A 144,179-nucleotide genomic window follows, 5' to 3' on the forward strand; every position below is an offset into this window, starting at 1 on the left:
CAGAGATTTGATACTCTATTTCCCCCTTCCTCCCTAGCCTTCTCTCTCTCATCTGGTTTTAGGGCAGTGTCTGCCTCTGTAACTTCTGCTACCTCCACCCTCACTATGTAGCAGGTTGGCAATCCTCCTGCCTGAGCACTTGAATTGCTCTTGTCCCTTAGCACACTGCTTTCTGTCCCCCAGTTATCCATGGCAGCACCATTCAGGCTCCTACAAATCTAAATTCAACTTAAGTCTCATCTCCTGCCACCCTTCACTCCCAGGATGGCGCAGTTGCCTGCACGGCTCCTGCCACCTCCTCTCTGCCCTACAGGTTTGGGAAGAGGGTTGGGCGGAGAGGAAGGACAAGGGACCAGGCCCCCTTCCTCTAACAGCCTGCTCAGTCTGTCATCTATTCTGACTCCTTCAGGCTGACCCGGTCTGCATGCAGGTTTGCCTGTTCTTCAGGACCCCCGGGATTCTCCTCACCACTTCCATCCCTGACAGAGGGCTTGGCCAACCCCTCCACATCTGGGGCTGCTGGGCTGCCCCTCCCCAGGAGCAGACAGCCACCTGTTGTGGGGGAATGGATGGATGGAGGAGATGGAGCTTCCCCTGACCCAATTACTCTCTTACTGCTCCTCAGTCATCTTCCCCAGGCCTGCTGCTACCCATTTTGGGTTTTTTTCTGAGTGACAGTGGAGCCAGGCTGTGATAATTCACCACCTCTCTTTGTGCCTTGGCATGGTTCTGCCATAGTCATGGGAATCCTGTAAAGGAACACACCACTCCCTAGTGGGCAGAAGCTCCACTCCAGTATTCCTCAGCCAGCCTGTGGGGCTGTGGAAGGGCCCGCAGTGGTGGCAAATAGTGTCTGAGATAGTTAACCTCGTACACTCACCTCCGGGAATGTTTGTGAGCTAGTTTCTAAATTGCTTCATTGAGGTGGGACGATCTACCCTAAATATAGATGGTGCCATTACACAGGCTGGGGTTGCGGATTAGATAAAAGGGAGTCAGCCAGCTGAGCGCCAGCATCCCTCGCATGCTGCTGTCTGACTGCAGCTGCAGCGTGCCAGCTGCCTGAGGTTACTGCTAAGCCCCCCTCCCCAGAAGACCATTCCCTCCACCTGTGAGACAAGACCAGCCTGTCCTGCCTTGAGACGCTTGCGCCAGGTTTTTGTTATAGCAACACACAAAGTAACTAACCGGTGTCAAGGGCCACCTCTCCCAGGTGTGTGCTTCACGGAGACACTGGGTCCCAGCTCTTAGCGACTGTCTGAGTCTCGGGGAGTTCCAAGTCTGAGTCTTATTTGTCTCAATCCAGTCAGTAGAGACCCCTCATGTGCAGCTCTGAGTGGGCAAATGACAGCAGGCCTGGTTGGTTACAGGGAGGTTGAGACCACCGTGTTCATGACAGGGACATGCAGCCACCATCTCAACGTGTCCCTTTTGCTCTTCTGACTTCTCTTGAGCTCTCTGTGGAGACATCTGGATGAGGACTTTGGGGACAGACCTTAGGCTAAGTAGCTGCCCTGTTGGACAGCAGGTTATCACACACGTAGGTCATCGAAGAACAAACAGACGACAGTGTTTAGCGTCTCCTTTAGTTACCACCAAGGCCTGTTTGACTCTCTGCCTGGCAACCAAGTCATGAGGGGAAGGAAGATTTTGGTATCTGGAATAGATGTGGGTTAGAATGCTGGATGAAGATCCTGGACAGCCACACACACAGGGACCCATCCAGTATGCGGGGGGCAGTTATTGTCCTTGCTGTCCTGGGAGTCACCTCAGGTAGGAGCTCTGTGCACTCTGAAGCCTTGCTTGGCCTGCTTGCATTGCTGGACACCATTTTGTGAGGATGTCCCCAAAGAGGACTGGGCCACTGTGAGGCTGCATTCCTGTGAAGGTTTCTTGGCTATGAGGGGTAACAGGCAGGCGCTTTGGGGTGGCCAGCATCTTGGGGCCAGGAGTCCTGGAGCAGATGTGCTTAGAGGTAGCTGGTTTAGGGTGGCCTGCTCCCTGGGGCCGGGGGTCCTGGAGTGGATGCACTTAGCAGCAGCTGGTTTGGGGTGACCTGCACCCTGGGGTGCACTTAGAGAACCACAGCAGAACCCAGGCTTGTCCAAGCCTCACTCTGTTGTGACTGGCCTGGGCAAGGAGTCTTTCTGGAGAACTAAGGTGGGGAAGGGCTTCTCAGAGCCCAGCTGTGTCTGGACATCAAGTCAGTTTTTGTGACAGTTTTCCTTCAAGGCATTGACTTTGAAGTCATCTTTCCCGGAAACAGATATGGAGGGGCAACTGTCTCCCCAGGAGCAAAGGCCAGTCCTGATAGGCCCAAGACTCTACCTGGCACTTCCTATATTCTCTCTTCCCATTCAAGAGCTTCAAGAATCTTGGGTTATTATTTTTTAAAGATGTATTTATTTTTATGTGTGCTGGTATTGTGTGAGGGTGTCAGGTCCCCTGGAACTAGAGCTACAGACAGCCATGAGCTGCCATATTAGGTGCTAGGAATTGAACCCAAGTCCCCCAGGAGAGCAGCAAGTGCTCCCAACCCCTAAGCCATCCCTCCAGGCCCCATGATATATATATATATATATATATATATATATATATATATATATATATATATATATATATGATATTTTTGAGACAAGGCTTCTCTGTAGCTTTGGTGCCTGTCCGGGAACTAGCTCTTGTAGACCAGGCTAGCTTCAAACTCTCACAGAGTCTTGTATCATTTTAAAGAATACTTTCAGTTTGGATTATTGAAATTAAGACTTTTAAATTAAATATTATATTCTGAGTAAGTAATAGATGCATGATAAATGGAATTCACTCACGTTAACTTAGGGATAATTTGCAACTTTGGTGAGTTACGTACGTGAAACACTGAGAGAAGGACCTGGAACCGAAATGCTTAGCAAGAGTAGTGAGAAGATTTGTGCCTGCGTCCCCTAACCAGACTTCTGAGATCTGCTCAAATATTCCTTTGCTTCCCTCACGGGTAGGTTAGCTTCCTTTATGTGGGTATTTACATTCAGATCTCAGTATTTGTGGGTAGCTATTTTTCTTCCTTTACATTTGTAAATAAAATCTTCTCTTTTAGCTTACTGTCATACAATGAATGTACGGATGCCGGTTAGTGCTCTGTCTCACCATCTGTCTAACGGTTTCCCCTTGGATCCGAATGCACTTGCGGGAGCAGAGACAGTGAACATGGGGAGCCCTCTGCTCCACGGCTCCGTGTGCCATTTCTTTCTCTTACCGAACTGCCAGCCTGTCCTTGCTGACCATTTACGGCTAATGAGAAGAGTGCTCGCTCCTGCTTCTGTACCCCAAGGCAGGATGCTAGCTGGCTTTTGGTGTCAAGCAGAAATGTTTTCTCCATTTAGGAGATGGTTTTATCTGGATTATTAGTTCTAAATCAAAATGGATTTTTAAATCAAAATGCTTTTCCAAGATCCATAAAAATGAACATTTGGTTTTTTTCTTTTATCTGCTAATAAAAAAAAAAATAACTGGGCTTCCTCATTTTGAGCCCACTTCCCCCTGAGGCTTTAGCCCGTGGAGGGCAGACCTACAGAGTTAAAGTAGGCCATGAACAGTCCAGGTGCTTACTTGATGTAAACATTTGAAGGTTCCCCAGAAATACAAGTTTCTGAGCTATACTGTTTGTGTTGAGAGGTGGTAACATTTATTGTCACTAGGGAGGAGTGAGGTTACGTGGAATTCGAAGAGCAGCTTCTGTTCGAACCCTGTCACTTGGAACACTGTCAGCAGATGTGTGGGATAAACAGGTCGCACCGTTTGCGAGAACTTGGGTCCTTGGGATTGCCTATGGAAATCTCTCTGGCCTAACAGACTACACACCAAACACTCGTTCCCCACCACGGTCAAGTCCTAGCTTTTTGGTGAACTTCTATGATGTGGTCTATTTTTTTTTCTGAGTCTGAGACTCTGATCGTAATGGTCACCCCAGAACTGCAGGGGTCTGGGGAATTCTGGGTGTGAAAGCAAACAGCATGCACCACCTTCAGCACAGAGGAATACGAGCGCAGCCTCAAAGAACCAAACAGCCTCTTCTTCTAGTTCTCAGGTCCTAAGTTTCTGCAAGGCCCCTGTCAGGCCCTGACACCCTCCAGGTCCCTCCCTCTTGCTCTGGTTCTTCACAGACCCTCTCTCTTCCCACTGCACTGTGGAATGGCCCTTGTCTCTGTGTGTTGTCTGTGCCAACGGCTCAGCACAATGCCCAAGTGCTCAACACGCTCTAAGGATCTGTCCTGTCTCTGCAGGTACAATGTCAGCTTAACAATGTCAGGTTTTATACATCTCTTAGCGCTCTGTGGGCGGCCACCATCACGATGGCATCCAGTATGTACTGAATTGAGTTGCTCGTCATCTCTTCGGAGTCCGGCACACGTGCGTCTGTGCCTTTCACATTTACTGGTGAACCGTCAGCAAATGTGGAGCTCAGATCTCCTGCCTACCTCATGTCTGTACTTGACACAGCTTCCTCCCGTTCTCCTACCAAGATGAGGGAAAGTGAAAGTTTCTGTTTGGGAAACGATCACGTGACATTCTGACAATGACTCACAAAGGAAATCCCCAGAGAGCAGAAATGAGATAAACGCTTGGCTTGACTGTATCCACGGGGAAGAGTTGAGACCAAAGTCTTTGCACTTCATAAGCACCCAAGGACCACATGTTTTTCACCAGCCAGAAAATGAAGGACCCATCAGAGGGCCCAGGGTACTTGAACCCGAGGTGTATGGAAGCTGTTTATACTTGTAGAAGCCTCCTCTAGGACACTAGCATTTGTGCTACCCCACAGCATAGCAGGGTGCTGGGGAGTAAGGGACTTCCTTGGAGTCCAGAGTCTGATATGAACACGAAACAGCACCAGGCTGCTGGACCGAAGTTTTTCCATGAGCTCCAGACAGGGGCAATCATGAGGGTCTTGAGAAAGTTCCCTGATCTTGTCAGCTGGGTTCGAAGTCCTGCTAGACAGTGTCAGAAGATCCAAAAAGGTTTGTGATTCGGTATTTCATTCCTCTTATGAAACTAGATATAGCTGTCACTAAAAAAATAAATAAATAAATAAAATGTGTGTGTGTGTGTGTGTTACCTGCATGGATGTCTATACACTATGTGCATGAATGTCCACGGAAGCCAGACGGTGCCAGATCTCCTGGAACTGGAGCTCTAGGTGGTTGTCAGCTGCCACGTGGGTGCTGGGAATCAAATCCGAGTCCTCTGGAAGAGCAATCAGTGTTCTTACCCACTGAGCTACCTCTTCAACTCCCGTAACTGCTTTAAAAATTATTATTATTGATTTTTCAAGACAGGGTTTCTCTGTGTAGCTTTGGCTGTCCTGGAACTCACTCTGTAGACCAGGCTGGCTTACAGAGATCTGCCTCTGGAGGGCTGGGATTAAAGGCATGTGCTACCTCTGCCTAGCCTAAAAAAATTTATTAATTATGATTCTGTGCATGTGGTATTGGGGCGGGAATGTGAGCCACACACACGTGTGGAGGTCAGAGGACCACCGGTGGAGTCCGGAGGGGTCAGTTCTCCCTCCCCACCTTTATGTGGGCCCTAGAACTCAGGTCAGCAGGCTTGTGCGGCAGGTGTTTTGCCGGCTGCATCGTCTCTCTGGCCCCTGCAACTGCTTCTCAATGCTCTCGTCCTCATCATCTGAAAACTCAGGAAGAGAGGCAATTTCCAGAAAGTCTTCCTGCAGTATATATGACATTCAAAGAGATTACAGAAGGCTTCTCTTCTTCTCAGAGCTGACTTCAGAAGAGTCTCTCTCCCAGCTCTCCTGCCCGCTTTGCCCACCTCCATGGCATTGGGAAATGCTCTTCTCGGGGTAACGGCAGAGTGAGGCACGCAGACCAACACAGCCTTTTCTTGATAGCTACAAGCAAACGTGATGGTCAGAATCTATACTGAGGGCCACTTTTTTCTTCCCTGTCCTATTGGAGAATTGCCATGAATTTGAGGTCAGCGTGAGCTACCTAGTGAATTTCAGGACAGCCTGGGCTGCAAAACAAGATCCTATCTCAAATGAACATCAAACTAAACCCTACTCATTTTAAAAAGTCATATCCTGGAACCGCCAGAAGGACCTCGCCATGTGCAAACCCTCAATTAGGACCTCCCAGCATGCATAAGTCTGTGGATTTCCTGATTGGTGGTATTCTGCTACTGTCCGCCAAATGAACCAAGACGTATCCTGTGTGCATCGTGGTTCAAAGTGCATCCTTCCAAAGCCCTAGGAAAAAGGGACACCAGGAGCCTGGCCCTAGCTCTGAACCTCTGGTAAAGAGGCAGCCTTCAGCATGATGAGTCTCCTTTGTGGTTTTGCTCTACAGCATTTTTCCCCTAAAACAAACTGTAGAATTATAGATCTTGTCATTAGGCTCCTGGGGGTGATTAGCAGCCATTTGGGTAGCTCCAGCGCCACAATAGAGTTGACACTGGAGTCTCACAGAAGACCAGGGTCCAGTTCAGTCACAGGGTCAAGCAGGAGTGAAGCCAAAGGTTTCCTGTTTCAGGTCTCTGCTCCACAGAGCAGTTTTCCCTCGCCCTCTGTGACTGACAGAGAAGACAAAGGACAGCTCGCTTGTGTGTTTGTCATTCATGCACATGTGGTGGGGGTGTGTCCCAGGATGCTCAGGACACTAGAGAGCTAACTCTGCAAAGTGGTCCTCTGACCTCCACATGTTAGGTCTCACCTCCCACCTCTGCATGGGTTCCGGGAATTGAGCTCAGGTAGTCAGGCCTGCATGGCTGGCATCTTTACCCAATGGATCCCATCTTACTGTCCCTGAAGGAGTATTTGCTGATACAGTTTCAGGTGAGGGCAGACTGTGTCTCAGAATCAGAGCTATAGAATTACCACATGGTGTTGGGGAACCAGGGTGGTCGGCTTCCTGTCAGTAATTGAAGCGAGGAAGGCTTTAACTGTCTTAACACTGGATCTCAGGAGGAGGCTCCAGAAGCCCATTCCCAGAAAGGCTATGATTCATGAGAAACAAGCATTCCATGTGTCAAGATGCTGCAGCTCTGTGTCTGCCAATCCATCTTCACCTGCCTCTCCTTTGTCCATGTGTTAGATGCCAGCAAATCTAATTTGATTCTTAATTAAGACACATGTGTAAGTCAAAGTCCATTAAAGCCTCTTGCCTGCTTGCCAGACTCCAAAAGAACCTTCTGGAAGGTCAGCCTCAGGATGGAAATGAGGTGTCTTGGGGAGAAGAGTTTGCTTTGAGCCTCTGACCTCCTTGCTACAGCTTGGCTGGTCACCTCTGGACATATCATGTTGAGCTGGGTGCCTTGGGACATCCATCAGCCTTACCTGAGGAACCCGAGGGATGAGGATTAATACTCTGAGCACTGCATCTCACTAATGTACCACTCCAGCACACAGACCCTGGCCTCTGGATTACTGCAGTTGCTGCCATGGTGACTACTTCTCTGTTGGCAGGGGATCTGGGGAATGGGGCACTGACATTGTACCACGGCTACCTTTATTGTCGGTATCTCCTGTGAAGGCTTCCAAGCTTTTTTCTTCATTTGCATGATCTTGGCACGTGACCTTATCCTGAGAAGAGGTCACCAGAGGGACAGGGCACCTCTTACAGGAAGTAGACTGCCACACTAGGCCTAGCTTGAAGCATATCTGAGACCACAAAGCCCACCCCCACAGTGACGTACCTCCTCCAACAAGGCCACACCTCCTAGTAGTGCCCCTCCCTATGGGCCAAGCATTCAAATACGAGTCTATGGGGGCCATTCCTATGCAAACCACCACACCGCCCCAGCTCACTATAGTTAGCGAGATTATAAAATCATGAGAGAATGCGGCCTCTGTAGTGGTCAAGTTTGTCACAGTATCATGGGGACCTTAGAATGTTCCCAGTCTTCCCCCCTTAAATGATAAAATTCTGTATCTCTGGTGAAGTCCAAAGTGACCCATGTGCCCTCCTGACTCCCTCATTTTCTCCTCTGTGAAATTAGTATTAATCACACCGACTGATCGTCCACAGGAAGCCCCAGAACAGCCTCCAGCAACAAACCATCCATTACCCTTGACATTAGTAACGGCTGAGGAGAAATCTCCCATGATTCTGGAGTCTCCAGTCGTGCACACCCCGTCCTCACACGACCTCATAAATCCAACATTGCCCCAAGAAGGAAAACAAACTTCCCGAATCTTCTGGGCCCCTGCAAGAGGAAGGCGTCCTCACCGTGCTAAGGCCTGCGAGAGAGAGGGTGATGTCACCACCACACTAAGGCCTTTAAGTCTTTCCTTTCCTGGCTCTTCACAGGGCTGGGAGGGAGGAGGGAGAACCAGAGCCTTTGTTCCCCAGCAGCAGCAGATTTCATGGCTGCTTGGTCTGGCTGTTCCCTTGGCTCCCAAAGACTTCACATTTCTCTTTGCAGTGCCTAGAAAGCAGTCTCGGGGAATGACCAAGTCCCCTTTGTTGCCACGAAATGGAGTCCCAGGCCGAGCAATGGAAGCCAACAGCTGTGTGTTTATGTCTCCTTGTCTCTGTTTAAACCTGCAGTAGAGGCACTGCACCTGATCCACCTGCCTGCCACTAGCACCGTGGCAGAGAATGCGCCGCCTGCGACTTTGGTGCATGAGTTCTCTGTGAATTTATCAGTATCGTCGTCGCCTGTGATGCCAGGATTTCCCATGGTCGTCAACCCAAGCCCCTTCACTGAGGCCTTCAGGGTGAACAGACTATCGGGGACCGACTTTGAGGTGAGCAGCCCCTGGCTCTTGCTCCCCTTTTGCAAAGCATTCCAGAAACCCTTTCTTCCACCACTGCTCTCAGTTCCCTTCTGCCACGGCACCCCAGACCGGCTGTGCTAGATGCCCCGACAGGCTTTGGCCTTTCCTTCCCTTCTTCAGCAGTCCCAAAACAGCACGTTCTGGCCTCCTGTTTTAGTGGGTGGTAGTCTGCACGGGCTGACCCTTTTCTTCGGAACGGAGGAGGTGAATCTTGACATTTCGGGTTCTGGTGACCTTGAACCTAGGGAGTCTACTGTGCTGTGACGCTGTGACTTTTTAAGGGACATTCTGAAAGAACAAGTATTTCCAATATGAAAGACATGCACCCACATGTAAGCAGAAGTCTCAGTGTCTAGACCCGCAGTGTGCGTGTTTGCTCACAGACTCGAGGGTCATGCCACGGTTGCTCTGTTGTCTAGTTTGCCATTTGAGTCTTTCCCAAAGTTCCCACTTCCCCCTAGGGAAAGCCAACCTGAAGACATCTTCAGGATCCAGGGTCTGGACTTGCTGGCCTTCAGCATTCTCCTCCCCAGCCTCCTAAAGGCAGAGTCAGCTCTGCTGTGGGTCCCTGGGGTCCCTGTGGGACACACCGGGATCAGGCCTGCCTGATCCAGACTCAGTTGTTTCCCTGTGGTGTACACTGATAGTCCTAAATGTAGCTCATCCTCTGCATCCCTAGGGGAGCTTCAGAGAAGCAGGAAGATTAGGGACCTACAGCTGCCTTGTAGAACCCAGGCCCTGTGGCCAGAGCCCAGCGTCTCTCTACTCAGGGGTGGGTTCAGCCAAACTCACCCCATTATCCCACCAAAGTTCTCGGCACCAGATGCTGGCTCCAAGATTCAGCTATGTATTCTTGATGCCTGGCCTGCTCTTGGCTGCCAGGCTGCTCCCCTAAGCCCTGCCAACGCTTACACTCACAGTCTGAATCCCACACTCTGGACGCCACTGAAGATGACTCACACACTCCTGCTCTTGAAGTCCTCAAGGTACTGTGGTTGTAGCTTTAACATTGTCTCCGTCCACAGATGAGGAAAATGAAGCACAGAGAGGCTGAGTGCTTGGTCCTAGCTTGCACAGCTATTATGTACCTGAGCTGTGACTGGAGACCAGGTCGTCTCATTTAATAAAACAAAAGACACAGATTTATTGAGCTATTAATTCATGGTTAGAACCTACTACTGCCAAGCAGAGTCTCCTCAACCTTAAAGGGCTAGTCATGCCCGGGGAGGGGGGGGGTGTCCTCCACAAATGACTCTAAGGACAGCTCTGAGCCACCCAGGCAGGGGAGGAACAACAGGTAGGGCCGAGCAGCAGCCAAGGAGCTCTCCAAGGTCCTGTGGAGGCCGTGCCTGCCTCTCTAGCCTCCCAGGCCTTAGTCTGACTCTGCTCTTTTCCTGTTAACTGTTCCGAGCGCTATGGACCCCAAACTCTGCTCAGCTTCATTCAAGAAGAAGCCGACGCCCAGGTACACAGAGTCAAACTTACTGTTTCACTCCAGAATTCTGCAGCCCAACTGAAGCTCCCCACTCCCACCCGGTCCCTTCCCTGACTCGGCTCCTTCATACATGAAGTGGAGCCCATGTTCACCAACCTACGGCTGCCGCGACAAGCAAACACCAGAAACAGCTCTGCAAGAGGTAGATCCATAAACATTTGTGAATGCCGATGAGACCAGCTTTTCCATTTGCGTTAGTGGCCGCACAATCCCTTGGTTCTAAGATGTAAAGTTTGGATGCTTGTGAGAAAGGTACTTGTTTCCTATGGAGTGCCCCAGCTAGCTCCCAAGGAGAGGGAAGCGGCAGTAGGTGATGTGGAAGGAAAAGGTCCACCTAACAGGATGCAGAGGAGGTGCCAGGCTGAGCAGGAAGCTGGTGGATAAAGGAGCAGGACTGGACTGTCTACTGGCCAGCTGGGTGTGTGCTCCCCACCAGTTTCTGCCACTCAAGGGTGAAGTCAACCTTTGCACAAGGTTCTTACTGCTGGATGGTGTTGATCACAACCCCCAAATCAGCTCATTCAAGCTCCTCAGTGGCCTTGTGAAGCAGGTGTTATTGTTATCTTCGTGTCACAGATGCGGAAACTGAGGCATGGAAAACCACTTAACAGGAAACTGAGCTTTGAAGTTGGTTCATTGGGCTCACAGTCCCTGCTTATGGTGTGCTATTCTGCCTCATCATCCATAGACAGAACAGACGGCCCAGCTCTGATTAACTATACACAGACAGGCTCTCTGAAGACGCCAGGCTGCCTCTTCCCTTTCTACCCTCACCCATCCCGTCTTCCACATTCACACCTGTGGCTACCATCTCTTCTTGTAACTGGTCAAGATCTCGCAAGGTCAAACCTGATAGCGCCACCTCCTCCGTGCAGCCCTCTCTAAACAGAGACAGCTTACAACGAAGTCCTCTCCTTCCTGGTCCTCATCTCTGTTACAAAGTGTCAGCGGCTCGCCTAGCACAGGGATGGCTCCCTGAGTTATAATCATGTGGGGAGAAAAGCTGAAGGGAAAGCAACTCCCCTGAGGCACACAGAAGTTCAGTAGAGTCAAGGACCAGAGCCGAATGCTTTCATCACACGATGCAATTGTCCCGGTATCAGCTGCCAAAGCTCTAGAAGAAAGGACGTCCTTCGGCTAGGGTTACAGTGCGCTGGTACAGGAGTAGCCTAGTGTGTGTGAGGTTCTGGGTTCAATCCCCATTAATGTGAACAAAAGGAGAGAGATGGAGACAGAGAGGAGAGGGGGAGGGAAGATGGAGGTGGAGAGAACAGGAAAGACAGAGATTAATCTTGGAAGTCGGCTCACTCTGATATCTCCTCCTATGGCAGCATACTGCAGACTGGGTAACTTATAAAGTGATTTTTTCCTGTTCTGGAGACTGGGAGTCCAAAGTCAAGACCAGAGACCTCTAGCTGCAGAAAAGTGTGGCCAACACACCATGGTGAGGGGACAAAGGGTGGTTAAACAAGAAAAGCGGCTTGACTCTGTAACCCACTCTTGCGATAAATCATTGAGAATGTTCACCCCCCACCGCCTCTTACGGTTAGCTCACACCAGCGTGATGCAACACCAGCCATTCCTTTCCAAAGGGGACATTTTAGGGGACAATTAAACCACAGAGATGTCCCTGGGCTTGTAAGAGTTGTGTCCAGGGTAGCTAGGGGCCTGTCTAGGGGTCTAGTGCTAAGTGTGGTAGGTTTTAAAATTCCGAGGTTTTCCATCTCTAGTTCATCGCACCAGAATGTCTCCAGAAGAGTTTTCTTTCCTAAGAAAAGCAGCATCACCCACAGGAGTGCCTTCTGGGGCTTATGTCGGAAGGACTAAGGCTGCCCTGTCAGAGGAGAGGCCCCCTCTGAAAGTGAGGATGGTCACCAGGAGCAGGTGGCTCCCTTCCTCGTCAGAGCTCCTTGCATACAACGAGGGCTTTTTGTTTTCACGCTGAGAGTCTCATATTTTGTTTTAGGTTGTCACCACTGGGAAGGAACTGGATTTCGAAACAGGACCCAAAGTATTCGATTTGCAGATTTATGTGAAGGATGATGTCGGTGTCACGGACTTGCAGGTCCTGACCGTCCAGGTGACAGATGTGAACGAACCGCCTCAGTTTCAAGGCAACTTGGCGCAAGGTGAGACATACCCAGACAGTGGCATCAGAGAGGACCCTGCAGGACAGAGTCAAGCAGGAAAAAGTCAATGAGCAAGCAGCGGTTTCCTCAGAAAAGGCAGCTGCTTAACAAGCAGGGAAAGATGAAATTTCTTCCCCAGCACACACAGTCACGACATCCAGCTGCTTTTAGAGCCTTGTGTCTGTGCTTCTTTCTCTCCCTCCCGTCCTGGGAAGAATGATGAATGCAGGCACCTCAAAATGAAACCTTTTAGATGATCCTGGGCTCAGCCCACCACAGTTTGCCACCTTTCTGCAGCCATTGCCCAGCTGTCTTCTTGTCCATCATGGACTCTCTGGGCATGATACACTCTGGGCCTGCCTAGGAGACGGTGGGAATGCCCTAAGGATGGAAATCTGGGGACATAGCTTGGCGGTAGAACGCTTACATCACACGCATCACGCCATGAGTTCAATCCCCAACATCACAGAAAAGGAGACAAGGGGTGATGGAGTGGCTGAACAAGGAGAGCCCCTCGTTTCCATACGCAGCACAGACCTCGAAGTGGAAAAAGAACTGATCAGCAGAGCTGTTCTTGATCTTCACACACGTGCTGTGGCAAGCTCACAAACACATGACACACACAGACACTGATCAAAAACCTAATAACAATAAAAATAAAGAAGATGGAACTAGGGAGTTTCCCATCAAATCACCCCAAGGTGCTGGCTGTGTGCAGTGAGCTCTCGGAACAACGAGAACCCCAAGTCCATTGTTTCTCCTGGGCTCTCCCTGAACTCACAGCTCAGATATCATCTGTTTACCCAATGTCTCTTGGCATCTGAAGGGCTTCTTAGCAATCCTCTCAAACCAAACTCTTTACCCGCCAACCCACCCTTCTCTGTGTCCTAACCCCCACCCTTCTGTGTCCTCACCTCTACTCCACCCTTCTCTGTGTCCTCACTCCCACCTCTACCCTTCTGTGTCCTCACCTCTATCCCACCCTCCTCTGTGTCCTCACCCCTATCCCACCCTCCTCTGTGTCCTCACCCCTACCCCACCCTCCTCTGTGTCCTCACCCCTACCCCACCCTCCTCTGTGTCCTCACCTGTACCCCACCCTTGTCTTCATACCTGCTGCCTTCTGCTGGTGTCCATGTGTGTTTCACCGGTTCACTTTAACATAAAAACACGGATCTGAATGTAACTATCAATCACACTTGAGGCACTAGAGTGACTCCCAGCTTCCCTCTCATCCTGGTCCTCTTTCCCGCTAACAACAGTCTGAGTCACCTCCCAGTGGAGGAGTTACTGAAGGTGTGACACCTAGCATTGTAGAGATCTCCAACAGCTTGGCTCAGGCCGTCTCTCCCTGGGTCTTGTCTTGGCTGATCTCTGTCCCATGATGCCTCGTTGGTTCCCTTTAGTTACAGTGTCCGGAAGGCCTGGGGTTGGAGTTTCCTATCTGATGAGACGCTCTTATTCCCTTTGACTTGGAACAGGTTTAAACCTCTATGTAATAGAAAGAACAAATCCTGGCTTCATCTACCAGGTGGAGGCCTTTGACCCAGAGGACACAAGCCAGAACATACCCCTCAGCGTAAGTACCCTAAGCTGCTGCTGTGCACACTAGCTTTGGGGCAGGAGCCTGACGGCCAAGCCTGTCAGGTGGGTAGCGGGGTCAGCACCAGAATGTACTGCACTTCCAAGGTCGAGCCAGGGCTCTGTGTGATCTGGGACAAACTCTCAACCTTGTTGAGCTCCTGTGCTTCCTGAGACAGCGAAAGCAGGAGAGCGGTTGGCACAGGCAGGGCAAGCTCACGCGAGAGGCTGCATGTGAAGCCACCCGGCCCAGGCCAGGCTGAGCTGGCAGCATTCCCTTTCAAGATGATGCAAAGCCATCCTGCTATTTTGAACACGAGCACAAAAGGTACACCCCCAAACCAGACAGTGACGTCCTTCCTAAGAGACAGCCGAGCTTGCAACAAAGACATTTTCCTTTTCAAGGGAAAATCAAGTCTCAGGGATTTTCGGTGCAGACAGGGACTGGGGAGACTGTTGCCTCCCCATCTAGTCCCAGAGGGCTGAGAGCTCCTTGCTCCCACTTAAAATCCTTCCCTCTTGGAACTGGGTCTTTTGGTCCCAGCAACCCCAGGTGAAGCCTCAGCCGTTCCTGGAAAGGGTGACTTGTTTTGCTTTGCTGAGGCTGAACTTGCCCTGCAGCTGCCGGGATCAGCCTGGAGGAAAACAGGAAGGTTTACCAAGGGCACGGGTGCCCAGCCGCCAACCCTGCCCTCTAGAGAAGAGCACTCTGAAATGGGGCAGTCAGGCTGTCAGCAACACTGGCAGGAAACAGCAGCTAATGACGGCGCAGGTGTGATTTTTAAGAGGACGAGAGGGGAGGTCTGTGTTAGAATGGGCTAGGATGCGATGGTAAAGGAGGGTACAGGGAGAAGGGGAAGGGGACAAGAGAAAGGGGAAAGGGGTGTTTGTCCTGGAGAGAGAGAAGACAGACATAGTCCATAGGCAAATGGCAGCTTATAAAGGTAAAGGGGGAAACCCCGTGTTAGGGTGAGGTGCTTAATTTTATTTGGGCATGTTCATCAGGTGAACCAAATGGGGTTTTTGATTGCTGAGCTTTGGTAGTCAGCCTTTCGGAGAATTAAGTGGCCAAATAAGGGACTAAAGCTTGGTGGCTAGCTTTAGGAATGGATCTAATGGTTTTTAGCAAGGGCGGGGGACGACAGTGGGGAGCAAGGTCTGCCAGAGCCGCACGCTCTGGTGGGCGAGTGACCCTTCAGGAAGTGATAGCACACCCCAGACCGTGTAAAAGGGGATGCATCCAGAAGCTGCTACCTTTGCTCCTTCATCGGATCCTTTTAAAAGAAACTTGATCAGCACCAAATTGTGTGTTGTTTCAACCACGCTTGTCCATTACAGTACTGCCCTGCGCAACCAGAGATCAATGCTGCATATGTGTTTCTCAATGTTTTTATGAAGTCAGCTGGTGTTAATCATTGTTAGATTCCAGACCCTCTATCTCTCCATCGCAAAATCAGGTCACATAGCCCTGCAGACCGTCCCTTAGGACAAAGAACTGGCAGGAACCTGCAGTGCTGCAGCCCAGCCCCTCCAATCCCCTCCGAGGTCCAGGACTCGTCTGAACCAGTACCTGCCTCCCGGAATATAGGTTAAGTGACAAGGGGGAACTTCCCACCATCCCCTAGAAACCCAGGACTCAGAAAGGTCACTTTGTTATATGGATTCGAAGGTTCTTTCCTTCAGGATTCCTGTCACGCTAAACACAGCAAATGTGTCTCCTAAGGAAGCTATTCTTTGGAACTTGAAGGGAGGAGACTCCTCTCCTGCAAGGCCCTGCCATGCTGCCTACTGTAACCTCCCGCACTCACGCTCCCCACCGCACACAGACACACACACATACACACACACAGAAACACACACAGACACACACACAGACACACACACAGACACACACACAGACACACACAGATACACACACAGACACACACAGACACACACACAGACACACACAGACACACACACAGATACACACACAGACACACACACATACACACACATACACACACAGACACAGACACACACACAGACACATACACAGACACACACACATACACACATACACACACACACACACTGTGACTGAAAGCTGTGCTTCCTGATATAACTCCTCTGTCAATTCTTCTATTCATACCTGTTCCTCTGTTCTTTCTCTCTAAGTTATAGCTCAATTCAATGTATAACTACCATCAAATGACATATGAGATAATTATTCACTTTCCACACGATATTAAAACATGGTGTACGCTTTACTCCTGGGCTCACCCATTAGACCAGCCCCATTTCAGGTGCTCGGTGGTGACGGTGACACGGGGTGATGGCTGTGGGGGTGCTCAAGCTCATATCTTGATGTAGTTAGATTCCCAGGAGTTCTTCCTGGATTCTGATGAGGACACGGGTGACTGGGATCCAGAGGCTGCACATGAACGGAAAGATGCTGTCCCTGGGAGCTTTCTTCCAGTACCCATTCAGCTTTTTTCCCACCTGCTGAAGAAGGCTTGGTGAGAGACCCCATTCCCACGCCTCCTCCATCCCGCTCCTTGCCAACAGCCCCTTGGCTGCAGCTGATGCTCCTTGGAGACTCTGAGGATACTTATAGATTTTGCAGCTGGAGGCAAAGTGATCTAGTGTACAACCCCTCCATCAGAGGGTTTTCTCAGACCTTTCCACTAAGGAGGCCTTTTGCATGAAATGAAGTGTGCTTTGTCCTCACCAGGGCAGACGAAGGATTAAATTAAAAGGGCAATAACCTCACCGCTAGGAGAACATCCTGACTTACATCTTCCTGCTCGTGACGGTGGGAGGAGTCTAGCCGTTCCTTTATTCTAGGACTCTTCTATGCCGAATGGACTGATGAAGGTCATGGATAGACAGCATATTGTATTTCTTTGTTTGTTTTCTTGTTTACTGTTAGTGTGTGGGGAATGTGCGTGTGAAGGTCAGAGAACAACTTTGTGGGACGGACACTTTCTCCCCGTCAGGGGATCAAACCCAGATTGCCAGGCTTCTTTGTCGTGGTATGTAGTGTGGCAGGTACCATTACCTGCTCAGTGCTGAGCCATCTTGCTGGTCCCCCAATGTTCCCTGCCTTTACCATCCCCAACCCAGTCATTGGAACTGAGGTCTTCACACACTCCAGCAAGCATTCTGACGCGGAGGTACAGCCTCAGCCCCTTTTAGACTGGATCTTGTTATGTAACCCAGGTTGGTCTCCTGAAATCTAGTTGTTCTGCCTCAACCTTTCGAATGCTGGGATTACAGGCAGCTGTGTAATAGTCTCCTTGGCCATCCAAACCTTCCATCCTGCTGGAAGCTCCTTAAGCAGGAAGGTAAACAACTCAAAATAGGGCCAGGAAGTCCCTGAAACCTACTGGATTTAGGTCCCTCCCTGACAGAGTAAGCAGTAAAAGCCGAGAGTCCCTCTCAGACATAAGGAACCAGAACTGCAGGGAAGACTCTGGGATGAGCCAAGCTGCCCAGAAGAAAGACAAACGGAAGTGCAAAGCCTAGAGACCAGCCCAGCTGCCCGGAAGAGGACTAGACTCGCGGAGGCTCTTGGAAAGGATACTCTCCAACCCTTGAACTGCCTGTAGGCTCCGTAGTTCCTGGCTTCTGTGAGCTGTCACCTCCACTGGGGTGGGCTTTGGTGATGTAGTTGTCTTCCAATCTTTTCTGCTGCTATAAGTAACCCCTCGCTCATAACCCCCAAACAACCCCTGGGCTCACCGAGTTGGACTTTGGGGGTACCCATGCTTTGGTCTGTTGGGGATTCCCTATCTGGGGTGCGCAGGCATGTACCACACCTCCCCCAGGAAAGTTCTGTCACACAACACAGGCGGGTCCCACCATCTAGTTTCTCGCTAGAACTTCCTGGTCCCGTAGCAGCCCCTTTGCTTCTGATTGAGAAAAGGAACTAAAGCTTTGCTCGGGAACTGCACTGGGTACCCGGGTCTTTCTTCCTGTTCCAGAAGTTCTGCTACGATGTTCTACCCTTTCCTTCCTGACAGTTTTCCCACCACACGCCCCCTTCAACACGTCCTGCCTGTGCGCTTCGGAGTCACCCCTTGAAGTCACAGCCAAAGGCATTCTACTCCAGGTCTTTCCATGAGGCTCACAGAAGGAAAAGCCCTCAGGTTTGGTTGGTTGATTCCAGCCCCTACATCCACAGCTGTTCGTGGCTGTGCACGCTTCTGGGCAGACCCTCCGATGGACGGAGATCATCGCCCTTAAGACTGGCAGAGCCTGGATCACAGAGACAGAACTCAGATGCCTGTGGCATTCCTACCACAGAAGGGGCAACAATAGAAGATGCAGCTTCAGCAGCGAGGTGGACATTAGTAAAATCAGCTGTGGGCACTGCGGATGCAGCTCCCTTGGTCGAGGTGTTTGCCTAACGTACACAAAGCCCTGGGTTCAATTCTTAGGATGCCAAGAAAGGTTGGAGGCCAGCCTGGGATATGTGAAACACTGTCTCTAAAAACAACAGCTACAGAACTCCCAATACACAAGCTTGTCCATGTCTCTTAAAAACATTTAAGTGATGCCATACACACTTAGCTCTTCCACACAGGCAGAAGCCAGGGTAGGCTATAGTAAGCAGCTTTTTATTGGTCTTTTTCCTTTTGTCAAGGCTTCCTTCCTTCTCCCTCCCTCCCTCCCTCACATTACCACCTACCACCCCCAGAGCTGGATGGGAGTAGCATAGGAAAAAAGAGAAAGAGGAATTGGTAGGAATGTTTGTTTGTTTCAAAAGATTCAGCTTAAACAGAGAACTCTAACTGACACACAGCATTGTACTTCTAACCACCACAGTCTTAATTGGAGATTCTGGTCTGTGTGCTTCTCCTCTGGGTGAGGCTACAGGGTCCTGAATTCAGGCTCAAACTATCTTTGGGCACTCTGGACTTGGGAGAACGAGGGTTCTCACTTCCCTCTGGAAACTGGCTCCCTGTGGGATGAATGCCCTGTTCTCTAGGACAGAAGGCTGAATTCGCATTGATTTTTGTAGGATGGCCTGACAGCTAGGAATGGCTGTGGAAGACCCCAAGGTTATATTGCCAGCTTCTGCCATACTGTAGAAAGAAGCCGAGGGGAGGTTGCTGGCCCCCAAGGAGCTGACATTTCTGCAAACTGGGCCACTTCATCTTCCCTCTGCCTATACGAAAAAGACTCTTCAGAGTGAATGGGAGGAAGGATGGGCCCTGTGTCTTCCAAAAGGAAGCTTTTGTGACCAAGGGCAAACTGGAACCACCGGGAGCCCTCAAACAGGACTGTGGGAGGTGGGAAGGGACGTTCCCAGAGGAAAGCAGAGAGCTTGTCTAACGAGCATTTGTTAGCTGAATTGATCTGATTACTCACGACTTTTCTCAGCCAGGACTGGGGCAGAGGGGGCTGCGGTGCCTTTTCATTCTACTTAGTTTCTGTTTTCCAAGAATGAATATCAGGGGAGAGCTTTGATTAAACAAGCCTTTAAAAAAGGAGGCGAGGATGCCAGGTTTTAGAGAAAGCCTTACTGAGTCGTTGGCAAGGGGCCACCTGACACAATGTTTCTAGTCTAAGGATATTATCTCTTTTCTGAGAACAAAACTGCGTGTGCATGAACAAAGCGAGGAGATGGAAGGAAAAGAAATTAGCTTAGCAAAAGTATACATATGTTCACATATATGTAAAGATTGGATTCCAGGAAAGCAGCATAATAGAAATTAAGAAAATTCTCACGCCCTCAGTGTTTGCTCCCCAAACCAGTTCTATCTGTTGCTGTTTCTTTGGCTTTTTCTTTCCTACAGCAATTGTTGAGACCGTAGGCTGAACTCAAGATCTCACTGCCAAATATACCATTGCTACTCTTAAACAGACTCACAAAATGTTTGGCCCGACATTGTTGTTTTAAGATTTTTGAGGCTACCATGACTGACTTTTTGAGGTAGGGTCTCATTTTGTACTGCAGGCTGCCCTGGAATCTGTGGTCATGGCCCCGCCTCTACTTCACGAGCGTGGGGATTACAGGCACAGAACACAGTACTGCATTTGTTTAGGGTTTTCCAGAGGAGGGACTGTTGGTTGGTCTCTTGTCAGAGAGAGATTAGAACTAAGAAAACCCCATCTTTGGATACTTAACAAAGACTCTCTGCATGCCCACATGAGGCAGTTTCTGTTACAGAGCTTACTCCATTTTTTTAAGGTGCTGCAGAGCTGGGAATTAAACTCGGGGCCTTGTACATGTGATGACTTGACTTGGTCATGGTGTCTCTTCACAGCAATAGAACAGGGACTAAGACAGACATCCTGAAGTTTCCTCCATGCAGGCTCTGTTGCTGTTATTCTGCACAAACTTACAGGGAATGGTGGAGCCAGGAGTCAAATCTCTCCAGAATCACAAACATAATTTACCATCCCAGTTTGTGACTTTTATATCCCAACTGTGTCTGAGAGATTTTGGTTCCTATCATTGCCCCTATTGGTTCCTCTTGGGGTCCCTCACCTGCAACACTCTGTTCCCTCAGAATCTATCTGCCATGGCTGTAGCCCAAGATTCCCTCTGCTTAGAACCAGATAAGTAGATTTGTCTCCCAGAGCCTTACAAGACACATACAGAGAGCCCCTGGCTCTGGTGCTTACAGTAAAGGTCTCCATGAGTCCCTAAAACCTTGTTCTTCTACCACACCCAGCTTGAGCCTCTGATTACTGATACAGGAGAACTTCCTGCAGGGAGGACTCAGCCCAAAGACACAGAATTGCTCTGCATGTGGGTTGCTTACAACCCAACCTGTTGCTGCTCAGGCAAAGAACTGGAGCGATGACAGGGGCTTGCAAAGGTGTGTCTATAAGGGACAGGGGATGTAGTCCTGAGAGAAGGTCACAGAGGAGAGCTCACAGGCATTGCCCACCTGTCTCCTCTTAAAACTGGGCAGGAGACCAGTAAATGAACACTAAGAGGTTGTTGTTAAGTAAACCCCGTGTCTAAAACACTGTGCTGTCGTTAGCTAACGTGGCTGGTCGATCGATCAGTGTGACGCCATGGATCTGTGGGCAGCTCACACTGACCACACTTGATCTCTTCTGGACTCAGTTGACAGGAGACACAAGGCTATGAGGAAACGCTCAAGACGGAAATAAGAACACAGGACTGCCATTGGATTAGCACATCATCTTGAGATTTTAGAAAGTGTGTGTTTGCACAGAAAGACCAGAAATGAATCCATCCAAATGATGAGAAATCACATGTGGATTTCAGTTAGTCACTTTTTAATGTTTTTATGTCTTCCCCAATTTTTGTGTAAAAGTATATTCACTACAACTAGAAAGAGATTATTGCACAACAAACAGAAGGTAAACGCTTCTCAGACTTTGTTTAAAGGCTCTATATTGGCTCCAGAGGAGACTTTAATCTGTTTTCTGGCCACTCTTCTCTGGCCCTAGCAACGCTGCAGCGGCCACACACCACGTCTTTGGTTGGAGACATTGGCTGTGTGTTTTTGATCCTAGGCTTTGGGGGCTGTGGTTCTGGTTCCAAAGCCTCCACTGGTTAGCTGGCTCTCTCATCTAAGGCCTTGGGGATACACCACCACTCATCTTAGCAAGCAAGAGTGAAACCTTTTAATGCGCGAGCCCTTTGCAGTAAAGGGATATGAACCGTGTTCTTGTTGCCCTTCATGTTTAACCATGTGCTTTCTCGTTCAGTCCTCCTGATGGCAAAGCATGGAGCCATCGGTGTGGTCCCTGGGTGACTGAAAGGGGGAGGATGAGAACATGTCCCCAGCCCTTCTTCTGCATTCCGTTCTCTTGCTTCCTTGACTCCGTACTCCAATCAAGGAAGCCATCTTGATGAACACTTGCAGAGGAATATAGTCATGGTCTTCCCTTGGGCTGGACCTTAGTGGGTCCTACACAAGCCTGCATGTTTCTATCAGATGTCATGAGCGCGACAGTCAACTGTCAAGAGAGTGGCACTGGGCACCGGTGTGAAGGACAACAAAGGCCCTCAACTTCCCAAAGATATGGAAAGCTTACTTTTATCAGTGGTTTTGTACCCTGGGTAAAGTTTAAGAACAGTGTATCGTATCCCCAACTCTTAAGTCCTGCTGTCTCCCACATCCCCAAGTTACAATGGTCTCTTCCCTTCTGTCATTTCAGTGAATGATCTTCAAGTTTCTAAATCATCACCTCCTTCAGGGATAAGCACAGGAGCGCATTCATGGTGGCAGGGTCCTAGTCTCTAACGTCGGGTAGTGTGTTTAAGTAGTGTTGATAAGTAAAGGCACAGTGTCAGAGTCAAGGTCAGCAGATGTAAGATGAGAGGGACATGGAGACGGAGGTGAGAGCTAGCGGCTGCCCTCCAATAGACGTTCAGTAGTTGGAACAGCCCTTTAGGGAATTCATCAGAGCCAGGGGTTCCTACCAGAGTTGCATCTAAAGACCTTGCTCCTCAGCAACCAGGACATCTCAGAACTGTTGATCTAGAAATCTTCCTGAACCGTTCGCAGCATCATGTAGACCAAGCATGCCAGACTTGATCAAACATACCTGAAGGTGTGCTGACACCCATCTGACTTTCCCTTGTTTTACAGTATTTCCTCATCTCTCCCTCAAAAAACTTCAGGGTGTCTGTGGACGGCACACTCTTCTCTACCACAGAACTGGACTTTGAAGCAGGACACAGGAGGTAACCTTTCCAACCACCTTCCCTGGAGAATGACCGTCCATAACTCAAGGAAAAATAAGGGAATAGCCAGATACAAACACAAGGTGGGGGGTCCCCACACAGCCTGAGGTGTGGCTAGGACTTCAGCTTCAGTAGGGCCAAAACCATGGTGTAGGGGAGGGCATGCCCAGAGCTGGGGGCACGGGGTGGGAAGGGCAGCTTCTGGGCCACCGAAAGTCAGAAAGTATGATGAGAAGTCAGGCTTTGAAATGGAAGCCACAGACCTTGGGAAAGGACCTTGGGAAAGCCGGGGTAGGCTCCCAGCTAGACTAGCCAAGAGAACTAGAGTGGTTGTTGAGGGATAGGGTGTGGCTCTGTGGTGGAGTACTTGTCTAGTGTAGGGAGGCCCTGGCTTCCATAACCAGCACCTTGAGTGAATGAGTTAAAATGTGAGCCTCAATTCCTGGAGAGTAGAATAGGCCCATTGCAGGAACATTGTAATACGGAGAATATGACTTGGCTGGCTTTGACTCCAGACTGAGGAATGAGGGAGTGAGCCCCGTGGCCAGAGCTGATGATAGGCAGCCCCGGTAGCCTCTGAAGGTGCCTAAGAAGCCGGCGGCTGGAGAGGGGGCCTGCTCGCCTTGCTCCTTCCACTGCGTTGGCTTTTTCTGTGGCTGTGTCAGCAAGCCTGTCTCTTGTACTTGGAATGTTCCTCTGACAGCTTCAGTCTCCTCGTGGGAGTGAGAGACAGCGGGAACCTGACCGCCTCCACAGCGCTCCGGGTGACCATTGTGAACATCAACGACGAGATCCCACGCTTTACCAGGTAGGCTCGAGGGCCTGAGGACGGGGCTCAGAGAGTCTGCTGCCATAGCTGTCTGAGGCACGGCCGAGAGATGTGCTTTGCTCTGGCCTAGATGAGAGATGAGACATAGAACTCTCCAGGGTCCTTCGTGCCTCTTGGCCCCGTGTTCCCCCCTTTGCTCGCCACGCCTCCTGACCCCCCACATTTATTCACATGCACCATGGGACTGTGGGCATGGTGGAAAGAGGGGCAGTGGCTGAGCACAGAGCTCCCTGTGAGTCCCTTTACGAACGCAGACGAATACAAGGCTTGGTTAATAGCGTGCCCCGTGTCAATAATAGAACCCAGAAGCCCAAGATGGTTATCACAAGGCCGCTGGCGTAGCAGTTTCTTCTTGGCTTGGTGAGCCCAGAAAGACATCTTGCTGTGGCTCCCACATTTCATGCAGCAGGGGTCTGCTGCACGTGGGGATTCAGGAAGGTGAGAGGGGAATTAGAGACGGTAGGTGCCCTGCAGGGCCGCCTTGCTCTCTGCTACCCTGAGTGCGCACAGGCCCCAGCCACAGGGAAACAGCGCCATCGTGTGCTCGGAGGTCAGAAGCATTAACGTCTGCGAACAAATACAGCACAAGCTACTCTCCAAACCCAAAGGCAGGGCACAGTTATTATTTGTCCATTAAAAAGCAAAACTAGAGCTGGAAAGGAGGACGTATTGCTCTTACGGAAGTCTAGAGTTCTGTTTCTCCGTACCCAGCACCTGCCCTGGGCAGCTCACATTGGTCCATTACTTCAGTCCCAGGGCGCGAACACTCTCTTCCAGCCTTCTCCGGCGCCTGCACTCACGTGTTCACATACACACAGAGAGACATATGCGTAATAAAATAGATCTTTGAAAATATTAAAAACAGCCGGGCAGTGGTGGCGCACGCCTTTAATCCCAGCACACTGAAGACAGAGGCAGGCAGATCTCTGTGAGTTTGAGGTCAGCCTGGTCTACAGAGTGAGTTCCAGGACAGCCAGGGCTACATAGAAAAACCCTGTCTCAAAAATAACCAATATATACATATATGTGTACACATATACATATATGCTTATATGATACTTATTATTACATAGAATATATTATGTATTATATATTTTAATCATATATTTACATTTATCTATTTCTGTATATTTACATACTTATATATTTTATATATGTATATAATAGAATGAAGCAAAACCAACTCAGAGCTGACTCCGGTCCAGCTCTCAAATCACAAGTGAGAACCGGAGTCTGAAGGTGCCTCTGGTGGCCAGTTCCCCTCTCTGCTAAACAGCTTATTGTCTGCAGGAGCCTGCACTCTAGAAGTGGGGTGGGGAAGGACACTGCCTCATTTTGCTCAGGCTATTAAATGAGAAGCAGCCCCGTCCCTCAACCGTCATGGATTGAAAGGATAAACTTGGAGTCACACTGGATGCTGAATTGAGAGTGTGCCTAATCTCTTAGACTTCTTAATTTCTGTTCTCTGAAACTTCTGCTAACGTTAACCACATCAGACTCAATCTTTAACTCGACTCAGGTATACCAAGTCTGAGTGTGAAGCAGCCATGGCGGCTGTCAGAACAGCTCTTCACCTTTGTGGCTAGTTAAGGCCACCACAGTGAGTGCCGTTCCGTTGTTGAGACTCCTCTCATTTCTACAGAGGGTTTGCTGTGCTGTAGTGGGAGCTATGGGCTGTGTTCCTGCTGCCCCAGCTCCTGGTCGCCTGGCTAGCTTATGCCCCAAAATAACGACACACAAATTGTATTCTTTTAAACACTGCCTGGCCCATTATATCTAGCCTCTTCTTGGCTAATTCTCATGTATTAATTTAGCCCATTTCTAATAATCTGTGTAGCACCGCTAGGTGTGCTTACCGGGAAAGATTCAGCATGTCTGACCTGGTGGCTTGCTTCATCGCGTCTGGCTCTGAGAGGAGCTGCCCTGCATCTGAGCTCAGTTCCTCTTCCTCCCAGCATTCTGTTCTGTTTACTCCGCCTATCTAAATTTTGCCCTATCAGATGGGCCAAGGCAGTTTCTTTATTGACCAATGAAATCCCACATCACTGTGCCTGCTGGGCTGTGGCTCTGCCTGATTCCTTGGTAGCCGCTTGTCCTCTTGTAATGGGTGCCAGCCAGGCAATGACGCCATCTAGGTTGCTCATTCACAGGGAGGAGGTTACCCAATCACACAGAGAACGTGATTACCAGCCCCACCCACTGTGGTCCTGAGCTCTGGCCCTCAAGTGTAGCGCAGAGCTGAGTGGGGATGTGAATGATAATCATATTTATCCTTTCTGGTTATTTTTAAAGGTTTATTTATTTATTACGTATACAGTGTTCTGCCTGCAGGCCAGAAGACGGCACCAGGTCTCATTCCAGATGGTTGTGAGCTACCATGTGGTTGCTGGGAATTGAACGCAGGACCTTTGGAAGAGCAGTCAGTGCTCTTAACCACTGAGCCATCTCTCTAATTCCTCTCTGTTTTGGTAGACCTGAAATCAGAGCTTTTTGTTGGATAATCTTCTTTATAGACATAAATCTTAGATCAAATACTAACTTTATTTTCTGCCCCACTTGCTGTCAGGACAATGAAGTGCTCTCTCCAACAGCCAGCCCTGATTCTTTCATGAGAACCTGGCACAGCCAGTGTGAACTGGAGTCATGGAGCAGGGTTTAAGCTCACATCCCGACTTGAACCAGATGCTTCTCGGTGGCAGGGCTGTCTCACACGATGGAGTTTGTTTAGAAGCATCTTCAACAGGGGAAGAACAGTTCCCTCCCCAAGTTGTGACAACCAAAAGATGTGTCTAAATATAATCTCTTCCCTGCCCCCACCACACATACACACAGGTCCAGAACCATTGCCTAGAAGGAATCAAAGATGGGAGTGAGGGCAGATTCCTCCCGTGATGTCTTCTGTCTGTCATAGGCAGCCTGGGGCTCTCTGTTACCTCTGACCCTGGGGAGTGTGTGCACACCCCTTTCTGTCTGAGTGGACACTCCGGTCTCTGGGGCTCTGAGATCTGCATTTCCACTGAGCTCACTGGTGATGCTGGCATCGCTGGTGCCAGGAGTAACGAGAGAGCCCAGGACAAGGCTTTGCAGGCAGCGAGTATCTTTTTTCCCTTTTCTGCAGCTGTGATAAGTCATCTGGCCCAGGCTACTCACACAAGGAAGGATGTTTTGGGGGCTGACAGTTCCAGAGGATCAGACTGTATCACCATCACCGCGGGGAGACAGGACCCCAGGCGGTTAGAGCAACAACTTAGTGCTCACATCTGTAACCTCAATCGGGAAGCGGAGCTCAAACTAGGAAGGACTCCGGAGTCTTTGGAACCTCAAAGCTTGCCCCCAGTGAGGGACTTCCTCCAGCAATGCCACACTTCTTAAGCCTTCCCCCAAAGCACCAGCTAGGGAGTAAATATTCAAATGCCAGAAACGATTGGGGACATTTTATCCTTCAAACCACCAAGCACCTTTATAACCCTAGCTGGGAAGTTACTAGACCCAATCGAGTGGATAGAAGAGAAAACATCCTGCATTAGAGACAAGAGTTCCGTGGGCTCTAGAAGGCAAGGCCGCCTCTCTCATCTGGCTCCATCTCTGGTCCCTGCTGCCCCTGGCTCCTCTGGCTCTGCCTCCTTCTGTCACACACCCTGAGAAGGGAGATGGCAAGTGGGAAAGAGGCCACAAGGGCTCACTCAGTGGACACCAGACAGGGAGGCCCGCACACTGGAGTGACTTCTCAGACAAAACAAGCTTACTCCTCCCCATGGGGTACGTGGTGGGAGACGCCCCCATGGATGCTATTGGGCCCAGGACTTGGGGAACAGCCCATGGGGTATGCTAAGATGAAGGCCTGGGTTCAGATTGTTTCTGCTTCTCTTGAGTTCAGACCCAGGCTCTGTCTTGTGTCTGCTTCCTCTGGTCCACCCTGTGGGATAGAAGTGGTGAAGTGGGGGCAGCAGAATGGTCAGAGCCCTGGACATGAGAGAACAGCATTTAGAGCTGAGAAGACTGTCTCGCTTCAAGGAGGGACCACAAGGGGAAATGGCACCTTAGGAAACAGGGCTCTGCCACGCTGAAATGATCTCACTACTGGCCTTTTACAAACTCATGGGGGTCTGAGAAACATGGGTACGCTGGGCCCTTGGATTTCTATTATCCACAGTAACCCTTCGGGAACAGTTCCATGGCCGTGTGACTGCCAGGGGCGCCTCAGTTGAGAGAGCTAACCTGGGGATGAGCGCCACCTGGAAAAATGTCCACGTTCCGTGTGGAAATGTTGTATCCTCGGGCAAAAGAAGAAGAAATAAACAAAAATCGGAGATGCTAGAATAGGCAGCATTGGGCTTCAGGCGGGTTCCATCCATCGGGTGGATTCCCCCAGGGTAGAGTCATGCGCAGTGAGGAAACCTGCGGTCCTGAACGTCGCATCCGGATGGGTTCTTTAAAATGATCCAGACAAACGGCGAGGAGAGACTGGGTGGCTGTATCTTTGAAGGGGTGTTAAAGATAGAGGGCGTCAGGCAGGTAGTCAGTGGCTGTGCCAGTGTAAATTGCCGCAGAAGCAGCAGCCTGGCACGCCTCTGCACCCGCAAGATGTGATCTTTGGAAATACAGACGCCAGTCACCCTCCTTTCAGCCGCTGTGTTCTCTGCATGTTGATGCCACTCAAGCAATGCGGTGCTATATTTAGCACACCCCAAAATACCTACAGCCCAGTCCGCACCCTCCCCTTCCCCTGCAAATTAGCTACGTCTGCAGTGTTTTTGTTCCAGCCCAAGGAGAGAGTACTCCATCCCAGAGGAAGTGCGTCCAGGAACCATCGTGGCGAACATCACGGCAGAGGACCCTGATGACGAGGGCGTTCCTGGCCACCTCCTCTACAGCATCACTACTGTCAGCAGCTACTTTGTCATAGACCAGTGTGAGTCATCCGCAGCATCCTATCTCGTAGCTGCTAAAGCAGCCGCTGGAGTGGTTGGTAATGCTGTCTTCCTCTCTGGCACTTGGCCTGCCGTTCTCTCCAGGTTCAGCCTTAGTTGTCAGGGAAAGGATGTATGAAAGGCAACCAGCTAAGATCTGGCGCCTGAGCAGAGCCGACTGTGAACAGCTGGGTCACCTGTCACCTTTATGGAAGGGGGTGAATTTTTTTTTCTTCACTGCCATTAAGATTAAGGATAAAATTCCTATAAATAGAATTTACATATCTCCATCTATGTGGAAATGAAGACCAGAGGACACAGGGAAATATATTTTATATTTTTTTTGTTTATTTTGAGACAGGGTTTGTCTGTGTAGCCCTGGCTGTCCTAGAACTCGCTCTGTGGACCAGGCTGGCCTTGAACTCAGAGATCTGCCTTAGTACTGAGATTTCAAAGGTGTCTGCCAACACTGCACAGTGCCTTTTTTTTTTTTTTTTCTGCAATGCTTGGTATGCAGCTCTGACTGAGCTATAATTTGCTATGAACCAACTCAGGGCAATCCTCCTGCTTAAGCTTCTTGTTTACTGGAGTTACAGACATTAACCACTAGTCCTGTCTGGAAAATTGCATTTCTATACCATTTGATGAGAAGGTAATGGAGTAATTATGATTGGGGGTGAAGTGTCTAAAGCTGGAGTAAATCACACAAGCCCTGGTGTTTGGACGTCTTTGCCCTCTAGACGGTGACGCTTACCAGTCTCTGGTCAAATCTCTCGAGTGAAGGCCTGATGGCTTTCTCTTGGGGAGGACAGAATGAGGGTAGAGAGGCCCCCTGCTTCCCCTGTTACTTCCGATTTCAGGGTGCTCTGTGGTGAGCCCCATCCCTCTCTGGAAGGCACCTGTAGAGATGCTTGATCTACTGCCCTGTGCACACGTTTCTAAGAATGCAGAGTGGTATGAACTTAACTGAAATAAAGTGTGTAACATCAATGTCTTCAGTAGTTGCATTAGAAAATGAAATTGCAGCTGGACAGTAGTGGCGCACGCCTTCAATCCCAGCACTCGGGAAGCAAAGGCAGGCAGATCTCTGTGAGTTCTGGGACAGCCTGGTCTACAGAGTGAGTTCCAGGACAGGCTCCAGAGCTACAGAGAAAAACCCTGTCTTGAAAAACTGAAAAATAAACAAGTAAAAATAAATAAATAATAAAATAAAACCACTCTTAAGATCCAAAATATTGTAATTACAGCATGATTGATATTTAAAAGCAATTGAGATACTTTATATGATTTTGTTTGGAAGCTTGTGTATTTTATACTTAAAGCACATCTCAGTCCAGACTGGCCCCATTTGGGGGTTAAACAGCTTCATGTGCTTAATGGTGATGCACTGGGCAAAGTCTCTCTAGATCAGTTTGCGCAGAACATGAGTTTCCTCTCCTCTGGAACAGCCACCTCACTGAGACTTTGCCCTCACTAGGTGTTATGCTGAGCAGCTGCACGTATCCTTCCCAGGCACTTACACACACTAATGTGGTTTACAAAGGAAAACCAAGGGCTTGAGGGAGACCTAGACAGACAGGTTCAGTGAGTTTTCCCAAGAGCCCCAGCTCACAGAAGGACTTGGAAGTCCACGCCAGATGATTCTAGAGTCTGTCCTCTTAGCTACCATACTGTCCCATCTCCATAAATCCAGGCCACATAAGACCTCTGGACTTCACTTTAGATAATGCCTTGTGGAAACCAGCATTGGACGGTCCCAGACCCTATAAGCTTTTGAGTACACCTAGTCTGAGCCTGGTGATGAGCGTGCAAAGCCTGCACCTGGGATCTATGTCTGGAAACTTCTGAAGGCTTTTGATACTGACAGCCTCACACAGCTAAGAGTGTAGTGATAGATGACCTTAGGTGAAAATTCTGTTCACTCCGGTGTTGCAAAAATGAACTTTTACAAGTGTGCACACACACGCGCACACACACACACACACATGCAGACACACACACTGCAGGCACACACACACACACACCCCTCAGACACACAGTAGTGCTTGGGATTGAACCAAGAGTGCTGTCCATCCCAGGCTGACACTCTGCCTCAGAGCTAAATTCTCACCCCCCCCCCTTTTGAGTATTTACATTAAAACTGGTTCCAAGTAATAAAAACGAAATCAAATCAAGCTAAGCATGAAACTGGGGAAAGGAAGAGAAAAGGAAAAGAGAACAGGGGAGTAGAGGAGAGGGGAGACACATCTCATCAGAAAGAGTCAAGTGATCAGGGCAGAGGAGGGGTGTGAGCCAGCGCTGCCCCAAGGATCTGGGCTTTCACTTGTAGCTCCAGTGGTAGCCTCACTCCTTCTCCAAAGTGTGTTTCTTAGCAACAGATTCACTAATAATTGGTGTCAGTTACCCAGTTACCCACCTGTTCTGTCAGCTGTGGACAGTGCTGTACCCAGGGCTCAACCCTGGAGTCTAATGAGGTGTTAGAGCAGGGTCAGGTCAGGTGTCCAATAATGTCAAAGAGAAGCACACATCATTTTACAGAGAGACATGTCTGTATAGGGCTATACCCAGGGTAAACCAGCCATCATTCTAGAACCGTCATTCCTGTGCTCCCCATGTTCCTGGTGCCTTTGTCCTTCATTTGACCTCTAACCTCTGCCTTCTTAGTGACTGGGACAATCCAAGTGGCCCAAAGGCTAGATCGAGATGCAGGCGAACTGAGACAGAATCCCATCATTTCCCTGGAGGTTCTGGTGAGGGACAGACCCTCTGGGGGTCAGGAGAACCGTATCCAGATAACCTTCACTGTGGAAGACATCAATGACAACCCCGCAACCTGCAGCAAGCTCACTTTCAGGTACTGGTGTTGAAATGTGTTCCCTCTTGGGTGGCCCTCGATCTCTGGCTTCTCTGACCTCGGATAGCATCAGGAAAATGACTCTTGACATGCAGGTTCGAGTGTCCCATTTTATTCAGAGGTCTTTTTCTTATTCTTTTACCTTCCTCTTTCATTTCCTTCCCTCTTCACTACTTTTCTTTTCCTCTTTCTAAGTGTGCTAACAGTTAATTTTCATTTCATCCCCTTTGCACCAAGGGTCCTCTCTGGACTGTGTCTTGTCTTTATTTATTGCCCCTAGAGGTGAGAAAGTGCTGTTAGCAGTTGTAATGGAGTCAGGATTGCTAACTAGGATCTCCCAAAGACACCCATAGTATAATATGAATAAACCAAACTAAGCACTAGGGTAAGGCAAAGGAAAGCATCTAATTCATCTTCCATAGCTTAATAAATGAGAGGGAAATACGATGCATGTGGAACATGAACTATTTTATATATGTATATATGTATGTGGGTGTGCGTGTGTGTATGTGTGCATGTATTGCTCTTTGACTCATAATTAATTCACAATAATTTTAAAATAAAGTCCTCTAATAATGACTTATTTTTATTTTATGTGTGTTAGTATTTGACCTGCATACATGTCTGTGTACTGCATGCATGTTTGGTGCCTGTAGAGCTCAGAAGAGGGCCTCAGATCCCCAGGAACTGGAGTTATGGAGTTAGTTATGATCCGCAGAGGTGTTAGGAGCTGAACCCAGGTCCTCTGGAGGAACAGCAAACTGCTCGTTTGATTCTGGGTTACTATGCTTTCCTTTTTCTTAAACCATAGTATTGCCTTTTTTGCTGTTTTGACAAAAGCCACAAGATTGGGAATTTGTCCACAATAGCTTCAGGTCTGTGGTTTCCATGTTAGCCAGTCTTTGGAAGTCTGAATGGGGGCAGTGTTGGGGTGGGTGCATCAGCAATGACCTTTGTGGGCTGAGTCCCGAGTCTAAGGTAGGGCTGGAGATCAGAACAGATCTCTGTGTTGATGACCCTATAGACAAAGGCTCTTGGGTTGTCTTTACTGGGTTTTCAAGTTTGCTCCAGGTGGCTTTGAACAGACTCAGTACAGAGCATGGCCATGCGAAAGATGAAAAGTCCTAGACAAAGACCATCCCGGGTAAGCGATAGCTGTCAAGTTCACGTGTTATGGTTATGAGCAGCTCCCCACTTCTACAGCTTGCCTGCTCTGCTCAGTGTTCGAGGGTCGGTGTGATGACTTCGTGTCTGTTCTGAACACTTCTCAGATCCACCATACATCTTGCCCCATTCCCCGGAAGTCTGCCTTCTTCCACTTTCTAAAGGGTCTGTCTCTGTAAGGCGTCCCTCTGCACACAGCACTTTCTGGCCCTCAGTTCCAGTTTTCGGGTCTTCTCTCTCCACTGGTACTTTCTAGTCTCTGGTAGCAAGGATGCTCAATTCTGTTTTTCTCCCCCCGGTTTTTCAAGACAAGGTTTCTCTATGTAACTCTGTAGATCAGGTTGGCCTTGAACTCACAGAGATCTGTCTCCTGAGTGCTGGGATTAAGGGTGTGCACCACCACAGCTGACTGCTCCACTCTTATTAACCCTGAGAAATGTGTCAGCCTTGCAATTCCTACACACACCAATACACCCACCCCTTTGTAATCATCTCTTTACTAAATCTAGAATCATCCTCGTTTGCCATCTACTTCCTGCTGAGACCTGGTTGACGCAGTCACAGGCTGGACCGTGTTGTAGACTACTCTCCAAACTTATGCGTTCCAGATGCTCAGTCTCTTTGATGGGCAGGGATGGGTGCCACAGATAGTTAGGATGTGACTCCCACAACACCACAGGCACAGTCTAAACCCCATCTGCTACCAGAATGGCCCTGTAGATGGAGCAGAGCTTTGCTGAACCACTCACTTCCTTTGGAAATCTCCATTAATGCTGGCCTTCTGCAGCAGCCCCAGTAAGTCCTGGAAACTTCTCGTTATTCCAAGTCTTCTTGCTCTTTGTTCCTCCACACGGAGGGGTATCAGTGCCTGGAGCAGATTGTGCTGTCTCAAGTCTCTTTGTTTGTTTTCTCCTTTGCTCGTATCTGTTCATCGAATGTTCTGGCTTCCTGTGGTCTAAAGTCCCCTGAGGTGGTAGGGCAAATTACCCAGCGAAATCACATTTTGAATGTCGTTGGTCCTCTAGTCCAGGCAAGCCCATGGAAAGTCCTGCTCCTGATTTTCTCTCTAAATTAGCCCCGAAGTCCATCACACTAAGTCAGTAACTGTGCTAATTATATTCATGGCTGAAGATAATTCTAAATAATGCAGCCATCACCTCCAGGCTTCTCCAAAGATGATAACTCCTGGGGGAGGGGAGCTGTTGAAGGCTTAGAGGAATTGTAAGTGAGGTGGGTCCTTGAGAGGCTCCTTCCTTGAGCTCTAAAGTGGAAATCTTCACTTCAAGAGCTCAGCCTGTGTGTCCACGACACCCGAACATACAGGCCTGTGGTACTAAAAGCCCTGTCCATGTATCTGCCATCCCATCTTTGATCCCTTCTCCATCCCAGTCATTACAACCCCAAGCATAAAAGCCAAACAAAACCCCAGGACAAGGGGAAAGGAACCACATAGTCTCTGACATTTACACTAGAGCACTGTGTCTTGATGCGTCTACAGATGGGCTAGAGGGTGAAAGGGCTGGGTGCCAGCATTCATGAAGAGCAGCTGGGTGGTAGCTGGAGGCTCAGAGGCTGTGGGTGGTGGGACAGGACAGCCTGGAGGAGGAGGTCCTTTCAGGCGCCCATGTCTTTGCCCCGGGAGGCTGCAGCGTTCCCAGGTTGATGATGGATGGTCCCAGGGCTCCAGTGGAGGCATTGAAGGCGGCGAGATGGCCTCTGGTCAGGCTGTAAATTGTCCAGCCCTTGGCTGAAACTGCTTTGCAAGCTGTTCATGAACAGGAGGCGGATCCAGAAAGCTGCTGGGCAAGCCACCTTTGCGTGGTGAGGGCCTCAGTCTTCTGTTGGCTGTGAAGGAGAGAAACAGCTTCCCTTAGAGGCAGGGATTGACAAATGAGGGGGAGTGGCTTTCCAAGAAACACGTTTGCGGGGGAGGGATACCAAGTGTCAGGGAAAAATGAAAAGAGCGTGTCAAAACTGTTGATGTAGCTTACGGTGCTTGCCTAACGTGCAACAGGCCCTGGGTTAGATCTTCAACAGTACATGCACGCACATGCATGCACACACACACACACACACACACACACACAGAGAGGGAGGGGGCAGACAGACAGACAGAACTGTGCACTCTGATACCAGGATCCTGAATTGCTCAGATGACACACTCTACCAGATCCGCAGTACTTTAATCAATGCTCCGCAAACATCCATGGTCTAGATAAAATTATATTATTGATGTTCTTTTTTTTTATGGGGAACTCACTCAGGCATAGTGTACAGACAATTGAAAGTCTCTATTCTAGCGTCTAGGACCACACTCAAGTGCTTAGGAACCTGAGTGGAACCCCAAGTGTCCAGAACATGGTGTTTTTAAAAGCTGAAACCGCATCCTGCATCTCGAGGGCTTCGCAGAAGTAAGCCGTTTGAAGCAAGCAGTCTTAGCAGACGCTAAGGTAAGTTAGCTAGGACATACTGACCCTGGGTTTCTCGAATACAGTTGGGTAGTTTTCCACGGGATTCTCCATCAAGGGGAACAGATTCTAGTTAAGCCTGGGGTGGCCTCAGCCAGAATACAAGATGGAGGAACCTCTGCACTGCTTTCCCCCATCATGTTCCCCACTGGTTCTATGGCATGAGTGAAATCATTGACTCATCCTCTTCTAGGGGGGCACAGTTGGTCCTAGGGACTAGTAGTTCAGGTGGCCATGCAGTTGAGAATTTAGGGTTCCTCTGTTAGCCCAATCGGGTTAAGAATCACGGTCTGGCTAATGCTAACAGTAAGATGATCAGCCTTGGTGACCAGGTGACCAGAGACTGATAGCCAATTATCTGATCTGTGCCTCCCTTTTCCCCTTTCTTTGAGGTTTTCCCTAGCCATGGCAAAGTTTTCTATAATTAAACATAATTGGTCGGGATAGAAACAGCAGATTTCCCCTACAGTCATACATAATCCTCTCCATTTCATCAAGCAAAGATGTAAGCCTCTTCAATTTTGCAGAACCACTTCTGCTATGGAGTCTGCTTGCTTCTGTAGTCTTGACTTGAGTCCTCTTGTCCTAGTCCACTTGTTTAGTCAATTTTCTCAACTTTTATCACTGATTGTGAGCACCAATGTTCCTGTGACTGTCGTCCCGGCAATACTGGCCCCAGTCGGGAGCAGGACAAGGATGGGAGCAGCTCTTTTCCCACTGCAGCCTGGGGTCCATGTTAATGAGTGCTCCTCCTCCCCGTTATATAGACACACCTGGGGCAGGGTGTACATGAGGACACAGAGGAGGGACCTGGTGTTTTGGAATGCCTGAGGAGACACGTTTAGTTAAACCATTGGTACAGGCCCACCAAGTGGTCTCAGGGGCCACAAAGTTTGGCTGCTGATGGAATAACTGACCTGGAGAGTGGACTAGCAAGCGCTGGAGTAAAGTGAGGTTTCTCCACAAAAGTCCTGGACACCAGGCAGGTTCCAGCTCCCTGTGTGTCTCCCAGTATCAGCTTACGCTGTTCCTAGTTGCAGTTGTTTGTATTTGCTAGGCGACCGATGGTCTAGTTGGTGCCTAGCCCTGTGTAGAAAGGGGTTGAGGGTTCAGCAGAGTCAGCAATTCTGACCCAATCCCATCTATGAGTGGTCAGATAAACTGTGAACCTTGTCAAGGGTAGAGGGTACAGAAAGGGGACCCCAGCCCCAGTGACAATGGGGTCTAGTGTGGTAGTGCTTTTGGTCTGGCTGCAGCCAGTCTCACAGAGGAGTGTTGGTTGTGGTTTACTCTTTTCTCTTGGACTGTTGGGACCCATCAGTTGGGGTCTGGAGAGGTGGCCTCCCCGAAAGGTAAGCATTTCCTGGGTCTGTTTTGGTAGCAAAATAGAGTCTTATTTTCCAGGTTCTTCCAGTGTCCCACGGAACATAGTCGTTCCAATGTTGACTCCAGTCTCTCAAAATTATGGTTATGAGATTGCAGGTCCCTATCATGCAGTGTTTGGGAGGTCCCGTGTGTGTGTGTGTGTGTGTGTGTGTGTGTGTGTGTGTGTGTTCTTTGAACACAGATAGAACTGGGTTTCCTGTTTTTCCCTCTCAAGAGACAGGTCTCTACAACCATCGCATCTGTAGTTTAACCAAGCTCCATAAGTGAGTATAAAAGAACAAAGCTCTATATGGAACCGGGGTTGCTAATCTGTGGTTGGGTTTGACGATCACTTTCCTGTGTCTGTTATTCTTAATTCTCCAGCCCAGAGGGGGCCCAGTAGGAGTTGTGGGTTCCTGTCCCCTACAGAGAAAGGAAAAGGATGAATGCAGTGTTCTGGGTTAGTGATCCAGGTCAGTCTTCCACTGAAGGGGTCTGAAGTCACATGACGGTCCACCTGTCCGTCATCTTTGACAGCCTTCTTTAATTGGGAGAGATGGATCCAAGGAATGACTACAGCCACATTCACAGCTGAGGTGGTGGGGACATCTGGGCAGAGAGTCCCTTCCAGGCTGGTGCCAGAGTCTGGGTGGGGATCCTCTTTTTCCAGACAGAGAGTCCTGGGTAGAACTGGTGGGCACAGCAGGATTCCCTTCGCTGCATGGTCAGTGGCCTGGACCTGCAAAGCCGCAAGGGCTTGAGAAGGGAATGATTAGACTTTTCTGCCTGGGGAATCGCTCAGAGTTTGAGGACGGTGGGAGCTGGGCTCCCAAACATAATTTTGGAATATTTTTGGGTTTGTTTTTCGGGTTTTTGTTTGTTTGGTTGGTTGATTGTCTTGGTTTTTCAAGACAGGGTTTCTCTATGTAACAGCTCTGGCTGTCTTGAAATTCGCTCTGTATAGTGGGCTGGCATTGAAGTCACAGAGATTCACCTGCCTCGACCTCCCAGGTGCTGGGATTAAAGGCGCGTGCCACCACCACCCAGCTTTTCCCAAACAATCTTAAAAGGAGTGAGCCCCTCTGGTAAGCAGCCCTGAGCAGGGCAAAGGAGAGGAGATGGCCCGGTTTTCACCAGTTTCAGGACCAGTTTGCTCAGTTTCCTTTAGAGTTCTTTTCAGCCTTCCTCTCTGACCTGAGCTCTGAGTCTTATGTGCACAATATAATTTCCAGTTCATGTTTAATACCTTCGTCAGATTTTGAGACACTTTGGCCACGAAGGGCAGGCCATTGTCCTACCCCGAAACTAGGGGATTCATTTCCTGAAGAAGTTTCTTAGTGACTGTTGGGGCCGTCTCTGGGTGGGACAGGCTTCCAATCATCTCGAGAAGGTGTCTACAAACACCAGCAAATAGTTATAGCCTAAAACAGTTGACCTGATTTCAGTAAAGTCCAGCTCCCTGTGTTCCCCATGTCCACTTCCTGGAGCCTGAATCCCTTTTGGAATCTTCCTTTCCCCTTTGAGGTTTACCTGAGCACAGGTGGCATCTACACATGGTGACGTCATTAGGCTTCTCTAATTTGGGATATAATAATCGGATCTGAGGAATTCAGAAGGTTTTGTGTATCACTAGGTGGGTGACTTGATGGGATTCTGTAAAAAGTCACCTCCAGAGTCACAGGAAGGATGGGTCTGTTGTCCGGGGGCATCCGATATCCTTGTTTATCTGTTTGGCTAGTTCTCATTTTGCCTGGGCTGTGTTTTGGCTGTATTTTGGCTGGTCTTGTAAGCTGGGCTCCCACTGGGCTATGAAGACTTGGTTCAGACTTAAAGTTTGCAGTGATCTTAGCACAGATCATGAAAAATCATGTCTGGAGGCTTTCACTTTCTTTGATAAGCTTTGAGCCCCTCCAAACTACTCTGTTGTTTCCGTAAGATGAGGACAAGAGTGGGAACCTCTTGGAGATGCTGAAATTGGAGTTTTAATTTTGTGAAGGGCTCGGGATGAAAGAGCACACAATTACTATCTAATAAGTGGTCCCTTAGTCGAAGAGTGAAAGAGTACATCCATGGCATTGGACAGTGAAGGCGGAAACAGACTGGCAGATGAGCTTTCTGCCAGGGTGGCCGTGTGGAGACACAGGGACACGTGTCTTCTCCCGAGGAAGCAGATGCTGTTACTGGCCACAGCCTAACACAATCCTTGCTCCACTGTTGCTGATCCCAAGTTCATTTTTTCAGCTGTCACAAGAAAAGACTGTAGAATGTAGAGGAATACACTTTGGTAGTGAGAGGCTCTGAGCCTTTATGGTACTCTGAGGGGCCGCTGGAGATCTGGGGGTCGCACTGGAGATCTGGGGGAGGGGCACTCCAGAAGCGGGTGCAATGCCCTGGGGCTAGCGTCTTGGTGGGCTGTGTTAGGGGCATCAGGAACATCCCACTCTGGTGGGCAGGAGCATGAACCAGGAGCAGCTGAGGGCAGGGAGGAAAAGTAGGAGCGGGTGAGGAGAGTCCTGCCGTCCAAAGGTGAGATGGTGACTGAATGGCCGAGCTTTTCGGTTCTCAGGAGCAGGCTGCTGTGTTCTGACAGGGACAGAATGCCGCCTCTAGCTGCTGTATTAGAAGCGGTCTGCAAGGACTCAAGGGCAGAAGCAGCGAGGGCAGCGAGGAGGATGCTGCCACAGCCAAGGACTTGTGGACTGAATGAGAAGTTGAGGTATTAGCCTCAGCCTTGGTGAGAGGGCCAATTCAGTCGCCGTTTGTTAGGGGAAAATATTGAATTCTATCTTTTTGCCAGCATTATGTTGACGGAAAGCGCAGTCAACGGAACGTTGCTCTTGGACCTGAACAAGTTCTGCTTTGATGACGACAGTGAAGCTCCGAACAACAAATTCAACTTCACCACGCCATCTGGAGCGGGGAGCAGCGGCAGATTCTCACAGCGTCCAGCTGGCTCCGGGAGAATTGTGGTCAGTTTATGGTCATTGGCTCATTAAAGGGACGCTGGGGAAGCTGGTTCAACATGCCTGGTGCTTCTGCTACCCTGCAGAGAGAAATCTGCAAGGCGCCTCCTCTCAGAGCCGCCATAACTGACAGACTCAATCGTGGTTGTGTTCCCAGCCGCCCTTTATTTCACTCAGGCTTCAGTACCCTTCATTACCCAGAGCCGGGCTAGGGCCTGAGGACGTCGCCTGCCTGCTAACTGAGCTGTTACAGACATGGCGGTGCCCTCTGTGGGCAAGCTCTTCTGTTGTTTGAGTGCTCGCTCCTCAAATGAGGCACCAGGGAGGGAGACCAGCCCAGACCATCCTGAAAGATTCTGCATCACAGAACCACAGAGACCCCAGAGCCGAAGAGGCGGAACTGGACGGACGGGCATGAAAACAGCGAAAAGGAAGGCCGTGGCAAGGGTCCTGAGCGGGTGTGTCCAGCAGACCCTGGGGTTGCCACCACCTTTCTCCTCAGCCTTTTCTACCTCCCATCTCAAACTGTCTTCAATCCCTTAAAAAGTCATGGGATCATTTGAAAAAGAAACAAACTAATTTCTATTTTGGGGAGATTCTTTTTTTTTTCTTTTTAGTTTCTTAATTCATAGCCACCATTTAAGATGTAGAAAACACTGAAGAATGTCACTACATAGGAGTGAACACTGACAACATTTTGATATATTTTTCTTTTCTATGTGGTTTTATGTATCTACATATATGCTTGCATGTATATTAAATAATGGAAGAATGGAAGCTATTCCTGTATAAAGGGTTTCGTTTTTTACTTTTCTTCAGCTTTTCTGAAGGCGTGAACCTTGTTTGTTGGGCAATAGTGCTAACTAGCTAGGCGGACTATTGGAGATAGATTTTCTCCTCTGGTAAATTCTTCTGAGTAAGTCCTCTAGCTCCACCAGAGTATGGTCATGTCTGAAAACTCCTCAAATGCCCCAGCAAATGGTTTCCCTAAGGATGCTGGTCATCTACATAGCCGCTAACTGTAGGGAAATAGATTGTCAGCTCAAAAACAGGACTGTATATCCTGTGAGATCTATTTTCTCTGTTTTGACCTAGTTAACTGCTGATCTAGATTGTGAAAACCCAAGCAACCTAGCAGCTGGCAATGAATACAAGGTGATAATCCAGGTGCAAGATGTCGCCCCTCCGTACTATAAAAGCAAGTACCATTTATTTTTTTTGTTTTTTTTCTTTTTTTTATTTATTAAAGATTTCTGCCTCCTCCCCGCCACCGCCTCCCATTTCCCTCTCCCCCCCATCAAGTCCCCCTCCCTCATCAACCCGAAGAGCAGTCAGGGTTCCCTGCCCTGTGGGAAGTCCAAGGACCTCCCACTTCCTTCCAGGCCTAGTAAGGTGAGCATCCAAACTGCCTGGGCTCCCACAAAGCCAGTACGTGCAGTAGGATCAAAACCCAGTGCCATTGTTCTTGACTTCTCAGCAGTCCTCATTGTCCGCTATGTTCAGTGAGTCCGGTTTTATCCCATGCTTTTTCAGACCCAGGCCAGCTGGCCTTGGTGAGTTCCCGATAGAACATCCCCATTGTCTCAGTGTGTGGGTGCACCCCTTGCGGTCCTGAGTTCCTTGCTCATGCTCTCTCTCCTTCTGCTCCTGATTTGGACCTTGGGATTTCTGTTCGGTGCTCCGATGTGGGTCTCTGCCTCTGTCTCCTTTCATCGTCTGATGAAGGTTAATATCCAGGAGGATGACTATATGTTTTTCTTTGGGTTCACCTTCTTATTTAGCTTCTCTAGGATCACGAATTATAGGCTCAATGTCCTTTATTTATGGCTAGAAACCAATTATGAGTGAGTACATCCCGTGTTCCTCTTTTTGGGTCTGGCTTACCTCACTCAGGATAGTGTTTTCTATTTCCGTCCATTTGCATGCAAAATTCAAGAAGTCATTGTTTTTTACTGCTGAGTAGAACTCTAATATGTATATATTCCATACTTTCTTCATCCATTCTTCCATTGAAGGACATCTAGGTTGTTTCCAGGTTCTGGCTATTACAAACAATGCTGCTATGAACATAGTTGATCATATACTTTTGATGTATGATAGGGCATCTCTTGGGTATATTCCCAAAAGTGGTATTGCTGGGTCCAGGGGTAGGTTGATCCCGAATTTCCTGAGAAACCGCTACACTGCTTTCCAAAGTGGTTGCACAAGTTTGCATTCCCACCAGCAATGGATGAGTGTACCCCTTACTCCACAACCTCTCCAGCAAAGGCTATCATTGGTGTTTTTGATTTTAGCCATTCTGACAGGTGTAAGATGGTATCTTAAAGTTGTCTTGATTTGCATTTCCCTGATCGCTAAGGAAGTTGAGCATGCCCTTAAGTGTCTTTTGGCCATTTGAACTTCTTCTGTTGAGAATTCTCTGTTCAGCTCAGTGCCCCATTTTATAATTGGGTTGATTAGCATTTTACAGTCTAGTTTCTTGAGTTCTTTATATATTTTGGAGATCAGACCTTGGTCAGTTGCGGGGTTGGTGAAGATTTTCTCCCAGTCAGTGGGTTGCCTTTTTGTCTTAGTGACAGTGTCCTTTGCTTTATTTTTATTATTTTCATTGAGCTATTCATTTTTCTCTGCTCCCCTCCCCTCCCCTCCTATCCTCCCCCAAGGTCCCCATGCTCCCAGTTTACTCAGATCTTGTCTTTTTCTACTTCCCATGTATATTAGATCCATGTATGTCTCTCTTAGGGTCCTCTTTGTTGTCCTGTGTGCTAGATTCATCTCAGTCAGCAGTTTGGTGAAGTAATTTTTGGGGGGTGTTCACAGAAACCTTTCAGGGGGTCTTGTTCCATCAAACCATATTAGTCTGGAAGCAATTCACAGGTTCTCATCCTCCGTGGAAACAAAGATGAACCTCTTTTCCAAAGCAACATATCCATAGACTCAAATTTTGAAGTCAAGAAACCTTTAAAACATATGAGTTGGTGTAGCTTAGCAGTCCCCAGAATCAAATGTCTCTATGTAGTCAAAAAATTCAAAGAAAACACAAAGATATGCATAATCTAGACTCTCTGTGTGTATTTCATCTTTTCATGGCTTATTTGTCTTTACTTCTTTTAATCTATGACTGTCTGTACTCTGTCTCTTTAAAGACTTTATCTTTTTTTAAAAAACATTTACTTCTTTTTATAACTGTCTATACTCTTTTTCTTCTCTCTCCCAAGCCTATGTATATTTTCCATCTGACTCTGTCTTTTTTGTATGTCTGTAATTATTTTCTGGCCAGAAGCACTTCTTAAGAATCGAAGCTGCTAGGGTATATACATCCCTGCCTGCTTGCTCTGTCCAGTCCAACATGGTGGAAGTCCATTAGTGCCTAAGACTGCTGGATGGGAGCTGTCCTAACCACCTCAACTCTGATAACCAGTTGGCCCACGCTGCTACCAAGTAACTGTGCACTATCCACAAACTCCACTTAAATGTTCCATAGCTGGACCTCCAGAAAGAGTAGAGTTCTCACAGGCAGTACAGCCCAGAAAGCCGACATTTCAAAGCAGCACAGATTTTTTTTTTCTGCTACTGCTAAGTCAGGAAAATTTCTCTTAAAGGAGCAATGCCTCTGCTTGCTTCTAGCAAACAGAGCCCAACCAAGAAAATGCCGCTACCAAACCGTGCTTAACTCTGTTCTTTTGTGTCTAGGATTCCTTTTTAAGCTTTCTTGGGCTTTAAGTAATTTTAGTTGGCCATGCTGACATGCCAATTTGCTGTAAGGAGGCCACTTGTTTGTTTCGGCACACAGAAACTATATTATTTAAATCACTGCCTGGCCCATTAGCTCTAGCTTTTTATTGGCTAACTCTTACATCTTAATTTAACCCATTTCTTATAATCTGTGTATTGCTACAAGGCTGTGGCTTATTGGGTAAAGTTCTGGCATCTTTCTCCAGTGGAGCTACATGGCTTCTCTTTGACTCTGCCTCCTTTCTCCCAGCATTCAGTTTAGTTTTCCCCGCCTACCTCTATTCCCTGTGCAGGCCTAAGACAGTTTCTTTATTAGCCAATGGTATTCACAGCATACAGGAGAAGAATCCCACATCAGTCACATTTATTAATTGTTTCTTTCAATGTCTGTGCTACTGGGGTTATATTTAGTAAGTGGTCGACTGTGCCAATGCATTCAAGTGTTCTTCCCACTTTCTCTTCTATGAGGTTTAGTGTTGCTGACTTTATGTTGAGGTCTTTGATCCATGTGGACTTGAATTTTGTGCATGGTGATAGATATGGATCTATTTTCATTCTTTTACATGTTGATATTGAGTTATGCCAGCACCATCTGTTAAATATGTTTTCTTTTTTCCATCTAATATTTTTTGCTTCTTTGTCAAAAATCAGGTGTTCATAGGTATGTGTGGATTGATATCTGGGTCTTTGATTTGGTTCCATTGATCCGCCTGTCTGTTTTTATGCCAATACCTACCCAAGAGCATAGAAGATCTTTTTATTTTCTGGTGTCTTTTTCAATTTTTTTTTAAAGATTTCCACTTGTTTGGTTAGAGTTACTTCAAGATATTTTATGTTATTTGTGATATTTATGTTATTATTGTGAAGGGTGATGTTTCTCTGATTTCTTTCTCAGCCCATTTATCATCTGTGTAAAGCAGGGCAACTGATTTATTAGAGTTAATCTTGTATCCTGCCACATTACTGAAGATGTTTATGAATTATAGAAGTTCCTTGGTAGAATTTTTGGGGTCCCTTATATAAACTATCATATTATCAGAAATAGTGAAAGTCTGACTTCGTCTTTTCTAATTTGTATCCCCTTGTTCTTTTGTTGTCTTCTTATTGTGCTAGCTAGACCCTCAACTACTATATTGAATAGCGATGGAGAGAGTGGAAAACCTTGTCTTGTTCCTGATTTCAGTAAGATCACTGTGAGTTTCTCTCCATTTAGTTTGATGTTGGTTGTTGGCTTGCTGTGTATTGCCTTAATTATGTTTAGGTATGGTTCTTGTATCCCTGCTCTCTCCAAGGTCTTTATTATGAAGGGATGTTTTATTTTGTCAAAGGTTTTTTCAGCATCTAATGAGATGATCATGTAAATTTTTTTCCAGTTTGTTTATATGGTGGATTACGTTGACAGTTTTTCATATGTTGAACCATACCTGCATCTCTGGGATGAAGCCAACTTGATCATGGTGGATAATTTTTCTGGTTGGTTTTTGGATTTGGTTTGCCAGTATTTTATTGAGTATTTTTGCACCAATGTTTATGAGGGAGATTGGTCTATAATTCTCTTTCTTAGTAATGTCTTTCTGTGGTTTCGGTATCAGGGTAATTGTAGCCTCATAAAAAGATTTTGGCAATGTTCCTTCTGTTTCTATTGTGTGGAACAATTTGAGGGATATTGGTATTAGTTCTTCTTTGAAAATCTTGTAGAATTCTGAGCTGAAACCATCTGGTCCTGGGCTTTTTTTTTTGGTTTGGAAACTTTTGATGACTGTTTCTATTTCTTTAGCAGTTATAGGTCTGTTTAATTTGCTTATCTAGTCTTGTCTTAATTTTGGTAAGGGATATTTATCCAGAAAATTGTTCATTTCTTTTAAGTTTTTCAATTTTGTGGAGTCACAGGTTTTTGAAATATGACTCTCTGGATTCTCTGGATTTCCTCCATGTCTTTTGTTATGTCCCCCTTTTCATTTCTGATTTTGTTAATTTGGATGTTCTCTCTCTGCCTTTTGGTTAGTTTGGATAACTAACTATTTTGTTTATTTTCTCAAACTCTGTCTCATTGATTCTTTGTATTGTTTCCTTTGTTTCTATTTTGTTGATTTCAGCCCTCAGTTTGTTTATTTCCTGCCATCTAGTCCTCCTGGGTGAGTTTGCTTCTTTTTGTTCTGGAGTTTTCAGGTGTTGTGTTAACACATTGGTGTGGGATTTTTTTCTAGCTTTTTTATGCAGGCATTTAGTGCTATGACTATTTCTCTTAACACTGCTTTCATTGTGTCCCATATATTTGAGCTATGTTGTGTGGTCATTTTCATTGAATTTTAGGAAGTCTTTGATTTCTTAGTGCCCTTCGGACTTATTTCATATGGCGTCTCCCTCGGGCATCAATGATTGAACTGCATTAGGCAGTTCTAGGTACTGGGCACAGGGGCTCCTGTGACATCCACCAATCAGGCTCCGGCATCTACTTCCTCTGGTGGGGGCTGAATTACAACTCTCGAGTGTTCTCGGGGTCCTGTCCTTTCCATCTTTCTACTTTCCACACAGCTTCACTTTTTCCAATGATTTTTCAGAAAGTGCAAATACCAACACATAACTACACTGATGTGTGCTGCACTGGTCAAGTTCACATTTAAACTCTTGGGTTTGGCACACAAGCACTTCCATGATCTGCATAGCTTGCTAGCGGTACCTCCCAACCCTTCCCATTCAACTTCCCTTTTCCTCAACTGTCAGTGCTAATCACTGCAGCTGCCCTGAGAGAATAACAAAGTTTTATACCCTGGAGTTTTTACACATGGCTAGAACTCTCCCTCCTGTTCTATACCTACTCCCCCTTTCCATACTATCCCACACTTTACTGTCCTATCCCACACTGTCCTCTCCCACACTCTCCCTATTCTACACTGTTCACTTACTGTGTATTTTCACAATGACCCATCTTCCTCTCTTTGTCCATCTCAGGCTTTTCTCGAGCTTCCTCCTCCAGGTTCAACAGTGACTTGTATTTGTGTTGTCTGAGAACCTACTGCTAACTGTCTTGGAGACGGCTCTCTACCTGTGCCTCAGCCCACACTGACAAGATGCTTTCTAATGCCCACTGAACAGATGGGTACAGGTTGTGATGGAAATTTAATTCTGTTTCCTTTTTTAGATAACATCTACATTTTCATTCTAACAAGCCCAGAAAATGAATTTCCTCTCACCTTTGATAGACCATCATATGTGTTTGATGTGTCAGAAACAAGGCCAGGTGGGTAAAGGCTAAATCACAGTCACAGCATCTTGCCAGGCTTTATCTGACTTCAGTCTCTACAGGTGCATAGCTCTTGGGAGACCACCAGAAGGTTTTCATACGTTCTTTGATGATTTGTGTGATTCCATCCTTCCTTGCTTGCTTGCTTACCTCCCTCCCCCCCCTCCCTCCCTCTTTTCTTCCCTCTTTCTCCCTACTGTCTCTTGCTCTATTCTCTCTCTCTTTCTTGAATTGCTCTTGCTAGTACAGAGACCTCCAGGTTAGTCATGGTTCCTGAAAACCTGATTAAACTGCATTTCTCTGAATGCCCGGATTGCTCCTTGCTGTCTGCCTGGCTTTCTGCTAATCTTCCATGTTGTAGATGACATTTCTTCTTGGTCTCCTCTGTGATTTTTGACTGACTTGCTCAGAGAGTTGGAATTTTCAGGTAGTAAAAAGACTCCCCACTTCCTCTAGTTCCTTTCTTTAAAGACACAACAGAGCATCATCCTCTTCTTGAGTTCTCTGGCAGTCTTATTTTCTGCCTTTATAATGATATTTTGATTTTTATGATCTATTCTTCCATTAAGAAAAGATTCCCATGACTGACATGGTGGTACATGCCTGTAATCCTAGCACTTGGTAGGTGAAGGAATGAGAAACAGTAGTTCAGACCCATCTGCTATGGTATAGCAAGTGCAGGGTCAGTCTGGACCACGTGAGACCCTGTCTGAAAACACACTCACACACGGAGGGTATGATAGGTAAGTAGCTGGTAGATAAGTAGGTAGATAGATAGATAGATAGATAGATAGATAGATAGATGATGGATGGATAGATAGATAGATGATGGATGGATAGATAGATGATAGATATAGAAACTGAGAACATGAGAGAGTACGAGAGCGTTCCTGGTCCCTGCTTCAGTTTCTCCTCATCTCTCCTGACTTGAAGGTACAAAGAGTTATTTTTCTGTTATCTGGCATATGCTGTCAGATCTAATAGGTCCTCCCCAGCCATGTACCTTGAGATCATAGTATTTCTTCTATAATAAAAAACCAAATCAAATCAGAGCACCCACCCCCATTATTCTTACCTATTTTATTCTCGTGACTGTCTCTGTTTTCTGATGTCAGTTTCAAAACAAAACATGAGAAGATGGTCCGGGGAGCACAGTTAGTGCCTTACAGGGAGCACAGTTAGTGCCTTACAGGGAGCACAGTGTTACCTCTTTACAAAGAACACAGTTAGTGCTTTACAGGGAGTACAGTTGTTAGCTCCATACAGTGAGCACAGTTTGCTCCTTTCAGGAAGCAGTTAACTCCTTATAGGGAGCACAGTTAGCTCCTTGCAGGGAACACAGTTAGCTCCTTACAGGAAGCACTGTTAGCTCCCTGCAAGGAACACGGTTAGCTTCTTACATATTGCTTACATACAGACCAACAGGACCAAACACTTCACATATCCCCTGGCCTCAGTACTGTGGTTTGGCCGTCTTCCCTGGGTCACACACTTGGTGCTGGCCTGTAAAGCTGAGCGACAAGGTCTCTGACTCACAGGAGCAGAATTTATGGGAAAGGACTTCTGCAAAACAAGCTACCCAGAACCCTAACAGCCCTACCAGCACTTGTAAGATAAGCAGAAATAGCAGAATTTAAATATCTATACTCAGTATTCATCAATTGCTATATTCTTTTTTAATATTTATTTATTTATATTTTATGTCTATGAATGTTTTGGCTGTATGCATGTATGTGTATATGTATATTGTGTGAGTGTCCTGTGCCTGCAGAGGCCAGAAGAGGACGTCAGATCTCCTCAAACTGTAGCTACAAATGGCTGCAAACCACCATGTGGGTGCTGAAAATCAAATCCGTGTCCCCTGAAAGAGCAACAGGTGCTGTTGACCACTGAGCCACGTCTCCAGCCCCAGTGTGAGCTCATTATAGAAAATTTGAAAAATGCAAGAGACTTTTAGATAGCACTATTGCTGAAAGTTGGGTGTGGGGATATGCGTGCTGGGTCTCATCATTTATGGGGGTGATGTAATGGGTGCCTTTGAGCTTCTAGGGTGTGAATTCCCTCTCCCACCTCGAGCCTGGCTTGGACTACTGGCCCACTTACTCGCTGGGTGCTATTTTGCATTACTTGAATGTAATAGAATTGAATATTTAAGATATACAGGCTTCTGACAACTAGGAAGCCTCCAAAAGTCTGGCTACGGCAGTAAGATGCCTCCCCCTCAAGTCGGTATTAATCATTTTTTATTCCTGCAGCTAGAACCCGCGTTGGGCGCGTGCGAGCGACTGACGCAGACTTCCCCCAGAGGAGCGTGCTGTATTCCATATCCAGCGGAGGGGCCAGCCTCCGGCACCCAAGCGTATTTTGGATTAATCCCAAGACAGGGGAACTCCAACTAGTAACTAAAGCTGACCACGAAACCACTTCAGTCTACACTCTCACAGTCGAGGCCACCAACGGCGAGGACACAAGCTCAGCTACTGTGAGTTGGGGCTGTTGGGTCTCTCCATCTCCCGCCCCTGCCCTAGCTGGTTGGCTCAGGCTGGCCCTGGCGCGCTCAGCATGTGGCTACAGCAAGATGGGGCGATGAAGGAGTGGTTCCCAGGACATAAAGATCACAGCTTTCTTTGAAGCTCACATCTGTGAGTGACCGAGAGAAGTACTAATACCGATGGCAAGACGCTGGCGTGTCTGCTGAACCCACAAAGCCACCTTGTGGGACAAATACCCTCCTGGTGCCCTGTAAATCTTTGTCTTCTATGGGTTGGTTGGTGGTAAATGGCAAGCTGCCAAGATGGGTTGGTTTTATAGCTTTTAATCTCTTCCCAAAGCAGTGTTGCCTGTTTCTGCCCCACCCCCGTGCTCACCAGATGGGGCAGATATTACAGGATGTTGTGACTCAACCTTGTGCCATGGTGGTACAATCGCTGACTCTGGCTACCAAGGAAGTAAAAAGTGGGACCCTGACTCCTGGTTCTTGGGGTTTTGGGGGTTGTTTGTTTGCTTGGTTTGGTTTATTGAGACAGGGGTTCTCTGTGTAATTGCCCTGACTGCCCCAGAACTCACTCTGTGTAGCAGGCTGGCCTTGAACTCAGAGATCCACCTGTCTCTGCCTTTGCGGGGAAAAAGGCCTGTGCCAGCCAGGCGGTGGTGGTGAGTGCCTTTAATGCCAATACTCAGGAGGCAGAGGCAGGCAAATCTTTGTGAGTTCAAGGCCAATTGGTCTATGCGAGCTAGTTCCAGGACAGGCTCCAAAGCTACAGAAACATCCCCCCATCCCAAAACAAACAAACAACAAAAACAAAAGCCACCACTGCCTGGCAGTAATATGTGTTTTAGACAATGCTCACTCAGATATGGGGAGTCAAAAAGCAAGGAGAAGACAGGCCAGGGTCCCATAGTGCTTTCGAGACCTCCCATAGGTCCCGCACTCCACGGCGGTGTCAGACTGGGCACAAGCCTTTGGCACATGGACCTGTGAGGGACCCAGGTCTTTTTGCAGATGCCTGATGCTACGTTGCAGCTCAGTGTTCCATGCTGAGACTCTCACTGAATGCTGATTCTCAGTGCACAGTCTGTGGGACCTGAGTTTCCATACCACACCCGGCACGTTTCTCAGGGGCCCCGCGCTGCACACAAGCCTCCCGCTGAGGGTCTGGTGGGTCTGCGGGTGAATGTGGGGAGGACCCAAGGGCTGCATGACAGCCATGAAGATCCATTAGTGAAGCGAAAAGGCTTGAGGGAAGCGGCTTGACTGGCAGCTGCTTGGTAGGGACAGCAACTGGCGTGCAAGGAGGAGAATGAATTCATTTCTTACCCATGCTCTGGGCAAGGCTTATCTCTATGACCCTAGTTCTGCAGGAAGTCACATGATAAACCAGTGCCCAAGTCGTTCGCTTCCTCTAGCGACTTGCTCTGAATTAATGGGATGAAGCTCTCAGCGATGCACGAGGTTCCGGATTGTTGGCCAGGAGAGTTGGAGATAATTGTGGTGTTTGTTAGGTTGTATTTTTTTTCTTCTTTCATTTTTTTTTAAGAGAAAAATAATGGACTCCACTCTGGGAGCTAATGAGAGTGAACATTTCAGTCTATTCCCGGTCTCAGAAATAGCTGAAATCCCTAAATTTCCAAAGCAGAATGAATAAGACTCAAATTTCATAAGCCTTTAGGAAGGGTGACGAGCCAAAATAAGCATGCAGGTCTCTTCCAGGACTGACACCGAGAGAGCCTGCACTGGCAGGAATCCCAGTCGGTTCACCAGGCAATGGGTTGCTGGCCTAGCTTGGGGAGAGTCAGCTGAGAGTGGCTATAACCGCCCAGGCTACAGGTGAACCTGGCAAAACCAGGGCTTCAGCTCCACTGCCTTGTGTCTTAGACCTGTCTGCCTGGTATCGTCAGCTGAGGAACATAACAGAAAGTGCCTGGGCCCCCCAAGTGGGCCCAAGGAAGTGGATCCAGGCTTGAGAACCATTGTGAAGGACACAAAAATGAGAAACTAGTTTCGGGTTCCCAGGGCACAGTGCCTAAGTAAATAGATGTGTTCCCCTAAGCCCATGGCCATTGTGGTCTTTGGGAGCATGTATGTTGAAGAATGATATTTGCATGTCTGCACTTACATGTACACACATACATCCGCACATGAGTGCACACAACAGAGACGCTAACAGCAATGAACAGGGTTTGGAGTGAGACAGAAGGACCCTGAAAGCTTAGCCTGCCCCTAAGTAGGGGCTGTGTCAATCACCTGCTGTCTCTCATCTGTGGACGGGAACTATCACATTCTCACTCACACACAAGGCTAGATCAGCGAATTCATGCAGATTGTGAATCCCACACAGTGAGTGCTCACTATACTTTAGCTCTTAAGAGTAACTGTCTGAGGCCAACAGCATGGCTCGGTAGGTAAAGGGACTTGCTGCCAAACCTGAACACTTGGGTTTGACCCCTGGAACCCCCACGGTGAAAGGAAAGAACTGGCAACCACAAGCTGCTTACACAGCGCGCGCATGCGCTCGCGCGCACACACAGCACACACACACACACTGAATAATGTAGGAACATTTTAACTACCTTCCGGCTCTTCTAGGTTACCGTAAACATCCTTGGAGAAAATGATGAAAAGCCAATATGTACCCCCAATTTTTACTTCATGGCCATCCCAGTGGATCTGAAAGTTGGCACAAACATTCAGAATTTCAAGTTGACGTGTACCGACCTTGATTCTAGCCCCAGATCTTTCCGATACTCCATAGGCTCAGGTATTGTACTTGGTATCAACAGTTCTGGGCCATTCAGGGAGGGACGGGACAGTGGGTTGTGGCTCCTAAACTGATGTGGGCACAGCGTGGGTGTGTGAGGAAGGAGGGCCGAGGAATACCAGGGTCCCGGTGTTTCCCGGTGCTCTGTCTGCTTCTCTGCCCCACCTAGTTCTCCCAGAAAACCCCACAATCAGACTTACGCCCATGTGGCTCTTCCAAGGCCCCAGGAAGTATAAATCCTTCTAATGGATTACTCTCCCCAAATTCCCAGAAAATCATGAGTGTAATTTTTAAAATTTATTTTAGTTCATCTCCTCACCACCTCTTCTCCTGAAGAACCTGTCATGGGGGAAGGGAATCCCAGGCCTCTCTCAGGATAAGAATAGATTAAATGCATTTTGAAACGTGTCCTCGGGAATAGTCTCCTGCTCCGTTCATCTCCTTCCTTTAAAAATGTGCCGTTGTGGGAAGGAGGGGAAAAGAGCACCTCTCAATGGAAACAAAACCAGAATAGCTCATCTAATGAGGTGCTGGGGCCAGAGATTTAAACCCAAACACGCAGAGCAATTCCACAGGAAAACCTGAAAATCCATCTCGGCCGCCTGCTGAGTCTGGCAGAGCAGTGGGAAGCCTCTGAACCACCGTGCCACAAAACCCAGGGGCAGACGCTGCCTGGAGACCACAGCCGCTGAGAGCGGAAATAATCCATACTGAGAGTCCCGAGGACCTTCGGAGCCCTTTGCTGCTGAGGGCATAAAAACTGCATCATCTGCTCCATTTGCTGCTTCTCAGTCAGCAGTGAGTGTGGAGACAGCAGAGGACAAGCAAGAGTCACAGTCGGGCTCCCAGCCTCCCTGCCCCAGGAGCCTGGAGCGTCAAGTAGTGGGCCCCAACAGCTCTGTGTGTGTGTGTGTGTGTGTCTGTCTGTCTGTCTGTCTGTCTCTGTCTGTGTGTCTCTATGTGTGTGTCTGTGTGTCTGTCTCTGTGTGTGTGTTTGTGTGTGCGTCTGTATCTGTGTGTGTATGTGTATATCTCTGTGTGTGTCTGTGTGTATTTCTGTTGTGTCTGTGTGTCTCTGTCTATGTGTCTGTGTGTCTCTATGTGTGTGTCTATGTGTATCTGTGTGTGTCTGTGTGTGTCTCTCTGTGTGTGTGTCTCTGTGTCTGTGTGTGTGTCTCTGTCTATGTGTCTGTGTGTCTGTGTGTCTCTATGTGTGTGTCTGTGTGTATCTGTGTGTCTCTGTGTCTGTGTGTGTGTCTCTGTGTCTGTGTGTATCTGGGTGTGTCTGTGTCTGTGTGTGTGTCTCTGTCTATGTGTCTGTGTGTCTCTATGTGTGTGTCTGTGTGTATTTGGGTGTGTCTGTGTCTGTGTGTGTCTGTGTGTGTGTGTCTCTGTGTCTGTGTGTGTGTGTCTCTGTTTATGTGTCCATGTGTATCTGTGGTATGTCTGTATGTCTGTGTGTGTCTGTGTGTGTGTGTCTCTGTGTCTGTGTGTGTGTCTCTGTCTATGTGTCTGTGTGTATGTGTGTGTGTGTGTCTGTAGAAGGCAGATGGGGAGAATTCCCAAGGACCTGGTCCTGAAGTCCTTGCAATTTCAGGAGGTGCCTTCCTTTAGGGGACTTCGAGATTCCCTGTCACCAGTGATGCCAAATAGCTCCACAAAAGGCATAGGGTGAACCTGGCCCATGGTTGGGGTGCAGCTCACTCTAGACGCACTGGCCTCAGCAGACATCTACATGTGCCTACATCACCATTAAATAAATATCAGCTGCCAGATGATCAGGATGTACCAGGATGCCTAACTCTCTCCCTGGTGGCCCTAGACAGGGGTGCTGGGTCCTCAGGATGTACCAGGATGCCTAACTCTCTCCCTGGTGGCCCTAGACAGGGATGCTAGGATTCTCTTTCCAGTATGTCCTCACTTGTAGGATATCACAGCTCCAACCCAGTTACATAAAAAATAAAGTGTGAACATTAGAAGAAATAAAACAAATGTGTTTTCTTCTTACCTTTATTTTATCTCTTTTTCTCTCTTTGACCAACTCTCTTGGGTCAAATCTCACTAGGCAATGTCAACAGCCATTTCACCCTCTCTCCCAGTGCTGGCTCGAACATCACAAGCCTGCTGCTGGCGTCCCCCTTCGACTATGCTGGTGGCCTCGATGAGATCTGGGACTACAAGCTGCTCATCTACATTACTGATGACAACTTGCTGTCTGGCAGGACAAAAGCAGAGGCTTTTGTAGAAACAGGGACAGTGACACTCAGTGTTAAAGTCACTCCTCCCCCGACCTCGATCGTCACCACAGTACCCAGGGTAAGGGTCGGAGACCTGTAATCTCCAACCATAGCCTAGGCGTTTATAGCAATGGAACCCTTGACCCCGAAGTGTGGGGCATTTGTTTGGAATGACACTTGATTAGTAGATGGAAATCTGTGTAAGAGCTTGGACGCGTAGAGTCGCTGACCTCTCACACTAGAGAGGAGCATGTCAGTGTGGGCTGTAGTAGAGCAAGCAGTGACCATTGTGGTAAAGACCATTTCACTGTAGGAAAACACCTTTGGTCAGCAACTCCAATTGCAAAAGGTTTTAGCTCATAGTTTCCAATATTTCAGACCATAGGCTAAGGGCCTATGGTGAGGGAGAGGAGGGCAGGGAGGCTGAGGGAGAGCAGGGCAGAGGCTGAGGAAGAGCAGGGCAGAGGGGCTACGGGAGAGGAGGGCAGAGGGGTTGAGGGAGAGGAGGGCAGGGGGCTGAGGGAGAGGAGGGCAGAGGGGTTGAGGGAGAGCAGGGCAGAGGGGCTGAGGGAGAGCAGGGCAGAGACTGAGGGAGAGCAGGGCAGGGAGACTGAAGGAGAGCAGGGCAGAGGCTGAGGGAGAGCAGGGCAGGGAGACTGAAGGAGAGCAGGGCAGAGGCTGAGGGAGAGAAGGGCAGAGGCTGAGGGAGAGCAGGGCAGGGAGGGACACTGGAGGGTGAAGAGGAACATCATTGCAAAAAAGGTGTACTTCCCCCTCTTCTCCTCCCCACCTCCTCAAACATCCCTCTCCTCACAAAAAACTACCTATGAATGAGGTGGTCATCTTCCTCTCAGGGTCTTGCTAATCACTGTGATGTTCACCCCTCTGTTACTGCAGTCAGTGGACCCCAGTGAGCTGGGTGGCGGTGGGTGGCACACACCTTTAATCCCAGCACTCAGGCGGCAGAGACAGGAAAGTCTCTAAGAGTTTGAGGGTAACCTGGTCTACAGAGCAAATTTCAGGACAACACAGAGATTTCTTTTGCGTAGCAGTGACCAGAACACCAGACAGAACAACTTAGGGAGAACAAAGACTCAGAAGACTTTGCTGTCTTGCTCTGTGCATTTGAATGTGGTGGAGGAGGCCCCTCATGTCATGACTTACAAGAAACAGAGAGGTGGGAGGGGACCACAAGCCAAGAATAACCAGGCACGCTCAGTGATCTTGTAGCTAGGCCTCAGTGCCTCGATTTTCCAGAAGCTCCCAAAATAGTGCCACCATCATGGGGGAGCAACAACACATGAGCCTGTGGGTTTCGTTTTTAAGTTATCCAACTAAAGCTTCCTGGATGTTTTATATGTGCTCATGTGTATACGCCTCCATGTCCACGTGTGCACCACACAAATGCAGATGCCCGCCAAGGCCAGAGGAGGCCTGATGTGGGTGCTGGGAACCAAACCTGGGCCCCTCTTCAAAGCGGTGAGGGCTCTTAACAACTATCCGTCTCTCCCGACTCTCCTTTTGAGATTTTTAGTTGGCCATTAGTTTGTTTGGGGAGTGTGTGTGTGCATGCATGTGTGTGGTGTGTGTGTGCCTGTGTGTATGCATGTGCGTGCATTTGTCTCTGTGTGTATGTGTGTATATATGTGTGCATGCATGTGTGTGTGCATGTGTCTCTCTGTGTGTATGTGTGTGTGCATGTGTGTATGTGTGTGCGCATGCATGTGTGTGTATATGCCCCACATGTGTGCCACAGCTCACCTATGGAAGTCAGAGGACAACCTGTATGCGTCTGTGTCACCCTTGCACCAGATGGGGTCTAGGCACCAACACTAGGTCATCAGGCTTGGCAGTACACTCCTTTTGTCATTGACCCTGGGGAGTATCACACTCAAACCATAACAAACCCTAGGGACTTTCTCTACGGGATGAGCTGGCAGACTTATCCTTAGGAAGAAATTGCTCAGTCTCTTAGGTTTACAGCGTAACCCACCGTGACATTTCCAATTCTGAGATCTCTAGGACTTGTTTGTTATCTGTCTCCCACTCTAGGAAGCAGAACTTAGTCTCCCTGTGATCAGAGCCCACTCATCTGGCAGTGGCAGCTGTGTCGAGTGAACACTGAAAAGCCTACAAGGTGTTAGAAACAAAAAACAAAACAAACAAACAAAAAAAAAAAACAGCTTTCATGGCTCCTGCCTTCCCAGCGAGAGACAATGGCTAAATTAGTCCCTGGATTGTGCTGAGCTGTAGCTGAGAAGTAGCTAGTGGACCATTGCAGCTCTGAAGAGGGGAAAGAGACAGTCAGTGCGCTGAAGTCAGGAACTGATCTGTAGTTCACTAATTGTTCTGGGGTTTGATCCAATGGAAGGAAGGTAAACAAGGGGAGGGAGTAGCAGGAACTATGAGCACACAAATGTCCGCCATTGCAGGACAGGAGCCGAGCAACCTAAACATCGCACCCAGGATGCTAAATGTGTCAAAGATGCTCCCACCCTGCTCACTCTCCCCCTCTGTCCTTAAGCCCAGGATCACCTACCAGATCCTCAGGGAAAACACTTACTCTTCGTCAGCATGGTACGTGCCGTTCATCATCACTCTGGGCGCCGTGGTGCTTGTGGGGCTGCTGGGGTCCCTGATGGTCCTGCTGGCCAAAGCTGTCTACAGACATTGCTCCTCCAGGAAGGACAAGAAACACCTGTAAGTTCTGGTGGGCTGGGGGGCTCTCCTTGTTCGTTTGTTTGTTGTACGGAGCAGGGTACCAGGCTTCAAGGAGAGACTAGGAGATGACGGGAAGGAATTCCAGCTGCTCTTGGGCCTGGGGTACCCACACTGTAACCTGTGGGGCCAGGACAATGGCTGGCTCTGTGACTTCCTCTGGCAATTTACCCTGGCCCCGGTGGGATCTGGAGAAAGTAGAGTGTCACCCTCCTAGTGACCTTGCCCTGGATAAAGCCCCATTGTGCCTAGCAGTGGAATAAATATAGCGTGCTCTCCTTGGAGGGGTACCTATGAGCAGGCATGAAATTCAAGGAAACAGCAACAACGAAAAGCAGATTGGGAAATTAAGCTTTGGGTACCAGTGACATTAGACCTCATCCCCCACCCTCTTGGAAACACGCTGTTGGCATGCCAGGTTTCTCCTCCCTGCTCGCACTCCTGTGTGTCGCCGACCTCTCGGACTAGGTTCATTCTCATAGCCAGAGCTTAACAGTTGTGAACCTGGTTTTGGGCACTGCTCAGGTTTCGGGTTCAAACCTGTGCTCTGTCGCTCTCTGGGCACCCGAATTTGGGCACAGGAGAACTCTCTTGACATCAGTGACCTTCTCTGTAAAGCCAACCAACAAGTTAAACAGAGAGAGCGCTGGGTAGTGTTCCTGACCCCAGTAAAGGTGTTTTTAAATTTGTCGCAGTGTTAACTTCAGAGTGGAGACCCAGGGAGCTCAGCATTCTAGACCCCAAATTTAACTGGATGACCAAACATCCTGGGAGCTGGATGCACTGACTTTCAGGACCTCTCAGCAACAAAAAGGGATGAGTGGTTAGATTCCAATGCCTCTTAAGACTATTTGAATAATAACTATAACCATCAAGTAATGTTGAGTGTCAGTGTGCAAGATGACATAAAAGAAACACTTTAGCTTAAAGATGCGTATCGCATTCCACCGTATTTACTGGGAGAAATTTGTACTCTTGACAACCTAGATTTCAGGCAAGAAATCCTTGAGCATCTGCTGAAATTTATAGAGACATCTTTGTTTGTGTTACAAATTGACTTTGAGAAAAATAGAAAAAAAAAAACCACCCTGTTTCTAAAGGTGTCATATTTAAGCACCTAAGGATGATGGTGTCTCATTGAGATTTAGGTGGATACTCTTAAAGGATGTAAGCCAGATGGTGGAGGCACAGGCCTCTAATCCCAGCACTCAGGAGGCAGAGGTAGGTAGATCCCTGTGAGTTAGAGGCCAGCCTGGTCTACAGAGTTGCAGAGCGAGTTCCAGGATAGCCAAGGCTACACAGAGAAACCCTGCTTCAGAAAACTAAAAAGAAAAAAAAAAGCCAAATCTCTTACCACTCGAGAGGTAAGCACTACAAGTTACATGCAAATTATAACTAAATGGTAAAATGGTAAATACGTATCTTGAACCTGGTTGTTCCTACTCAGATTCTAAATCAAGTTTTCAGCATGGCCCAACCTACAAGAGAAAACAGCTAGAAATTCAGACTCAGGCCCAGAGTTGTTAGTTGTACCATGTGACATCCAACACGTATCAAATAGTGAGGAATAAAATTAGAATCACTGAATCCAAGGTTGTAGGAGAAGGACATTAGAGACCCAGTCCAGCTCTTCCATGTTACAGGAAACGGCAGTTAATTGTTGCCCTCCAACCTCCCTGCTGTGAGCCAAGTTCTCTGCTCCCAAGGCTACTGGGGAGAAGAAAGAAAGAGCTTGTGGTCCCCTGGGCTGGTTCTGCCTCCCTTGGAGTCGTCGTATTCCCTGGAGGTGTATGAAACAATACCTTCAAACTCCTAGACCTCTATAATTCCAGGCTATCACTGGCCAAACTGCGGTTTAGAGCAGGGCTAGTAGTCAAAACTTTTGGCCCCATCCCCAGCTTATTTTCAAGCCGTAGTCCCTGAATCTCCGGGAACCCAGTCCCTGTGTTACATGTGAACAGAGTCTGTGTTACCACGTGTGCACATTTGTGTGGAATACGCTTCAGTCAACTAATGCCCATCCTTTCCCCACAGGACAAAGAAGGAAGGTATGTACACTGCATGCTCTCTTGGTTTGTTTGCTGTTCAATGCTTGCTGTGTTATACCGTAAAAGGCTTAAATTTGGGTTTAGTCGGGGAATGAGGAAGCAGAGGGCATCTATGCTGGAGCAGGGAAGGTCAGGGCACAGGGTACCCACTCATTTGGCCTTGCCTGTTTTCTGCACATGTGCATCTACTCAACTCAGTTTAGTGGTCTAGATGCATCTCCATGGAAACCAGTCCATCCACAGTAGGGACTCTCCATGTGCTACACATACCTAGCACTTCCTGACTACTGCCTGCAGACAGACTGACAGCTCCCAAGAACTGTGAGCTCTCTGTTTTGAACAAGTGCCACTTCTGAAGGAGCAGTGACACTTTATTCTCAGACTGTAAAGGATTTGATCATTTTTTCCCAGAAAATTCATTAGGTCCAACTAATTAATTGCTAAATTGAGCAAGATCTACTGAGAGCCTCAGGTCCAAGGAGAGATCTGTCTCTTTCCAATCCTGGCCAAGAGTTGTCACCTTAAGGCTACTCCAATCTATGGGGAGAGATAGGACTTAACACTGGAAATTCCGTGCATTTTAAGCAATGTTTGCTTAGGTCACTCTGCCCATGGAGGTATGTTATATGCACAAAGCATAAATAGCAGGGTTCAGATTTATTGATCACACGGAAAGAAGCATCTCTATAGAAACGTCATAGATTACCTCCAATACTGTTCTTTTTAAACAGATTTGTTCTGTTACTATGTGTGACGGTTGCCCTGCATATGCATAGGTGCCCTGTGTGCATGCTCAATGCCCTCAGAGGCCAGAAAAGGACATCGGAGTCGCTGGAACTGAAGTAATGGATGGTTGTGAGCTACCATGCAGGTGCTTGGAATTAAACCTGGGTCCTTTGCATAAGCAACACATGCTCTTACCACTGAGCCGTCTCTCCAGCCCCAAACTCAGTTACTTTTTAACCAGGATATAGGGAATTAATGTCAAAAATCCCTTGTTACGAACACAAAATCTTTTTTTCTTATCTCTAAATCCATTTGGGAGCTAACTTCCAAGAACCGGTATTAATAATCCGGGAAAACATTTTAAAAATTAAACCGTGTGCTGTGCATAAGTGTGTAGTTTTCTAAGAAAACTGAAAGCCCCATCATCAAACAGGTCTGCAGGGGGAAAAGTCCTTTGCTGTGTTGTCCATAAGGCTGAAATCAAAGCCTGCCGGGAGTCCACTGTGGGGTGGGACTTTAGGTCGGGCAGCATCTAAGAGGCTGCAATGCTGTCCTGTTCTCTTCCCTGCAGACAGGAAGACTGTGAAGAAGGAGGCCGTGGTGGTGAGTGTGGTCAGCCACAGGAACCTCGCCTGGGTGCTGGGTGGTGGCGTCCTGTCTCTGCCACACACAGAGCCCAGGCTCTGGAGCTGCATTGCTGCCTTCTGGGAGAGGCTCATGCATCTGACACAGCTCACTGCATGGCCAGCTCCTGATAGGATTCCTTCCCTCACTGAGCATGTCTGCAGATGCATTTGCTCTGGGTTTCATAAATATTGAGTAGTGGTGTTTATTATCCCTTCCAGCTCTCCACAAGCGTGCACTGGGGGAGCAGAGTTAAAGGCAGAGCTGGTGCTGCAGCATTCCGCAGGATTTAATTTTTCTTGGCTTTTCCACAACCTTGCAAGGGAGTGATAGAGACAATGCACAACTTGCATCTGGGTTTGGTGCTACCTACCCCTTAGCCACATAATCCTGAGGACACCCAAGCGTTTGGGAGCCTGAGATTCCTTGCCATGAAATGGGAAGGAGGACATCCACCCTAAGACAATGGCTGGGGAAATCTTTTGAAAACAACCAGATGTCTCCCTATGTGAAGTGCTCATCCTGGCTAGAACCACATCCTCACCGTCTTACTTCACTATCACCATGATACAACACCAAGGCAACTTCAAGGGGTTTATCTGAGGCTCACAGTTTCAGAAAATTCAAGTCCATGACCATCACGGTGGGGAGCATGGCAGCAGGCAAGCAATCATTAACACTGGGGCAGTAGCTGAGAACTTACATCTTCAGATACAGCCACGGGGGAGAGAGAAAGGAGGAAGGGAATGGATGGGCTTCTGACGCCCAGTGACACATCTCTGCCAACAAGGCCACACCCCCTCATCCTTCCCAAACAGTTCTGCCAAGTGAGGACCAAGTAATCAAACACAGAAGCCCATGGGGGCTTCTCATTAGGTCAGGACACTCACCTTACTTTTGCTTTCTCTTACTGAGCCTGATACATTCACTGGGAAGAGCTAAAACTTGATACCTTCCCTGATCTCTGTTTCCCCTTGATTAACCTTATTTATGATGTAAGACACTACCTTTGGTAAGTATGCATCTTGAGGGGTCAGTGGAGCTAAAGGCAGACCCTTGCTTTAAACTCAACACCTTAGGGCATCTACTCTCTGATTTGTCTGCTACTGAGAGGAAGGAATAGCCTTGGGCTTCCAAGGTCTTATCATCTAAAAGGAACACCTAGGGTGCCAGGGGATGAACTCATAGACGGTCTTAAAACTGTGCCACATTGATCTATTAAATAAGTAAACCCTCATAAAATCAAACATGGGGCTTCTTAGATGATCTAGTAGATGAAACATGTGCAATTCTCACTGCTTCTCTTCAGCATCCGAGAGGTGGGGGAGTAGCCAGGTGGTACCGGTAAGGAAGAGGCCACTGTACTCTGAATAGTTTCCCGCTAACATGCTGAGGATCTAGATTTTGTCACTTTTTTTATTGATTTTTGTTGAGCTCTACATTTTTCTCTGCTCCCCTCCCTGCCTCTCCCCTTCCTGTCAACCCTCCCCCAAGGTCCCCATGCTCCCAATTTACTCAGGAGATCTTGTCTTTTTCTACTTTCCATGTAGATTAGATCTATGTATGTCTCTCTTAGAGTCCTCATTGTTGTCTAGGTTCTCTGGGATTGTGATTTATATGCTTGTTTTCTTTGCTTGATGTTCAAAAACCACTTATGAGTGAGTACATGTGATTTTTTTTTTAGGGTGTCATGTGGTGAAAGGACTGTCCATGGGTTGGGGACAGACACATTCTGCAGAGCTCATCTCTGGAGAATAGCATAGAATACCAATCACGGAGGGTGGGCCCTAGGGAAGCACTGTTGGCTTTGGGCGAGGTGGGTAGCTGGAGGTAAGAATGCCAGGGCCCTGTCTTCCACATCTGCCTGACAGTGGTGTTCTGAGATGCTGTAAGTCTTAGCCCAAGGCACTCAGCATTTTGACTCTGGCTTCCACACAGTTAAACAGCTTCTTCTCAGGACTCTTCCCTAACCCGCAGGTCCCACAGCATCCGACACCTCTGCTATCATAGCCTTGTGTTTTCATCGTAGCCCGTTTGTCAGTGACAAACTATGGAGACAGACAGAGCTGCCTGGGTCACGGTGGTGTCCCTAACGTGTGGCCCAGTCCCAAAGTTTGAGCCAGGAAAGCCAGGTGTAAATGCCTGCAGTCCCAGCAGTCAGTAAGAGCAAGAGGTTGAGAGCAGACGTGGTTACACACCCAGCTCAAGACTAACCTGGGCTTAACCTTGTCTGGAAAAAAAAAAAAGATAATAAACGAATAAAACGAAATAGCGAAAGAAGCCACAAGCAAAGAGCGCAACCGTGAGGGTGGGTGGCCTTGCCCAGGGACATCCGCAGCATTGTGCCAGAAGCAATCTCTTTTCCTTAGCAATCTATCCAGATGAATACTGTCTTTGATGGAGAAGCCACAGACCCAGGTAACCAAACGCCACCTTTGAGGATACTTTGTGCTCTGGGACAGGAGTTGGGAAGTGTCCACTGGTTTGGCACCTTGGCCACGTGGTCTGTAGTGTGAGGCTGACCCTTTTAAGTTCTAACATGGCTAAGCTGGGCGCTGGGTGCAGCAGGGGGGAAGCGCCGCGGGTGCTGGGTGCAGAGGGGCGGTGGTGGAGGGCACGGCGGGTCCTGGGTGCAACGGGGCTGGGGTGGGGGGGGAGGGCGCTACGGGGCCTGGGTGCAACGGGGCGGGGCGGGGGGGGGGGTCACAGACGTGCAGACCCAGATCTCCATGATGCCTCAGCACCCCCACCTGCCGCTGCTCTCCAGGGTGTGATTTCTTCCCCCACTGCCTGTTTACACACCAACTTAGGAAAACAGTGAATTCAAAAAGGCCTATGTCCCCTGCCCACTGATTCTCTCTCACCTCCAGTCTTCCCGACATGCTTTTAGTACCGACTTATTAGTAGCAGACATGGCAAGTTTGGCTCCCCCTTCCCAGATCAGGGCCAAGAACTTCTTGGTTGACCGAATGAACATAAGGTGAAACTGGCCTCCAGAGCTCTCATTGCCCCTAAAATCGGCTCCAAGGTCAGCTCCTTCACACACACACACACACCTCGCTTACAAAGCTCAATTATAGACCTGGATAAAGGGAAGGAAGGAAACTCAGGAGGCAAGTGCGCTGGCTCCCCGCCACCCTCCTGAGCAAGCGGCTCCAGTCCTTGGAAGAGGGTGGCTCCTCTCCAGTGAGAAGCTGCGGCTGTTGGAATTAGATTTCCCTCTATTATTAGGTACTTGTTACCATAATGTGCCCATATTAAGCATAAGTGCTGGTGGGATCCTGGGCCGGAAGAGGCCATTTGTGTTGTATTGCGGTGGCAGGAGCCAGGCTTGCCCCAAACCGAAGCTTACAAGGAAAAAAGCCAGGGAAGCCTTGCGCCATTCCTCTGTACTAGAGAGAAGAAAGCGGGGAGAAAGGAGCCAACCGGCCCAGTGTGAACCAACACATCAGTTAGTGTCTGCTGGCTCGAGCACAATGGGAATGGTTGCCTCTCTTCATCCCCAGCAGGACCAGATCAGTGTCTACACTCTCTGCCAGCCCGACATAAATAAGAATCAAGGGCTCCCCGCCCTTAGCGAATTCCTTTGTATGGCGAATCCAAGGGTCTTTTAAAACAAAACAAATCAGATCCTCATAGGTAACCCGTTAGAAATCAAACCCGCTTTCTGTGATAGACACAAGGAACTTGGAATTCCCTTGGTCCCCTCATCTCACAAGTGAGATGGTGAAGAGTCTGTCAACCTTCCCATCTCAAGAGGCACTGTGTCCCGGCTGCAGGGCCTGGGGGAGAGGCAGGCCTCAGAAGACTGTCTGCGTGCCTCACAAGCGTCTTTCCGTCGCAGGGGGTCACATCATCTGGCCTCCCTCATCCTTCCCCAATCGTCAGAGGGAGAAGTGAGAGCAAGCGGAATTGCTTAACTTTTTGTTTTATACAATTGCTGTATTATCTACCCCTAGTGACTGGGGAAATCTATGAATTCAACTCAAAAACTGGTGCCAGGAGGTGGAAAGGCCCATTAACCCAACTGCCCAACTGGCCGGAGCCGGGTGCCCAGCCCGGAGGCACAGCTGCGGGAGGGCAATAACAGGTGTGTGTTGTCGGCACCTCCTGAGGGACAGGGGCAATCCTGTGTGTGGTGGGGGTGGGGGAGCGCCCCGCCTTAAGTTGCACAGGGACCGTAACAGGTTTTTGGCGCAAGGGCACAAACATGACAGAAGGAATTCAGACACCCAGGGTCGTGAGTGGGGTATCTGACAAAACAGTTTAAAATTTTTGAAATGGGATTTGATCACACAGTGGCCTTGTTCTGAAATAGCCCGGAAATTTTTCTCTCTAGGTTCATGTCTACCTGTGTCCTTCGGCTGGGAGTGCTGACCTGTGCAGGCCAAGTTGCCCCTATGTGCTCTTTGCAATGGCTGCCAGGACACCCTTTCAGCTTAGCCTCACAGTGTGTTACACTCGTCCTTGTGTTCACTGATGCTCAACGCTGTACATGTTTGTGTGAGACCACGAGTGGTTTTTGAAAACATAGATGGACACAGTGAGCCAGTCATTTGGGAAGAAGGAATACGACATCATTCTTTTATTTTACTTTAATTTTATTTAGATGAATCTTGCATTTGACAAACCATGCAGATCTGAGGAGCTGCTCACCCTGTTAATATGAAGGCTTCTCCCAGAGACAATCACTATCCTCTTTAACATTGTAGATTAGTTTTGCCTTTGAAAAACTCATTAAAAATGGCTTTCCTCTCTGAGTGTCGTGTTTGGGGGACCACCATGCAGCTCACAACACTAATCCAGTTCTCTATCTGGTGCCCTTGTATGACTTTGCCCCAGTTGGATGAGGCAGAGCCACGCTGTGGTAGCTCCAGGGTACACATGTACTTACTGAGGATCCTTAGTCAAAAAGTAGTGGAGATGCCCAAGTAGAGAGCCGGCCTCAGGTGACCAGGTCATCGCAATGTCACTACAACCCCACATGGCTCTTCTGTGGATAAATCCCATGGCCAATGGACTTTTTAATCTGGACCCCAATAAAGAGTCAAGTGGAGAGGGAAAGGAGACTCAGAATACCAGACTTCCTGCGTGGCATCTGCATAGGGGACAAGCTGTAACACTTGCTTTAAGGCAGTAAGCCAGCTCAGAAGATGACTAGCTCACGGGGCGCTTGCTGTGGTGGTGAGTGCTTCCTTAGGAGGTGCAATGATCTCATCAGTTGGAGCTGTGGAGAAAGAGATGGAGCTAGAGACAGAGTCTCTTAGCATACAAGGATATTTTTGCTACACCATTTAAAAATTAATTGCTTTAGTTGGAATATGAAACAATGGATTTCTACACTGGGGAGGGTGAAGCAGGACAATCTGACTTTGAGGCCAGCCTGGGCTAAACTGTGAATTCAGGTCAGCCTGTGCTAAAGTGTCGGTCTCTGTCTTAAAAACAAACCAAACAAGCCACAGCTGAGCCTGACATTCCATGCATGTGTGTCCTTGTCCTTTGCTTCAGTTTATCCCTTGTCCCCCCCCCTCCAAAACTACCCTAGTCCTTCCTCCCCTCAAACTCCTTATCACATGGATGCTTTCGAGACCTGAATGAGGGCTGGAGGAAGTAGGCACGAGCCAGAACACTATCTGAAAGAAAGTCCTGGAACTGCAGCGGCGTTAAAGGTGGGGAGAAATTAAAGCTGTGTGTATGGGGGGGGGGTGTCGAGCATGGATCAAAGCACTGGGACTGCCCATCTGTACATTTACAGGCTGTCTTTGTGTTGGGCAATCAGAAGTGGCTACCACAGCAGGTAGCAAGCTCTCAGCAAACAATTGTAGGACTGGGATGAATTAGGTCGATCGAGGTTCATCTTTTACCCACATGTGGAAGTCACAGCTTTTCTGTCTAGATGGAGACAAACAGCTCCATAATTACCTCACTGCCAGCAAGTGTCTACCAAGTACTTGGCGCTACTCTGCGCTGCGAAGACGTAGCTCAGGCATAGCAGTGAACGAGGCAGTGTCCTTTGTGTTTATATTCTAGGGAGGGGTCAGAACATTTAAGTAAATGGTGGCCAGGTTATATAGAAAAGTAGTTCTGGCCCACAGCCTTTCCAGGAAAGCTAGCCACCTCCTGAGCCCAGGAAGCTGAATATCAGGGGGTGCCCCCTCACCGTTGGCATCACAGTCTAGACTGCTAAGAAACAATGGGCCCCAGACGGTTCTAACTTAGACAATCAGAGAAAAACAAAGACACCAGTGACAGACATCTTCCACTTTCAACTACCCTACCCACAGCTTCTCCAGGGCAGCAGCCTCTAACCAAGGCAACCTGAAGAAACCTTTCCCTTTCCATCACAGAGTGGTTGACACCTTACACGGTCTTTGCTGCTCCCTTGGGACCTCATCTTTGTTTGCTTCTGCTGAGATGATAAGGAAACATTTGATATATAAATGTGGTAAAAAAAAATTTACACAGCGTATAGATGATATGTTAATGGTAGTACATACCCTTGAGGAAAATAAGCAGGCGCTTTAGTGGACCCGGAGGACTACTCTAAATAGATGCTCAGGGAAGGCCCCCACAAAGAAAGGAGACTCCGACAGTGGAAGTGTGGGTCGGACATTCAGATATCTGAGAAGAACCTTACAGACAGCAACAGGACAAGGGCAAGGCTCGGGGTACATGTGGAGGCAGGTGTACTGCCCGCCTGTACTACGTGACAGTATGGTACTACTCCTGTATTGAGGCACCTGCGCTATAAGACCATTTGCGAGTCGGGCAAGGGCCTGAAGATTTAAACACACAAAGACAGGGCTGGAGAGATGTAAGAGCATTGCCTGCTCTTCCAAAGGTCCTGAGTTCAATTCCCAGCAACCACATGGTGGCTCACAACCATCTGTAATGGGGTCTGGTGCCCTCTTCTGGCCTGCAGACATACACACAGGCAGAATATTGTATACATAATAAATATTTAAAAAAACACACACAAAGACACACGGAGACAGACACGGGTCATCCTTGATGCCAGAATCCTTGAAACAGGAATGCCCCCTTTATTGTGTACCAGAGCCGCTTATATAGAGATCCTTAACTGATAACCACACCCCAGCCAAACCCACCAGAAACCACTCTTCTGCCATCATCCTGAGGGTCTCGTGCTACGAGCAGCTGCAAGCATTACAAGTTGTTTACCAGAAATTCAGGATCTGGGGGATTCACAGCTCCCAACAGGCAGGCATGTCCATCTGTCTACCTGGGTGTTGGGGACATGATGCCATAGGGATGCAAAGAGGAGCACTCATGGTGAGGACCTTGTGGACTGTTATCACGGCCTTACCTTCTATTCCAAATGTGATGGTGTTGTGGGAGTAGACTTAGGAGATCAGGGGCAGATGCAGAGTGAGAAGACAGTGTTGGCTTGGGCCCAGCGGCGGAAACTGGGGTGCTGAAAATCTTGCAACTCTGTTTTTGAGGTAGGGTCTCGGGTAAGAATAAGTCCTCGATTTTCCTGGGCCCTGTTCCTGTGTCGGGCAAAGGGTCTCAGGGGAGTAGGCTGCTCCCTTGGTGAAGTCTTCCCAAGTTACTTAAGATTACACAACCACTTCCCCTGAGGGCAACGGCTGGCATCTAGTCAGGATAGCCATTGCTCTTGGGGGTGTATTAGCAGAGCAGGAAGCCCTCAGAGTTTCTGCCACACTGGATTTCCTCCCAAGATTCTAAACAATGCTACCAAGAAGCAGAGAGACGAGCTTAGAAGGACTTCTTGGTCAGAATTCTGCACCTGTCTGCATGAAATGCTACAGGCTCCTTACTCAACCCAAGTACACTGTGTGTTGGATCAGCTCAGTGCGGAAAAGCCTGCCTCCCACCAGGGAACTGAGTTACAAGACACGCTCGCTTTCCACGTGTCTCCATATGAGTTCTTTGGCTAGTACTCCCCATCCTCCGTCTCCATGGGCACAAATCAGAATGGTCACTCCTGGTCGGGGGTCTGGAAAACCCAGAATTCTTTTCTAGAAGTCTTGAGACCAAGGGAAGCAAGGCGTGCTCACAAGCTCCGTCATCTGTCTGCGTGGTTCCTGGAGTAGGAAGCCGGCCCAAGCACGGGCTACACCCTGCCGCCCAACCCTGGACCTCCACATACTCGAGCCTTTAGGTTGCTGTGAAACAGCCTGCGGCTGCTCTGCCGCTCTCGGAGGCTGACAGAGAGGGCAGCTGCTTAATCTGATTTGTAGGCAAAGCTCACAAGGGCTCCCTCCTGCACTGCCCATCTCATTTGCTCCTCCAGTTAGAGCACGCTCCAGCTGGCATGCGAAGAGGCCTTTTAAAAGTAACAGTTTTATTGTGGCTTAATTCACGCACCGTAGTTTTCATTGCGGTTTACTGTGTTTGCATGGTTGTGCAATTAGCACCAGGCTTTAACTCCCAAATATTTTCTTTTACTTATGAACAGTCATTGCCTGTCTCCGGGCATCAACACCTGCCAGTCATCCTCCTGTCTTACGGATTTACCTGTTAAGATATTTCATATAAATGGAAAACCCTACACGATCCGTTTCCATTCTGCGTATTTCGCTTAGCATATTTCCACGGTCCAGGCACATTTTAGGTATATCAATACGTCTTTACTTTTACTGGCTACCTATAGTTGACTGCATGTATGTACCACATATTTTAGCCATTCATTCATTGGTCGGTATGATATAGTGGATATGGCTACGATGAGCATGCCCCACAAGCTTTTTGTGGACACAGCTCTCATTTATTTGGTGTATATACCTAAAGATGGGATTAATGGGGCATACAGCAACTCGAACCTTTACAAGACGCTGCAAGACAAGATTGCACCCTCACTCGCTGCTCCACCTCCCACTCTCCCCAGCAGAGCATAAAGGTTCGTAAGCATTTTGAACAGATAGGTGAGGAGTTGTCAGCCCAGTTACAGAGTTTGGCATTTGGTCCTTCCAATACTCTGCCCACGCAGTTCGAGGAGCTGGACCTGGTCTGGAGAACGGAGTCTTGAGTACTCTGCTCAGCCTAGAAGAGTCCTAGCCACGGCCTCGCTTGGTCGAGAGCAGTCTGCAGACCGGTCTGGGCAAACCTCTGGGTTGCTGTGGCTAACAAGCCAGGTCTCTATCCTCTGTCCGCCTGATCGCTGATCCTCACAGCCTTCTCCGAGTGGGGTCTGAGGTCCATCTCTTTAGTACAGATGAGAAACGGAAGATTGGAGAAAGGGCTCAGGAGCCGCAGAGCCAGGGAGCCAGCTGAGCTGTGTCCCGTGTCCCATCCCGCCTCGCCCCTCCAGTCGAGGAAGGGCTCGGCTGTGCAGGACTTCGCTTGGTGCCCAGTCCTGCACTTTGCTTTGGTGTGTGAAAAGTAAATGAGGGTTTTTTTGTTTGTTTGTTTGTTTTTGTTTTTTCTCAATTTTATTCCTACTCTTACAATGTTCCCCAGGCCTAAGGGGAGCAGTCACTCGTGTAGGCCAGCAGGGGCGCTGTCCTCTTTTTGCCCCTTTGCCTCCACGGTCTGCTCCAGATGGGCTTCTGGGAAAGTCTTTCCAGCTTGGTCACTCTCCGTTTTGGCACAGGAGGTTCCAGGGCCTGTGGTCCCAACACAGGCAGAGAGCAGCTTCAGGCACCCGCGGTCAGGACTTGCTTGTTGCCTAGTCCAGGAAACCGCAGCAGCTACGCGGTTGCTGGAAACCAGGAAACGCTGTCCAAACCTGCAGCTCCACCCTCAAGTGGCCTTTTCCAGGAAAGCTGCAGGACAGTTACCATGGTCTCTTGCCAAGCACGCTCTGGCTGTTGATGGAGGCGGCTCCCAGCTGGGCTATCTGCAAGTTAATCATATCCACAAGTTAATCAGTGCCGGCAGAAGTAAAGGGGTTCCAATCAGCCGCAGCCCTAAGGACACCCCAGGATTCTGGTCTTTAACAGGTTCAGAAGGATGCAGGTCCCGCCCGTAGTCGGTGTTGTTGTCTGGCTGTGCGTGTCAGCGTGTTCATGTGATGGTCCCTGTGGTAATAATTTCAATCACCTGCCGGGATACCTGGGCGCCTTCGGATTGATCTTCTGTTTAGTGTGGGCACCTGCGGGCACACTGTCTACTAGAAAACCGAGGCTTAGAAAAGGCTAGCAGCGGTTCTCAGTCGCGACCCCTTTTGGGGTCGCATTTCAGATATCCTGCATATCAGATATTCATAACAGTAGCAAAACTACAGTTATGAAGTAGCAGCAAGATAATTTTATGGCTGGGGGAGAGGGGAAACCACGGCCCAAGGAGCTGTATTAAAGGGTCACAACATTAGAAGGTTGAGAACCACTGGGCCGGGGGCCTCCCAGCCGGAAAGTAGCGGAGGATCTGAGGGGGCAGCAGGGAGGGTGTCAGAAGAGCAGCCACAAGCTCTGTTCTGGGTGTCCTGAATGTCCTAAGGGTTGACAGGGGCTTTGACTGGGCTAGGTCACCAGTGTCACTGACAGGGAGACAGAGATACAAGGGGGGATGAAGAGGAAGAAAGATGGGGAGGAGAGACTCGCGCGCGAGGCAGGGTCCTGCTGGGGACAATCTCCCCCACGCCCCGTCTGCCCCACCCCACCCCTCCAGGCTTGGAGCGGGGATGCAGGAGCAAGCACAACTTTTCTTCTCTCAAGCAGGGCCAACAAAGGGCAGCTGAATCACAGGATTTCTCAAGAAATAAAAATTCCTAGCACACCCCTGGGGCCTTGGGGAGAAAAACTGACAAGGTGTTGATTGAAAACAGACCTAGCGGATGGGAAGTTGGGTCTCCGTGGAAGGCCTGTATCTCACAGGTTCACAGCGACACCTAGTGGTCTTCGGGGGAACCGGCCACCCCCTCGGAAATGGCGAAGCTGGAGGGTCACAGGGAGATTGATAGACAACATGCCACACTCCCAGTGTCCGAGACTGTCTTTCCCGGCATTCACCCAGGAACTGTGTGTGCCTGGCACCGCTGAGATGTCCTTCAGTGATCATTATCTCCTCTAGCCTTCGTCTTATCATCTATTAAATATAACTAAGTGTACTTGAGGGCGACACCAGTGGATTTTTCCAGCAGGAGATGCTCTATTGTTGGGTTATGTGTGCAGAAAATAGAATAATCATGCTTTCCTATCAGATGAGAGACCTCTGCTTACAGAGGAGAGCTGCTTTCAAAGTAATAGCGTGTTAATGAGTCTGTCCCCTGCCTTGCTTCCTCTCGCTCCACTTATGCTCCCGCTAATCTGAAGGCGTCACAGGGGGCAGGATATGCCCAGTGTCAGCCCAGCAACATTGCTGCTACTCAGTGAGCGATGTCTTCACCGAGGGGCCTTGGCTTCTGATGAAGCAGTCCACAGACCTAAGAGAAAAGTCAAGTCAGTGAGTCTCCGGGGAGGAGCTGCAGCACCTCGGGCTCCCTGGAGAATTTATCCAACTAGGGAGGTTCTCCCCAGTTCTCGTTCACGGCTGGGGGCTGCTGCTTTGGTTATCACAGGCCAGAGCAGCATTTCTGCTGGGGACAAACAATCTCCCTCACACCCCACCAGCCCCACCCCTCCCCTGGGATGAGCTTATTAGCGACTTTCAGGGGCTCCAGAGTGGGGCATAGCCATACTCCAGGACCCACTGGGGACCTGTCTTTATAATGAAAGTATGAGCCTCTGTCAGCCTCTCTCGCTGAGAGGAAATATCTGCATGCCACACTTCATTCAAGTTTTGTTAACAATTCTGCTAACTATGCTCTTTTATCTCCCTACACATGGGCTCGCGTGCTCCCTAGGGGGTCACATTGGGAAGAACCAGCCTTGGCTCAATTATTTGGTGTCTCCACAGGGAGGAAGAGATAGACAGCTTGGCCTTTCAGGACAGTAGAGTGGACTTGGGCCTTCCGGATGCCAGCTCAGCAGCTTTTTGATAGCTTTTCCTAACCTGGGAAATGTACCACCGCTATAGTTTGGATAAAGCCCACCCAAGGTCCATATGGTGATGGCATGCCCCACCTCCAGGGTGGCACAACTAAGAGGCAGTGGAACCATTAGAGAGTGGGGCCTGGTGAGAGGTGTCTAGGTTCTGAGAGGTTTGTCCTTGTGGGGTATTGTGGGACAACCTCTTTCTATGCATGCCACCCTACTCTTCACACCCCTCACACACCCCATGTAAGTAATTTTCTCTGCCATGTGCTCTCTGCCAATTCCGTCTGGCACACCCACTGGAAACCCAAAGCAATGAGTCTTCCCTGTCCTGGTCTGGGCCTTCTGGAACTATAAACCAAAGCAAGTCTTTTATCTTCACAAGCGAATTGTTTCAGGTGTGTAGGGTTAGCCCTGCCCATTTGGGGACGTGTTCGCCTCGGGCTAATGTTTACTATAAATCTGGCGAGCGTGAACCCCGCCGCTCTCTTTTTTTGTATTTCCTGCTCATCGCTGGATCCCTGGTGTTATAAGCTATTCCTTCATTAAAATTTGCTATTTAATATTAAGCTAACCTGGTTATTACGTCGTTACAGTACACAGAAACCTGGTGAATGCAGCCACGTTATAGGTGGTGTCTAACTGGGGCTCTGTTATGTGGAGAGGCCCCGGTCATGTGATCTAAACTGCATGCATCGATGGGGTATCATGAGACTTCAGTCTGGAAGAGAAGAAAACAAGGGACAGATTCAACATTGGATCATGTCTCGGTGATGGAGGTACGGGGTGACAATGGAATGGAGATACCCACGGCAGTATGCAATAAAGGCCTGTTGCCAGATGTCACCAGAAGCTGGGCACTGCTCACCAGATGGACAGGAAGCAGGTCACCACTCACCAGATGGGCGGGAAGTTGGGCACTGCTCACCAATGTCACCAGAAGCTGGGCACTGCTCATCAGATGTGTGGGAAGCAGGGTACCGCTCACCAGATGTGCGGGAAGCTGGGCACTGCTCACCAGATGGACGGGAAGCTGGGTACTGCTCACCAGATGTGCAGGAAGCTAAGCTGTGCTCACCAGATGGGCGGGAAGCTGGGCACCACTCACCAGATGTGCAGGAAGCTGAGCTGTGCTCACCAGATATGCGGAAAGCTGGGCACTGCTCACCAGATGGGCGGGAAGCTGGGCGTTGCTCGTGGACTTAGAGTTTAATTTTTGCTCTGAGCCCTGTGGAGACAATGTCAGCTGTTAATATGCTTTCATAAATATGATTTCTATTTAAATCAATCAGAGGGAGACTTCTATGTCTGTAAGACCCTCAACTAATAAATTCACTGTGAAAGTTAGACTCCACAGTGACTGAGATCAGGAAGCTGTGCCTAGCATGCACAGAGCTCTGGCTTTGAACCTCAGCACCGTGTGGGTGCTTGAGTATGTGTGTACATGTACACAGACACACACCCACAAACATTAAAAATGATTTGGTGGTAAAGACAGTCCAAGCATCTTTGCCCACCTACCTGATTGAGGTGGATTTGTGATTGCTACCCGTCCATTATCTCTCAGGCAACAACCACTTTCTACAGCCGGCCCTGTGTACCTGTGGAGCTGACAACGACTGAATCTACAACTAAGAACATGGCCTACACCAGGCCGTCCAGATGGCTGCTCCTCCCCAGCTCTGATACATCTCCCAAGGTGAACCAATGTAACCAGGCTGCTAATCTGGAAAGTCAGTATTGATGACTCTGTGGACTGTGGGAAGGGACTGCCAGCCAGCCAGAAGCCACAGCTGAGGAGAGCTGTAAGGGATGGATGGTTCCTGAGTGAGGTCGAGCACACGTGTCCAGCATTATCGAGGCTGGGTCTGGCCTTAGGTCACTTCCCAGTTGTGGAAATCACTGAATTCCTTTGTCAGTTCACCTGAGTTGGTTTCTGTTCCTTGAAACCAGAGGGTTCTGATGAATATGGTTGCACATGTTCTAATACCAATTTTTTGGGCAGTTCTTTAAAGGAATTAAATTACACAGCTTACTGTAACCCTCGCTTGGCTACTCTTCCAGCCTATGCCTTCACTGGAAGATAACTGGTATGGGCCTGCTCCAGGTTGAATGGGGTTTGCCCCCTCTGAAATTTTTGTTGGAACTTGATTGTTGGCATGTTGGGAGGTAGGGCCTCAGAAGAAGTGTTTGAGCCGTAGAGAGCAGAGACCTCGTGGATGGGCCAATGCTCTAACTACTGAGGGAGTCTGGTCCCTGCTCTAACTACTGAGGGAGTCTGGTCCCTGCTCTAACTACTGAGGAAGTCTGGTCCCTGCTCCCTGTCTTCTGCATGCATCCACTTGCCCTTCTGCTTTCCACCATGAAGTGAAGAAGATCAAGGCCTCACCAGAAGCCAAGCAGATGCCAGCTTGTACCTATCGTAAATTCTCACCTCCGGAACTCTGAGCTACATAAATGGCCTCCCATCAGCAATGGCAGCACACAGACTGAGACAGGCCCCAACCGTTATCTCTTCTGTACTAACGCCCTCAGAAATGTGGCCATGTTGGCACACTCTTGTCCCTGCAAGTCTGCCGCCTTCCTGCGGTATAAACTTTGGGGATTCTGTCATCCTTCATGCGGCACTCCCCGCAACTCTCTGTCTGACAAACGCTGTTGTAACAATATATGCCTCCGTTGCAGCATCAGGCCCATGTTTCACCTCAAGCACAGTGTGGTACCCACCTGGGACAGGTAGGCTGCCAGACACGGCGCACAGACACTCGGGTTCACAGCTGCCATGGTTCTGCGGCACCAGCATGTCTCAAGACCTGTGTTCCTCGGCTCTCCTCTGCACATGTCCATGGCTCCTCTCTGCTGCCGATTGACTCATTTGCTGTTTATTCTTAAAATCAATTTCCTCAGAGGAAAAGGTCATTTGATTTCTCTAACTGAAATCTCTCATTTAGGCAGAATTGCCTGAGATGGAGCCCAGAAGGTAGACAGAGGCTGCTCGTCCAGACCCAGAATAATCACACAAAAACTATATTGTTTGCAATACTGGTTGGTCAATAGCTTAAGCGTTTTGTTAACTAAGTCGTATATCTTAAATTAACCCATTTTTATTAATCTGTGTATCGCCATGTGGTTGTGGCTTACTGGTAAGGTTTTGTTCGGCGTCTATGACCCATGAGAACAGGTCATCTGCAGGGTAAAATTTCATTCTCTCTATATATATGTTTATATCTACTACCCAGTAGAATTATAGACTCACTTAAAAATCAAATCTGGCTTTAGAGTTGGACAATGGCTATCCTTTTCTAAATCCATGCATGTTAAAACAAAGTTCAGAGTTTCTATCTCATGTCAGGAGCTGTCTGGTATGGGACAGAAAGAAGAAAAATTTAGTAAAAATTTACTTTTCTCCAACCTATTTTGTCTATATTCTATCTTTTGTTGAACATACATCTATGAATAATGTTTAAGTGTTTCACAATCAATAGATTTTTCCTGCAGTAATCTTTGAAGTTTCCAGGAAGAAGATGGGGCCCCACAACAATGACTCCACCTGGCTGATATGACGTCATGATGCTGGTAGCACTACTGTGAGACCTGTTTGGAGTACCAGCTGCTCAAGATAGTTCCAATTTGGTTAATTCTGGCCAGAACTCGAAATAATAGCTTCAGAAAAACCCTATCAACTACTCAGATTATTTGCAATTATAGTAGACAGTAATGTTGAAATTTAACCATCAATTTAGTTTTACATGATCCCATAAAAAATGACAGCTGGAAATAGTTCTAGAAGACAATGCCCCCTCTCCCAACAGAGTTTGTCCTCAGAGTTAAGGACGTCAATTGTGGTTTATTATAACTGGTATAGGGTTGGGGGTTGGGGTGGAAATTTTGTAGGCTCAGGGATCTCACAAAAAAAGAGGAAATGAATGAAATAATAGGTAATTAGTCTGAGTTTACTCACATTAATAATAATAATAGTGAGTAATAGAGTGAATACTTCTAAGCTATTATTTATAGACAATTTACATTGGTATAGATTCTTATATATTATACAAATTCAGGTTATATTTGTTAAATTGAATATGCTCCTATTTCTATTTATAATGTTTGTACACCTATGCAAAGTTATTTTGTCAGATTGTATGCGTCTATGTTTCTACCTCTTTTAAGACATTTTGCATATTGATACAATTTTAGGATATATTTATCATATTGCTTATACATTTCTACCTCTGATGAAGATACTTATACACTGTTTACATTTTGAGGTCATTGTTCTCATTTGCTACACAGTTGCTTAAAGATTGTTTATTCTGCTATGAAGTCTTAGTCTTTAAGTTATATAGGTATTAAGTATCTGGATCTTTTTGAGCCCACCCTGGAGCTCACTTTGTAGACCAGGCTGGCCTCAAACTCACAGAGATCATCCTGTTTCTTTCATCCAAGTGCTGGGATTAAAGGCATTCACCACCACCGCCTGGTCTGGTATCCAATTTTATTGTCTCAGAAGCCAACAGGTGGAACTGGTTTCTGATCTCTGAGTGACTTTTAGGGACAAGGAAGTGCTAGACATGTGTGGACCTCAATAGGCCTTGGAAACACAGAACAAGCATCACCGTCTCACTGTGGGACTGGTGGTCTCTAATGGGCATGGGGCATGGCAGTGAGGGTTAAGCAGTCTCCACTTGACAGGCTGGGTAAGGCAATATCTGCCCTGTATTCTTCCTCTGTGGTTGAGGGTAGGGCTCTGGGGATCCACTGCTGCCCTTGGTCTTGTCTGTTTATATTCTGTAGTGTTGCACCTGACCTCAAAGGCAGCACAAGGACTTATATCTCCAAGCCAAAATGCCTGTAAAATTTCTAGGAGGCTCCGCCAGGGAGACCTGTCTGGGCTCATCCCTGTGGAGGTGTGGGAAGAACAGCTATTGGCCTAATATGTGAGCTTTTAATGACCTGGAAGACATGCCCATCACCCTGGTTATAAGATAAAACCCTTAACCACCAGGGTTGGCAGACAGAGGGAATCTAATAAGTGGATAGGCTGTATCAAAGGTCCCCATTGCTTGTCTGAATTTCCCCAGATGGACAGTGTTAAGACATCTGGTTACTTCATTCCCGGGGGGGGGGGTGCGTCAAAGTTAACTCCTTCCCGAACTTAAAGGATCCTCTACAGCCCAGGTTATTACTTTGCAAACCCGTGACTCATCTCTCCAGAGCTGTAGCATCTTAATTTGGGAATAATTTATTTAGTCCACTTGCTTTTGGAGATTTGTTTCCCCCATGAAAGGAGTATCACAGGGGCTGGAGAGGTGGTTCAAAGACTAAGAGCATTGTAGCTCTTCTAGAGGACCAGGGTTTGGTTCCCAGCACCCACACGGAAGCTCACAACCACCTGGAACTAAAGCACCCAATGCCCTCTTCTGGCTTCTGCAGGCAAAATGCTCACAAACACACATCTAAAATAAAATAAATCTTTAAGAGAGTGTCTGTCACAAAAGATGCTTTTCTTGCTCTCTCTCTGTATGCATGTGTTGTGGGATAAGCTTTTTGTACACTGTGAAGATGTGTCTCTGCCATGGCACCTTCTGATTGGTTTAGTAAAAAGCTGAATGGTCAATAGGTAGGCAGGAGAGGATAGGTGGGGTAAGAAGATAGGAACTCTGGGAAGAAGAGAGGAAGGATTTGCCAGCAAGACACAAGCCAAGAGTGTTGGAGTCAGGTGTACAGTATGGAGGAGAGGTAATGAGCCACGTGGCAGAATGTAGATTATAATATAAATGGGTTAATTTGTTGTAAGAGCTAGTTGGGAACAAACCTAAGCTAGGACCCAGCTTTCATACTTAATAGGAAGTCTTCTCTTTATTTGAAAGCTGGTGGTGCAAAGAAAGTTCAAGTACATGTGTGCATGTGGGTGTGTTCATATGTGAATATGTGTGTATGTGGGTGTGTTCATATGTGGATATGTGTGTAGGTATGTATGTGTGTATGTGGGTGTGTTCATATGTAGACATGTGTGTGGGTGTGTATGTGTATGTGTGAACTCCAGAGGACATTTTTCTTCAGGTACCTACCTTGAGACAGGGTCTTTCACAAGACCAGAAAATTGCTTAGTAAATTAGTTTACCTAGCCAACAAGCCCTGAAATGCACACATGACCACATCTGGCTTTTGAAAATTGAACTAAGGTCCCAGTGTTTACAAGGCAAGCAATTTCCTGAGTTATCTCACTAGGCCAAAATGTGGGTTTTAGTCTGGGTGAGCAACCCAAGATGACCTGCTGCCACTCTGGAGACAACAGGGCTGAATGAAGGAGTGGACCCAACCCATCCTTGGCACGCTTGGCAAAGGCTGGCTCTGCTGTTATTAACCTGGCAGCAGTAGCTGGGGGCTGCTTCCTCCTGTGTGAAGGGAGGTAGGAATAAGACATCTGCACGATAGTTCTGTGCACATCCAGTGAGGTTCTGACCATGAGAAGTCCACAGGAATCAGCCACTGCTTTCCCCTGACGGGGGATGCTTTGCCCTCCAGTTCCCGTCTCCTGCCAATAGGTGCTTCACTGGTTCCAAAGAAAGCAGCCAGGAGAACAGCTGGCTCGGAGTGAACCATCTGGACACGGGCCATTCATAGAGGACAAAGTGCATGAAGTGCAGACTGGCTGCCCAGTGTCACTGGGCACCATGCTTACAACTCCTGGGATGACATGGAGAGCCCTCCACCCCCTTCTCCCCGCCTAGCTACCGTGCACTGTTGCCTAGCTCTGAGAAAGTGACTCATCAAGACAGGTCCTTTACCCAGGCTGTGGGAGAACTAACCCACAAACCAGCCAGACTTTGGTTAGCTCGGTGAGGTAAGAGACTGGCAAATGGTTAAGATCTGTATCTGACAGATCCGGGGCTTGGGGACTCACGGAGAAAGTTGATGCAAGCTTGCTTTTCAGACTGCCAGGCTGCATAGAGCCCGTCTAATCCTGCAGCTGGAACAGAATTTAAAGAGAACCCCCCACCCCCACCCCAGAGTGCTCAGCTTAGGATGAACTCTGAGATCATTGGCCTAACACCTTGTTACATAGACAAGGAAAAAGTCAGAGAGAACCACATCCCCCTACTAATGGCAAGCAGTTCCAGGACCAAGATCTGGAGCTATCTCAGGCAGGGTTTCAATTGCTACAACTAAACACCATGTCCTAAAGCAACTTGGGGAGGAAAGGGTTTATTTGGCTTACACTTCCACACCATAGTTCATTAAAAAGGCAGTCAGGGTACGAACTCAACCAGGTCAGGAACCTGGAGGCAGGGGCTGATGCAGAGGCCATGGAGGGGTGCTGCTTACTGGCTTGTTCATCATGACTTGCTCAGCCTGCTTTCTTATAGAACCCAGGACCACCATCCCAGGGATGGCACCACCCATAATGGGCTGGGACCTCCCCCACCAATCACTAATTAAGAAAATGCTGACCAGTTGGTGGTGGTGCATGCCTTTAATCCCAACACTTGGGAGGCAGAGACAGGAGGATCTCTTTTGGGTTCAAGGCCAGCCTGGTCTACAGAGTGAACTCCAGATGACACAGAGAAACCCTGTCTCAGAGAGAGAGGGGGAGGAGGGGAGAGAGAGAGAGAATATGCCATAAGATTTGGCTGCAGCCCGCTCTTATGAAGGCATTTTCTCAACTGAGGTTTCCTCCTCTCTGATGACTCCGCCTGTGCCAAGCTGACATGATACCAGCCAGCAGAGACCTTTATTCTGCCTGCACTTGCTTGGGATTTATTGCACTGAAGGCCCAATGAACAGATTTTGCTTTCTTGTGTCTTATCTGGTGTCCCCACTACGCACACAGCTTCAGGAATCTTGTTTGGCCTCAGAAAGGGGATAAAGCCTGAGTGGTGGTCCTAGCTTTCAGTTGCCCAAGGAGCCTCTGGGAATCTCTGCAGCTCCAGAATCCAGACTCTCTGAGTTTGGATGGGAACTCTTCAGCCCTGGGGATGAGTCCACACAGGATCAGCTGAGGGTTCCTGGGCTTGTCCTGGGTTCGCCAGAGGATGCCAAAGAGGTGAGTCATAACTGGTGGAGCTTCAAAGCCTCTGGCTTTATTCTATGAGAGTGGCTGAGCAGGGCATGCTCCAGAATGGAGCGCTCCTTGTGCCACGTGATGCGCAGGGCAGCTGGCTCTCCCTTGTCCTTAGCCCAGTGCCTGGCAAGTGGTCCCCAGGACAAGGAAGGGAACACTTTATGAAGAAGCAGGTACTAAAAGGAAGCAGGGGGTCTCCCTGACAGGGTGCCTGCCCTGTGCCCACCCCAGGCACTATGCCAGCTGCCCATGCCTGGGGTTTTCTCTTGGACTTCCTCTAGGTGGCAGGATATTGCCAGCAGGTACTTTGGAGGAGACATGGCTCATGCGCACCCATTTGTAAGAGACACCTCTGTTCAGCCACACTACAAAAGCATCCTGTTGACTGACTTAGTATCTGTGAAGTTCATATGCAAACTAACAGGATGGGGGCGTTTACAACACCTAGCAAGGAAGGCATGGAAACGAATGACGATCTGGGTACCAGATGTTTGTCTCGCCTACATAAAATAAGATAAAGCGAGGAGACCACTGTGAGACAATGGCCCAGCTCACCACAATTCAGCTTTTCTTACTCTCCTTTAATCTTGGGACTTGCCACAGTCCCACCCCACCAACGTCCAATCCGTAACCCATGTTATATAATACTGTAGAGTTTTCTTACATCTATAAAGCAACTCAAAACGATCCCACTTGAAAGACTAGATCAGATGTGGTTCTGACCCCACCCTGTGTGAGCCGGGAAGTCTGGCAGAGCATAGTCATCCGTGCATCACTCAGCCCAGAGATGCAAGGCCAGGGGAAACACAGGCATCTTGAAGGAGGTCTGGGGAATTCCACAGAAGAGCCTTTTGCAAGGAAGGGGACAGGAGATCCATTTCAGTCTGTGTCCCTGGCTCAGTCCCCACTCTTCCCTACAAGTCACAGTCCCCAAGCACAGCCACCCCGTGTGACCTCGGCACACATGCCGTCATTGCCCACTTTGCCTAGTAGTTGGTCTCTGTGCTGTCTTGCCCTAAAGTGGGTTTGTGTCTCCTGGAAGCCAGGGACTGGAGAGTAACTAGCATTCCCCTGCTGCAAGGTGTTTACCCCTCTCTTCACACCAAGCGAACGCTTCTGAGTATTTGTGTGTTGTTGCATGAATAACAAGAACCCAGAGTCAGACACTGGGGTTCAAGATGAAGATCAGAAAAGCAAAGTAGCCAAGTCACTGGGTCTTTCAGACCGAAATGGGCGATCCTGCCTCTGCTAGTATGGCTGTTTTGCATTCTGATCCTTGGGCAAGCTTTGTTTATTAAAACACAAATAATATACCACTATGTTGCAAAGCGGTCACACTAGTCAGCCATACAGGTCAGGCAGTGGTGGCACACACCTTTAATCTCCGCAGCCACACTAGTCAGCTATAGAGATCAGGCGGTGGTGGTGCACACTGTTAATCCCAGCACTAGAGAGGAATATAAAACAGGAGGAGACAGATCTCATGCTCAGGCTCAGTCTGAGGATTCGTGGAGGCAGGATCACCTGTTTCAGTCTGAGGCAGAGGTAAGAGCTGGCGACTTCACTTTTCTGATCTTCATCTTGAACCCCAATATCTGTCTCTGGGTTTTTATTATGCATGGTACAGTATGTAGCCTATATTCCCGGGAAAATAAGCCTTTTTATGATCCGACTCCTAACATCTTCCCAGGCCATCACTGAATATTGTATGTAAGGTTAAGCTGGCTGGTAGTTAGAGACTGGCACTTATAAGCCCCTCTCTGGGCTTCATCTAATTCTGTAGTGGCATTTCAATGGTATTTTAATAAATAAAGCTTGCCTGAAGATCAGAGAGTAAAACAGTCCCTCTGGTCAGCCTTACAGACCAGGCAGTGGTGACACACACCTTTAATCCCAGTAGCCACACTAGCTTGCCATAGAAAGCAGGAGGTGCACGCCTTTAGTCCCAGCCCTAGAGAGGAATATAAGATGGGAGGAGACAGCTCTCAGACAGTGTCATTCTAAGACTCTGATCTGGGCTAGTGGCTAAAAAGCTTGAGGTAAATGGCATTTTCGTGAATTCATACCCCAAAATGTTGGGCACCAAGTGAAGCATGATTAATAAAAGCTCAGGGACAGAAATTGGGGTTTATTTATTTATTAAAATACAAATAAAATATCACTACAAGTGCAGACCACATGGGCTGGACGGCAGAGCGGCTGGGGACATTCGCAACCATCGCCTTCTAGACCTGAGGTGTGTTTTGCTTTCTTTTATGTTCAGGTTAAAGGCATGAGTTTGTATCATGAAGAAAATAATTATTAGGATGAAAAAGACATGGATAGAGGATATAGAGATTGAAGGCCGGGTATGGCCTGGACCACCTTGTCTCATTGGCACTCTGTCTGCCCTGGTACCACCATGAAGATATCTAGCCAGTGCTTCTTGAGGCCACTCAGTAAAGAATCATGCAGAGGCACAGGGCTGAGAGCGAGCGTAAGCAAGGCCATTTAAAAACGACCGGAGATAAAGACCTTCTCTTCTCAACACTCACCACGGCAAATGCCTGTCCAACTTTTCACCATGAACCACTGTAAAAAATACACGCTGCATCATACGCCAGCCCATTCATGGATATAAGAACATGTACGGAGCATGTTTTGAAGGGTGACTGACATTGGAACACCCAGGACAGCTGCAGTACCTGGCTAGAACAGCATTTCCGCTGCTCCAGCTGTGTGTGTGTGTGTGTGTGTGTGTGTGTGTGTGTGTGGTAGGAACTCACTGTGTAAGATGCCTCAGCATTTGGCACCTTTATGAACTTCCTCCTGTGTGAACGACTGCTCAGGTTATAAAAATGATAGAAGTCTTTTAACTTGTCAAATAAAACATAAAAATATAAAGACACAAAAACTTAAAAAAAAAAAGAACATGTACGGATAGAAGTACACACTTTGCCAGATGTTATGGACGATATTAAACGTCGTTGTGTGAACCCTGAAATCCTTTTTATTCTACTCTGTCCAAGAGGATGTTTGCGAATTTACATCCTGTTCGTGACTAGCAAGCCAGTCACTGGGGAAGCAAGCAAGGAAGACAGAGGGAAGGGAGACAGAGGATGCACACACAGAGAAGTCAGTCGGCTTCTTTGATTGCGTCTGGCTGCTCACTCATGGCTCCAGAGTCAACGTTTTCATTGTCCATCTGCTCCAGCCTGCCTCCAATCCTAAAGTTCCACCTTCTGCTGTAGGATTTGCAGACCAGTTCGCTGGTCTGTTTTGTTGTTCTGTGGCTTGTGAACAAAGAATGATTTTAAACAGAACCAAAGGGGAATAATTTTTACAACGAATGAAAGTCAAGCAAAACGCACATTTCTGTGTCTACACACACTGGCTCACAGCACACCTCATTTGTGTATGGTGGCTGCTCTCCCACAGTGGAGTGGCTGAGCCCAGATGTTGCTTTTGAGTAATATGGTCCACAAAGCGTAGAATAGTTATCCTACCCCAACATAAGGAAGGAGTCTGTGTATCTCCTGTCTATCTCCTGAGTCAGGAGGAGCTGACCTGAAATGGTTTGCCTGGAAATGCTCTAGGTGAAGAGTGGGTGTGATGAGAACATCTAATTTTCTAGAGCCTTCTCTGACCAGTAGGAGCATCCACTAATGCTGTCATACCTCAGAGATGGGTAAGTTGATCTCCCACAGGTCCCTGCTCCCCTCTCAAGCACCAGTGACCGGGTCCAAGGAGACTAATGGATGTGGACTCAGAGAGTACTGTTGGGAGCAGTGAGACCCCAGATCCTGAATTTCTTGTAATCCCCTGATCTGAGTGCCTACAGCTGCTCTGAGCACGAGACCTTCAGGAGTTCTTGATGGCAGGAGAGTGGTTTCTGGTGGGTTTGGCTGGGGCGTGGCTATCTCTATATAATCTGCCCCTGAACACAATAAAGGGGGCATTCTTGGGGAATTCAAGGATGACCCGTGTCGCTGTCTCTCTGTGTGTGTCTGTGTATTTTAACATCCAGCCCCCTTGCCCGAAGCTTGCGAACTGGGTTCAAGCACACCGAGAGCAGACACGGGGGCGCGGTGCACAGCAGAGTACAGCCTTGAACAAACTCATCAGCACCAGGAACTGGAGAGGTGGCTTTGGTGGTTAAGAGTACTCTCTGCCCCTCTAGGGGTCCCAGGTCCAATTTCCAGCACCCACATGGAGGCTCACAATTGTCTGTAACTCCAGTTCCAAGGGGCCTGACTCTTCTGGCCTCCATGGGCACCAGGCATAGGCTTGTTGCACAGACATATATACAAACAAAACACCCCCACAGATAAAACTGTTGTAAAAACCAACAAAACAAATGGACACTCCCCAGCACTGGACTCTGACCATCGGTCTTTGCCTCCTCTCTCTTGCTACCAACTTTTTTCTCATCTCCCTTCTCATCTGCCCCCACCATCTTTTTGTTGGTTTGTATAAGATGGGTCATTATTTTCTAGCAAAGTATAAAGGCAGGTAAATTATTAAAATATTAATGAACCCACTCCTCTGAGTTCCCACACCCCATGTCTCCTCAAATTTCCTTCCACCCTAAAGAAGTAACTAGACTGTTCTAGGCTCTTGTTTCATGAAGCAAGGGAGTTGGGAATGAGGAGTGGGTGTGGGAGTGAGGAGTGGGTGTGGGGAGTGTGGGGTGAATGTGGGAGTGAGGAGTAATGAGGAGTGGGTGTGGGAGTGGGGAGTTTTTGGCTTTGACTACAGGTACAGAGAGAGGTGCCCCAGGACTCTCAACAGAAACTGCTTCCAGGGAACACAGAATGAGTCTTCCCTGTCCTGCATCTCTCTGATAAGGATTGGACAGGAGGTGGTTCTCAGGGAAGACGGTCTGTGATGGACGATGGACACCTCAAAGCCACACTATACAGTCAGCCCTCACTAAAGCTAGCTCATGTCTGGTGACAGGCCCCAGCCAGCACTTGCCTGGGTGACTTCCTAGCCTCCAGCTGGGCTCCGTGCCATCTGGCGTGCTCCTGAGGTTTCCCCACATCTGAGTCAGACCAGGAGCTAGAGAAAGGAAGGCATGGGTGTTTAGTAAACATGGTGAGTATCATGTCCTCGGTTGGCACAGATCCTGTCACTGGGTTGCCCCTGGGCCCGGGCAGGGTGCATGTTCCTGGGTGTTCACGTATGTTGGATATACTATGATGGAATCTGGGGCTGATGGAGGATAAGAACGCGTGCAGAGCTGTTGGCAGACAGAAGTCAGAAATGATCCCCATCACGTGACAAGAGTCTGTGCCCAGTGTCCAGCCACTTAGCATGGAAAAGGCCGTCCCCGATGCTGGCCTTGCTCTTGTGCTGATGGGCTCTGGGATAGAGATTCCCTGCCTTTTCTGCATTGTTCCCGGTTTAGGGTGGGACACAGGCAAGGCGGCCTTTCCTTTACTCTTTCCAGACCGCAGGCCCCCGACCCAGGACCCTCCGGAGGTGGTGGGGGGCTGCAGAAAGTGCCCTCTGACTTGGGGATAAGGGCCAGCGCCTCTTTCCTTTCCTGAGGTAGGGCTTACAGGCTAGACCTGTATGTCATATATAGCCTTTCAGCTCAGTCACAGACGGTTGCTTTGTCTCATTTATTTTCTCCTGTTTGAAGTTAGGCAGCTAGAATTTGAAATGGAAATTCATGCAAATACTATGTAAATTAGGTCACTCCCAGATTAACTAAGGTGGGGGGAATCTGGTGCCACAGCAAACGCCATCTGTTCCCTCTCTATTCTTTCCATATCTGAACTCCACCCTCCCCTTTCCCAATCAACTTTGAAACTTGTTTCCCGGGGCTAAGAGATCTTTCGAAGGAGGGAATCCAATCACCTACGTTTGTTTCTCAGCCGAGCTGTTCCTCTCTCTGCCTTGGGAGGAAGGAGGCTCAGAGAGTCAACTCTGCCCTAAGGGTCGCAGGCGAGCTGCCACGCCCCACCTGCAGCTCCCCCCCCCTCCTGCTTTTCTGTCCTAACCCCCTCTCTCCTTTTCGCTATCAGCTGAGGTCTTCTCATCAGCCCAGAAGCCCTCTGGCCTCTTCTGTGTCAGATGGAACCAGAAGGTTTGGGAGTAGTTGTGATTCCTGCAGGTCTGAGGCCACTTTGGAGTCCGCACGTGTGCGTTGGCTGAGGACTCAGTGTCCACAACAACATCTCCTGTCCTCTCCCCAGGGGTGAGTCACGCCTGCCAGGGAACAGTAACAGTCACAGTCCTGCCTGCTCTGGACAGGACAGGCAGCTAGGATGTCTGCAATCTGGGGAGGCATCTCCTGCAGCCTTTAGCTTCCTTTTGCCCACCAAAGCTCTCTGTGTGGTGGACGAGGGGCTGCCTGTCTCCTGCCTTCGGGGCTGCTCTATTCTTTCAGGGAAGGAGAGGTTTCCTAGCTATCCAATAGTCCTTCCGTGAAGCACAGCCACCACTGACTACCCAATGAGTAACAAGTGGAAGGTCTTTCTCATGCTGTTTGTCGTTGAGATTTTGAGGTGGCTGGTGATTGCATCAAAACGTTTTTTTTAAATTTTATTTATTTATTATGTATACAACATTCTGCCTCAATGTATGCCCGCACACCAGAGGAGGGCGCCAGATCTCAGTACAGATGGTTGTGAGCCACCATGTGGTTGCTGGGAATTGAACTCAGGACCTCTGGAGGAGCAGCCAGTGCTCTTAACCTCTGAGCCATCTCTCCAGCCCGATTGCATCAAAACTTAATGAGAGCGACTCAGATGCTCCGTAATCATCAAACTCTCCCCAAAGTTGCCTCAAGTTAAAAAGAAATCCTTAATGTACTTCTGTGATATTTTCTAAATATTAGGCCAAATGAAAATAAAACCATCTTCACTAAAATTTATTTTTCTTCACTCAATATGCCTGTACAAAATGGGCTTGCATAAAATAAACCTCCAAGAAAGGAACAGTTTAAGCGAAGTCCCCAAGGCAGAATATAAGGAGCTGGGGTCGAGTATAAAGGGAATTGGCAGTGAGCCCCTGAAATTCCAGTCAAGCTGCAATTTCGGGATGGAAGCAGAAGGTGGCGCCGTGGCGCCCTTCATGGGCTTTGCGGCCCCCATAGGCTGCTGGTGACGCATCTCGCTTCTGCAGAACTGGGACCTTTAGAGTCAGAACTGGGGCAACTTTGGAACTGCCTACATCAATGGCATGGCTTTGTGGGGGTGATGGTGCCCGTGTCTCACCTCCAGGACTCTGGGGCTCCCCGGATTGTCAGATGCGCTTTGGGGGTGGGGAGGAGTCTCTGTAATAGTTTAACTGTGGAAGGCAACCTTAGCGAGTTGGAGCCAAGGGGCACCACAGAGTCACAGCGTGCGACAGAGTTCACGGGGGAAGTTCGGAGAAGGGGTGGTGCAAAGGTGGCCTCTGAGCAAGAGCAGAAAGAAATGGGGGCGGGGGAGGGGCGAGAAGGGCTTACCTTTTGTAAGGGAGTGTTCTTCTTACTCAGTTGTCTGAATTGGCTGCTGCTGCTGACCCTGTCCTGCTAGGTCCCCGAAAGCAGGCCAGTGTAAATGCCTGAACGGGGCGGGGAGGAGGGGTAAGGGGGTGGGGGTGGGGGCTCCAAGGCTTTCCCTTCACGGGGATTTGTTCCCCTCCCCCCAAATGGTGAAGGACCTTCTGACTCAACCAGTACCCCCATCTTGATGGGTCTTGACCTTTCTTAATAGCAGGCAGTCTAGGCCACATCCACATCAGGGCCACTAAGGCCCTAGAGTCGGAAGCCCTGAGCTATCTTGCTGGGAAACCCCAGAGAAAGAGCACACTACCAGGCTTGACAAGACCATGGTGCCCTTCAAGAAAAGAGTGTTTTGGGGGTGGCCAGCACACAACCACACACTCCTCTTGTCGACCGCCTTGACGGGTTACTCTGTCTAGGGTCTGTAACCCGCCTGGCTGGTCAGTTATTCCAGGGTCATGGAGAGGTACCACCTGAAAGACATGGGCTGATGAGAGGAAGGAGGCTAAGCATATTTGTCGAAGCCTCCGTTTATTAGAGTCATGGTTACAGCTTATATAGCCCCTGGATGAGGAGTTTGGGGGGCTGGGGCATGGGATCTTGCCACGTAGGCCAAGAGGTTACGATTGGTCAGGTCACGATTCCTTGGTCAGGAAGTCACAAGTTGACACACCTAGTTCTCTAGATAGTTTGGAATGTGAGGCGGGTTCCGCTAACAGATAGCTCTCTATTAACAGTTAATTTGGGTGTGGGATAGGCTTTGTCAATAAAACTATTCTCAATACAATTGGGAAGTGGGGCTCTCTGCAAAACTCCTCACGGCGGTGCTTCCTATAATAATTTGGGGGGGACATGGCTCCTGACATCCTCTGTCTCCAGCCTGGAGAAGCTAACATGCCTCTTCCCGACTTCTAGATCTGATGGTTTCCAATCATCTGGCTGCACTTATGTAAGACACAGCTGCATTTTAACATGGTCCCTAAATTCAGTCACTCTGTTAGTTCCATATATATATATATATATATATATATATCTTACAGTCTACAATAAGTCTAATATAATGGGGGGGATAAGGGTCTGTTAAATATTCTGAGCTAGATGGGAAAGTTTATATATAAAATGGTTAGAACCACTGCCCCTGGTGGCGAGTGGGGGGGGGGCACGACAGAGAACAGTGTGGAGGAGTTCGGTGGTCTCTGGGGAAGGGAAATACGTGGTGTGCAGGAAGCTGAGGTGGGCCAACACACAGCAGGAAGGCAGAAGTGAGAGTGTGGGACTGGCCAAGTGGAACCCAGAGAGAAACCAAGGCTGACTCCTTTGATGAGGTACAATGCAAATTTATACTTCAGTTTCTTCTAAATGCAATATACAAAAAAAGAAAGAAGGAAGGAAGGAACAGAGAGAGGGGAGAGAAAGAGGGAAAGGAGAGAGAGGGAGGGAGGGAGGGAGGGAAGAAGAGAAAAGAGGAGAGGAGAGGAGAGGAGAGGAGAGGAGAGGAGAGGAGAGGAGAGGAGAGGAGAGAAGAGAAGAGAAAAGCCTTCCCCGGCCCCACCCCAACCTTGCGGTAAGCCTTCTTTCCGGAGACCTGGATTTAGAACCCAAGCAGCACCCAGCTCACCGGGTTAGACCTCAGGTGGGCCGTCCTCCACCCCTCCCTCCGGGGTCCTTAAAAATCAGACTGCCTAGGAAGGCAGAGACTGTAGGGTCACCTGACTTCTCTCCTGTTTAGCTTAAGAACGTCCCCCAGACCTGGCTCAAAGGCCAGAACGCTGGCGTATTTATCAAGTGTTTTCTGGCAGCCTTAAGAGGCAGAACAGGAAAATCAGGCCAGGGCAGGTGTCTGGAACCTTCCTGGGAGCAGGCCCGCCATCGCGAGCTCAGAGCTGCCGGGCGAGTTTATACCTCTGCAGGATTCTGACCCCTCCCTGGGAGGTGGGTGTGGACCTGTTAGCGGGGGAGAGCGGGCTTCCGCTCCGCCAAGTTGCTTCCCTTTCAAGCCCAGCCCAACTGTGGCTCCTTTGTCCACAGTGTTCTGGGCCGGTCTTCTCGGTTTGGAGATTTACCCTGGGAGACACGGGCTAACACAGTGTCACAATGCCCTGCTTTGTGATCCTGACAGGAGGATTTGTCATGAGCTGGGAGATTGGTCCCTGGCAGATCCTGGCATGTGGTGAACAGCTGTGTGTCGGCCACTGTATTCAGAGGACGTCCCATCTGATACAGCAGCTGGGCTGCCGCCTTCTCCTCGAGGATGCCTGCGGCCTTGAATGGAGAGCCCAAGCTGAGGTTGTTGGTGCTCGTGGTAGTTGCTTGGAGCTGGGGGCTTGAAACCAGACTATAGTGGAGATTTACTCCAGTTTACAGGAACAGGGTCCCCACGATTGTGTATAGCCCTTCTGTAATCTTGCTAGCAATGGGGGAACAATGGAGCATATTTAGGGACTGCCCGTCCTGTCTTGGAACACAGGTCCCTAACCAGCAGCAGCCCTGTGAGTGGAGATCCATCTGCAGAAAATGGAATAAAGCCCATCTTTGATTGTGAGGTTGGGAGTTTCTTTTCTCTCCTTAGTTAACTGACAATTTCACACACGTATATAATGCATTCCAGTCGTGTTCATCACCTCCATTGCTTGTACGCAGGAGGCAGAGGCAGGCAAGAGCTCTGAGTTTGAGGCCAGCCTGGTCTACACAGGATGGCCAGGAAGACCGCTATCTCAACAGAACAACTATACATCACAAGTCACTGAATACTTATGATTTCACCTATATTAAAATTTAGAATCTTGGTTCATTGGAGAATCTGAAAAAAAAAAAAACCTAAAAGATAAGCCATAAACTAGGGAGAGAAAAGGTATGTTCTGCCCAGATCACGGAGTCCCCCAAACTAGCTAGGAGACTGAGTCCTGTATGTAAAAGCAAAGAGCCTTTGTTCTCATACGAGTTTGTGAACTCAGACTCGTGTGCCCAACATATTGGAGTAATCGGAGAGCTCGTTGGGTTTTTATAGTAGCAAAGGTGGGGGTGAGGGATTTCTAAGGTTCAGGACCCCTGATTGACATTTGTCTAGGGGTGCCCTGGTGAAAAGCGATGGGTGTGTGCTGGCAGGTGATCCTGTCTACAATGGTTGGAACTTCCTTTGGATGGTCTGTTCCTGGGTGGTACCTGGGTGGTCTCAGCTTGTGGTTCAGGTATTGCCTTAGGGTAATCTACTGAGACTTGGGACTCTATCGAGCTTGTCATAGCTGGGTCACACAGTGTGTATGACGGACGGATGATGGAAGGCCTAGAAACAGAACACATGGAGTCATGGAATCCTGATGGTAAAGACAGAGCTGGGGGGAAAAACCCAAACCCCCAAAACCCCTGGAATGTGGATGGGTGTTTTACAGACAGGAGAGTATGAGGGCCGTGGATGCAGAAAGGTGATGAATAAGTCTGTTGGTGCCCAGGAAGCTGCAAACAAACACTATGAGGACCATCTCCTGAGTCCAGGCCCAGAGTGTCCTAGGCTGTGCCCACCATCTCCCCAGTGTGTCCTAGGCTGTGCCCACCATCTCCCCAGTGTGTTAATCCTCCCTCTGTTTCTGTGTTTCACTCTGCAAACCAAGCTCTTGCTGTGCACCGGACAGCCCTGTGGGAAAGGAGGACACAACAGTGAGCAAGGCAGCCTTACAGCCCTGGCCTCCTGGAGATTGTATTCCAGCTGCGGTGAGGAACGAAGCAATGACAGTACAGAGTCTTGAGAAGGCCCAAGTGTCTGAGTGGCCACAGCTGTGAAAAAAGCACAATTGAGCGCTCACCAAGACTAAACACTAACGGAGCAGCTATGCGGCAACTCGTTCAAACCGCATTATGATGTCATAGAAGAGGCGCAGAGGCCTCCCATCACCCCCAGCTCCTAGGAAATGGGATTAGATTGAATGCAAAACCAGGGGATAGAAATCTCCATGCTTAGTCCCATGTCCCTACCAAATCTCATAGTAAAGTTTAATGGCTATCTTAGCATATTAGAGGCGAGGTGTCTCCAATAAGAACGGCCCCCATAGGCTCATCTATTCATAATGCTTAGTCACCAGCATGTGGCACTGTTTGAACAGATTAAAAGGATTGGGAGGTGTGGCCTTGTCGGAGGAAATGTGTCTCTGGGGGTGGGGTTTGAGGCTTCAAAAGCCCATGCAAAGTTCAAGGTTTCTCTCTTCCTGCTGCTTGCAGATCCAGGTGTAGAATTCTCATGGCTTGCTGCCATGGCAATAGTGGACTAAACCCCTGAAACTGTAAGTCAGCCACAGTAAATGCTTTCTTTTATAAGAGTTGCTGTGACCATGGTGTCTCTTGACAGCAATAGAACAGAGACTAAGACAGGCAGTAACACGACTCCTCCGTAGGGTGCCGGAATGAGTCTGGATGAGTCTGAAGTGGCCACTGTCGCCCTGCTCTGCAGAGGTTTTGTCTGTCCTGGCTACACCTATCTGACCTGGTCCTGTCCAAAGATGCCTGGGAGTGGTTTTTCAGACCTGCTAGACCCCTGCTAGGTGTGAGGGTCTGCCATGGCGGACTTGGGGCCTGACCTGACAGAGAGCAGAGGGCCAGAGGTGCTTCTGGAGGCTTCTGGAAGAGGACTTCAAGAAGCAGGGCCCAAGGCAAACTCTCAAGTACATCTCCTAGCACACGCGGGTGCAGCGCGCATGCACCAGCAAAGGCTACATGTCTTGGAGTATAGACACTACCCCGGCAGCCTTTGCATGCTGCTTCCCCAGATTAGAGTCTTCAGCACGGTGCAGGAACGGTATTTCCAGGTTTCTCCTGTGCCAATAGTGACAGGAAGCTAAACACAGGTACAGAACGCATTGCTGAAATTCCATGAGACAATGGAGCTTGCTTCTTCTAGCTCGCGGTGGAAGAATACCGAGACACCAGTAGGTCATGTGGCCTCGGGGGAGCTGCCCCACCTCTCTCAGGCTCACTGTCTTTGCCTAAGATCTCCTTTTCTGCCTCTGGAATTTTAGTGAGGATCACAAGAAGCAATGTCTCTAAGTGTGTCCTGTAAACCCTAAGGTGACCTTGCCAGTGACCAAATACTCAAATCCTACCAGAACAGGACACCCCAGAGCTTGTTCAGGTGACGGCAAGCTGAGGCCGAAACTCCAGCTCCTGAGAGCAGGTCACACACAGTTAAGTCTTTCTTTTATGATACAGAAGCATTCTTAAGATTAATGGGAGGCCTGAAAAATGACTTGATGGTAGAGGGGTGTCTGCTATACAAACCCAGTGACCTGAGTTCAATCCTTAGAATCCAGTAAAAATGACAGGATAGAACTGATCCCACAAAGTTGTCCTGAGATCTATGTGTGTGTGTGTATGCACATGCACACACATGCACACACACATGCACACACATACACACACATGCACACACACATACATGTAGCCGCCTCGACGGGTTACTCTGTCTAGGGTTTGTAACCCGCCTGGCTGGCCAGTTATTCCAGGGTCACGGAGAGGCACCACCTGAAAGACATAGGCTGATGAGAAGGAAGGAGGCTAGGCAGATTTGTCGAAGCCTCCCTTTATTAGGGTCATGGTTACAGCTTATATAGCCCCTGAATGGGGAGCTTGGGGGGCTGGAGCACGGGGTCTTGCCACGTGGTCCACAGGGTCTGAGAGGTTACGATGGGTCGGGTCACGATTCCTTGGTCGGGCAGTCACAAGGTGACACACCTAGTTGCCTAGATAGTTTGGAATGTGAGGCAGGTTCTGCTAGGAGATAACTCTCTATTAACAGTTAATTTGGGTGTGGGATAGGCTTGGTCAATAAGACTATTCTCAATACAATTGAGAAGTGAAGCCCTCTGCAAAAACTCCTCGCGGCGGTGCTTCCTGTAAATTTTGGGGGGACACGGCTCCTGACACATACACATGCACACACATGCTTACACACTCACACCCTCATGCACCCACCACGGCATGCATACCTCCCCAACACATAACATTCACACACCCAATAATCATAGGCAAATAACTTTTTAAAGATTAATGTGTTTCCTTAGAAGGTTTTTGTAGTGACTGTTCCACCCAATCCTTCCCTTCCTCCCCTGGCCGAGCGGCTGAGGGTCCAGGAGGAGCTGGAGAGCCAGTGTGGAGAAAACAGGTGTCATCAAGATTGGATCGTAGATCCAGGGCTCATGCCATGCTGTGCTCAAACAGCCTCGCTGCAAACATCGCCCTGTAGGTCAGCTGGGGCAACAGCTGCAGCAGAAGGCCTCTCCCAGGGACGAGTGTGGAACCCAGCAGGTGCATTGTTCACCCTACAGTGTATGCTGTGGCCCTCCCCCAACAGGCTCCACAGGCTTTTCTTCCTGGGAGGGATTTCAGTTGCTGGGATGAAGGAAACTCCGATTTGTTGGCCCCCTCCTGCTTGCCATATGCCGCTGTGTTTAATTGTCTCATCAGCTCCATGGAGAATTAACCATACTTCATAAATACAAAAGCTGAGACTTAGAGAGCCTCAGCCTCTAACTCGGGCCTGCAGACTGCAGGCAGCAGCAGGGCTTCCACTGGAACTTGGATTTGCTGGGCCCCACATCACATTCCCTGACAAGGTTCATTACGAAGCAGGTCATCCGTGCCCCCTAACTACCTGTCCCGGCCCTATGCTGGGGCAGGGAGAGAATGAGATACCCGGAAGAGAGAATATGACCAGGGAAGCCCACAGCTGGGGACTTCAGTTCTCCCCGCACACTCTGAGGCCAGGGGGGGGCCTGGAGTAAGAGCCATGAGCATTTTGATGGCCCAGCAGCTACTCTGGCTGAAAAGGTCAGCTTAGTTGGACTAGAAGGACCGCGTGAGCCACACTTCAGATCAGCTCCTCAGTGGTCAGAGGGTCCTGTGCTTGTGCTAATGTTGAAGAGGTTGTTTAGCTCAGTCAAGGCTTGACTCCTCCCCCAGGGCTCTTTCTACCCCCACCATCAGGCATGAGTTGTGGGGCCGGTGGTTCTGGCCAGCATTTCCCTCCAGCATCTGCTCGGTTCACCCACGCCAAAGCTACTGACTGCTTCTGGCCTCCCACACAGCAGCAGGCCAGCACACAGCACCCTTCCCTTCTTTTCCTTTCTGTGAAAGAGAACACAGCCCTGGGGCTTGCTTACTGGACATGCATCATACCCACCCTTCACTGGACTAGAAGGCATGTCCTCTTGGGAGGCTTCTGTCCACACGTGTGGTCACCCATGCTGAGCCTCCTCTTCTAGTTCTACTCTGTGCTCCTTCCTGCAGTTACCACCCTACCAGGACCCTTGGTCCTTCAGCCAGAGCAACTTCGTGACTGTCTGCCATACCATCGAGTTCGTTTTGGTCAAGAGAATGAAGTCTCTGGCCTTAGTGGAGATCCAGCATTGCAAGCTACTCAAGACAGAAACAAGAGATTTGGGTCAGACAGGCCAATCACCTGGACAAGGGGCTACCCCTAGGAAGATGGGCTCACTTTAAGCCATGCTAAATGGAAGGCGGGTTAATTAATGAGATGCTTTCCTTTCTTTCCCAGAATTCCCTCCCATTACAACAGTCCTTGCTGGGCGGCCACGAGGCTTGGCTGGATCTACCCACCTTTTTATCAACCTTTCCTTTGTCTTTGCTCTGTCTCTTGGTTTTTGTTTGCTTGTTTTTCACATTGGCCTTTTTCGGTACTTTGGGCTTTCTTACTTCCCCTAAAGCCTTCCTCCCTGCCCTGCCATGCTCTCTTCATCCAATGTCTGACCTCCACGCCAGTGTAACCGAAACAATATAACTTTTTTCTGTCTCCATTCTCCTCCTCTGAGCAGCTGCCTACACTCACTGCCTGCCTGTCCTGGGGTTCGCTTTTAAACACTAACGACACCCTAGAAATTCTGCTGGAGTCTGTTCCTGAGACTAGGAACCCCCCAATGGGATCCTGAGTTCCAGGTACAAGATGGCACCCCAATAGTTATCCGGCTTTGGACTCAATCCCTTCCTTTCATAAGGAGTTGGCTTCTAGGCTTGTTACTCTGCTTAGAATAAGCATTGGCTTTGATTAACGTTCAAACTCTTCCCTGCCTTTTAATTATTTAATTGGCAGAGAAGGCAAACTCGGTTCCTGAACCCTCCATGGCAACACCTCCAAGGATTCAGAATCTAATGCTGGGATTCCAGGAAAGGGTTTCATCAGTCATAATGCCTTGAACTCGAGAAGAGAGCAATCCAACAGTGGCTTAAAGACATCTTCACTTGGTACACTGAGTTGTGTCTAAGTGCTGAGTTTGAGACCAGGGAATCGAACCTTTTACCTTTGTCCTCCGCCCTCCCCCTCCTAGGGTTCCTATTAATACTTAAAATCCAGTGTTCAGGATGAGTGGATTTCTTTCTGGAATAATCTGTGGAATGCTTGCTCTTTCCTCCTTCCCCAGTCCCACACTGCTCCCTGCTAACTGCAGACTATAATACAGAAAATATTCTTTTACATACTTATTGCTTTCTTTTTCTTTGAGAGAAGGACTCTCCGTGTGGCAGTTTGGTCTCACCCAGGATCCTCCTGCTTCAGCCTCTTGAGTGCTGGGATTATTGGCGTCCGTCTACTACCACGCCTGGCTAAGCTTCTTGTTCTCCCTAACGATTCTCTAAGACTGTTTCTATGGAGGCTTTTCTCTTGATGCAGGCGGGCAGGGAGACTGATTAGCTATCCTCCGAGGTCAGAATGCACAGAATCACACTGGCTTTGCCATCAGAGGCCAGGAGGGTATCTGCCTGAGGAGGAGGGGTGTGGGCTGCATACAGCTAGTGGGGATGTGGGTGCTGCCTGCAGCTATCAGCATTGGGGAGTGTGGTTGCTCTCTCCAAACCCTCCTGTTCAGTCTCAAGCTGGCCTTCACTCTTCAGCCCTCCTGCTAAGCAGCAGCTCAGACATACTTAGCACTGAACCAAAGGGCTGCAAGTACATGAGATCATGTTCTAGCTCTGCCGTGTGTGTCTGGCTGGGCTATCCACCTCTCTGCACTTCTGACCTGTGTCTCTTTGTACAGGTTAAGGTAAAATGACTGTGATCTGCCTCATGGGAGCACCCAGCACATAGCAATTTCCTAATCAATGACAACTCACCCTTCTGAAGCCTGTGGCACCTGAGAAGAAGTCCGGTGTTAGGGAGACTGAACATGTGCTGGCAGCGTCGCCATGGAGATGAGAACCATTTGGGAAAAGCCTAGAAAGGGAAACATGGAATAGAAGCTCTTTGCAGAAACTAGGGGAGTCCCTTGTAAAAGCTAACTCAATTCAGGAAATAATCAGGTTAGCTTAAAGATAAAGCAACTATATTTTTATTTATTATAAGGGGAAAACTCACAAAACCGGACTGAGAAGTCCAAGCTCAGCTGTGCTGCATGGGAACCACAGAGAGAGAGAGCACATGGACCATGCTCCTGTTTTTTTCTCCGGGTCCCAGAAAGTCACACCCTAACTTGATCCCACCTCTTAAAGATAATTGGTTAACAAGGCTTCCCCATCACTCCCTCCTTCTTCTGAATTCTGGGGAACAGATGCTTCACAGGGTGAGTAATGACCACGGGAAGTGGGAACCTTTCCCACATACGATACAGGAAAGTCATTTCCTTCACGTGGGGCCGCGTGTGGCTCACTGTCCCTTCCCGAGTGCATTGCTGGCTTCCTGTATCAATGCCCTAGCTCATCTCCTTCCTCGTTAAGAGTGCAAACCCAGGGACTGGGGAGTTCAAAGTTCAAGGCCAGCCTGGCCTGCCCGGCGAGCTCCAGAACAGATTTCTCTTTGGGGTTCTGTGAACTGCAGGACTGGGATACACACTTCTGGTGATGTATGCTCGGGCCCTGGCTCCAGCAACAGATCCCTTTCCCTTGGATCTGTGCCAAGCAATGCTTGCAAGAGAATGGCCTTCCTGGCCTTACGTGTAGTGTGAAGCCAACAGTTCCCTATTTAACATACTGCCCCCTCCCCATCAAGCTCCCACTTCCTGTTAGTCAACCAAACAGCCATCTGTGACCCCTTTTCATGGTGTTCCACACCCCACCAATCATCAGGCCTTATCAGTATGCATCCTTTAATATTCATTCATATATGAACATATACGTATGCATATAAATAATTTATGTGGATTCCACTCGTGGGAACCAGTTCTCTTTTTTAAACCTCTTGTTTCCAGGGGTTGATCTCAAGTTTTCAGGCTTGGCACCAAGCCCGCATACCTGGTGAGCCATCTCGCCAGTCCTCAACCAACATTCTTCACAGCTTTAACGTGAAGTTACTTCTGCTCTAATGACCTACACAGAGTGCGTCATTTTTCCTGATCACCCCAACCTCCTGCTCCATCTGCCAGATTCTCATGGTCCACTCATCCGCCACTAACATCGCTGACCTTTGAAGACCCCCAAAGGACCCACAGACTTTCCAGGTTTGACATGGTCTGTGGCCTGGTACAAACCACACCTGTCTGTCCTGCTGGCTCACAGGCTTGACTAGGATCTGTTCTAGAGGGAGTTGCTGCAGTGCTGATGGAATTAGCTATTGTATGGGGAAACAGACACGTGAAAACACACGCGGTATAAGTGACAGAGGATGCTTTGTTATGCGGGTTGGCGAAGGGCAATCAACCTAATGAGTATGAGATTGCTGGCTCCATCCCGGGCCCAGCATGGCTGCAGCCATTCAGTCCTCCTGGCAGTTCTGGAGCAGGACCAGGTCTCTGCACCACTGCACAGCCTGCTTCCTCTGCCAGGAGGGCACCAGACCACCCTGGGAAAGGTCGGAGTCTGCCTGGCTGCAGGTGAATAACTCAGTCTATCATCTCGTGGTTTTTCCAGGAGGTGGATATTCCTAAGTAAGAAGAAGTAATGGCAGCAAGAATTATAGCAATTTAATACTGTTTTCTGAACCCAGGTTATCCAACACTAGGGTTTGGGAAGATAGCAGAAATGTAAATAAGATATCTGAGGTCACACACTTTTGAACCTGGCACTCAGGAGGCAGAGGTAGGCAGATCTCTGGGAGTTTGAGGTCAGCTGAATGGACATATCAAAATCTAGGCCACTCAGTCTACAAAAATAGCAAATAATAAAAATAAAGACTTGAGACACACAGTTTCTCTCTCTCTTTTAATGGTGGTTGTCCGAATGACAGCATTTACAGACTTCTGGGTGTTGACTGAGGCCTTCATAGCAGCAAAAGCGAGCGCCACACTACGGAATCTGCTCAGGGCATGGTGAGGAGACAGAGAGAATTCAACAGATGGATGGCAGAGCTAAATTCTGAAGCTGTGGCAGAGAGCAAACGGCTGTGGGAGCCCCCGGAGGAGGAAGCCAGTGAGCTTCAAGTTTTCATCAGAAAACAAATATTGGTCTTGGAATGAACACAGCATAAGGGGAGGGGCGGACAAGGGAATGAGGCGGAGCCTCTTAAGATTCGAATTTCACAAAGCAATGTGTCGCACTCCCCTACCCCCAAAACAATGTGTGTCACACACACACACACACACACACACACACACCCCAAGGAGAAGTGGTGTCCTACTGAGGAGCCAGGCTTAGCTGTGGGAGGAGGGCAGCTTCTGTGGGGCATTGTGTAACCAGAAATGAGAAGAGAGGGTGTCCGGGGGGATCTGGGGGACATTTCCTGAGGTGGAGCTGGCCGGGTGCTCATCGTCCCAGTATAACACCAGGAAGCAGCAAACCGAATCCATCCTGGGCTGAACACAAGTCCGGAATTCCACCAAGCCTGCTCGCCACGCCCAACGGGCAGAATTCCTGATCAGAGGTTGTCAATGTACTGCTGGCTCACAAAGCGATTTCTGAAGCCCAGGGGTCAGCGATATCTGCTTCAAGGGGTCCTGGGACCAAGGAGAGGCTTGCGGCAGGTTCCTCTGAGCATCTGCCTTCCGCTGTCAGTCAAGGAGTTAGGATCACCGGCTTAGTTACCTGAGAACATCGTTTTCTGGGAGACGGGAAGAGAGATGGGGCAGTCTAGAGGTAGTCACTAGCCCTGCTGCCGGTCCTGCCCCATCATGCCTGGGTGCTTTGAACACTGCTGTGCTGACTACGGAAAACAGGAAGCATGGTGCATCAGACAGTCCTGCGAGGATTTCTGAGCCGGTCAGTGAGCTGGTATTGGAGCTATCGTAGCAAAGGCATGTTGTACCAAAGAGCTCTTGCCCAGGGACACCTCAGGCACGCACAGGTTCCTCTGACCGCTTTGGAAGTTGCCTGTGTGGTGTAAAAACAAACGTGTTTGCACTCACCGTATTTCCTCTTGGGCAACAAGGGAAGCTTAGCTGCCAGGAATGGAAGCTGCATGGAGTCTCCCTCCCTGGAGACCGGCAGGGTCACACCCACCTGACAGGGGTTCTTGGGTTTGTGGAAGGCATTGATTCTTGTTTAAGCACAAAGGTAAATAGCACGGGGGTGGGGGGTGGGGTGGGGGTGTTGTCACAGAGATCATGTATCTTCTTGCTGAGGGCAGACTGGAGCTTTGGCCTGGGACCCAAACTTCTTGTCCTTGATAAACACATTTTACAGGTCGTTGGCAGAGGCAGCCAACCCTGATCAAGCAACCAGGCCTCTTTCAGAGCTTCCTCCTGCTTCTGAAAAAGTACAAGATAAGATTTTCAGAGCGATTTCTTTCTGTATTGTGGGAGAGGGCCAGAGGCTGGCGAGGAGAGCCTGGAGCTGGACTTCAGGGGTGCACCGCTTTCCAGAAAGGCAGGCCCAGGGTGCAGCCAGCTCACTCACAAGCGCTGTTCCGAATCCTAACAGGGCTCCTGAGGATTTGAGGATTTGTCTACATGCCATTAACTCACTCCTCGGAGCAGTTGTGCACAGAAAAATCTCAAGATGACGCCCGGGGAGTGGCAGCCGGACAGAATGTTCAACCAGACACAAACATGAAGAGCCTTCGAAACGCTAGCGTGAAGTAATGAATGGGGACAAGCACCAGATCATCAGCCATCTTAGAGAACATGTCCAGCCCTTCACGGTCTAGGTGATTAATACTTCAGTGGCTGCTCAGCCTCAGTCATCACCACGAAAATCTAGTAATCACCACACAAGGCAAATTGCCCTAAAATAGATTTCTGCAAAATGGGCTTGGTTCTTTCTTTTCATCGTGAGAACAAATTTTCACCTCTGGAGTTGCTTTCCTGATCAGGGCATCAGCATTAAACACATCGTATTTGATTGGATGTTTTCCATCAGAGCCCTGTGCTCTTAACAGTGAGCCCGTACTCCGAGAGCTGTGTGCACCTGTCGGTGGCTGGCCTCCTGCACTGCTACCCGTGACGCTGGCATGGCCCACAGGCCCTTATACCAGCCCTGAGGTGGGCAGGCCTCAGTCTTGAATTCACATAGTTGGAAGCATAGGAGAAACACAGAGAAATGAGTTTTCTTTGGAACTTTATGTGTGGTCTTTACTTTTCACAGCATCTAGTGACTTCCAGGAGGGGGGGAGTTCTGTATAAGCTTGGCTAAGGGTGTCACTTCTCAAACACTTCCATGAATCATACTATCGTATTCAGAGTCTGAGGCAGGAGGATCCTGAGTTCTGGGACAGTCTGGGCTAAACATGGAGACTGTCTTAAACAACAGAACCCCAAACAAAATGAAACCCTACTTTTATCTATTTATTTGACTCTTTCTCAGTTAAACTGCCTTCTGTGTTGTGGGGTGGGAAATGAAGGGTGTGTAACATAAACTTTGGTAAGCAATCGCACAGAAGAAAGATCTGAAACCTGTGACAGTACACATGTGGTCTGAACCAAACGTTAGCCCTTAGGTGAACATTTACTCCGCAGTATTTCTACCCCTAGGATGTAGATGCGCAGCTTGCAGTTCGACTTTAAACAAATGGAAACCCACCCTTTGGAGGCTTCCGTGGCATTGCTTCTGTTGTTGTTTGTTTCCTGAAGTTCAGAGCAAGATTTTCTAACTCTCAAGCGTCACGGGGTTCACGCGGTGAGAACTCAGCAACATTTCATGCTTCATCGGAAAGCCATGAAAGTGAGCTCATGCCAGGTCATTAGCTGAGATGTTTAAGGCGCCGTGTTTCGGTAGAGGGATTAAGGGGAGATTTTGTTAAGGTTCTCATGGTCATGCGCTTTTTAGGAAATGCTCTGAAGTGTGCAGAATACCACAGATAACATTCTCGAGGGATGGTACGCTGCCCGCTAGTCCATACATGGGCCTGATGCCTTTATACCACTCTCCTGTGATAAATGACCACAGTGAGGCTAATACCCAGCCAGGCGGTCAGCACTACTTTACCTCAACAACAACAACAGCCTCTATTCTGTCCAGAAGAAGGGCTTGCCTCCTATGGACAGGAAGTGAGTGGGTGTGGCTTGTCTCTTAAAGGGACAGAGCAGACCATTACAATCTACACTGACCCGTCTGTCTGTCTGTCTCACATCAGCCCCTCTCCTTCTACTCTGGTGCTTGGCATCCGCATCCACTGCATTTAAAAAAATGAATATACAGGTTAGGTAAATGGCACATGCGTACAACACTTCTCAGGAGGCTGAGGCAGGAGGGCCACAAGGTCTGGGCCAGGTATGGCCGTCTCAAACAAAGTAATTTTTAACATTTAGAAAATGAACCCACCGGGTATGAGAAGACATTTTTGTGATGCATTGCCTCGGCAGAGAGAGAACCTGACGTCATTCCCTGAGCGCCCCCCCCCCCACACACACACGCCGGGAAACAAACGAGCGGTCTCCGTTACTGTTAACGAAGGGCTTAGATGGCCCCTGCAGTTCTCTTGTGCAATTCAGAGGGAAACACAGGGATTGGGAAGGTTCCAAGTGCCCACCTAGCTTCTCACGGCTTCTAATTTGACATCACAGACTCCAGTTCTTTTGCTAGTTTTTAGTTCCCCTGCTTGCTGCAGATTCAGCTCTGCTTCCAGACGGCTTAGCCTGCTGGTCAACCAGGACTATGAGTCTGTCACTAAAGGCAGAAGCACTCCTCCGTTGGTTTCCCACAGGGCTTCAGGCCTCGTCTTTTAAGTAAATAACACATTCCATAGCTCTCACGTGGTGCCACCCCCTGAACTTCTCTGATGCATGCGCTCTCACCTCTGCGCCTTTGCCTTGCCTTTCCCTCTGCCAAGACTCTCGCTGTTCCATAAGCGCACGACCAAACAGCCTTGCGCTCTCTTGAACTGTCCACCCTTTCAAAGAGTCTTGCCTTGGCCTTCCATCTCATCAAAATACTGAAATTCAAACCACTTGGTCCTAGGCATTTTAGATGAGGGACACCCAACCTCTCCTGTGGCTCTTGTGTAGGCAATCCCAGCTGCTGTGAGCTCATGACTTAGAGACCCTGTCATGCCCAGAGGACAGCTCCTCTCTGGTCCTCCCTGACCTCTGGCTCTTAAAATCTTCCTGTGCCTTCTTCAGAGATGGTCCCTGAGCTGTGGGGAAAAGGATGCAATGTCCTGTCTGGGGCTGATGACTCCACTAACAATTTATTCTCTGCACTTTAGCCAGGCATGAGTTTCTGCATTATCCACTGTCCACTGCACGAAGAAACTTCCGTGATAAGGTCTGAGACCCACACTGATCTAGGGATACAGAGACAGAGATTTAGAGGGAAGTTTGACATTATGTTTATTTAGTAAAATAATAATATAATTATTATAGTAGTAGTAGGCTCACTCTAAGATCTTTGAATTCTCCAACCATGTGTCTTGGAAGGAAGGCATGAGTTTCAAGCATGAGTTTCCTCCTGTAGAGTGGTCCTTAAATCCGATAAAGAGAGGGCACTTGTTTACCCTATATTGCTCGTGCCTCCATTGCTCCCCAGGGCATATGCTGTCATCCCTGTCATTGTAGTTCACGGGGTTCACAGCTGGGTCAGACTGTTGGTGACTTTCCCCTCACATTGGCTTATAGAACACCTTCTGCTACTATGAAATCTCATTGGCATAGAGAAGTGTCCTCATCAGCACCAGCTGGACTTTCCCGTGTTCTTTGACCAAAGTGTGTGTTGTTTTTACGCCAGTACCATACTATTTATGTTACTACGGCTCTGCAGTATAGTTTACGATCAGGTATTGTGATGATTGCTTTGTCCATTTGGCATCTTTCGTGTTCCATACAAATTGCAGGGTTTTTTTTTTTTTTTGGTTGTTGTTGTTGTTTGTTTGTTTCTACTTTTGTGACGTGCTTCATTGAAGTTTTCATGGGGATTGTATTAAATCTCCAGATTTCCTTAGACAATATAGTCATTGTCACAATATTAATTCTGCCTGTTTATGAACATGGAAGGTCTTTTCATTTTCTAGTGTTTTCAATTACTTTAGTGTCTTAAATTTTTCACTGTAGAGGTGTTTTACTTCCTCGATTGGATTTATTAGATAAAAAATAAAGGCTAGTGTGAATGATTTTTCTCTTGATCTACTTCCCAGCAGGTTCATTATTGGTATATAGAAAAGCTACTCATTTTTATGCATTGATTTTATATCTTGTTACTTTCTTGAAGGTGTTTATCAAGGCTAAGACTTTTTTTTATGGAGTGTTTAGGGTCTTTTATAATATCGGATCATGTTGTCTGCAAATAGGGACAATTTAACTTCTTCCTTTCCTGTTTAGCTACCTTATAGCTGCTACTTTTATCTACCTTTTAGCTACTACTCTAGCTAATACTTCAAATTCTGCATTGAACAATCGTGTCTCATCCCTGTGCAGAGGACATGCAGTTTCCTCCTGTTAAGTGCATTGTCAGCCCAAGGTTCGCCTACACAGGCTTATAGCTCTGAGATGTATCACTCCTACTCCTCCCTCGTTTCCTTGGGAGCTTTTATCAAACACCGTAAAGGCATTTCTGCAGCTACTGAGATGATCATGTGATTTCTGCCTTGGAGACTATTTCTGTGCTGTATTACGCTTATTGATTTACATATTTTGAACCTTCTGTGCTTCTCTGGAATAAAAACTACTTGGCTGTGGCGTGAGATTTTTCTTAATGCCTTCTTGAATTCGGTGTGCAAGAATTTTTAAAAGGATTTATTTATTTATTATGAACACGGTGTTCTATCCGCATGTCTGCCTGCACACCAGAAGAGGGCATCAGATCTAATTATAGATGGCCGTGAGCCACCATGTGGTTGCTAGAGATTTCAGGACCTCTGAAAGAGCCGGCAATGCTCTTCACCTCGGGGCCATATCGTCAGGCCCAGATTGCAAGAATCTTATCCAGAATTTCTGCTTCTATTTATCAAGGAAATTGATCGACAGTTTTATTTTTTGTGCCCTTCTCTGGTACTGGTATTTCAGGAATACCAGCTTTGTGGAGAGAGCTTGACCATGCCCTTCCCTTTCTACTTGGTGGAGCAGTGAGAGGGGCTTTCTTTAACAGTTTAATAGCATTTGACAACAAATCTATCGGGTCCTGCGCCATTCTTTGTTGAGAGACATTTTGTTATTGCTTCTGTCTTGTTGCTTGTTAATGGACCAAATGAAGTTGTTAACATCCTGATTTAATTGTGGTAGGTCATATGCACCTAGATATTTATCCATTTCTTCTAGATTTTCTGTTTTTGAAGTATGTTTTCAAAACACCCCCTACTGACCCTCTGAATTTCCTTGAAACCTTCTGAAATCTCTCCTTTTTCTTTTTCTTATGCAGTTTTATTAGTTTGGATTTTTCTTCTCCTTTGGAGTTTGTTAGATTTGTTTATTTTTTCAAATAGCTCTTTGATTGATTCTGTGTGTTAGTCTCTTAGTTGCTATTTAATAATTTTCTGCTGTGAATTAAATTTTATAATTTATTATTATTATTTTATGTGTGGGGGTGTTTTGCCTAAATCTATATCTGTGCATCAAGTGTACTCCTGGGGCCCACAGAGACTAGGAGAGGATGTTGGATCCCTTGGAACTTGAGTTATAGACAGTTGTGAGCCACCATGTGGGTACAGGGACTCAAACTTGGGTCCTCTGGAAGAGCGACCAATATTTTCAACCACCGAACGATCTCTCCTGCCCTCTGCTCTGATTTGTGTTATTTTTTGCTGTCTGCTTTTGTGTTTGATACCCTGAGGCCTCTCATTACTGTAATGAAGGCACCCACTACTGATGTGTCGGGACCCACGTAATCTTCTATGCTATTAATGGCTGTTTTATAAAATTGGGAGCACCAACATTTAGTGTGTATACTCAACGATTGTGATATTTTTGTGACGGACTGCTCGAACACAAGCTGCTAAGTGTCTTTCCTGTGATTTATGCTGCTGTTGAGCCTGCCTGGGGCAGGTGCTCCTCGTCTGTCAGAACTGTCTTGGTAGTTGTTCCTCTTTGTCCGTCAGAGTAGTTTTACATCTGACAGCCAGGCAGATCGTCCCAATGCAATGGTTTGAATAGGAATGACCCTCACAGACTTGAATGCTTGGTCGTCAGGGAATGGCACTACTTGAGAAGGATTAGGAGGTGTGGTCTTGTTGGAATAAGTGTGGCCTTGCTGGAGGAAGTGTGACACTGGGGGTGGGCTTGGGGGTTTGAAAAGCCCAAGCCAGGCCCAGTGGCTCTCTCTTCCTGCTGCCTGTGGATCAGCCACTTCTCTAGCACTGTGTCAGCCTGAGAGCTGCCGTTCTCCCAGTCATGGTGACAACAGACTAAACCTCTGAAACTGAAAACCAGCCCCCAATTATTTATTTTGACAGCTGCTGCAGAGATGCAGCCAAGGCTGTGGGTGAAACATTCCACTAGAGCTTCAGAGCTCGGACTTTGTACCAGCGAATGGCACCTAGGAGTTCCATTTACTCCACCAGGACCTTGGGCCCAGGGCTGTCAGACGGGTGCCCCCCACCCCCCCACTCTGCTCTACACGACAGTCTCATGCCTGACTCTCAGCCTGGGGCGCTGGCACACCAGGCTCAGTCTCCATGACTTGTGGTTCTTCCCCATGGTCTGGTCCCCAGGGTACCTCGGTTTCCCACAATAGAGTCTCTTTGAAAATACATTTACACAATGGAGTACTACACAGCAGAAAACAATAACGATATCTTGAATATTGCAGGAAAATGGATGGAGCTAGAAAACACTGAGTGAGGTAACCCAGACACAGAAAGACAATTATCATATGTACTCACTCATAAGTGGTTTTTAAACATAAAGCAAAGAAAACCAGTCCACAAATCACAATCCCAAAGAATTTAGACAACAATGAGGACACTAAGAGTGACTTACATAGATCTAATCTACATGGGAAGTAGAAAAAGACAAGATCTCTTGAATAAATTGGGAGCATGGGGAACTTGGGGGAGGGTTGACAGAGAGGGGAAAAGTAGGGAAGGGAGCAGAGAAAAATGTAGAGCTCAATAAAAATCAACGAAATGAAAAAAGTTAAAAAAAATGGTTCCTGGCCCTGTTCTCCGAGTCATATAGAGAGGCACTACAGGATTCTTCCTCACCTCTGGGCGAAGAAATTATGATCTCGCCAAAACCTGCACCTTTTGGTTTCTGCTTGCCCTCTCCCTGCCCGGGAGCTGTACGGTGGGGGTGTGTTTAGCTTGTCTCAAGTTTCATTGTGTAGTCTAGTTTTACACTCTGCTAACTTTCCATTTCTAAAGCCCTTCCTTTCTTTCCCCTTGGGGCAGTCTGTTTTCTCCTCATCCGATTCCTTTGCCAGCTTCCACAGTGGCAGCTTCTAGTCCACAGCCTTTCTAGAAGTCTCTTAGAATAATCGCTTGTGTAGTTTGGGTTATTTGTCTCCCATCCCACAATCTCTCTAAGCTCATCTTGGGTCTCCTGCTTTGACACTTGTTATCTATTAACAGTAATAGCTCAGTGTCTCCTTTTGCATAGTTTTTATTTTTTTCTCGTCCCATTGTGATGGCTAGGATCTCCAGAACGATCCTCTTCCCAGAATCAGCATCATGGCTCTAAGTAAGCTCCATCCCAGCCGTTAGATTTGGAGACAGGGCCTCGCTATAGCCTACTTTGAACTTCAGATCCTCAGGCCTCTTTCCTCCCACTGGACTTACAAGTGTCTCCCATGCTTGGCAGCCTTTTAATGCAAATCTCTACTTCTCACCTCCTGCCTACTGAGTCTGTATGCCACATCCCTGCTCATTCTCACAGGATGATCTTGCTCATTTTCAGAACAGCTGCAATGAAAGAGAACATTCTTTGCCACTACATCTAAGCAACTTCCTTAAAACTTCTGTTTTTGGCAGATCTGGGAGATGGCTCATTGGGCATGGGGATCTCAATCCCCACGCTCATGAGGAACAGCTGGGTGCAATAGAGATTAGTAGTAGATTGTGAGGCCAGCACGAGGGAAGCTGAGGCGGGAAGGATGTGTGGGGCTTGCTGTCCAGACAACCAGAAGGAATCAGTGAACTCCAGTTTCAGAGAATGACTGAGGAGGAAGATACAGGACATCCACCATCTGCCCTCCACACACATCCACACAGACATGCCCTTTCTCAGACACACAGGCACACACGTGCACAGACATTCACCATCTGCCCTCCACACACATCCACACAGACATGCCCTTTCTCAGACACACAGGCACACACGTGCACAGACACCCACTATCTGCCCTCCACATACATCCATACAGACATGCCCCTTCTCAGACACACAGGCACACACGTGCACACACACACACAGGCATGACTGTCTTCATGTGTGCTTTCCCTTGGGTTCAGGATCCCCGCCTGTCCTCCTCTCTGGCTCTGCAATCCTTCCTTTCCTTCCCGTACCAGCAAGGATTTTCCAGTTCTCTGCCTCCCCCACTGCAGAGCACCTCTGAAGGACGCCCACATCTGCTCACACCGTCCTCACCTAGACTATTGTTTCCTATGCTACTCTAGAACATTGCTCCTGAAATTCCTCTGAAATTGCCTTTGCTGAGGATATCCAACACGTTGTCAGACAAATGTGGTGGTTCTTACCCTTAGTCCTGTTAGTGCTCACTGTCTGGGCAGCAGATGGCAGAGCAGACCTCTGGGCCATGTGAGGTGGGTGCAAATGCCAGGTGGACTACTTCACTTACATTTTTTTCAATACAGTAAACCATTTAGCTAATAAGATACAAATAACTTTCTGTTATTGGAAAAAAAAAAAGCCTTCCTTGCTAATTCAGAATTTATAGTGTGTTAGAAGGAGGGTATGCGTGGGATATGTGTGTGTGTGTGTGTTGGCTTGCACAGGTCAACACACTTCCCTTCAATGAGGTCCTCAAGGTGGAGAGAGAGCAATATAATACAGGGAGAGCTAAACTGAATGACGTTTGGAAGGAAGGAGAGGCTTCCCGTTAAAACCTGGAGCAATGCTCTGAGGACAGAGATGGGAGATAAAGGGCATGAGAAGGTGGCGGTGGGGCAGGGCGAGGCGCTTCTTCAGAGCATCCCCCACCCCCACCCCCCCGTCTCCACTAGGGAAGCACACCAATCCCCAAAGGAAAGGTCTGACTTTTTATAACTTCTGGGGGTGGCAGGAAGTTTCAGATCACATAATTCTGTTCAGCACAGGGTGTCTGACAAAGAGGACAGAGAAGCCAGGCCTCACAACTGAGAGTTGTCACAGTGCTATTGTGGGATATTAAGATGTGTTTCATTTGTCAATGCTGTGGAACATATGTTTTAATGATGCAAAGATGTGTTGCATTCTCTTTGGTTCACTTGTTGAACTCTGTGAAGCTGTGTTACTTTACCTGCCTAAAACACCTGATTGGTCTAATAAAGAGCTGAATGGCCTATAGCAATGCAGGAGAAAGGACGAGCGGGGCTGGGAGGCAGAGAGAAGAAATAGAGTAGAAATCTGGGAAAGCGAGGAAGAAGGAATGAGAAAAGGAGAGAGGACACCAGGGGCCAACCACCCGGCCACACAGCCAGTCACAGAGTAAGAAGTAAAGAAAGGTATATAGAACAGAGAAAGATAAAAGACCAGAGGTAAAAGGTAGACGGTATAATTTAAGAAAAGCTAGCTAAGGCCAGGCATTTATAAATAAGAATAAGCCTCCATGTGATTTATTTAGGAGCTGGGTGGCGGGTCCCCCCAAAGAGTCAGAGTAAAAAAACAGCTATGCAGTACAGTCTGCTTCTCAACTCTGTTCCATAGGGAGCTTCACAGACAGTCAGTGTCATGATTCAGGATGTGGTATCTGGCCTGAATGTGCAGGCTGAGTGGGGCTGGACTGGGGGTCCAGAAGTACTTCTGCTTTGGGAATGATGGGGTGCCACGTTCTCTCAAACAATTCTAGACCCAATTTATAAAGCGAGGAAATTGAATCTTCCAGGGCTGACATTCTGCACTCAGTTTACACGTATTTCTTATGTACTGCATGAAGACAAATTCTGGTTTAAAGTGAAACTGCACACGGACCATTTTGCCACTTGAAATCCTGGAAAAGGAGATTTTGTGCCAAAACTCTTTCCACACTTAGGTGGTTTTTCCAGGAGATTTGTGCTAAGCACAGGAAAACCAAGACTGAGAGGCAAAGACACACTTTCCTTCCTGAGTCTTCCTCTGCTTGCTGAGTGTGCAGTTTGGCAGAAAATTTACTCAGCAAAAAGAGGAAGGACTTGTTCCCAAAAGTCAGAGAAGCGATACATTTCCTTACTTCTCCCACTGAGGGGAAAAAGTCAATATATATCAAGAAATACAAATCTCCAAAGGTAGAGAGGCCGAGGAGTCCTGGGGTCTTTCTTTTCTATTGCTGTCTTGATGACTAAGGGAACGCCATCGTACGCTCCGCATCCATCTTGGTACCTGCTAGCTGTCTGTCTCTAACTCCAGTCCCTGGATAAGTTCTACTCCTTGACCCCCAACACATGTCCAGTTGTGACCATTTACTTATGACATGACTGCTTTTTGTTGGCTTCTGTAACCTGCGTATGCAAACATTCAGGTACTATTATTGTCAGTCGCCTTGACCACCTAATCTTGGCAGAGCAGCACTGCTCTTGGCTTGCTTGTGAAGATACTCAAGGTTTTAAATCTCCTTCCCTCATGCCTTTTCATGTGGCAGTTTCTAATTTGCCTGAGAGATTGCTGTCCTGCCAGCAGAATCAATAAACTTAGCTAATTATAACCTGGAGTGAGTCTGTGGTCCTCTCCTGGGGGTCTCAAACTCCGTAACACTGTGAAGAGACACAACAATGAAAGCAACTTATAAGAGAAAGCATTTAATTGGCGGTTTGTTTACAGTTTCAGAGGGTGAGTCTATGACCACATGGCAGGGAGCAAGGCAGCAGGCAGGCAGGCATGGTGCTGGAGCAGTAGCTGAGAGCTCACATCCTGAGCAGCAAGCTGAAAGCAGAGAGAGAATGACCCAGAGTGGCATGGCTTTTGAAATCTCCAAGTCCAGCCCACAGTGAAACACCTCCTCCAACAAGGCCATGTCTCCTCCCACAAGGCCACACTTTCAATCTTCTCCAAACTGTTCCACTAATTGGAGACCAAGCATTCAAATTTATGAGCCTATGGCCATTCTCTTTCAAACTACCACACCTGGCCAGGGACCTTGGGAGCCAAGGTCTGAATTTTTGCTTTGTCTCATAAATTCTAAACTTGAAGCTGAAGAAGCTGGCAACCCCTATCTTAGGGTTTTTGTTTTTCTGTGTGAAGAGACAGACATCATGAGCATAGCAATTCTTACAAAGGAAAACATTTAATTGGGGTGAGTTGCTTACATTCTGAGGTTCAATTCATTATCATCATGGTGGGGAATATGGTGGCATGGTATGGTGCCAGCTTGATCAGAAGATGACAGGAAGTGGACTTAGTGTCACACTGAGGGAAGCTAGAGCAAAGGAGACTTCAAAGCCTGCCCACACAGTGACACACTTCCTCCAAAGGGCCACGCCTCCTAATAGTGTCACTTCCTTTGGGGGTCATTTTTCTTTCAAACCACCACAGGTCCTCTCCCAAAAGTGGACTCTCTAGCAAAGGATGGAGACAGGGACAGCCAGGCAAGACTGAGAACACACCCACTGCAGTCATATCTACAGGGAGAACCTGCTCTTACTGACTCACAAACGATAGGTGGTCATACATACAACAGACAATTCCAGCTGGACCAGGCTGTGCTGGGGTCCCTTCCTCTACCTGGAAGCCTAGTGAAGTAAGGTGCAGGACCTGGAGTCTCAGTATAACCCTCAAATGTTCGGGTTATAACTGACAGTCCTCTCCACAGTCTTCAGGCCACAGGAAAACCGCAATAGATGATGACAGCGCCTGTGACATCAGAATTACCTAGTAAGCATGGCCAACCAATCACATGCTTACCAAGCAATACTTGAAGCAGAGGGAAAACAGAGCCTCAGCAAATAAACAGAAAATATGGAGAAGCCAATGAAAATTTCAGAAATGAAAACATTCTGAACCCCCGTTGATGGATTCGGCAACAAAATCAATGACTTGGGAGAGAGTAGAAATTGTCCAATTTCTAAAGAGGAAATAGACTTGAAGTGAATATGTCTCAGAGACCTGCTGGGATTCTAGCCAAAAGTCTAACAATCATGTTAAAGCCCTATAAGGACAGGAGAAAAAGAAGTACCAGGACAGGCTCCAAACCCACCAAATCTTGCTAAAGATACCTCTGCTCCAGATTCAAGATATGGAGCCAAACCCTAAAGTCAGGTGGCTTATTCTCAGTGTTACCAACTCACTGTTTCCTTATTTTATCAAAAATTAAAAAGATTTAAACTACACAGTAAGTAACCTAGTGTACCCTGCAAATGGAATGCCGTACCTGAGTATTCCCCTTCACACTTACCAAATACAAGGCACGAGTCCCTTCTCAGCAGGGACGCATTCAGAGAAATGCACGAGAAGATAATCTCTTCATTATGCAAATGTCAGAATGTATTGACACAAACCTGATGTGTGTGAGACTGTACACACAGCCTATGGTCTGTTACTGATGGTTATGCCATGTGGTATGTAAGGATGGTTAAAATGATGATTTATAAGCCGGGCGGTGGTGGCCCACACCTTTAATCCCAGCACTCGGGAGGCAGAGGCAGGCGGATCTCTGTGAGTTCGAGGCCAGAATGGTCTAGAAGAGCTAGTTCCAGGACAGGAACCAAAAAAAGCTACAGAGAAACCCTGTCTCAAAAAATCAAAAAAAAAAAAAAAAAATGATGACTTATAACTAGGTCCCCAGAAACTTAGGGACTCTCAGGAGACTGGATATAGCAGAGATCACAACACTGTTACTTCAGTAGATAAAAAAAATGACGAAGTCCCATATGCTTGGGAACTACTAATTGTAGAATTGTGATTAAAAAAAATTGGGGGCTGAGAAGTTGGCTCAGCTGCTTAGAACACTTGCTGCTTTTACAAAGGACATGGGTTCAGTCCATGTCCAGGACATAATATAGCCATGTGGGTATATCACACACTTGGTACACATACATACACACAGGCAAATACACCTATTGAAACTTTATCCACATAAAATTTTTAAAAAATCTTTGAAAGAATTATGATAGGGAGCTATGATAAAATGATAGCAGGAAAATACACTTTGAACTATAATTCAACACTGCGCCAAACTTGTGGGACAAAGTAGAAGTTGTGGAAATGTAAAAATCTCGAACGTATATGTTAAGAGGAGAAGACAGGTTGAAAAATCAATGTACTAAGCACCATTCCATATTAAAGGGAGAGGAAAGTAGACCGGAAGAACTAAAGAAGACAGGAAGAATTACAGAAAACAGATAAAAGCTAGCAAGGCCAAACTTGGCCTATTGTAACCCTGCAAACCTATGACAAAACGGATCAGGGGAAAATAAGGCTCAAAAATGATAGACATGAAAGGAATATCGCTGCAGATGTTAGAAATACAACCAAGGACAAGAACTTGGTGCTGATACAGGTGAACACTCGCGATGAATCATCCTGCGATCACAAGGATGACCCAGAAACTTTCTCCCCACGAAGTGAACTTCAGGTCACAGCAGAAGACTAGTGAACCCCATTACATAGGCCAAGGAGCAGAAACATCCCAATCATAAACAAATTATCCCAGCATGACAAATAAGAACACTTCTTGGCTCATGGGGGCCAGGGGCAGCAACAAACACGAAGAAACAGTATCCAGATTATTCTAAAACAAGTCACTGGGTTTACTGCCTAGTTACAGTAGGAAGAAACAGCAAAACAGTGATTCTACAGACAGACTAGGAACACGGTGTGTAAGGCGGGGTGCACGCAGTGACAGAAAACAGTGATTCTACAGACAGACTAGGAACACGGTGTGTAAGGCAGGGTGCACGCAGTGACAGAAAACAGTGATTCCACAGACAGACTATGAACACGGTGTGTAAGGTGGGGTGCACGCAGTGACAGAGCATTTGCCTGGGATGCTGGTGACCCAGGATCCAAACTCAAGACTGAAAAAGAAGGAAAAAAAAAAAAAACTGTTCAAGCTCATTCACTCACTCACAAGCAAGAAAATTAAAACCAGTATGAAATCACATATTCACCAAATTAGCAAAAATTAAGCTGGGAAATAATGACACCCCTCATCCAACCGAGGGACGTGTGCTGTCATAACTATTTCGAGAACTGTTTGGCAATCCTAATGTTTCTACAGCCCAGCGATCCCTCTGTATTGCTTCACAGCAGCAGAAGTTTCCGACAACTCAGATCCTGTCAATAGGATCCATGAACGACAACTATTTATGATGAAACACCATCTGTGAGGGCCAACAACACAGCTACATCCATCAACATACATTTTTAAAAGCAGCAAATGAAATGACTTTTAAAGATGAATTTCTGAAGTCAACAGTCACCCATGTGTTGAGGAGCAGAAGCTACAAGGGCAGTGACGGATACACCATTCAGAACTGACACCCACTTCAGACACTGGCAAGGCCAGCCTGAGCACTGGACATTCATGTTCTCATGTATTTTTAAGGACTTTGTTTATGTGCACACATGCCACACGTGTGCCCACGGAGGCCAGAAGAGGGCGACGAATCCCCAGAGCTGGAGTCACAGGCAGTTTTGAGTTGTTCAACATGGGTGCTGGGAACCCAATGCAGGTCCTCTGTAAGAGCAGCAAGACTCTTCAGACCGAGTCCTCTGAAGTCATCATTATAAAGTTATACATATTCTAAAACAAAATTATTTTGTATAATAGGTCACCCTTAAAATACCAAATCTTTACCCTAAGAACTTTGAAATGTTGCCTTATGTGGAAATACTCTCTGCAGATGTGATGAAGGATTTATCCAATAGTCTATGAAGCCAACTGTCTTTAAGAGAAAGGGAACGGAGGGAAATTGCATCATTCTAATAATGCTAATTTTAAAAAGGACCAAAGTAAACTGGGCCTGGTACTAAGGCCTGTAAGCTCAGCACCCGGGAGCTCAACAGGAAGATGCCGCTGAAAGCAGGCCTGAGTTACAGTAAATTTCAGGTTGGTCTGGACTAAATGGCAAGACCCTAACAAACAAGAAACTCAGGAGGAACAAAGGGAGATTTACACACACACACACACACACACACACACACACACACGTAAGGTGATGTGAAGAGTGGTGGAGATTGGGGTAGCGTGGCTGCTAGCCCTGGAAGTCAGTGACCTCATGAAAGAAAAGCGGAGAGTCTTCCCTGGCTCTCTGTGTGGAGTGCGAGCTTCAGAAGAAAACGGGCTTTACCCTCTTGGTTTCAAACCTGTGAGAGAACAAACTCCTGTTTTAATCCAGTTTGTAATTTGTTCCAGCAGTTCGGGAAACTAGTGTGCATGGTGAAGAATGGGTAAGAGAGGTCACAGGGGGCTGGAGAGATGGCTCAGTGGTTAAGAGCATTGCCTGCTCTTCCAAAGGTCTTGAGTTCGATTCCCAACAACCACATGGTGGCTCACAACCATCAGAAATGCTATCTGATGCCCTCTTCTGGCCTGCAGACAGACACACAGACAGAATATTGTACACATAATAAATAAAATATATATATATATATATTTTTTTTTTAAAAAGAGAGGTCACAGGACTTCTAAGGAGGCCTGCAGAATCCTGGGCATGTAGGTGTCCCGAGGGCCCAGCAGCGCTCAGCAGTCTTCAAGCAGAGCAGAGCAGGCACGGTGACGGCTGACTGGGCTTTTGCTTGACAGGCATGGAGGTGAAAAACAATGGCCTCACACTATGGTATGCTGTCGCGGCCCCCCTCGTCCAGCAAGGAGGACGCGCAACACCGGAGCTCTTCTTGCTAAGCAGTTTATTCAGGACCTTGTTAACAATTGTAAAATCTCTCTCTCTCTCTCCCCGGGCAAACCTCTCCCAGCCCTTAAGTAGGCCTGGGCCGCCATCCTCAGATTGCCAGGTGAGCACTGCCCATAGGTTCACGCATATGCAAGCAGCTGACAGTCATTGCGTGATAATAGCATAAGTCAGGCTTTAGCCGTAGGAGTTGATTATCACAGAGAGCACTCGCTTTCGGGATTGCGGAGGGCGGGAGCCAGCACCATCATGTGTGACTCCACGCAGCTCTCTACATTGCCATCAGGTGTGGCTTCACGCAGCTCGCTACAGTTCCCCCTTTTTTTGTAAAGCTACAGGCAAGAGTAGAGGTCTGATCTGTTAAAAATGGAACATGTGCTAGTGTCTGTCCAGGTGTCATCCACCCAGAGAACACTAGACCTGTCCGGTGTCCTTTTACAGAGGTGGGAGTTAGACACCAACCCACATGCAATCAGACTTGCTCTTCTTGAGGTTGATGTATGCTTACCCTCAAGTGCAGTGCGCAAGCCTCGCATCCTGTGCTCGCTTCTATCTCTTTTAAGATAGCCAAACTTGGGGAGACTGTCCTGCTTCAATGGCCGTGAAGGCCTGAATGATCATAACTGCATTGCAATGCTGTGAAACCCTTATGTGACAGACGCACCACAGGCATACCAGGGAGGCAAGCACCATTAAGCCTGTTAGGGCTCCTACTCCCGCCCACTCCTTCAGATGATCCATGGAGTGATCCAGGAGGATAGTCCTTCTGCCAGGCTGGTATCCATGCGTGTGGAGTTCACAGTTGCAATCGTCATCCGAAGCTTTTCCAGTTGTTTTTGAATTCACCAAACCAATTACCTAAAAGATATCTAGACAATTCTTTAGACAGATTAGCTGCATGGGTTAATGTTTCATACTGAATGCTGGTCACACACAGCCCTGGATGGATAGAAATGTCTGACAGACTAGGGTATGGACTTGCCTCTCTTAACATACCCCAGCTGCCATACCCCCGTGGCACATTCATTCTTGTCAGCTGAGTGCATGGAAGACACCTTCTCCCTCGTGCACCTCTTTGGCTTCCCTAGCAGCTCAGCTGATCCTGCTTCTGCTAAGTGACCATATGCTGCATTCTTGGCACTGCTGTGGCATCCGCCAGGCTAGGTACCGACTGGGCTGAGGCAATGTGCCTTCCACCACAGCCACCTAGCAAAGATCTGCTCCAGCTGCCTTCTAGCCCCAGCTGCATTCGTTCTGGGTCCAAACTGGTGCACAGAGTGGAGCGGAACTCAGGAAAGCAGGCTTGCTGCTCTGCAACCATTGAAAGGGCCCCACTTACACCATGTTTTAGGGATTTGGACGTTGTCAATCTGTCTGGCTACTTCCTGCTGAGCGGGGACGTTGCATTCTTAAGGGTATTTACTGCAATTTACTGCCATTTTCCAGCCGCGCTAGGACACAGGTCACGGCAGCGACTGGGGAGAGGCGGAGACTCTACCTCCCCACCGAGCTGGAAGGTGGAGGCGTGGCAGCGCAGAACAGCCCTGAGGCACACACTGGGAGTGGCCTAGTGTTCTGGCTTGTCTCTCCAAGGCCTGTCCTGGGTGTTTGCAGCTTCACTGACCCTCAGCTCTACTTGGTCTTGGAGCCGCCTGGAGCTCCTTGGCCTTGGAGCCGCAGCTGCTCACACTCCACTGCAAACTCAGGAGGTCTCGGTAATTCAAACCACGTGAATTGAACTCCCTTCCTTAGCGTACCTTGTTTCACGGCAAAATTCAGATCTCTACCAAGCTTGTCCCAGGATGACACATTAAGATTGCCAGAGACGGCAAACCAAGGAGCAATTGTGTCACATTCGGTCAAAAACCTTTCCAATGCGCTCCTTAAAAGCTCGTTAAGAGCCAGAAAAGTCAGGTGTGATGTTGAAGCGCCCATTCTAAAATCCCATTCTTTTATTTTTACTTTAAACCGTCCACTTTGGTCGTGGCTCTCATTACCCCCACTCTCCCTTCTACCGGCGAGAGTGGAAAACCCGCTTTTTTCGCGGATCCCCAGTCTTTACCTGAGGATTATCCGGTGCACCCCCTGAATGCAGCAAGTTCTGGGCTCCACGGAGAGAGGTTTGGAGGTTCCCCGTATGCGGCACCACTTGTCCCCGTACGGGCCACCAACTGTCGCGGTCCCCCTCGTCCAGCAAGGAGGACGCGCAACACCGGAGCTCTTTTTGCTAAGCAGTTTATTCAGGACCTTGTTAACAATTGTAAAATCTCTCTCTCTCTCTCTCCCCGGGCAAACCTCTCCCAGCCCTTAAGTAGGCCTGGGCCGCCATCCTCAGATTGCCAGGTGGGCACTGCCCATAGGTTCACGCATATGCAAGCAGCTGACAGTCATTGCGTGATAATAGCATAAGTCAGGCTTTAGCCGTAGGAGTTGATTATCACAGAGAGCACTCGCTTTCGGGATTGCGGAGGGCGGGAGCCAGCACCATCATGTGTGACTCCACGCAGCTCTCTACATTGCCATCAGGTGTGGCTTCACGCAGCTCGCTACAGTATGCCCAGCTTACTCACAGCAATTTACCAGGTGGAGAAGCAAGTGACAGATGACCGGAAGAGACGAGAAGGAAGGAAGGGAATCAGCGACCTGTAGTGCGGATTCTGATTGGTCTTCACATTGAAAACCAGGAGTCAGATACAGGGGTTAATACTGAAAGATCAGAGAAGCAGAGCAGCCATTGTTTCTTACCGCTGTTGAATCCTCAGACCACAGGGGTGATCCTGTCCCTAAGAATCCTCAGACTGAATGCAATGAGCTCCTGCCTCCTCCTGCCTGTGTTCTCTCTGCCCAGCCATATCCCTTCCTGTCTCCATTTCCCTAGTGCTGAATTAAAAGCGTGTGACTTCCAAGTACTAGAATTAAAGGTGAGCCGCTCTGTTTCTCTTTTAGACTGGAGACGTCTCGCGTAGCCCAGGGTGGCCTTGAACCTACAGAGATCTGTCTGCCTCTGTCTCCTGAGTGCGGGGATTAAAGGTGTGTGCCACCACTGCCTGGTCTCTACGGCTGACTAGTGGCTAGTTCTGCACTCTAATCTTCAGGTAAGCTTTATTTGTTAAAGCACAAAGTATCACCACAGTGAACAGCTCCAGTCCAATGAAGCAGCAGCTGAGTGGGAGATCTCAGCTGAAAAACTCAGGGTGAAGCAGCTCAGGCGTGATCCCCATGGTGATGAAGACGCTAGTCACATTTTGATGTCTTCAGATCACAGCGCCTCCTTTTCAATCAGTTCTGAAATCGACCAATAAGCACAGCAGAATGACTTGGATAAGGCAATTAAATGTTCACAATGCCTTTCTGTTGGCGTGTGGCCAAGCAGCTTAAGACTGCTCTTGGTGAGCTAGCAGAGCCACGGACATTTAGGGTGCTCCCCAAAGTAAAGGATCCTTGCAACCTTTTGTCAACAGGATCCGCTGGTTCTCCAGCTTGGCAGCATACCCGCTGTTTGTGGGTGGGACTCATTAAAATGCAGATTCCTGGATGTAAAGTACAAACCGTGAACACCAAAAGGCACCCAAAAGCTTGGATTGTTAAAAATTTTATAGACACATCAAAAGTAAATCCATAGGAAAATATGGTTAAATCAACAATGCCAAGCACAAGGATGAAATCTGTTGTTAGAAAGACACAGAAAGAACAGCCCAATAGATTTGCTCTTAGAATTAGAACCACGATGGCACTGTTACACACCTACCAAAAACCAGTTCCAGTTCCAAATTCTGAGCACGACACCTAGGTGATGAAGAAACTCGTCCCAGACGCTGTTGGTCCACAACCACTTTGGCAGTTTCTCAGGTTAAAATATCTCTGCCATATGATCCAGCTGTTCTTTTTGCTCTTTTGGGGAGGGGGCTGCCACCCAGCTATCAAGTCAATCACATATAATTTTTAATTATGAATGTCCGGCCTTAGCTTGGCTTGTTTCTTACCAGCTTTTATTAATTATCCCATCTATCTTTGGCCTTGTGGCTTTTATCTTTCTCTATTCCTGTATACCTTTTCTTTCCTTCTTACTCCATGTCTAGCTGTGTAGCTGGGTGGCTGGCCCCTGAAGTTCTTCTCCTTCCTCTCATCCCAAGATTCCTTCTCTCCCAGATTCCTTCTCAGATTTATCCTCTCTGCTTGGCAGCCCCACCTATTCCTCTCTCCTGCCTTGCCCTTTATTAGACCATCAGGTGTTTTAGACAACACAGTAACACAGCTTCAGAGCTAAACAAATGCAACATAAACAAAAGTAACACGCCTTGAAATACATTCCCAGCAAGCTGTTCTTCTAGTAGTTTCCTTTTTAAAAACTTTACAGAAGTGTCTGTCTCCACTTGTGTGTCCACATGTATGCATCAGTGTCCACGGAAGCCAGAATAGGGCATTGGAACAGTGGCTAGACGGCTGATACAAGTGCTGGAAACTGAGGTGTTCTTAACTACTGAGCCACCTCTCCAGCCGTGTGTGTGTGTGTGATGGGGAAGTTAGTGTCCTGTATGTAACCGAGGCTGGCCTTTAACCTGATTCTCTTGCCCCTACCTCCTCTATGATGGAATGACAAGCATTTACTATTTGCGGAATGTCCAGGTATTTACTATTATAGTATGTACACAGTTTTTTATTAAAATTGTTGAGACAGGGTCTCACTATGTGTCCTATCCTAATTACAGTTTCTATTGCTGTGATAAAACTCCATGACCAAAAACAACCTGGGGGGTTTACACTTCCACATCACTGTTCATCACCAAAGGAAGTGAGGGTAGGAACCTGGAAAGAGCTGATGGAGAGGCCATGGAGGAGAGCTGCTTACTGGCTTGCTCCCCATGGCTTCCACAGTCTGCTTTGTTACATAACCCAGGACCATCAGCCCTGGGGTGGTCCCACCCACAATGGGCTGGGCCTGCCCCATCAATCACTAAGAAAATGACTTATGACCAGATATTATGGAGACGTTTTCTCAACTGAGGGCCCTCTTCTCTCAAGACTCTAGCTTGTGACAAGCTGACATAAAGCTAGCCAGTACACTACGTAGCCCTGGCTGATCTTGAACTCACTGTGTAGACCAGGCTGGCCTTGAGTTCAGCAAGATCTGCTTAGTCCTGCCTGCTGAGTGTGGAGTCGAAAGGTGTGTGCCACCACTAATACAGTTTTCTGTCCTCTTTTGTTTTTCCTTGTAGTCCAGCCTTTCTTCCAACCCATGATTCTCCTGCCTCAGCCTTCTAAGTGCTGAAGCTGTCGGTGTGTACCACTGAGTCTAGCCAAAGGACCCGTGAGTGTTCACAGACGGTCATCAGCCCAGAGTTCCAGCAGCCTATTCACCAACAGAGGCACAAGGCAATTCTGGTAATTTACAGAGAACACTCAAAATAAAAAATATATATTATGTACTAAGATGAACTCATTTACACAAAATTCTACAAAATACTCAGAGACAATAGCTGCTGCAGTGTGGGTCAGGGTAGGGGTCACGCGGATACTGGTTCATCATCTGGACGTGGTGAGCGCCACAAATGCCTCTCAATATTAAATTGTATACCTCAGACATGCTTATGGACCAACTATAAATGCCCTATTTTTTTAAAAAGTTTTTCCAGATAGGGTTTCTCTAGCCACTAGCTGTCCTGGAACTTGATTTGTAGACCAGGCTGGCCTTGAACTCAAGAGATCCACCTGCCTCTGCCTCCAAAGTGCTGGGATTAATGGTGTGAGCCGCCACCACCTGGCTCTAAATGCTATTCTTATTCACGCAAAGTCAAACAAATTCCAACATAACAGACTCATATAACCATTCTTACTGTGACTAATTTAATACAACTAGTATTTTCCACTGAGCTGTCAACTCTACAAAGAAACAACTGATACTAACCAGAGTTTAAGTTACTAAGCATTGATACACAACAGTATAAAATATGGTTACAAGTCTGCCCTGAAGCCACTTTCACCATGGCAGGTCAATATTTATTTTCTACTTTTAAAATAGATTTTCTTGACAACTATATAGAGGATGATAATTAAAAAGTTTAGTTTCATTTCCAAACATAATAAAATCATCAATATTTGTAGATGATAAACATTAAATACCAGAAAAATTTACATGTTAAGAACTCAAGGTTTGAAAACCTGCCAACTTCTACTAATATCAGTAGGTAAAAATGCACACGTGATGTTTAACAGTAATAAATAATTATAACTCAACTTAGAATATAATCTAATGTAACTATGTAAACAACACAAACACTTTTGAGGCTAAGTATAATCTTATATCTTTATGTGGAAAACTATAGCAAAACATAGGAGATATAAGTGCAGAAACATACCATGTTTATAAATACGAAACCGTGGCATTATAAACTTATTAATTCTCCACAAATGGATTTATAAACATAATGCAATTTCATACAAATGCTACCTCACAAAGGTCTTTAGGAACTAGACAAGCTGATCCTAAAATGTATACAAGAATAAATGACTTCACCATGGCCAAAACCACTGTGGAAAACTAAAAGCCTTGGGAAGATGGTCACATACCACTGAAATGAACAAACACATGACAAAGCACAGTAAAAATACAAGCCAGGGAAGGGAAAAGCTACAGCCTATTTAAATGCCACGGGGTTATACCAAGATGATGTGGGGCACTGGTGACATCCACAGCAAGAAATTCTCACAGAAGAAAACCCCAGCAGCAACAAGCATCCGTCAGAATACTCATTTCTGAGCTATCTGTACCAACTGTGCATCTCAGAAGGGAAAAGGCTGTTGTTGTAATGTTCTTTTAAATCTGGCAATTGATCAGTATATTATACATTCACGTACTTTTGGAATTATTACATGTTGGGAGCAGTGAGACCCCAGATCCTGAATTTCTTGTAATCCCCTGATTTGAGTGCCTACAGCTGCTCTGAGCACGAGACCTTCAGGAGTTCCTGATGGCAGGAGAGTGGTTTCTGGTTGGTCTGGCTGGGGCGTGGCTATCTCTATATAATCTGCCCCTGAACACAATAAAGGGGGCATTCTTGGGGAATTCAAGGATGACCCGTGTCGCTGTCTCTCTGTGTGTGTCTGTGTATTTTAACCTCCACTCCCTTGCCCGAAGCTTGCGAACTGGGTGCCAGCGCACTGAGTGCAGACACAGGGGCGCGGTGGGCGGCAATTACATAAAAATTTCTAATTGTGCTCCAAACATAAAATATGTACTGCTGCCCTTTCCTTTTACAGATTAAAAATCTTTATCAAGTGAACTTTATTTAAAAAAAAAAACAAACATTAGCGATGAGTTAATCTCTAAAAAGCTGTCTGTGGCTGATCTCTGTGAAGTGGAAGCTTGTATTGAGTGTGTCCACTAAGGAGCAGGTGGGGGACAGGATCCTTTCTAAGTTTACTCTAATTTCAGTACACTACCACTTACTCCACTCACCTTATCAATATCTACCACCAAACAAGCACAGTCACACCTAGGTCTCGTTAAGAGAAATCAATTTGCAAACACTGCAAAGGGAGAGGCTTGTATGCTTGAAGCTCTCTCTTCCTGTTTCCCCAGCCCCCTGCACCCCAGGCTAACAGTCTAGACATAGCTAACATTTAGCAGACTTACGTGCTGAACACGGTTTCACAGCCATTTGCTTTTCGTATGCTTTTTGAGGTCAGTTTAAAAAGACACGAGTGCTTTGCCTGCCTGTGGAAGTCAGAAGACGACACTGGATCCCCTTGGAGTTATAGGTGGCTAATAGTTGTCATGTGGATGCTGAGAATTGAAACTGGTCCAATGGAAGAGCAGCTGGTGCTCTCCACGTCTCCAGCCCAAGGTCAGTGCTCTTATTTCCACGTTTTCAGACACAAATGGAGGTAAGACGGTACTTCCTCTAGCTTGTCAGCTAGTGAATGGCCAAGGTTCTGTTAGTTCCAGGGTGGGGCGAGAAAAAGAAGGTGGGAGGGAAAAAAGGAGGGGGAAAGGGAAGGAGACACACACACACACACACACACACACACACACACACACACACACGGCACAGGCGAGGAGGAAATGAGCGTACCTGACTCACACAGCCCAGCCTGGCCTTGGGACTCCTCAGGTAGCAAGAATGACCTTAAACTGGAGTGCTGACATTAGAGGCTTGGGCCGCCACAGCTGGATTATGCAGTGCAGGGGATTAAAGATTAAAGCCAGGGCCTTGTGTATGTAAGACAAGCAGTCTACCCAGTGGGCTATATAATAAGCAGCTGCATTATATAGCAATCGCAATCATAATCTTTGCTATTTGCCTGACCAATTAGAAAATGTGCATCATGAAACAACTGAAGAGTTATGTTTTCAAATGAGAATGAAGCCCAAAGCACTGCAGTCTGTTCTGTTCCTGGACAAGCTCTTACTGCTACAAGTCTACCTCCTGCTTAGGAAATCAGGGTGATTCTGCAACGCTCACCCTGAGGCTGGAGGGCTCACTGTGACATAACAGCCGGGCACTCTTTACTTTAACTTCTTTATTGTTTGCGGTATTAAAAACACATTCTTACAGAGCTGCTTTGCCATGAATAAAGCAACAGATAAGGCACTATCTCATGATGTACTTCCCACGTGTACTTCCCTGTAAGAACAGAAGTCTGGGTCCCTGTACTACAAAAAGCTGAGGAACAAAAGCACTGTATTCTGAACATAGCCCAGTGTGTGTGGAAGGACAGCATACACATCCAGCTTACTTAGGTTCCTTTATGAGCATAATTCCTTAATCATCTTTTTGTGGAATAAGAATGAATATTAAGAAGTATGAAATCCGAACAACATTTATTTTCACCATATCAATGTTAAACTCAGGAGAAGCAACTTCATTGACTAAATGTTGAATGTTTCAAAAGTAAAAGGCAACCTTAATTTTTAGTGACCCTATAACCAGGGTCTTGTAGAAGAAGATAGATTTTTATCCCTTGGCATGAACAAGCACATCAAACAAGGATCACTGAGAATGCTTACATATATAAAGCCATCGTTGGGAACGATGCTCTAACATAATAAGCCTAATAAACCACCAGAAATAATTGCAACAGAAGCGCCAAGTTAACACCACACGTTTGTTAGAATTTCCAAGTCCTTGCTCCTAAGACAATCTTAGTACACGTAATAAGTATAGCGGGTCATTTAGAAAAAACATTTAAAATATATACTCAGCGTCTTTGCAATTCAAATTTTTTTTAACATGAACAATATTCAGATATAAAATTGTACTAATTTTTTTTCTAAACACAAATTATGCAATCAAGGTTTTCTTAAACAAGCCAAGCCTTAGGGATACGATGTGTACAAACTAACAGTAGTGTATATTCCAAACTCATTCTTCCTATATTATGATATGACATAACTTTTCTGAATGAAGGTCTATGTTAAGGCTTAAGGTGTAAACACTTTAGAAGGTAACTTAGTGAAATTACTGTTCACTTAAAAATAAGTATCATCTCATAACAGGTTCCTGAATGTTCAAACTTACATGTACAAATACATTTACATCTTACATTTCTAGAAAAGGCACGTTTTATATAGAAAAGCAGCAAAATCTTAAACCCACCAATTTACTGAAAAAAAACCATTACTTTTTATTAGAAACAATAATGCTTCTCAAGATGTTGGCAACAAAGCATAGTATAGCACACATTTCATACAGTATATTTAGTTATATTCCAGAAGGGGGTGGGACGCCTCCTTGGCTGTGGGAAGCTGATGTATTTGATGGACTATGTAAGCTGGTCTCCTTGTACACAAACCAAGCATTTCCTCCCCAAAGTATCATATTCAGAAAGCCAAAGATCTATGAAAGAGGGAAACAAATATAAAAATCTAATGTTTGCTTTAAACTACATACAAATTAGAATAAAAGACAAAGTCTATACATACAGCCCATTGTACAAATTTTGGATGCATAATAATTTATTATACCCAACTAACCTCTAAATCTGTAACATAAAACAACAAGAAATGGCAACCTTTTCTTTCTGCACATAGGTTCCCATTTGAGAAAAATGACTTTAGACTCTGGTACCCAGGGTGAAGAGGGGCCACATGAAGCTGAGTCTGCACCTGCACGGTTCTCACTTTTCTTCCATTCCGAATGGTTAGAACCTCATTTCCCTCCCTCTTCTGACTGCCCTCCGCTATTCCAACAGTTGCAGCCAGAAGTGTACTCTCCACACCAGGCACTGACCAACATGCATGCAGGACTCAGTGAACCTAACTACCATACAAGGTCCTTCAGCATCAATGACGGTGACTTAGGAATAAGAGTGGGGTGAGAAGCGGAGGAACTAAGAAGCTTTACCTTTTCTGTGTAAGTGCACTCACAGAACTGCCTGTCGATACAAACTACAAATATCGGCTTTTACATCACAGAGTTGTTATCAAGAACATGGGTAAACTGCTTTATAAAGTAATACTGACTTCATCTTATGGAAAAGACATCTGGCAAGTCTTCCAAAACAGAAAATATTCAACGTTACTGGCAATTTCAGTTTAATGAACAGTAGAAAAATATTTAATGAATCAGACATATTAAATTTTACAGATTTGAGAAACTTTAAAAATGTCAGTTCTATGTTCTCTAAGTAAACCAGACTTAAGAGAACAGTACAAAGTCAGATTTGGTTCAAAAGCTGTGTCTCCTCAGAGGAACATAACACATTTCTCAGCTGTACAACGAAGCTAACAACTGCTTTTCATATTCCTCTCAGAGTAGCGGAGTAACTTCAGATGCTATAGCACAATGGCCAGCACAGAATCTCAACAAAAGGTACCATCGTTAGTGTCTTTTAGTCTCTAAGTCTTGGTTACAGGTCACACTTTTCATAAGTGTATATATATCCCTAGAACCCACGTGTCTCAGTAAGAATCAACTTATTCAGAGATGATTAAAAGTTACTTTCTTGAATGTTGTTCTATTAAATGAAGCACAGTGCGCAAGCAACAGATACTCACCACAGACACATTCAGGGATCCCATACTAGTCACAGAGTCAAAGTAACACAAGGCTTCCTGTGGCGGCTGACAAGGAATAAGTTCCTTAATAATATTCTGTCCAGTAGTTAATTTAATATCTGTAAGAGCTTTAGCCCAGGCCGAGGAACTCACCAACCACAAAAAAGTGGCAACAAGAGTAACAATAAAGTCCTAGAGAAAAAATAAGCTCCAGTAAGTGAGCAATCCATTTAAAAGCAACACAATTCCTATAAGCAATAAAGAAATCAGGATTATGTTTAATCCCATGATACCGATGGTCCTCATGATAGACTTTATTTAAAAGGTCGCATTCAGTCTAATCATTATTGGTGTTTACTATTTCTAGAGCACCATGCCAGAGACACAGTAAGACTTAATCATTTCCTTAGAAGTCTACAACTTAGCTGGGCATGGTGGCGCACGCCTTTAATCCCAACACTCAGGAGGCAGAGGCAGCAGATCTTTGTGAGCTAAGGCCAGCCTGGTCTACAGAAGGACTGCCAGGACAGGCTCCAAAGCTACAGAGAGAAACCTTGTCTCGAAAAAAAGAGAAGTCTACAACTTAAAATTTTATTATTTCTGAGGCAGGGTTTTGCTAGTCTTGACCTCACAGTAATTGTCCAGATGTAATTTTGGCACGTGTGTGCATGCCTATAGCACACATGGAGAACATTTCAGACAGGCTGTCTAACCAGCAAGCCCCCAGGATCACCTATCATCTCTGCACATAACACACATGCCCTCGCGCAAATATCACATGTGTGCTGGAAATCTGAACTCAGACCCAGCTCTCACAAGTGCTTACCACCGCTCCAGCCCTGAACTCCACTTCTTATGCAGAAAGGTCAAGTTTTCTAAACTGTCACCACAATCTCAGGAATACACTGAGTCCTCCTTTCCCCTACTGAAACGATAAGAACACCTTCCATCATCGTTTTGGTTTGTTTTGTTTTTTGAGACACAGTCTTGCAATGTAGCATTGGCTGGCCTGGAACTAAGAGAGATCCAACTGCCTCTGCTTCCTGGGAATTAGAATGCTGGGGACTGAGGGAAGTGCACCCCCAGACCAGGTGTTTTCCATCCATCATCTTTTATGAACGTCCTAACTGCAGAAGTCTTTGGCCCAGCTTAGACCTATAAACAACCCCACCATTTCTTCTTTTTCAGTTACCCACTTCACTCCCATCATTACTTGAATTACTTATATTCTAAATTATAATTCCTTGCATATACAATATAAACCCCTTCCCATGTGCAGTTAAAATTCTCAGTCTTGTCAAAAATAATTCTCCAAGAGACGGATTACTGAAGTGGTTTAAAAAAAAGAACACTAACCAATCTTAAGTTTAAGAATGTTCATTAGAAGCTAGAAAATGGTTCAATGGTTAAGAGCAGAGGCTGTTATTCCAGAGGACCCAAGTTCAGTTTCCAGCACCCATAGGGTGGCTTATAACTTCCTCTAATTCCAGATTCTGGGGATCTGACACCCTCTTCTGGTTCTGTGAGCCCTACATGCATGGGGTACACAGATACACATGCAGGCAAAATACCTATATAGAGAAAAATTTAAAAAATTATAGGGGCTTTAATTAGGGAAGGGAAGAAGGGAATATGGAAGGAGGGTAAAATGATAGGGTGTCTGAAGTTATCAGGAACCATATTATTATCTAACTGCATAAAATCAGAGAGAGAGAGAGAGAGAGAGAGAGAGAGAGAGAGAGAGAGAGAGAGAGAATGAGAATATAAATGAAATTTCCTATTTAGGTCAACAGTGTTCCCTCAAGAGACAAGAACCATAGACTTGCTAACAGAAACACCAAGTCCAAGAGTTGTTCAGCGTTGTCCAAGAGACTCCCAAACATTACAGGCTATGGAGATGCAAGCTAAGTTCCCATTGCTGACGACACTGCATTTCTGACACAGAACCCAGAGGACCTGCACTAGGGGAGCAGAGCAGCTGACCTGAAAGGCTCCTCCCTACAGACGAGCTCTCATGGTCCAGTAGGCACTGTGCACACTTCCAAGGGAAGGAGGCCGCCAACAGTCCTCGTCAGCTCTGCTATGAACCACAATGCCCGGCACGGCACGTGTGTCCATTAGGGCAGAGACCAAGCGGTTTAATTGGATGAAAGGCCTCCTCAACAAGAGGGAAATCGTGCCTGGTACTGGAAGCCTAGCCGACTACCCAGAGCCAGAGAAATCATGGATCTTGACGGTAACCTACAACTGTCACTGGACTAAATAAACCACTCTAATTCCTAACTACATTCTAATATCTACCTCTAGACCCACACACACCACAACCAATACATCTGTAACACAGCTCCTGCATCCAAGGCTCAGGGATCCTGAGAAGAGGAGACAAGAAGACTATAAGAGCCAGAGGAACAGGAGTTCGCTGTGAGATCATGCCTCCTAGAATGTCAGAGAAACTACATGGCTGCCCAAAGATCTGAACAAGGATGACACCGGTAGACAAGCTCTTATGGAAGGAGGGAGGCTCAGGTCTCAAGCCGAGACAGGGAGCTCTCAGAGTAGGAGCAATCATCTGACTGCTTATTTAATTCAAGTGGTCAGTCCTGAGACCATCCACACACAAACAACGCGATACGAGCTGAGCAAGTTCTAGTTACGTATTCAGGAAAAAAGTAATAACAACCAAAGAGGCCTGCCGGGCGGTGGTGGCGCACACCTTTAATCCCAGCACTCGGGAGGCAGAGGCAGGAGGATCTCTGTGAGTTCGAGGCCAGCCTGGTCTACAAGAGCTAGTTCCAGGAAAGGAACCAAAAAGCTACGGAGAAACCCTGTCTCGAAAAATCCAAACAAAACAAAACAAAAAAACAAAGAGGCCATGAATTTGAGAGAGAGTAAGGGGGATACAGAGGAGGGGTTGTGATGTAATTATATTTCAAAAATAAAAAACTACTACCAAAATTTAAAAGACAATGTTCATTTTATTAACAAAAAGATGAAACAGTACCTTTAGAAGTTCAGTTTTCTACTGAATCCTGTTAATTATTACATTCTCAAAAATAAACATGAAGGTTTTAATACTTTAGTTTTTTTTTACAGTAATAACAAGAGAAAGAAAGAAAGAAAGAAAGAAAGAAAGAAAGAAAGAAAGAAAGAAAGAAAGATAGATCTCCTTATCCAATCTTTTCTGCCAGGGAAATAAAATACTGCCCACTGGGACTGGTTTCAATAACCTAAACACTGAGAGTACGAATATGTGCAATGTGACGTTTCTCTCAAGTCTCGCCTTATGTGGTCTTCCTGTGAACTAATGAATTAAATGGGAATTCAGTTATAAATAATAGCATTGATGCTCCTCTACGCATATAGGATATCAAGGCATCTGCTCAGGTATGTTAGCAGCAGAAGTCAGCCCCAAACCAGTTCATCCAAAGCCAGAAATGAGTTCTAAGGCTTATCACTGAAGAATTCTTTAAAAAATAATATAAAATTAAATTTTAATTATCTTGGACCAGGGAGATGGTGCAACAGATAAAGGTGCTTGTCACCAAGGCTGACAACCTGAGTTAGATCCATGAAGGAGACAACAGATCATGCAAGCTGTCCTGACCTCCACATGCGCACCACTGTATGCATGTGCACACACACGTGTACACAAATGGAAATGAATGCAAACTTTTTAAAAAGACCTTACTTATCTCACCAGCCTCCTTTTAGCCATACGATGAACAGTATTTGTGCTCAGAGGACAAACTAAGGGCTAACTACACAAGCACGGCTGTTTGCGGCACTTGAGCTCTCACTGCCTCCTCTGCAGCCAACCCTCTCCTCTGCACTCCTATCCTCTGCAGCCCTCTCCCCTGCACGCCTATCCTCTGCAGCCCTCTCCCCTGCACGCCTATCCTCTGCAGCCCACCCTCTCCTCTGCTCTACTGCTGCACACAGACATTTCCTAAGAACTTCTTGTCTTTTGGAAACCTGATAAAAATGTCACACTAAAAACATTTCCTCGACGATAAAGTAATAGCTTTGACAAAAAAATGTCAAATGTCTTAATTTTCAGTTATTTTCTTCCTTTTGAATTCTTGGCTAAAACATCTGTTTTTCTCCTGCTTATGCTTATTTTCTCTGTGTGTGTGTGTGTGTGTGTGTGCGTGTGTGTGCGTGCACTGGGCTGCACACCTGTACTCAGGTGAGCTCAGCCCCCAGGCTCACATAGCAAACACTTTACCAATGAGGGCAGCCATCTTCCCAGCCCACAGGCTACGTTCTTGAAATCTGATTTGCTGACGTTTAGATTAAGGCATAACATCCACCTATCTCAAAAAGTAGTAACTTTTCTAAACACGGAGCACAAAATAAACTCCATGGAAGAAAACTGAGCGACTACTGTGGCCCCTCCTCCTAGACTCTGCCACACATCAGAATACGACAACTGTTCTGCCTGAGGTCTGCAATGCAGCGACCTGCAGCGTCTGGGCTCCAACTGGTAAGTTAATATGATTTATCAAAGATTTTAGAATTTGGAAATCCATTTTTCTGTGTTTAAATTTTTATATTCCTGACTTGTTGCACCATTAAATCATCTGCTACTTTATACAAAAAAGTACTATATTAAAAAAGAAAACCTAAACTCAAAAATCTGAACCTGAAATACTTAAAATACTTTAGTACAGAATTGAGAATAATGTTAATTAACAACAAACTTGTAACGTGTGTGTGTTTCTAGGGTGGGTAGGAACGCCATTAAAGGGTGCTGCATCCCTCTGGAATCAGAGCTACAGGAAGTTGTGAGCTTCCTAATATGGGGGCTGGGAAATAAACTCAGGCCTTCTAGAAGAACAGTATGTGCTCTTATCTGCTGAGCCATCTCCAGCTCCTGAATTTTACTTTTATAAACAAGAAGCACCCATTTTTCTTGGCATGGCAATACAGACCTGTATTCCCAGCACTTAAGAGTAGAGACAGAAGACCAGAAGGTTTAACGTTGTCTTTGGCTAGCTAGCAGGCCAGCCTGTCTCAAAAACAACAACAAAAAATAAGAACTCATCCTATGTTATACTAGCAAAAACCATTGATGAAACCAACTGTGAAATATCTACATGACCAATAACATCACTCTAAGACAGAAAAATACTTCTGAAAAAAATACAGAAAAAAACCCAGCTGGATTGTTTTACTTTTATCGTAAAGCACTCTAAAATGCAGCACATATACACAATGGAGTACTACACAGCAGAAAACAAATTGACATCTTGAATTTTGCAGGAAAATGGAGCTAGAAAACATCATTTTGAGTGAGGTAACCCAGACACAGAAAGACAATTATCACATGTACTCACTCATAGGTGGTTTTCAAACATAAAGAAAGCCAGCCTACAAACCACAATCCCAGAGAACTTAGACAACAATGAGGACACTAAGAGAGACTTACATAGATCTAATCTACATGGGAAGTAGAAAAAGACAAGATCTCCTGAGTAAATTGGGAGCATGGGGACCTTAGGGGAGGGTTGACTGAGAGGGGAAAAGTAAGGAGGGGAGCACAGAAATGTAGAGCTCAATAAAAAAAAAAAAAAAGCACTCTACAAACTAGATCTTAATACTGACTTAAGTGCAATAATTTAAAAATTATTGGATAAAATACAAGAAAGGGTTGCTTTATTTAGTAAAAAGGATTTTTTTGGTATAATAAAATGCAAAATAAAACAAAACAAAAAAACCCTTTACAAATGAAGAATTTTCCCCAGCACTCAGTAAGCAGAGCCAAGTGGCTCTCTTTGAGTTCAAGCCTGGTTTAGTCTCGAGAGCAAGTTCCAGGACAGTCAGGACTACATAGAGAAACATTGTCTTGAAAAACAAAACAAGCAAAAAATTAAAAATATTATCAGTATGATCAATCTAGTCACTTTTTAAGGCAAAGCCTCAACTGTCCAAAGCTATAGATTCTTAATCCGTAATGAATAAACACTTTAAAATATAGTTAATAGCCAAAAATATTTATGGAAACAACCAGTTTTCTTCTGCTTTTCCAGACAAGAAATAGAAAACATACATGTATAAAAAATGATTTTGTTCTTTACTTACCATTTACATTATATAATCCAAGCAGCAAAAGTTAAAAATAAATTGGTAAATATAACTTATGTCAAAAATTCCTTCATATTAAAGCAGCCTTCTTTTTCAGTGCTTTTTTCACAGATACAAATGACTAGCATCATCATAAGACCCTCCACACTGACCTTAAAAGTTATTTCTTTATAGTGGAGGTCTGACACAAAACCATGGCTTATCTCTGGACTTGCCCCTGATAATCAAGGAAGGACAGCCTATTCCCTTATTCTTGCAGATTATTTTATTTCTAGATTAGCAGAATCTGAAGCTCTAAGAAAGGTATGAAGATTTCAAGTCCAAATCCTTTGTTGGCATCTCAAAGGATCCGCTGTAACTCGCTGATACCAGGGATAATGAATATAAGAATTATCTGGTCAGAATTTAGCATAAAAGCAGCCATATGCAATGCATGTGTAAGGGGTGGAGTATTATTAGACAATGTTCTATTTAAAAAGTCAGATCTGATCTTTGGGCCACACTTTGCTGATAAAGAAAACAGAGCTCACTAAAAAATGGTAGTGGCATAGAAGGGGTTTTGAGGAAAGAGAACAAAGATGAGAAGCAGAAATGAGACCTGCAACTCTTCAAATAAAAGACATCAATTTCTCAACTTTTAGCTACTTAAAACTTATGGATTTATCAAATATTCAAGAGCTTTCCAGGTTTATAAAAATTAAAACCAACTGTCTTAATAATAAACAGGCTATGAAACTGGACTAAGCTTGATGACTGAGGCGAGCTCTCCTTCGCTCCCACATAGCAGGCACGATCACTTACAATCATGGGCAGCTTGCGGCTCTCCCGGTAGAGGCTGGTGTAGCCCACATAGAGCACCAGGGCAGCCATGCAGTAGAGGAACACGAAGACGGCGAAGGTGACGTAGAACTGCGCAGAGGACGAGTAGTCGCCTATGAGGACGTAGTTTTCCCACGTCACATTACACACGTTACCACTGGAGTGAGAGTGGAAGGACGCCTGGTTCAACCTATAAAAATAAAGACACAAACCGCTGGACTCCAGCAGAGAAATACTGACATTTCGTAATAATTCCCAAATATACTAAAAACATTCTCTTTTTAAAAAATATTCAAATGCTTAACTAAAACAAAAACTTCATACTACACAGACCCATAAATTTATTCAGCAATAGGTTTATGACAGATTCACTGTAAATGGAGTACAACAGTTTTAACATTATTTATATTCTAGGAGGCAGAGGTCTGGGCCCCTAGTTCTAGGAGAACCAATTACGATCTTCTTCCTTTTTTTATTTCAAAAGATACTGTCAACCAACCTGGAGGCCCAGTTTTAATTTTTATCTTATGTGTGTGGATGTTTTGCCTGCATCAATGTCTGTGTACCACCTGTGTGCCCATGCCTGCAGAAGCCAGAGGAAGACATCAGATCCTCTAGAAGTAGAATTCAGACAATTGTGAGCCATGTATGGGTGCTGGGAATTGAACCTAGGTCCTTGGAAAGAGCAGCCAGGGCTCTTAACTGCTGGGCCATCTCCCCAGCCCACAAATCATATTTAACCCTTGATTAATCAGTTGCTACAGGAAAATTCACTGCCTTACATTTACCCACTTGTAAATCATAAACCCAATTGTCATTAAGGATGACGGTTACTGTAACCAAACGAGTAAGTGGTAGAAAAGGTTAGATGATTAGTGAGCTCTCAGGATATATAGACCTTTAATGTAATATTTTATTTGCAGAGCGCAGCAGTACAGGCCTTTAGTCTTAGCACGCAGGGACAGAAAGAGGCAGATCTCTACGAGTTCTTGGGCCAGCCTAGTCTACACACCAAGTTCCTGACCAACAAGGGCTATATAGTGAAATCTTGCCTCAATTTTTTTTATTTATCAAAATATCCTTAAAAGATTATACTTCCAATTTACTGGTCTTTGTGAGATATCAAGTAAAGCCAAGCAGAGAAGGTTCAGACAGGGATGTCCCCCACAGACCTTCCAGTGGAAATGGGAGTCACACGAAAGAGACCTGCTGCTGCTGTGGCCTCTCAAAGTCCTCTAAACGTAAAATACACATGGTCTTATACTGGAGAAATGGTAAGCTTTGTGTGTGTCTTAAAATGGCACAGAACACTATCAGTTCAGGAGCTGCAGAAACATGCGGAATGTGTGTCTTGGTAAACCGAGTTTGCTCACTAACACAACAGTCTCCATTTCCCTCCATTTCTGACCTCCTGTCATATGACAGAATGTCACGACAACGTCCGCTCTCTGCGATCATCTGATCTACCCCCCACCCCTCTCTACCTTTCTCTCTCTTTTAAGACAGGGTTTTCCTATGCTGCCTTGGAACTTGTAATGTAGACTGAGGCAGTCCTCCTGAGTGCTGACATTAAAGGCATGTGCCACCACACATAACTGCCTCGCTGCTATGACTTTAGTATGATAAGTCGTATGTAAGCTCCTGGAATGAACACTTGGCTCCCTGGTGATGTCAGCAAGGGCTTTGCTGGAGGAAACAGGGTGTTTGGGACAGCTTATTTCACCATGAGATGAAGAGCCGCCTTTGCCACAAACTCTCTCTGTCGTGATCCTGCCCAAGGTCACGAGGCTGACTTACTACCATGGTACAGTCTCTCGAAACTGTGGGCCAAAGCAGTAATAAACAAACTTCCCCTTTGTATATTTTCTTCATCAGACACCAGAAAAAGTTTGCAGACAGGTGATGTGGGATTCCCATCCACCTGTGAATATATTTTACTGCCATTAGTTAATAAAGAAGCTGTTTTCAGCCAATGGCTTAACAGAGTAAAGCGAGGTGGGAAATCCAAACAGATGTAGAGAGAGAGAGTAGGCGGAGTCAGAGAGATGCTGTGTGGCTGCCACAGAAGACAGATGCTCAGAAATCTTGCTGGTGAACCATGAGCCTCGTGATAAAATATAAAATAATAGAAATGGGTTAATTTAAAATGGAAGAGCAAGTTACAAATATGCTTAAGCTATTGGCCAAACAGTATTGCAAATAATAGTTTCTGTGTGATTATTTTGGATCTGGGTGTCCAGGAACAAACAGTCTTCATCAACAGACAGGCACTGGTCTGTACCACAGTCTAAGTAAAAACTCACAAGTGAAGATCTAAATCCAAATGATTCTATCACCTTCCATGAGCAAATGCTGGAGTACATGTCCCAGTTCATGTGGTGAGAGCTGAGGCAGGCAGGGTCTGCTCCCCAGATCCCTTGGAATGTCCTCTTGCCTTGGCTTCCCAAGTGCTGAGACTGCAGAGCACAGGCCTTTGCCACTGAGTCCAGACCAGCTGTTAGAAACCCGAGTCACTAAATATGGAGTTAAAAACAGTTGTTTAACAATTAAAAGGTAACTCACCTGAATGGGTAGCCAAAAGCTGCTGTAACGGTCTTATTCGCAACACCTTTAGAAGGACAACTCACTAGAATCTCTGTTTTGCCCTTAAACCCGCCACAGGTGGCAAAAGTAAAGATGGAAGCAAACTACATAAAACGAGACCAAAACACAGAAAAAAGAGAAGCATTACTATACCAAACAAAAGTCATTAAAACATAAGTACACTGATCACTAAACGCTGGCTCACAAGTATTCTAGAAATCACTAGCCGTATGCTGAAAACATTACAAAATGTGAGTCTATTTTCCTGAGTATATAAAATACACTAGCCCATACAATATGAAATTCAGAAAAGACTTTTGGAGTATTGTGGCAGAGGCAGGACTGCTTTGAGTTCAAGGCCAGCCTGGTCTACATAGATGCAGAGAATTCCAGGACAGATAATAGAGACCCTTTCTCAAAAAAACAAAAACACAAAGCAAAGAAATTCAAATAAGACTCATTTTTCTCTATCAAAATTTTTAAACAGGTGTAAAAGGAAGGTGTTTTTGTTTGGGGCTCAAGTAACTGGTATACTGTTGGAAACAAGAAGTTGTATAGAACAAGACTTTTCTAACTTATGAATGTGTGAAATACCACTTTCAAGTATTTTTGAGTTTCGATACAGATGTTTAAAAATATAATAATGCTTCCTTAATTCTACTTATAAGAGAGGAAACCCAGAAGCATGTTACATATCGCTAGAGAGTCACATAAACTAGAATTCATTTATACAACAGGATAAACTTTTAATTGCTAAAATATTAGAGATTATTTAATAACATAGCAACATGATCATAACATACAGAATGTTCATACATTATATATGTATCTGCATCTACACACACAAAGAGGGTACAACGTAGAAATTTTTACTAAATTTTTACTAAAATTTACATGAAAATTTTAATAGTGATCATCTTTCAGTACAACACAAGATACAAGATTTAATTTCTTTTTGTCTTCTAAATTTTTCCACAACAAAAATACTTTGCTTTGGGTGCTATCATAACTAAAAATTCAGTAATTCAGTAAATGTCAATAGTTCTTATTTTCAAAATACATGTGGGGCCTACCCATCACCTCCTAATCTAGATGACTATCCAATCACCTCTCGGCTGGAGTCTGCACTAATGGCCTTGATTCTGATTCCTTCTTTGCCACACTTCAGAGCCCTGCAGTGTGCACACATATGTGTCTGAGCAGACTACCTTCCCTGGGTTGAGCCCTGCAGTGTACACACATGTGTGAGCAGACGACCTTCCCTGGGTTGAGCCCTGCAGTGTGCGCACATATGTGTGTGAACAGACTACCTTCCCTGGTTGAGCCCTGCAGTGTGCACACGTGTGTGAGCAGACTACCTTCCCTCAGCTGAGCTCTCGAACACCCTTTACTTCCTTCATGTCTTTAACTGTTACACTGATTGCTATTTTCCCTTTCCCTTAACTTTCTACACACTTCCTATCTGGGGGATAGTCACTAAACACCTCCTTCAGGGCCTTCATTCGCTGTTCCCTCTGCCTGAAACATGTCCACTCCCGCATGTAATCTCAGCAGAGCTGTTCTCCTTCATGCCCTCCTGACACTAACCCCCTGAGTGCTGGAAGCACAGGCAGGAGCCACTATACCGAGAACGCGCGTCTCCCATGCCACATGCTAGGTACTGAATCCAAGACCTTGAGCAAGCTATGGCACGTGCTCTTCCACTATACCCTCAACATCCCTCCCCCCCCAAGGCACATTTTGAAGACTTAAAGGGCATGGGACCAATACAACCACATGACTGTGCTTGGAAGTGGAACTGTGAAGGCCAGCAGTCATGAGAAAGCCAGATGCTCTAAGATTAATAAAATACAGCTCTGGCCAGTAGCTCACAAGAACCTCAGAAGCCCTGAACCCAAAGCCTCTGATTCCTTCCACATAGAAACCATAAGGTAATAAATATCTGTGGTTTTAAGTTACTGTGCTGGGGCAGTTTACTATCCAGTGATAGATAACCAAGTAAAGGGCTAACCAATACATGGCTCAAAGGAGCCACAACCTAAATGAAAAAGCCTTTAAAAAGGAAAACCTGTAACCATGCAGAATTATTTAAGGCACTAACCATAAAACAGTTAATTTCAACTACAGAAGAAAATTTAAAATCAAAAGTCAATTTCTGAATATAGAGCAAGCTACAAAGTAGATGAAATGCTTGTAATAAAAAGTCACAGAACTAGAGAGATGGCTCAGTGGTTAAGCGCTGCTCTTCCAGTGGTCCTGAGTTCAATTCCCAGCAACCACATGATGGTTCACAGCTATCAATAGTGGGACCTGATGCCCTCTCTGGCATAAGGCTGTACATGCAGATAGAGCACTCATATACACAGAATAAATAAATAAATAAATCTCTAACAAAAAGGTGCCAAAGATCTAAGGAGACCCTTTCTCATACTAAGCCTTCTCTATGAATGCTCACAGCAATACTGTTTATATCCAGGGGAGGAGAAAGCAGCAGGAAAACTGACCGTAGAAGCACACTCTTACAGTGCAAAGGTATAACCAAATGAGATACCCTAGCTACCATCCTGTTGCCTGCCCTCTTGCAGTGTCCGCAAAACATTTTTTAAAAGATTTATGTGCACTGAGTCAAGAGTTTTGCTTATATGTGTCTGTGTACCACAGGAGTGCCTGGTGACTCAGAGGTCAGAACAGGGTGATGGATCCCTGGGAACTGGAACCATGGATGGATGTGAGCAGCCGCACAGGTGCTAAGAATCAAATCTGGGTCCTTTACAAAAACAAGTGCTTTTAATAGCCGAGCCATCTCTCTAGCCCCTCATTCTTAAAAATCAAAACAAAACAAAACACCATAAAAAAGTTACAAGAACTACAGCTTATCACATCAATATAAAGGAGTTGCAGAAATCTAATGCTGAATTTAAAAAAAAAAAAAACAGGTTGTGTAAGATTATATAGAATATGAAAACTTTCAAAAAAGTTTGTTGAAGATAAAGATCACTTTGCAAACGAGGCTGGCCTTCAGCTCATAGAACTGTGTCTTCTGTCTCACTTCTATGCTCTGGCTTACACCAGCATATCTAGTCTAGAACCATTTAAAGGATGCTTGTATCACATCTACAACGCTTTGGTTAGGCCCTTACTGGTTTTCACTGGACTCACTCAACAAACTTTTGCTGTTTCTAATTTTATTCCAATCAGCACACATCTTCCATTGTGTGAGCTCTAACGCTATAGCATCCAATGAAAACAACCACCAGACACCAATGGTTGCTGAACTGTGAATGCTGCCATCTAAACTGTACCATGCTGTAAGTGTAAAACACATAAACTGGGGGTGGGCATGCAGTCAGTCATTGTCATAGCTCCAGTTTCTATTGCTACAACAAAACACCATGACCAAAAAGCAAGCTGGGAAGGAAAGGGTTTATTCAGCTTACACCTGCACATTGCTGTTCATCACCAAAGGAATCAGGACAGGAACTCAAACAGGGTAGGATCCTGGAGGCAGGGGCTGATGCAGAGGCCATGGAGGATGCTGCTTATTGGTTTGCTCAGCTTGCCTTCTTAAAGAACCAGGACCGCCAACACAGGAGCGGCACCACCCACCATCAGTAACTTACTAACTTCACCTTTATGGCTAATACAACATTGAATTACTCTGTAACGTATGCTTTTGTTTGTTGTGTTTTACTTTTTGGACAAAGTTACTTTAGAAATGATGTCACACTAATCTGAAATAGCAACCTGACCGCGTAGCCTGGTTTAAAGGGAGTCCTCCAATGCTTTTCGGGTCTGTATGTAAGAAACAAACACCTGCCACATTTGTCATGAATGGCATGGCTACCATAGCCACAACCTTTTCTCCAGACTTAGCTGAACCATGTTCTCTGTCAGGTACTGTTATGACTGACACTCTGAACTTTTACTGCTTCTGGAACACGCCAGGATTTATGCTAAGTTGTATGCAAAAATCTCTACCTAATTCACTGACCTGGCCCTACAGACACCAGTCTATCCAGCACTAACTCTACCACTACAATTTTCCTTGTGCATTTTGTTATGTAACAAAGACTTTGGTTTTTTAATACAGAAATTAGAGAGCATTGTACTATCCTATCAAGTTTTGCTTTCATGCTAGTAATTCTTGTATTCTTTTTACCCAGAAAAAGGAATAAGGTGCACATTTATAATAACTGAAATACCCAAGGTAATTATTTGAGTAATCATACAACCAACACTCTATTTTTATTGTACAGAATGTCCAAGATTAGAAGTTATATGCTAGCTGAGAGTGGTGGTCATACCTTTAATTCTAGCACTTGGGATGCACAAGCAAGTGGATTTCTGAGTTTGAGGCCAGTCTGAGCTACAAAGCAAGTTCCAGGCCAGCTTGGGCTGTATAAGACCCTGTTTCAAATAACAAAAACCCAAACAAACAAAACCCCACCAAAACAGTAAGTTATATACTGGCTGCCCAACAGTAAACCCTGACTATGGTAGATTTGCATAGTTCTTTCAGTATTTATTTTTTAAATGTGAATTTATCATTAAACTTGGGATGCTGCACATAAACCTGGGCTTCCTGCTTTTCCTGAGCACATATGGGAAAGCTGAAGATAACGCAACATCAGAATCACACTCTCATAGAGAAGCAGTAATACAGAACGGGAGTGACATTAAAAACAGGCAGGCGCTTTCCAGATTGGCTCGCTCTCTAGGGTCCTGACAATCTGCAGGAAGAATACCTGGTAAGAATACTATTGTGTTTTCAGTCGCTCACTTTTCCTGAGGTGCTATGAAAACGATGGTGTGTACCACAGTCTATAGTAAACGACACTCATTCCTTGTCCCTTGTGAAATTCACTTTCCTCCGCTAACCAAGAAGAATGAAAACACAGACAAGGGATTGATTCTCTCTTCAGCCGAACATGTTAAACATTTTAACTTTTAAAAAATTTATTATTATTAGTTTTTCGAGACAGGGTTTCTCTGTAGCTTTTTTTGGTTCCTGTCCTGGAACTAGCTCTTGTAGACCAGGCTGGTCTCGAACTCACAGAGATTCCCCTGCCTCTGCCTCCTGAGTGCTGAGATTAAAGGTGTGTACCACCACTGCCCAGCCACATTTAAACTTCCATTCACATAGTTTTAGAGAGAATTAGAACTTTACTGCTGGGCCTGCACATTAAGAAGGTCATATGTGGATGCAGTGGACTAGCTATGTTCTGAATCCTACACCTGGAAGAACAGAGCAATAACATCACTTATTTTCTCGTTTTTAGTGTTCATATATTCCAATGTGAGTATCCGTCTACACAGGTTTATGGAATAAAGTAGATGTAACCAAATGAACCTTTACAAAATGGATCAGTGGTCTGAAACTATGTGCTAGTATGTGTAGACTGATAATACATTCACATATAAAAGAACTGGAAGTCACACTGTGAGATAAAAACAGATTCTACTTTATCAAACTAGAATAAAAAATGATTGCAATACAAGGATTTAAAAAAATGAGGATTTAAAAAATATAAGCTAGCTGTGGTGGTACATATTTATAATTCTAGCACTCAGGTGTTGGGAGCAGAAAGATCAGGATTTCAAGGCCAGAACCAGCTACAAATCAAGTTTGAGGCCAGCCTGGGCTACCTGAGATCCTATCTCAAAGATGTATGAAAGAAAACAAAATATATGAATGTAAATTTGCCCTAAATGTACATTATGCCTTAAGGTGCTATCATTAAAATGTATACCCAAACTACAGATGCATAGAGGGCTTTGTGCAAAAATGTTTGCACTGATAAAATGTTTTCATGTAGGAAAAACCTGGGGACACCCGATATTTTCAGTAAACTACCTATCCTATCGAGAGGCACAGTACACAGTACTATCTCCTATTCATGTACTTTGCTTATTCTCAGAATTCTACTGGGGATTCTGAGCTCCTCTAAGTGAGAGGGCGGGAACAAAGCATTTCCAGGTCTTCACTGCTGTTCAGTGTCATCAGCAAACCAAAGTTATCTGCTTAAATTTCTTCATGCTTAATATTTTGTTTTGAAAGGAATCAACTGAAATATTTAGAAACACACCTGGAATCTACTGCATGTGTGTTCCTATATAAAGCCAAAATACCTTTGTTGTTCTTACTAAGTCAAACACTGAGAGCACTGACATCTCAGCTTACTCTCATAGAATGAGCAAAGAAAGCAGTATCAGAGTGCTTACTCCCCCTCTCCACATGCACCTCCATAACCCTGCGGGATTTAGATTCCTGAGGCACAGCTGACTCTCAATCACTGTGCTGGCATCTGTGCCATCTTTACCATTAAACATGTCTGGTCGAGTACAGAGCTGTAAATCCCCAAAGAATATAAGCATATTTACTTTATAATCATTTTGAAAGCCAGTGGATCAGCTGCTGTTAAGATGCTGGCCACTGAACGTCGTGACCTGAATCCAATCACCAGGTCTCACATGGTAGAAGGAAAACCAACTAACTCCAGGATGTTACCCTCTGACCACACGTGATAAATAATCATCTTCAGGCTTTTCAATTATTTTCATGACCTCTGGAGTAAATCAGCATCTTCACTGTTGATGGTTTTCTTCCTATGTTTCAAGGTATCTGATGCAGGCTCAGAACGTCTTTCTCCCCAGTCTCAGCACTATCCTGGTCATGCCCATGTTGTGAGGCACCTTCCTTTCTCAGACGCACTGTTTTAGGCAGGGTTCTCACTGTACTGGGAACTTCTTATTTCTGCTACATTGGCTGTCTCTATCCCACAGCTCTGAGGTTACAGATATCTACCTGTTGGGCATCTAAACTCAGGTCCTGGGTTTCTGCAGCAAGCACTTTGTCCACTGAGTCAATTCCCCAGTCTCTCCGTCTACCTTCTGAAGTACTCATATCTACATCATACCCCCAGAGGCTTTCACTCTACTCTGTTTCTGGTCCCCAACAATGTTTTTTGTACAGTAAAACCTTCATCTCAGCCTGCAGACCCGAGAGTTCCCAAGACTCTTAATTTACAAAGGTCAAAATTACTTTTGTAATAACACCAAGATATTATTTATTCTAGTACGTTGACACCTGCACTGATTAAGCAAATGGACTGATGGGTAAAACAGCTGGGCTTTAAAAAATCAGCAGTATTAGCAGCTTGGGGAAAAAAAGTTCACTTAAGAATGTGTGATGGCGCCGGGCAGTGGTGGCACATGCCTTTAATCCCAGCACTTGGGAGGCAGAGGCAGGCGGATCTCTGTGAGTTCGAGACCAGCCTGGTCTATAAGAGCTAGTTCCAGGACAGGCTCCAAAACCACAGGGAAACCCTGCCTTGAAAAACCAAAAAAAAAAAAAAAAAGAATGTGTGATGGCCAGGCAGTGGTGGTGCACGCCTTTAATTCCAACCCTCAAGAGGCAGAGAGAGGCGAATCTCAAGAGTTTGAGGTCAGCCTGATCTACAGACTAAGTTCCAGGACAGCCAGGCTATACAGAGAAACCCTGCTGTGGGAGCTCCTTCAGCTCTTTCAGCCAAACCCTGCCTCAAAAAGCCAAAAGAAAAAAATGTTGGATGAAGCAGTAAAAATGATTAAACCCTGAGTCCTAAATCTTACTAGTTTAAGAGAGGCAGAAAACACAAAGATTTTTGTTGCATATCTCATGATAATGGCCGGCTCTAGAGAAAGTATTTAAACAAATGAGCTGTGACTGAAATTAGTATTTCATTTTTCTTTCTAACACCACCAACTCTCCTGTGCCCCCAAATACTGTCAACCTTCACTGAGTTCATCACCTTCCCCGACACCCACCCCCTTAGCCTACACCAAGGTGGTTTCTGATTTTACTCTTGCTAATGTCATCAAGTCTCCTGACTACAAAAACAAGACACACGCTTTGGCTCTGATTTTCCCCAAGTGCTCCATAGCACCTGACGTTCCTGAGCACTCTTTACTTGAAATTCTGGCAGTGATGTCAAGATGTTTCTCAACACCCACCCTAACCATAACCCTTTCTTCTTTGCTGACCTGTATTCTCAACAGTTAGGCTCATATATGCCACTGCCTTCAGGACACTGCAACTTACATTATGTGAAGGGATTACCAATAATATATCCTGGTTAACCATCCAAATATTTTCCCCTTCCTCTTAATGACTTGGACAATAAGGCCGTTATCAACCAAGCCAGAAATATGCTGGTCATCACAAGAATGCTACTTCTCTCTATATGTTTTAGCTTCTAGACCTCCCCATCCTCACAACTGATGT

At 47.0% G+C, this 144,179-nt stretch overlaps 2 protein-coding genes across 3 annotated transcripts in view; one reads left to right on the plus strand and one right to left on the minus strand.

The window, feature by feature from the left end:
* Positions 1-1,642: 1,642 nt before the first annotated feature.
* Cdhr3 (cadherin related family member 3) lies at positions 1,643-64,485 on the plus strand. The gene is made up of 20 exons (XM_057782855.1): positions 1,643-1,773; positions 8,559-8,758; positions 12,250-12,412; positions 13,893-13,990; positions 22,557-22,651; positions 23,355-23,459; positions 28,244-28,392; positions 31,055-31,244; positions 39,039-39,210; positions 40,300-40,402; positions 46,082-46,180; positions 48,439-48,665; positions 51,270-51,441; positions 53,507-53,757; positions 56,203-56,378; positions 58,431-58,444; positions 59,742-59,773; positions 62,164-62,212; positions 63,754-63,884; positions 64,134-64,485. Exons 1-19 carry the CDS (start codon positions 1,686-1,688, stop codon positions 63,879-63,881), a joined length of 2,511 nt encoding a protein of 836 aa, XP_057638838.1. The 5' UTR covers positions 1,643-1,685; the 3' UTR covers positions 63,882-63,884; positions 64,134-64,485.
* A 59,430-nt stretch (positions 64,486-123,915) lies between these two features.
* Positions 123,916-144,179, minus strand: part of Sypl1 (synaptophysin like 1) — a 22,012-nt gene continuing 1,748 nt past the window's right edge. Inside the window, exons 2-5 of one of the 2 annotated variants that reach the window (XM_057783138.1) lie at positions 135,896-136,020; positions 133,316-133,523; positions 126,431-126,622; positions 123,918-125,270 (exon numbers count right to left, since the gene is read on the minus strand). In XM_057783138.1, coding sequence (XP_057639121.1) covers positions 125,136-125,270; positions 126,431-126,622; positions 133,316-133,523; positions 135,896-136,020 — 660 coding nt within the window. In that variant the 3' untranslated portion in view covers positions 123,918-125,135. Of the gene's footprint in view, positions 125,271-126,430; positions 126,623-132,511; positions 133,245-133,315; positions 133,524-135,895; positions 136,021-144,179 lie in introns of those variants that run through there. The other variant, XM_057783139.1, reaches the window with a different exon arrangement.

Source organism: Chionomys nivalis, chromosome 10 (genome assembly GCF_950005125.1).
Source record: "Chionomys nivalis chromosome 10, mChiNiv1.1, whole genome shotgun sequence".
NCBI lineage: Eukaryota > Metazoa > Chordata > Mammalia > Rodentia > Cricetidae > Chionomys > Chionomys nivalis.

What these genes read in the sequence shown, in the direction of transcription:
- Cdhr3 (XM_057782855.1), top strand. Translation starts at nt 1,686, where the DNA reads ATGAAGATCCTGGACAGCCACACACACAGGGACCCATCCAGTATGCGG. An exon ending in TGTCCTGGGAGTCACCTCAG is followed by an intron (nt 1,774 to 8,558) that starts GTAGGAGCTCTG and finishes TTAAACCTGCAG; the next exon opens with TAGAGGCACTGCACCTGATC. An exon ending in TTTGAAGCAGGACACAGGAG is followed by an intron (nt 22,652 to 23,354) that starts GTAACCTTTCCA and finishes TTCCTCTGACAG; the next exon opens with CTTCAGTCTCCTCGTGGGAG.